A 144,179-nucleotide genomic window follows, 5' to 3' on the forward strand; every position below is an offset into this window, starting at 1 on the left:
TATATGTGAATAACCATAACAAAATTGTAACAAAATTTGTTATTATTTTAAAAACAAAACTATAACAAAACTTGTATTATTTATTCAAACAGATATATAACAGCATTTGTTACATTATGCATATCAAAATAATTGCCCATAACAAAATATCGTAACACATTTATTGTAGTATTTGCTACATTTTTTGTAACAAAATAATTTCAAAATGTGTTAGGTTTTTTTTTTATATTGGTGCGAAATAGTTTGATCATTTTTGTAACACTGACCACTCGAGTCAAAAGCCACCAAACAAAACTGAGAGCATTTATTTAGAACGTAACGCTAAAATCGTCATGTTTTAACAACCCCCCCCCCCCCTCTTCCGTAACGCTTTTTTGTTGAAAGTCCTAAAATTTTTGTATGGACCGTAACGTTGGGTTGTACTTTTTACAGCAGTGCTTTGTAGCATTTTAAAGAACATACTTTCTGCTGGAAGCTGTGGTGAAGAACCTGTTGACGCAACAGCACAGTATTTTCTAGAATCTAGATGATGTTGGGTTAGTTTTGTGGCACAATTGTCAAGTCTTGTCTGGTGTGAAACAAAACAAGTAGGGTGCGTGTACCAATTATGGCACTACCTAAGGAAAGCTATTTATACAAAAATAGCGAGAAGACCAACGAATGTCATCAATAAGTTAAAAGACAGCTTAGTTTCCATACTTTACAGGAAAAATATAGAAACGGAGCCAAAACTACTTTTAGTATTTATTACAGCGTGTGCCAATGATAGGAATCCTGTACCAGTTATGGTTACATTTTTTAACTTCGGTTTCTTTTCGCACTATTTGCCTGCATTCCTTATGGGGTTAGCCATAACTGGTGCACTATGGCGAAAAAGGGTGCAAGGAAGCCGAAATTTTAAGGAAAATGATTTATTTCTACCATAATTTGAGCAAAATGTGGACTTTAAATTAATGCAACCTTCTTTTGTGAACGTGATCTGTTGTTCACATTTTTTTTATTGTTGATATATATCGTTAAAGGGTGAAAATCAACTATAGCGAATAAATGGTACTATAGCCATAATTGGTACACTTACCCTAAACATTGACAACCTTCCCTTCCATCAGATCATTAGCTTTTCTTTCTTCTCTGTTAACCTTAGTTTTGTATTCTTACGCGATAGGTGGTCGGGTAAACAGCGTTAAAAAAGGTTTGGAACTTTTTATCAGACAGTTTTCAAATTTTAGTAGGATATCAAAGATATAGTAGACGTTCGATAACTGCAACATGTTTACGTTTAACTTAGCGAACAAAAACCCGATAACTGGAACGCCTGACAGTATCAACAAACCATCACCTGACGTTAAATGAACGTGAACTTCATCCGTCTGTTTATTTGGGCTAACATGGCGCACCATTTTGACATTTGGAGGTGCTTGCAGTTAAAAAGCATTGCAGTTAAACCGCTTGCACTGACCGAACGTCTACTGTAATAACCTTTTTGAAAGTAACCGTTTCCGAGATATTCGGAATTTAACTTCAAGAGTCTCTCAATATGTAAGAAGATGCGCTATTTTCATAAGTGATTCGATGCTCCATCAACAACATTATGTTATTTCCAACACATTTGTATATCCCAAAAACAATCACTCACTTGATTGGACGAACAATTCGAAAGTTATAGGAAGATTGTGAACTTCATTTTGCAGAAACGATTGAAGTTTCTAACGTGAAATGATGATAATGGGTTGTTTTTATCGATACACTCTAAGTAAGATCAAATAAATACAACTTTGGAATAAGTGAATTCTCAGTTTGTAAATCAATCATGCGTTTTATTGTTTTAAACAAGCGTCATTTCTGCGTGAGCATCCCTATCAACCAGATTCGGATTTCCTTTATAGTGTTCGCCATCGATTCAATGCAAATCGATATCCATCGATATCGACCATCTCTCTGGTTGACCGGGATGTTTCAGGCAATTTGGCCGATAAAACCCTCAAGACGAATAGAACAATCCTGTCGATAATACCCAAAGTCAACCTATCTAAAACGACGGATATTGCATTCGCTGCAATTTGCAACCGGACGAACAATGTTTCCGTTACATGGAACTACGTTTTGTTTGCCTTCCAATACTTTTGAGTTGCGTTTTACACAAATGATGTATCTTTACTAAGATCTTTACACGCGAAAACATTAGATTACAATACACTGAAAGGCGGCTTGCAGTAATGACAAGCATAAAAATGTTTTTAAATTTACCATGGCAAAACATGATCATCGACCCACCAACGCTTCTTGTGTGCGTTTTGTTTCTCCTCACATCAACCGGTTCGATAGCCGAGTGGTAGCGTGCGAGCCTGGTGATGTCAAGGTTCTTGGTTCGAATCCGGTTGCCAACAGAAACTTTTTTTAATTGAAAATCGAGTCCATGGTAGAATTGAAAACATAATTCTGTTGAATTGAAACGAAACTCAGTCTGCACAAATTTAGTGGCGTTGTGCATTTAAATTGACCCTCAGAATAGTAATTTTCACCGCAAGCCGCCGTTCAGTGTAGATACCAAAACAGTACTGCTGTTCTAATTTCGCCAAAAAGTATACCAAGTAGTAAATGTTTTTGAACATGGAGAAAGCAGAAGTGGGACTAAATAATTATAACATGGAATTTGTTTATTCTACCTATTTTGCTTCGACCTTAGGGAGCATCTATTAAGTACGTCACGATAAAATTGGAAACTTTCAACTCTCCCTGCCTCCTCCAAAAGTGACGATAAAGTTAATGGATGACCCCTTATGTGATAGATTCCATTTCATTGCTTAAAATAAAAAAAAATGTGGAATATAACTAAATTATATCTACAGATGTTATCATATCTGCATATGATATAATTGTGATAGATTAAAACAAAATCTAATCACTAACGACAAATCAAGCCTATTATACGTCAACGAGCTCAATGTGACGTCATACTACCCCGCTCGTGTGCGTCTGACAAACAAGGATTTGAATGAGGAAACTGGAAATACGTAGAACCAGTAAAGCTTCTATCACGGCCCTCTTCAAGTGTTGTGATGGCCTCATTGGCCAAGGTGTCAGATTGCTACCGATGGTAGGTGTCTTAGTTAAAATCCCGTTCGGATCCAAAAATTTTATAATGTACTGGAAACTATTTTTTAATGTTATCTACTTTTTCTAAAAATAGGACAACTCACTTAAAAATATTTACCCAAAAAATGAGTATAAAAATTTAGTTTTTACCCTAAAAGGTTGTCAAGGAATTATAACACAATTTGTTATAATTTTGTTAAATTCTATCATATTTCATGGAACAAGTTTTGTAATATTTTTGTTATAATCATAACAAAAGTTATTACATTTTTGTTCTTTTCATGTGGGAAATTTGTTAGAATTTTTGTTATTTTAACTACTAACGGTACATGTTTTATAACAACCGTTGTCGGCGGGGCCCATATAGCCGAGGCGGTAAACGCACGGGTATTCAGCATGACCATGCTGAGGGTGACGGGTTCGATTCCCGGTCGGTCCAGGATCTTTTCGTAAAGGAAATTTCCTTGACTTCCTTGGGCATAGAGTATCTTCGTGCCTGCCACACGATATACGCATGCAAAATGGTCATTGGCAGAGGAAGCTCTCAGTTAATAACTGTGGAAGTGCTCATAGAACACTAAGCTGAGAAGCAGGCTTTGTCCCAATGAGGACGTTACGCCAAGAAGAGAGAAGAGAGAGAGTGTAACAAAATAACACAGCTTGTTATAATTTTGTAATGTCCATCTAGTCGGGTAGTTACGTAGAAGGTGTACCCACATGGACTAGACGGAAACAGAATTCGAGGGACAATTATTCAATCTCATTATTTTATGGAAATAATAGTTCTTATAAAATGTTAGGGGTACTAACTCAACAGATTAAATTGCTGCGTAAGCCAGTGCTCAGATAGACGGAAATTAGATAAAAACCCTACCTCTCTGATCGTTGTTCGGTCGCTCACTCACCACGAGACAGAAGCATCATACATTCATACAGTATTACTGCTCTAGAGCATCAAACTCTTTTGATTTTCAGGAATATTATCAAACCTGTACATAGCATGTAAAGGATTTCGGGATAAAGATGGCAGTAATCTTATTCGGAAGATTTAGAAAGAAAGTCAGAAATCATCGCATCAGAAATACGAAGTATTCCAAATTCTCCCCAATCTGTAGCAAAGATGATGAATCTGGTAGCGGCAGGAGAAATATTTAAACTATGATGCATTTCTTCCTGCATTTCCTGCCCCATCTACGCGAAGTCCAGTGACGATATTTATAACACCCACCCTCAGGTCGAGGCGGGATTTGATTTATTTGTGTATTCCCATCTACCCAGGAGACTGTCCAAACAAATCCCGCGCACGCGAGAAATGATGCCACAAACTTTCTATGCATAGGTAGGGTATGTGTGCCATCAGTAATCTCATGCTCCCATTTTCATCCTATTCGAAAACAAGCGATTACGGCACCGATTGACTCCGTTCTTTTTGTTTTCATAGGTGCTCACTTCTAACAAAAAATACAAAAATAAGAAACAAAACAAACAGCGCTTCAATCCTTTGTTTTTCGTGGGATGAAAATGGGAGTCACATGCATAATAAGGGAACCAATACCCTAGTTTAGGATCGCCCGCAGCTAGAAAATTGCGGATTTTATAAACAGTTTACATCGGGCGCGGAAAACTGATGGGCGAGAATCGACAGACAATCGACAATCCTCCACCGGCTGGCTGCTGCGGAATGTGCGTAGTAGAAGTTAGGCCTATAGGTACCAGCCCACCAAGTTTCTCCTGCCGCGGGAGAAATGCGTCTGTTTGGGAAACAACGCATCATGATGACGCGAATGCCACGCGGTTCTCAAACAACGCAATGCACTCGTCAACCCGTCAGGATGCCGGACCACATGCTTGCCTTCGGAAATAATAGAGCAAAGTGGGGCTAGAGTTTGATAATTAGTAAATGTAACCTTTTTTTTTATTCCTTGTTGGGTATCTAAGTCACTGCGACCAGTTGATAGATCTATTGTGACAAATGTATCCTTATCTATTAAAAACAAATGTTCAGAGTATTATTCCTGAACACAAACCAGTAGTTCAGCAGGAATCACGAATAATATTGTTGAAATAAATAAATTTACGTAGCAGAAATCCAATAAATATTGATTCATGCTTTTGAAGACGTAAATATACATAAAAAAGCATTTCTATTAAAGATATTGATGATGTATCAATCAAGAAAAACAATACATACACAAAAAAATCTGAAAACTACACGTGACGTAAATATTAGAACGTTTAAATTTCCATTTCGTTTCATTCGATTTTACATAGAAGAATTTCTTGCACGCAAAGTTGTCACCAAGCTCTATACTGTAGAGAACCTGTAGTTTTACAATCCTATGAAGAATTGTGTCGAAAGCGATGGAGGTCATTTTGTTACAGCGAACTCGATGTAACAATTTTTAACTGTGTAGGTAATATTCCAGTGTTTCCCTAATGTTACGTTCTTGGTAAAGGTCGTGTAATTTTACATCACCCGTGCGATGGTGACAAGTGACGTGCGAAAACTTGTGATTTGCGTCAGTAGTTGACCCTTCTTTACCCTAAAAGCAAGCTGACGGACGGGAACACCACACAGACGCTGGGCTGGGTGAACCCGGACGGATACCCGCGGTCGGAGTAATCGACGTACATCAATTTGAATCGGATCCATGGAACAGCAACGGATCACAGACTCTGTGTCAATTCGCATCGGCAGACAGACAGAGACAAGGCCGGGTTGTGTGTGTTGGCATTTGACAAATAGACTACAATTAGAATTGTTAATTAGGCTCGCCCGTCCCTAGACTTTGGGGCTGATTTGCGATGGCATGTGAGAGCAGCTTTATAGGCATGGAATGGATGCTCGTTTTATTAACCATCACCGTTTGGTAAATTTTGCGGATTTGAGGTGCGCCCCGAATGGGTAAAGGTAGGGCAAACAGGATCCCATTCAAATGGTAAACACAATTTTCTTCGGAAATTACGTGAGTGTGACATATTGAATCGCTGTGGTTGTTTGAACAGCTGAACTATGAACGAGTGTGAATTGTTTGTGGAAGAACATATCATTGGACTTACCTCTTTTTGCCTGAATACTTTTGCAAAACGTCACTCACGGTTTTTTTTATCTAATTCCCGTCTAACGAAGCACTGACCAATAATGATCGAGTTTATTCTTGCACCTCACCTAATGTCTCATGGTCAATTTGGTATCAATTACTAATTTATAAATTAACTTCAATATCATTTAAAAAAAAGTATTATGAAAGAACCACAATTTCCTTAAAATAAAAAGATTGAATAATAGTCCCTCGAATTCTGTTTCCGTCTAGTCCACGTCTATTTCGGGCACAACCTGTATCCAATTCCCGGCACACTTTCTAGGTGACGCTATGGTACATAGGATCATCAAAAATTATTATTTGACCGTAAAAGTTTAATGGGCTGCAACACGGTGAGTCGATAAGAAGAGCGTCCAACATAGCTCTAGTCCTCACTAGTTCCTACCAATAGAAATACACTAGAACTTCAATGGATTAGAATCCATTTTAATTAGGAAATAAATGATTGTAAATTTGACTTCCTTGACTATAAATTTCTCGCGCGGGAGCTGCAGGATAGCAAGGAAAGGAAGTGCATGTTCAGTATCAGAAAGTGGCAAATTTTCAACGCTGATTGGTGCGCCACCTTGCGGTTGAAATCACGCTTTTTACACGGAAAATTTTAAATTTTTATACACTTTTTTAGACCAGCTGGTATACATTAACAAGGTATCAACATAAAGGTGCGCAGTGATAAATATTTTCGTATTTTGATTTGCGAGATAAAAAAAAATAAAGTTCTGGCGAAAGGGAACGTCTATAAATTACGTCACGATATGAGGGGGAAGGGGTTCAACAAAGTGTGACGACCCATACAAAAAATCAGAGGTCTCATATAAAAAAGTGTCACATATGGGGGAGGGGGGTTGAAAATGGACATTTTTTGCATGACGTAATTTATGGATGCTCCTAAAACTAAAAGGATACCGCAAGAAGATGTCACGAAGCCGTGCACTGGCAGTTCAGCGAACTTGTTTACATGTTTACATGGCGGAAATCCGGCCAAACTATTTTTCGATACAATTTTAGTAAAACGGTAATTAGACGATTGGTTTTGTACTAGTAGAGTTGAATATAATCGATATTTCCGTATCATAATGGTTTCGGGACGGAAAACGTACCCTCCTTGTAAAGATTCCAAACCGCTTCTTACGAAAGTACACTCATTGCACAATTATGGGTCACTCAAGGAACAATCATTTCATAATATGAATCGTTTTTCATATAAAAATAACACTTTCATTTTTTTTATTTTATATTCTCTTCATTGAAACTCCTTTTTATTGTTTTATATAAAAATCTGATTGTAAAATTCACTTTAGGCGGTGAAAATTACTAAAATGTTGGTATATAATGAAAACCACAATAATGGGTCAAAATTGGCTGTGTAACAATTATGGGTCAATTTGTTGCCTATTATGGGTCACTCGAGAGGAATCGGCTCAACAATAATGTTTTGTATATTTTTTCAATGAATGATCACTTATTCTCGATAGAACAACTATAGTAGAATCTAAAACTGGTCTCAAACCTCTTAACGAAGCGTGTTTTCACGATTTGGAATCAATTTTTCAAATTTGGCACAAAATCTTCAACACAACCACCAATAAACGCCTAAAAGTATGCAATGCCCATGTACGCAGAACTCTCAATATTAAGCTGCACAAAAAGTGACCCATAATTGTGTGATTTTCGGTGTTCCTTGGCACCATAATGAGTCACTTAAATTTTGCCTGAAAAAAGGTTTAATTAGCTGCAATCACATGAATTTCTACATTAAAAACGTAAATTATACCTTTGTACTGGTGGCGATACCATTTTGCACTTGAAAATCATTAAAGCTCGCTTTTACAGAGCTTACGGAATCAGCGCACGCACTTTCCGATAAACACAATCGAAGCGTTACTTTGACAGATGGTTTTGCGCCGAACAAAAAAATATTGAAAACATGTATGTTTTGGCGTATAAGCCCGTGTGCGATACGTATAGTGACACAAAACAAATCAACTAGTGAACTAAAAATGATAATGGCTAACAAAAGCTTGCAATTAATTAGTATTTATCTATTAAAGTGAAAAGTGACTAATAATTGTGTGTGACCCATAATTGGTCGGCGTTAAGTCAGAGAGGACTACGCAATTTTTTGGGCAGGTAAAGATAAGCGAAGGAAATCGATATTTCTGAATTTTTCGACGTTTCTTTGATGTTGATGGGTCATTACATAAAAGATCTACAGTTTTTCATAAAATAACGCGCTTGATTTGATATCCCAAGTGCTGGCAGGAAATTTCCCCAAAATCATTGGAAATCAGATGGTCCGGTCTGACTTAACGCCGACCAATTGTGCAATGAGTGTACACGTGATAAACCCACATGAAAAGGAATATCCACCTTGAGGAAACTCTGCAATGTTATCTCCCATTAATCCGCTAGGGATAGTTGACCCTGACGAAATGTTAAATTACCAAAAAACAAATCGATGCTTTGCTAAAACATATGTTTTGGCACGATCAGATTTTCATTAGTGTCAGACAAATGTTGGCCCTAAGAATGAAGTAAAATACTATAAATTACGGCTGAAGACACGACATGGGATTTGAATCGCAATTGGAAAACAAACATTCTGTCACAATAAACAAAAAATGATGCAATTCATAAACCCATACTTGAAAAGTCTTCTCGAATGCTCTGAAAATTTAATTCAGTTGGAATTTCAGATGCTTTCCGCAAGTCACAAGATAAAACAGTTTTTATGCAATTGGTTTTAATTTTTAATTTTGTGGCCGAACTGGTGTCAGCCGTTAAGCTATTTCGTAAGTGGAGTGTGAGATCGATTTCCGATCCAGTTGGAGGAAACTTTTCATCGAACTGAAAATTCTTCACTAGATGTTACACTGCAAAAATTTCAATATTTTTTTATATGTGTAAAAACTAATGAAAACCTATAAAAATCTCTTCATACGCCTCATTAGCTAACATAATCTTGATTAACACTACGAGTTTTTAAAAATATGTGTGAGATCTTATAGTAAAAATCCATAACATCTCACACATGAAATTGAAAACATTTGAAGATACCGTTGATATTCAATACCAATGACGAAGCGCGAAGAAAAAAAAACATTCATTGGCAGTGGAAAACAGTTTTTGCCAGGCAAGATCGAAGGTAAAACATTTTAATGATTTTTTTTCCAAGTTCTTCTAATGAAACCCATTGGTTACGCTTCACAGGTAATTCGGATGTTGATTGTAAAATGCGTCCGTGAATATTCAATCGGTAAGTAAACAATTTTTATCGTATTATCTACATAGCGTTTCACCCAAGTACTCGTATTTCAGTTTATTACTGGACAGCATCGGACCGGAAACTGCAGCGCAGCCGCCAAACGCATCCCTGGGAATTCAACCCCCATTTCCAAGGGAGATCCAGTCATGCGGATGCGATACTTGAATCAGGAACTTGATCACATACGGAAAGTACGGTACCGGAAGGAATATAGCTGCACACAGGAGCTGGGACACCGGACCGTTGAATCACGAGGGGAATGTACTTGATCGTGTATTGTGTTGCTTATTTCAATTTTAAATAAATTCAATGAGAATAAATAAGCATCTTTAAAATTTATAGTATTTGTAAATACTTTTCATTCCTATAATTATTTCTTATTTCTGCTAAAAATAAGCCTAATAGTAAGTATAAATCAAAACATTAAAATTGTATGTGTGAGACTTATAGATGTTTTATATGTCCTACACATAAAAAGTATTGCTGTGGTTCTATTGCAAATATCTATATAGCTCACACATAAACCCAATATGGATTTTTTTCTCAGTGTATGTATCTTGGTCGTTAAATACTGCTAGTAGGATTAATTCAGTTCAGCATCTGATTGAATACAGAGCGGCTTTATTATGAGGTGAAAATAAATCATGATGTACGCAGAAATCCCCTCGGAAATCCCCACAAATAAACACAAACGTGTTTCCATTCAAATGCAGGGAAGTTTTTACCACCGACGAAGTTTTACGTCATCTTTTAGGTTTAACAGATAATGTTTTCCACCAATACAATCATATTACTCCTATTAGTCTACCCTACCTTGCTGATGTTTTCATTGGCGGTCGTAGTTGTTGACGTTTTGAAAGTGGTATAGCTATGAGGAACAAAGAGCAATAACAGGCCATCCCCAATAATGCGGGCCGAAACTGAGAAAACCGTTTGCAATGCAGACTGATTTTGTAAACATATGTTTGAACATGATCAAATTACATTTTTACGGATAAGGGTGCATTCAAACATTACGTAACGCAAAGAGGGAGAGAGGGGGTCTAGCGCTTCGTTACGCTTCATACAAAATTTCTCATACAAAAGTTGTTACGTTGGGGAGGAAGGAGGTCTAAAATTGTCAAATAATTTTGCTATACGAAATATTTGAATGAACCCTAAACTGTTCGTTTGCTTTGTTCTAGGTTTAGCTGAATATATGGTCGATTTGAATCTGAACAGAGTTATGAACTTAAATTTTCTTTTTATATGCAGTCAAATGGGATTATAATTTCAGCAGTAATTTGTGAAAATCAAACGCATTGTAATGCACTTGCCCTTAAATAAGGGTGACTTTGACCTTTCTGTTCGTAAGTTACAGTGCTGATTCACTCGTTGGGAGCTCGTTAGATGAGCTGATGATTGGGTGTTCACTGGTTGGGGCAAAATTAAACTAAAATAAAACTGTCAAAGTCAAAATCGATGTCGAAACGAATTCGACATCTGCGCGGCGAGGAATCTGAAATTCTTTCAGGATTTCCTTCTGGGATTTCTCCAGAAGTTCTTTCTGAAGTTACTTCAAGAGTTCTGGGGTTCATTTAGGAGTTCTTTTTGTGATTCCTCCGAAAACCTTCATTTGAAATTACAGTGAGGATTCGCTCGTTGGGTCACGACTGCGCCCCGATTAGCGAATCGTGTTCGTTCGTTGGGGCAACCGGGGCAACTGACAACTGATCAAATTGCTCTAGACACACGCAAGTGACGAGAAATACGTCACGAAACACTCATATACTTGCACAAACGTTCTGTATATAGGAGCTGCGATGCGACGGCGGTCAGACGTCAAACTCGTTTTGACATCGATTTTGACATTGACAGTGCTTTTTAGTTGGGTTTTGCCCCAATCAGTGAACATTCAACTATCGAGACAGCCCATCTAACGAGCCGCCAACGAACGAATCGGGACTGTACAACAAAAACTCCTTGGAATTCTAGGAACCTTTTTTTTTGGCAAAAACATGAATAAAATTAATTGTTAATAGAGCTGTGATCATCAGGTAATCACCCGACCTCTTTTCGCTCCCCTACGACCACGTGACTTAGTGAAAGCCTCTTACCAGAAAAAGGATTAAAATAAATTGTCAGTAATTTGATGATTGTTCAGATAAAATATAAACTTCAAACAATTTCACTTCCTCTACAACCAAACGGATCCATGGTAGAAAAAAATGTTTTTCGTGATTAACGCAAAACTGCGTAAACAGTTGTCTATACAGCCAAAGACGCCGTTTACGCGATTACGTTTTCGTGACGATGTTTTTAAATCAAATTTGTTCTAAGCGTTACGCCTGTTTTTTTTATCCGTATTATATGAGTTTGTCGTGGGATTCGATCCCAAGTCCTCGACGTGATAGTCAAGTGTTCTAACCATCACACCAGGTCCACTCCACTTCGTCTGTTTTTCTGTGCTTTTACAGTTGACTATAGATAGAGTTATAGTTGAGATAGAGAGAGATCGAAAGAAGAACCATTTCGAAATGCAATCTAGTGCAATGAAGCCCCTTTCTCGGCCAAAAAAAATCCGTCAAGCAGTCTAGCCTTCTATAAAAATGAACTAATCGACATATGGAGAGAAAATCTAGAGCAAAATCGAACGAGATCGCATCGAAATAGAAAGATATCGACATATAGAGAGAAAACATATATGCAGATTGAAGGAACCGACCGAACTATCGAGATAGGAGATATCGAGATGAAGAACATCGACATGCGGATAGTCCAGGAGGAATGACACTTCTTTTTTGAATGATTCCCCGGTTAGGAAAAGATATGTCATTCCCCTTGGGATAGTCCACTTTATAGTATAACAATTATAACATCCCATAAACTCTTAAATATGTATTCAATGGATGGTTTCAAAAATACTACATCGTTTATCACAGAAGGATTTCAACAAAGTTACTGAAAATGTACCATGCATTCATTCAACAAATAAAAAATCACGAATTTCGCATTAAGAATAATTGACTGTGACCAACGGACATTTCAAAACATTTATACCGGTTTACTAGTCGTCTAATAACACGATCAAAATTTAATGCGCAAGAACGAAAAAAATATTAAGGAGACCTCAAGGATGAAATTTGCCACTGTTTGAATGTGCGATTTGCACCAAGTTGCTCTTCCGTTCCGTGAGGATAGCTTACTCTCCTGTTATATGCCTATGGCTAAGCACTAGGCGATCTCAGCTAAGTCAATCGACTCGTACAGCCCACATGTTATTTGTTTACCGTTTTGGTTATTGCACTGCTTATTGATAATATTGAATAATAATCCTATTGAAGCAAACCGCATGCCGGCAGCCGTATCGCGCAGTACCAACGTCGGCCTGTAAGCAAGTGGACTAAAAAAAACGTAATAGATTTCATGCTTGGAGAAAACTTGACAACTAAATTCACTTCGATTGGCATATCGGACGTCATCCGAGTTGATACTTTGGGGTTCAATCACCGCTGGCTGCCGCACGAGGCGCACTTATTTTGTCGAAATCGCCCACGTGCACTCACTACACGGTGGAAAAGACGTCACTTACGCTTGTCACTAACCAGTAAATTGGTTACGGAGAACCTCTTTAGTTCCGCGGAATGATGAACCGTCAAATTGGAGCTGATTGAGCTGAATTGGGGTTTATGTCTTTGCGGATTTGTGAGATGACCGTTGTGCGCCTCATCAGAGGCGCATCTCCATATACATAGGTGTGTCATGGCGAGATTATGTTGATAGATCGAGTGATTCTATGAGAATTGAAGAATCGCGATGGTAGTTGGCGTCATTTTTACAGTGTTAATAGTAGATCAATGGTTGTATGTACTGTAATATTTAAAACGTGGACAACGTGGTGAATCTTTTTTGACCGTAGTTTCTTCTGGAGCCCATAGTAGGCACGACTTCCACAGATGATGCGCCTTCGTATTTCACGGCTTTCGTTATTGTCAGCCGTTAGCAAGGAACCGAGGTAGACGAATTCTTCTAGCACCACCAAAATATCCCCGTCTATCGTAACGTCGCTGCCAAGGCTTGTCCTGTCTCGCTCAGTCCCACCTACCAGCATGTACTTTGTCTTAGCCTTCTCATCACCAGTCCGACCTTTGCTGCTTCACGTTTCAGGCGAGTGTACAGTTCTGCCACCGTTCCAAATGTTCTAGCAATAATATCCATATCATCCGTAAAACAGATAAATTGGCCGGATTTCATGAAGATCGTACCCTGGCTGTTGAGCCCGGCTCGTCGCATAACACCTCCCAGAGCGATGTTGAATAGTAGGCAGAAAAAGTCCATCACCTTGTCGTAGTCTCCGTCGAGATTCGAATGAACTGGATAGTTCACCCGAAATCCTTACGCTGTTCTGCACACCGTCCATTGTTGCTCTTATCAGTCTGGTAAGCTTCCCTGGAAAGCTGTTCTCGTCCATAATTTTCCATAGCTCTGTGCGGTCGATACTGTCGTATGCCGCCTTGGAGTCGATGAACCAGGTGGCACGGTGTGCTGAACCACGATTATTATCGAACTTGCATGAACCTAAAATATTTTTTCGTTAGAAGGTAGCCTTAACAGCGTAGAAAAAGATTCTGAAGGGTAGAAAATCTTTCATCGGGGAAAATTGAAATAAAACTGATTTTAGGTTTTTACCATTTTTCTCATATAAGCCAGTGTTACGTAAAAACAGTTAAGCCAAACTCCTCTTTAAAAGCAACCATTCCAATCATAAATTTTATAATCCATATAGTGAAACAAACGTAGAACATTTTACAACGAATTACAAGTTGTTTAAGACATTCGTTCTATGTGACCAGCCCACTTAAGTCTGCCAAAATTCATATATCAGATAATTGATTAGCGCATAAATTGCATGGCCTCTATGTGAAGATTCTGCCTCTTATCTACTGTTTAATTTCACTCAGACATATCTCTGAAAAGCTTATGCTTATAGGATGCAAACAATGGTCACAAGAAGATAAACATTAACGAGTTTACCTTCTTGTCACTACTTAAATAATATCTTTCGTGGGGAAGTGTGGTTACGTTATGAAAATATTGACAGTACATAATTGGGAGATTAAGTTGGATCACTGACATACTTCATTGTTACTTAGATTGAGATACTAATAAATAAGACTCATAAGATTGGCGTAGTCAAATTTTGTTCATTATTTAAACTTTTTTTACATTTACATGTTTAACATTTACGTACAATTGTTTTCCGTAATTTTCATTAACATTTTGCAGCATTTGGTGGGGCAATGAGAGTGCAAGTCAGTTCAAAGCCAAAGACAAGAAGGAATAGTGGCTTAATTGTCTTTACTGACCATACATACGCTATAGGATAGAAGAAGGATATTTTGGTATGGGATTAGGGTCGTGGTACACAAAATATCAGTGCTCATCCACAAAATGACAAGCAAGTCATTAAATAAAAGCGTCCAATTGTTTATTTTTTCAAATACAACTCTCCGACTGCCTCAGCCACCCCGGAGAAAAATATTCCTTCAGTTCCTAAAAATAGTTTACTCCTAATTAATCCTTTGATCGAATTTTCCGCGTGGTCTTAAAGTTTCACAACTAGTTCACGACAAGGCATTGCCATACATACCACATGCCTGGAATGACCCCATAAAAATGCCTTTCATACAGTGTCGGACAAAACAATAAGACCAGCGGTCCTATTCCATACAAAATGGCCAAGTTTGACGATATGGTACTCGGTTTCTGGTAAACCGATTTGGCTGAAATTTTGACAGCCGACTTCGAATTACGGGAATTTTGATTTGTATTAAATTGATTGAGTTCTGTTCACTACTTCCAAAGTTACAGATATACGGTGCGACAAAATTCTAACATCAGATTTTTGTGATGGTTATTTGTTGCCAATTCAATAAAAATATCCTCAAATTTAAATGGCATCCTTAATTTTAGTATTTCTTCATCAATCATCAAGTATCAGATACTCTCAAATATCCTTTGGTAATGGTAATCTGAAAGTGGTCCTATTATTTTGTCGTTTCGTATATCTGTAACTTTTGATGTAGTGGACAGAACTCAATCAATCAAATACAAATCAAAATTCACGTAACTCCATGGCGGCTGTCAAAATTTCAGCCAAATTGGTTCACTAGAAACCGAGCTTCAGATCGTCAAACTTGGTCATTTTGTATGAAAAATGGCTGGTGGTCTTATTGTTTTGTCCGACACTGTATGTAAAAGCCTTGCTGATGTGACTTTCCTGTTAGGCAATTCTCCCATATCATGTTTGCTTTCAGAACTTTAGCAAGCTTAAAAAATTAAGGTTACATAATAAAGAACGCATTAAATATAAGGTTCGAATTCTCATAAAATGAGATAATCTATTTGCACTACAACACCATTGAAGATAATACCCATTGACTGATTGCAGAAATTGGAGGAATCTCCCTTTTCCTCTTACAGTTACCCGGGAACGTGCCCTGTTGGATTTCTAAGGTCTCGTAGAATATTACAAACTTTCTATGGCATTCCCACACACTAATCCACATTGCCCATGCAGGGGTCTGACTGGGCTTATCACCCCAATATTCTCACCAACTTGGAATTATATTTTCCCGGCACCTAAAAGACTTCGACAAATGGCCGATGTATCATGCAGCACCATGATCGGTATAACTATCAGTGACTTAAAGTTCTGATTTTTACCGAACTCTTTACCATTGCTTTTACATTCACCTATTTTAATCAATCCTGCAAAGCACATCAGCCACATGCCTAAAATCAAAGCTTACTGGAAGATATAATTTAAGTTTCAAATTTCAAAACATGATATTGTTTTCAGTAATTGTTTTTAAGTTTAAACGGTTTAATTGTATTTTCTTCTGTTAATATATTGTAACTGTTGCACGCATACATTGAATGCTTTCGTTACAACAAATGTTATTAGCAAAAGGGAGGCTCTAGAGTTATCGTTTTTCTCCATTTTGTATGTTTTCACAATGAATCTCTATGCGTTGGCCGTGTAAGCAATTCAAAAGATGAAATTTCACTCGATGACATTACAACACTTCCCAAATATATATTTAGTGAACGGAATGCTGTACAAAGCTGAAATTTTGACTGATTACTAATTAAAGTTGACTTAACAAAATGTCAAATATTCAAGCTTAATACAACTTTTCGTATATAACATATACTTAAGATATATGTTTAGGAAGCTTCAGAATCCGACATTGGATAATTGAGCCTGACCTATATAGTAAGGGTCAAATTGTGGGTTAGATCTAAGCAGCGTTCTAGTCTATAGAACCTTTTCGTCAAACGGGAGGTTCTATAGATCACTTATGTATGTTGTTCAGTGCTGAAAAAATTATTTCGTCATATCTAAATTCAATCACCTACAGCTCATTTTAGAAGCTGAACCTGAGAATATGGTACATGAAAAACTTGTGCGGCTAGACCAGTTTTGTGAGAAAGTCGCGGAAAAAACTATATTTTTGGAATATTTAAGGTAAATGTCATGGACTACCTTTGAAAAATGCCAAATCATATTCACCGATATTTACCATATTTTCTGGTTCAACTTCGAAAACGAGCTGTTGGTGCTTGAATTTAGATACGACGAAATGAAATTTTCAGCACTGGTGTTGTTCATCATCATTCTATGCAGGTTCTAGCTGCTTTTTGTGTTCGTAATGAATTCTATAAATTTCGGCAAACTATGATGGGCCGGTCACGTAGTACGAACGCCAAGAAAAGTGTTCCAATTTAATATGAAGACCATTTTCATTGTTTTACAATAAGAGCTCAAAGCTTTTATTATCATAAGGTTGATTCGTTGAGCATGTATGTTCATTAGTTTTTGTGCTGCATACTACAACATATGAGCAAAATGGTAAACTACTAAAATCAATTTTATTTCAATTTTCCCCGATGAAAGATTTTCTACCCTTCAGAATCTTTTTCTACGCGGTTAAGGCTAACTTTTGGCGAAAAAACATTTTAGGTTCATGCAAGTTCGATAATAATCGTGTTTCAGCACACCGTGGGTGGTGCGTTGAGACTGGTATTCATGGCATTTCTGGAGGATTTGCCGTACGGTGAAGATCTGGCCCGTTGTCGACCGGCCGTCGATGTAACCGTCTTGGTAACTTCCCACGAACTCATTTACTTTAGGTGTAAGACGACGGAAGATGATCTGGGATAGCACTTTGTAGGCAGCATTCAAAATGGTGATCGCTCGAAAGTTCTCATTCATTAACTTGTCGCCTTTCTTGTGGATGGGACGGAATACCCCTTTCTTCCACTTCTCCGGTAGCTGTTCGGTTTCCCAGATCTTGACTACTATTCGGTGCAGACAGGTGGCCAAGTTTTCCGGGCCCATCCTGATGAGTTCTGCTGCGATACCATCCTTACCAGCCGTTTTGTTGTTTTTGAGCTGGTGGATGACATCCTTAACTTTAAAGGTAGATTCAACCAACCTGAAACAATTTCATTTATCTATCAACCGTAGAAAATCTTTCTCCACACAATTGCTCCGATCGAAGATAGCACTTGAGTCAATCAAGCGACGCATTCTAATCACTTCCATACGGTAGAAATCGTTAGCCACATCTCGTTGTCGCCTATCCATATGTTCGATGCCGTCGTCGTCGTCGTCGGTACTAATTGACAAATTAACTGCGAAAAGTCAGCCGCGGCCGCGGCCGCCGCCGGTCCAGCAATAATTTAAAAGTCAAAGCAATTAATGACTTACTAGTTTTTCAATCGCTCATTCCTATCACTTCGCATTCAAGTGTCAAATTAATAATGTTCGCACAACACCGCGTCGGCACGCGGCGTTACTTCAAGATTACCGCATTGTTCTGCTGGCTGGCTGAGGTAATGCACATTGATTACCAATTCTAAACAGGGATGTCATGCGCACGGTTGTAACGAACAAACGAGCGTTGCATTCGACGTCCCACCCGCCTCGAGTTTAGGATCCGTTGTTGCATTGGAGCTGATGAGGTTTCGATCGATCATGTGTGCTGTTTGTTTGATCTACGGAGGTGTTGAACTGCAGAAAAATGGCAAATTGATTGGGCGGTACAAGCCAGATGAAATGCTCAATTCGTAGTAAGAGAATTTATTAGCCGGCTGATGTGACGATTAATCATTTAGCATTCGATTAGCATATTTGAGAGCGTGTATATTTCACTGGCGAGACGCTGACGCTAGATCTGTCTGCGATTGAAGAGCTATATTGATGGTTTGAAATTAAGTGATCAAGGTAGATTTTGGGACGTGATAGACATGATAGCCGAGAAGGGAACAACTTAATTCTAAATATCATTCGTTCTTGAGTCTCGTCCATAATATATCATTTTACCTTTTTGGTAGTTCCACCAAAATTCTATCAAAAGCATACAATTCAATAATCAATTCTGTCAAACAGTGATATGCAGTAGATCAATTTCTTCACAAAATTTTATAAACTTCGACTGAACGAGCGAAATGATTTCTTGACCTTCTGCAAAATCATACCGTCGTCGTCGTCACCATACGAGGCGCGCACACGTCTTCGGGATCATTCCCTACTGAACCTAAAAGTCGCGTTAATCCAGTTAAGTCATGCTGTCTAATTGAACTGTCGGACACAAGTATTCTGCGCACTCTCCATTTGTAGTGGCCAGTAGCCACACCGAGCTAAAATCAATTAATTTTTATGCGCTTGTTAGGGGTCCGAAAATTATGGACCTTTGTTTGCGTTACGTTTTCATCGTCCTCCTGGCATAGCGTTTCAACTGGGAGAACGCCTGCTTCTCAGTTTAGTGTTCGCCGAGCTCTGCCATAATTATTATCTGGAATCTTTCAGTACTTTCAGACTCGAACCCGGGAGTCCACAATATGACGTTTGTTTTGTAGCTACTCTAAGCTAAGGAAACCCCTTTTGCACAACGTGCCTCCATCAAAATCCAGAATCGTAGAGAGCCATCCGACACAGTTGTTGCTGAAGTTGTTTTGCAATTCTGGAGACACACATATAGTGACGAACGCAATTACCCTCTGGCATGAGAGTGGAAAAGAATGTGTGATTCAGTATAAAAGTCCAGTCTGCTGTCAAAGAAACGAACTGCACCAGATAATTGAAAATAACTCCACGATCACGAACTAATGGAACACTTCCTTTTGTCGTAAAAAAAAGTTAATTCCGATGGTCCGTCGCAAAAAAAAAGTATTTGCGATTTGGGCGATGACATAAATTGCTTTGTTTCATGGTAGGGTATATGTACCATTCCTTGGCCTAATTTGCAAGCCGCTTTGACAATTTTGACCATAACTCATGAATTAATAGCACTAGAAATAATATGTTGACCCTATTACACACTCTAGGCAATGCATGTTTCACCAATTGGAAGTTAACTAACGTAAATATTCAATAATTTACTTAATTAAGTTGAAAAGATTCGATGCGATGGTATGCAACGTTGGTCTATGGTACTAAAATTGGCATATTAGTGGATACAACGTTGGCCTATTGCTTTCCATGCACTAGAACCACTTATTATCTCATTTTTTCAACATTTCTGCTGAAGTATTATCTCTGTTTGTTCACCAATCTTACTTGTAAATAACATTTTCGGAGCCAAATTTTCAAAAAACTGTAAATAAATTACTTAAACTAAAGTTCTTTTTTAATTTATTAACGAAAACAACGCAACCCTATTATTGTGTTATATTTTTACAGTCACCGTACACAAAATCTTGCTTCCTGTTCGTTCTTTCTGTTTCATACGCAAGCACTGTTGTTGACATCACTTGATCAGTGTTGTTGACGTCATTTTACTGATGGGCCAAGATTTGGGTACATAGTGAAAAAAATGTCCTCAATAATCGGCCCACATTCAATTTGTAAAATATTTATTATTCGTTGAAAACAAATATACAAGTTCAAAATAGCGTCTTTGACCGTCGCATCAAATGATCAGTTATTAAAAAGTCAGTTCGAAATGTTCCAGAATCATGCCATTTATGATCATGTGTATAGACTACCCACTAAGCCGAAGAATCATGGCATCTACAAAAGCTAAACAAAGTGACATTTTCATTCAATTTTATTGCTCCAAAGTGCTAAAATTGAAACGAAATGTTACAGTTGTTTGCCGCATAGCTTTTCCGATATCCAGTTATGCTTGTTTGTTTGAGTTTTTCTTTAACGTTGAGATAGGCCGAACGAGGGGACCATGCCAACGAAGCATCCCGATACCCTATATCTTTACTTTAAGGACAAGGTATTTGGAGTACATCGCTCACATTTTCTAGAGCACCGTTTTTTGGAACCGTTGAACGGATTTGGATGAAAATGCATCACGCTGTTGACAACCACTGAACAATTAGCATGATGCATTTTCAGCCATATCATTTCAACGGTTCTAAAAAACGGTGCTCTAGAAAATTTGAGCTATGTACTCCAAATACCTTGTCCTTAATTCTTTTTTGCATGATTTGGGCACAATTACGTCTTCTTTTTCCCAGTGCTGTGAACCATTTACGTTCTATTTACATCGACGCTGATAAAAACTAAATTGTTATCACTAGGTCTTTGTGCTACAGTCGCTATTACCAGAACTGAGTAAATCCCACACTCGTCACGCACTATTCTGGATTTGCGACCATCACCACTAAAATGATCATATGATTGTCATGACTACCCTTTATCTCTTGTTGCGGAAAATAGAGGTAGGCACAACGGTATGCGAAACGATTGATATGGATTAGATCACTAGCACGATAGGAATTCTCAAATCCTATTCGTTTCGTTTACAGTTACGTTACAACGCACACACAGCACTCTCTCGCTTTGGGGGTCACTCGAAAATGACGTCCGTCGTTTAGCGGAGAGCGCTAAGCCCGTCACGCATCAGAGAGATTGATTCTCTCACAATCCGCCTGAAGTTCAGGGGGTGGCTAAAATGTTTGGGATAGGCAACTTTTTTTCTCCCACAAAAAAATTCAACATGCTATAACTTTTCATAGAGTGTATCAAAAAATCTCAAATTTTGACTGTTTATCAACCTGTTATATGTGCATCATTGCTACAAATTTGGGCTCGATTGAATAATTTTTCGTGAAGTTTGAACCGTTCGGGTAAAACACTATTTTTAAGACAACTCATTTTTGAGCTGTCATATCTCGGAAACCAGTGAACCGAATTGAATGAAATTTTTCATTCAATTCGGTTCACTGGTTTCCGAGATATGACAGCTCAAAAATGAGTTGTCTAAAAAATAGTGTTTTACCCGAACGGTTCTAACTTTGCGAAAGATTAATCAATCGAGCCCAAATTTGTACCAATGATGCACATATAATAGGTTGACAAACAGTCAAAATTCGAGATTTTTTGATGCACTCTATGAAAAGTTATAGCATGTTGAACTTTTTTGTGCGAGAAAAAAAAGTTGCCTATCGCAAACATTTTGGCCATCCCCTGTACACTCAGCAACTGACACTCCTGTAAAGACGCGAACGCTGAAATCCAGAGAATGCGTGTCATTTCGTGCGTGAGAAACAAGCTGGTTCGTATCACTTAGGAAGAGCGACATCAGATATCGCGGATCTAATGACTCTCTCCTGATGGTCATAGGAAATCCTTTCGGGATTCTTCCAGATTTTTTTTGTGATTCAAGCAGGAGTTCTTCTTAGAATTCCTACGAGATTTTCTTCCTGGAGTACTTTAGTTGTTCCTTCTATGACTATTTCAGAGTCCCTGCTGGGATTCCTCAAAGAGTTCCTGCTATGATTCCTCCTTTTGTGATTCTAAGGATTTCTCCGGGTTACTTTCGGATTACCTTCTGGGATTCCTCATAATTTTATTTTAAGATTTACCAAGAGTTCTTTTTGGGATTCCTCCAGGAGTCTCTTTCTTGAATTCCTCAAAGAGTTCCTTCTGGGATTCCTCAATTAAATTCTTCCTCAAATTTCTTCTTTTGAGGATTGCTTCTTCTGATTCCCCAGGAGCTCCTTCTAAAATTCCATCAGAAGTTCCTTCATAGGTTTCTCCCGTAATTGTTTCTGACATTCAGTTTTTCTCTGACATTGATTTTGCTTCTGAGATTTCTCCTGGAATTCTGTCTTAGATTCGCCCAGAAGTTCCTTCAGTGATTCGGAGGAGTTCCTTCTGAGACTCTCTCAGGCGCTCCTGAATTCTTCCTGGGATTCTTTCGGGAGTTCTTTATAGGATACCTTACTGGATACTTTTAGGCGTTCCTTCTGTGACTTCTCTAAGAGTTTCTTACAAATTTCTTCTGAATTTCTCTAGGGAATCTTTTCAGGATTGATCCATCGACGCTTTCCAATACTTGTTCAAGATCATCTTTTAAAATTCTTCAAGGAGTTTCTACACGAGTTCCTCCCATTGTTCATTCTGCTATGGTAAATTCTTTCAGAATTTTCTACTCAGATTAGTCTGGATTTCTAACACGATACTTTTAAAAGTTCTTTTCTGGATTGCTTCAGGAATCAATCTTGAGATTCCTTCAGGAATACTTTCCAGGATTCGTTTCGGAATTCCTTTAAGATTCACTCAGGAATTTTATTAGAGATTGCTCCGGGATGTCCTTCTAGAATACTCAAAGAAGTTCATGCGGATTTCCTTCAAAAACTTCTTCTGTAGTTCCTCCAAGAATTCGTTCTGGGATTCCCCCAGGAGTTCCGGCTGTTAATTTTACAGATTCTTCTGGAATTTTTCCGTAAGGTCATTCTGGAGTTCTCTCAGATGTTACTACTAGGATCACTCCGGGAGTTTATCATTGAACTCCTGTGGGTTTTTTTTATGAAATATCCTATGGAATAGCTCCAAGAGTTTCGTTTGGAGTTATACTATGAGTTAGTGCTTTGTAAGAGGTGCCTTTCTTGGCCGCCTCATATTTCAGCACCAGCATCATCTTCCCAGTCCTGGTGCGCCAGATGCTTTTTACATCCGCGCCCAGCGGTGAGAAACGATTTTCGCCCCGTATGGCCCTCGGCACCTTGACGTACGTGTCTGTCTCGGTTTTGGAGACCAGCACGTCACTCTGTGCGCGTTTGCGGGCTGACTTCACTTTTCTCACAACCTTCTTCTTTCCGACCGTAATCCAAGAAGTTCTCTTTCCCTTGGTCCGGTTGGCGACCGTTCCTCTTGGAGTTGGCCTCCTGGGGCTTGCTTTCCCTGCCCCTGCACGTTTTGCAACAGACTTGGCAGCCTGGTTACTTGCGCTGGCCGTCCGCTTATTCCTCTCTTTGGCTTTTCGCCCGTCTCTGCGGCTCCGGCGAGCTGCATGGTTTCGTACTGCATCGTCGTATTGCCAGCAAAGAGGAAGCTGTTCGTTCCGGTGGACCGCTTCTCCTTGCTCGCATAAGTCGCACTTCGCTCTTCGACCAGGAGATCATACTCCTTCTTGGCCAAAGCCAGCGATTTGCGAGGTTTCAACAGGCCCTGTTTCAGAACCTTACTGATGGTAGTCCGCCCGCTCATCCCAACTAACAATCACCAGCCGCTAACAAGCATGCATGCTGAATTGTTGCTTTATAATAGTAATTATAGCTGAACTAGAATTATGCTGTACACATTACTGTACAAATGCTATTTCAATTGAAAAAGTAGCCAATGTTCAACTTTTCGTATTTGTATTAACAATGATAATATAAAACACTTTTAAAACGTTCAATAAGATTTTTATTCGACTCGCAGTTATTCCTTTACAACATAGTTTAACAAGACTTTTTTTCTGCTTCTTGTTGAGTTCATGTAAAAATTAGCACATGTATCTGTATAATGTGTTTTGCTCAAGTCAAATAAGCGCTTTCGTTTCATCATACTTCGACTCAGAGTACATGATGGAAAACACGTGGTTTTTACTGAACAACAGCTGAATTAATCTGTTGTTCAGTCGTTAACCATAATGTTGTACTAATTCACCACTGCTGAATAGGAGTCGAAGTCTGATCATTATTAAACCATGAGAAGTTTATGTTTTGATTGGAGCGCTACAATTCATCATCTCTAGGATGGCGCAGATAGGAAGGCATGCGGCTGGCGATCGACGAGTCTCGAGTTCGAATCTAGATTTAGTTAAATTTATGTGTAGTTATTATTTCACAACAAACTGTTCACATCATTAAGTTCCAATCATAAACTCTCGTGAAAATTAAAAAAAATGCATTTTTTAATTTTTAATCTTTTTTGCTCAAGCTGAATAACAGCTTTACTATATAGTTGTAAAACGATTTAACAGCAAACAGTTCAGTTGGTACACAACACTAAGCTTTATAGTTTCTCCAAATTTGTGTGAACAAAACCCGAACAAAGGTTGTGCCTGAAAATTATCCAAATGTTATTCAGCATCATGCTGAATCAATTTGTAGTGAAGGTGCTTGTAAAATGAGTGATTGTTAGTTGGGATGTAACCAATCAGCTCGTCCAGCTGTTCGGCAACTGCCAACATCTTTGGTAGCCCGCTCTTGTTGCGGTTCAGCGCCCGCGTGCGCTTCCTCGGCCGGTGATGCACCGCCTCGTTCTCCTCCTGTTGAATCTCCTGCCTTCCGCTCGCAAGTGGGTACACCAGCCCCTCGTAGTGGCGATCTCGCCAGTCCTCCTCGCGCGAATGGGTTCAACACCGTTCCCTCTGCCTCTCCACTCTCGATCACATTGTTGTTGTTGTTCATGGATTTGGTAGTCATTTCTTGTCATTCTTGTCTTCTTGTAGTCAAACCCTTGGACTCTTGTACCTGCTGCCCCTATTCGGCGGGCCCTTACAGGTGTCCTGGGGTTGGATATATGTAAAAGGATGATTTAAGATTCACTGTAAGCGAACAAGATATAGATTGTGTATGCGTATAACTGAGTAGATATGTTGGTGTGAGTTTTTCAGTATATTAAAACACTAACGTTGGAAGTAACGTTGCTAATAGTTATTTATGTGACGAGTTGCAAAAAGTTGATTTTTTTAGCACGAGTCGTACATTTATACGACGAGTGCTGAAAATATCGAGTTTAGCAACGAGTGACATACAAAATTTTATGCAATGATTTTTTCATTTTACAACTCTTTTGAGTTGCCTAATGTTCATAATGCAACTCAAATGGGTTGCATAATGAATATTATGCAACTATTTTTCAATATGCAACTCATTTCAGTTGCATAATGAACCAGTTCGGAAAAATTGACCATTATGATACCGAAATGAGTTAAATAAAATAGAAATTATGACACCGAATTGCATAAAAGATTTTATGTCACTCCATGGGCCATTTTGCTTTAAGGGAAGATTCATTTAATACGTCCATCGTTTTTCGGGATTTCTAGACCCCCCCTCCCCCCTCTGTCACGCTATTTTCCTATACCTAATACACGTACTGTCACACTTTCTTAGACCCCCCCTCCCCCCAAAATGTTGGACGTAATTTTTGAACGTTACCTTTAGTGATGGGGCACGAACATTTACACCACGCGTCCTGGCCAATAAGCCTTGGCTTAAGCGCACTTGATCGCTCTCTGAAACGAAAGGAGCACAATTGATCCTACCTGAAAGTTGAAAGGGATAGTAGGGATGGGATGACATCTATTTATCGAGAGGCCAGTAACTCACCGACGTCCTCGTAAATAGAAATGAGTTGGGTTTTTAGTAAGGGAATGGCCTAAAATTCACTATACGTAAGCATTAAGCAATGCGACGGGATTATTATTGTGGGGTTGATGATTCCAAAGGAAACTTTATGATCATGTTTAACATATCAAATCAAAACGAATTCACCAAATTATCTTGATCGATATATCTCCCTTGATGACTGATGTGACCAAGAAGTGCGGATCTGACGGATTGAAAAAGTTTCGTGTCCGTTTTTATGCAACGCTTGCTTTGATACTCACTAAGATATGGGGACACAATACTAGAAGTAAGTCACAGCGACTTCTGTGCAACCAAAACATGCGCTACCGTGACATATTTGTTGCTTGGGTTGACACCCAGGAGACTGTACTTTACCTAGAGCGTTTACCTTCATATATTGCCGAAGTTTTCATTAGAAATCAGCCTCTCAACAGCGTAGCTCTAGAAGAAAGAATCCCGAAATGATTTTCCCGACTAGAAAATTATATCAAGTTTGTATCATATTGTGTTATGATGTTATAATATTTTTCTCTAACTTATTATGTTATAAACTAGGTGCAGGATGATGTTAAAATAACTAAAATTGTAACAAAAAGTACACTGGTCTAATCAAGATTATATCCTATTTTGTTATAATCATATCAAAATAATAACAAAATGTGATATGAATTTAAGCCTCTGGATTACTGGTTTCTATCATAATTTGAAATAATTTTGTTACATTATTTCCCAAATATCAAAGATTCAAAACTAAATTATAATACAATGAGTTATGAAACAACATTTATAACATAATGTGATATAATTGAGTTATAGTATTTTGAAAACACAAAAAATGTTGAACAGGATTATATCACAATCAGATATAAATATCATGATTTGTTAGGATTGTGTTATATTTTTGTTACAATTTTCTAGTCGGGTTGCTCCTCCGTAATTGATTAGATTTGGTATAAATTGCACATACGTGCTGGGACACACCACTTATTCTCATTCTCAAAGTGCAGTTATAGCAGCTCATATCTTTTGAGCTTCCATATGTACGGGTACTCAGCATGATCATATGCATGCTGAGAGTAATGGGTTCGATTCCCGGTCGGTCCAGGAACTTTTCGTAAAAAAAATCTTGACTTCCTTGGGCATATAGTATATAAAATGGTCATTATTGGCAAAAGAAGCTCTCAGTTAATAACAACGTGGAAGCAGGCTTCGTCTGCGTTGATCAGAAAACAACTATTTTGCCGAGATCTCAGCAATTTAGACTGCTCATTGTTGAGATTCGGAAATGTTTTGTTGAGAGTCAGCTAATAAACGTTAATTTTTGCTGGGATATCAGTTTTATAGTTTTACTGAGTACACGGCTGTAAATCTTATTTGAGTGTGTACGTACGCCAAGAAGAAGGTCATTTTGATCAATATCGGCGCCGACCATATCATCACAGTTAGTTGGGAAGTGGAAGGAATGTAAGAGTGTGATAATCGTTGCTACTAAGGACGAGAGTAAAAAACATGTATAGAACTCGTTGCAAAACTCGATTTTTTCAGCACTTTTCATATTTATCCAACTCGGCAAGCATCGTTGTATAAATGTATGACTCGTGCTGAAAAAATCAACCTTTTGCAACTCGTTACATAAATAACTAGGGTAATGGTTCCCTTATTAAGCATGTGGCTCCCATTTTCATCCTACGAAAAACAAAGGATTAAAGAGCTGTTTGTTTTGTTTCTTATTTTTGTATTTTTTATGGTAGTGAGCACGCATCTAGGCACGCATGAAAACAAAAAGAACGGAACCAATTGGTGCTGTAATCGCTTGTTCTCGAATAGGATGAATTTGGTAGCGTGAGATTACTGATGGCACTCATATTCTAGTATGAATGCACACTTATTTTAGAGTCCTTTGTTCGGCTGTTCTATTTTCGGTAAAAGTTAGTTTGCATTACCGAAGTTCAGCACAATTTTACCGAAGTTCAGTTTTTTTTACCGAACATTCGGCAAACATTACCGATGATTCAGTACAGTTTACCGAACGTTCGGTAATTTTTCGCTGAACTTTGGTAATGTTTTGCTGACCATTCGGAAATTTGAACTTTTACCGAAAATAGAACAGCTGAATGTGCTTTTTTAAAGTGTGTGTTAACATGCTTTTTTAAACAATGATAATAATATGGAACGACCTTACCAATTAATATCCATCAGTACGTGCACCGTAAAATGTGCAACTGCACAAGTACTCACGAAAACAACTGCATTCATGCGCTGCCATCAAGACGACAATAAATTCCAAACGGAACTTATTCTCGGACACACACTTTACATTTCTTGAAAAGATCCAGCAAGAAAGAATTCCTGATGAAATCTGTGCAAAAGAAGTTCTTAGGAGATTCTTTGGGAAAGTACCTGTGAATTTATGCAAAAGATCGCAAATATGATAGGACAAAACATTATGAAGAAATTTTATATGAATCTTGTGTAGAAATTGTAATAGTTCCTAAAAGAACTCTGGCAGATGCGAAGTGATCTGCGAGCTTCGATCAGAACTAAATATGAATACATTTGAGAACGAACGATCGCGTTGAACGCTCATACAATGTATTGTATGTGCCATTTCTCTTTTCGCGAAAAAAATTGCACAAACCACGCCGCGCGGACAACGACAACGATGGGAGAAAGAGTCACGGAATGAGATGGGGTCAGTCAATTTGCAAACACTAATGAAAATTGGCTGGCGCCATCATTATCGTTCCGGCCATATAATTCCTCGCGCTCCCGCTTTGGACGATCGCGAACGAACGATTCTTTCCTATGGCGTCTAGTTAGGTGGGGAGGTTGGGACGAAATGAACACACCAAGGAAAGGATCAATTCAAGCCTTGAAGAAACTACCTGCTGTTACTTTCCGGTTACTGAAAACTCCAGGTCTAGATAGTTTTCTCTTCTTTCAGCTGCTACTTCCCCACTGGAACAGAACCTGATTTGCAGCTTAGTTTTCTTTAAAGCACTTTCATAGTTATTAAGAGATTTTTTTGCCAATTGATCATTTTGAAATCGTATATCATGTGGTAGGTACGATGATGCTCAAGGAAGACACAAATATTTCTATTACAAAAACATCCTGCCGCGACCGAGAATTGAACCTACATCATTGTTTTGCTGAATACCTGCGCGTTTACTACTTCGGCCATATGGGTGGACCCTATCAAGTAGGATTATAAGCCTTATATTATTATTTGTCCATGAAATTTTAGTAGAAATAACATGTGATGAGTGGTATAGATCGTACCACAAGTAATGTTGCATTTTACCCCAAATTTCTCCTACTTCTAACGATTTGTTTTTGCCGGCGTCGTCCGTCGCCGTATCGGCTTTCCTCCTCTTGATGGTTGTGTTTCTCGCGCGGTTGTCTGTCGTTAAACTGATTCGAACGACGACGTCGATAGGTACTTGACGAGTTGTCTTTATTGGTAAATCATCATCGTTATTGCTCCCCCTCGATCGATGTTCTGCAGGTTTCCCCCTGAACAAAACAGGTGGAGCTGGGCGCTGCGCTGCGCTGGCTGGGAAACGATCTGGACGCACAGCACGATCGTTGACGATCGATCGATCGATCTCTAAATGGATGTTCGTTCTAATGGAGTTGTTTTATTTTGAACTTGCTCTATCATTGACCTATTAGAATGTTGCATCTAGTAGATGCACAGTAATAAAAGTTTAGCGATAGTATCCAATAATGGCAGTAACTTTAATTTAATTTGTCTGTTTTTTTTCTCTAACCTTGCTTGCAGATCTCGGAATGTACGGCCAAGGGAGGCGAGTGCGACGAGAGCAAAGGGCGACCGGTGTGCGGCACAGACAATCAGACCTATCCGACGCGGTGCCACCTGATAAGGGCGCAGTGCAGCGGCCATCAGGTCAGCTTGAAACATCGGGGGACATGTAAAGGTAAGCTTAATACCGGGCGAGTGATCAATGGTTCTAATACAGCATCATCAAAATCATGTAGGTAGACGCATGCAGGCATGGGAAACATTCACTCAGTCATTGCGTTTCTCTGATTCACCTTTCACAATCAGAAGCGAGTTCATCAAGTAAATCTTTTACTTGAGCATTAGATTTTGCACAGTTTCACAGAAACTTTTCCTTTCCTTTGGAATTCTTTCCAGACGTGTGCCACGCATCCCGCACGTACGCCCTCCAGCACCGGTCCAGCTCCCCATACGGAGTAAAATTTGTACCCCGCTGCCGGGAGGACGGAACCTACGCCCCGGTGCAGTGCCTGGAGAGTGTCGGCTGCTGGTGCGTCAACGGCCAAGGCAAACCACTGCCGAACACCACCGTCCAGCACGGGAAACCGGTTTGCGTCAAAAAGGGCAAATCCAACCAGCGGCGATCCTCACCGCGGAATCCGGTTAGAAACAAACGCAGTAAGTATCATCAGTATAGATATAGTATAGTCGGTCGCATCTTCCTGCGCCCCTCCCTGGCTACGACCGTTCGTTCGTTCCATTTGCTTCCCGTGTCGATCCGGTGTGCGGCGGTGCGGTGTGCGGCGGCATTGATAACGGCCCATTCCGGTCGTTCAAAATATTTATCAATCCGATAATTTATGATAGCTTAGCATGTTTTAGCACGCGCTCGAAGCACGAACGGAATTTTACGATCGTCGTAATTTTTGCTTTTAAGTGGTGTGATGATTACTTTCGGGATCGCTCTTTTTAACACTTGCTTATCGAGTTCTGTTATCTGGCTGGCTCAAAAAAAAAAAAAAAAAAATGAGGTCCGGATATCGTCGGTGATCGTTCAGGGCTGGTGGCGATTCAGTTTGAAAACGGTTTGCGTGCTGGAGATTGTTGCTATCTATATAGCAATAGATAGTTGCTACGCCGTTATTGACTAGAGCATTGATTGCACAAAGAAATGTAACATCCGTTGTAACATCTGAACCCGAGTATACCTCTACTTCTCCACAGTTGTCACGGGAAGAAGTTTTCATCAGTGGGATGTTTACAGAAAGAAGATTCTCGCAGGATTTATAAGAATGGTTTTACCTGTTTTTACTATAGATAGTACAGTAAACTTAGATCCGCGGATACCGCTGAGTGAAATGTTTCAAGCGTGCAAGTAGGAATTTTCAAGAGTGTGATGACGTCATGCGTTCCATTCATGTTGTTGACATCGTGACGTCATGCTCGTTTGGATACAGATTTTGACAGTTCGTTTGGATACAATAGTTTCATATTCGTGGATCTATGTTCACTCTACTATCTATAGTTTTTACAAGAATTCCTCGGAAGATTCCTCTAAGTATCCCTTCAAAATGCGTTCCTGTCCATGCAAATTCTTTTAAAAATTCTTCAGGGATCCCTTCAGAGTTTCTTTCACGAACTCCTCCAGGAATTTTCTTTGGCACTTCCTTAGGAGTTTCTCAAGAAATTTATCAAAAGATCTAACTTAGAGTGTAAAATTAGATTAAGTGAAAATACACATAAACAAAAAAATCAAACAGATCCACGGGTTTTCGCAAGAATTCCTTTCGAATTTCCTCCTGAGATTTCTTAAGGGATTCCATAATATAGTCCTTCAAGGATTGTTACTTAAGTTGATGCTTATAGTCCTTCATGTATTTCTTCAAACATTTCTGAAGCAATTCCTCCAGAAATACTGTCAAAACTTTTGCTGGATTTTTCCTTTGGAATTCCCCTGAAAATTCGTTCAGAAATTTTTTAAGAAATTCTTCTAGAATATTTTCCAGGAATTCCTTCAAATGCTTCTTTAAAAGATACAATTCCAGGAGATTTTTTTCACTAACATTCGGAGATTCTTTTACCAATCCCTTCCTCAAAGGACTTCCCTTAAGAAATTTAAAATTTTTCTAGAATTTGTTTTCAGTAATTATTGTTTTAATTTTCTCAGTTGTTCCTTCCGGTTCAATTTCATTTATGAAGAGATTTTCTCTAGAATTTAATGGGAATTTCTTTCGAAAATTCTCAAGAGGCCTTTCCTGAAGTTCCTGAAGTGATTTCTCCAATAGTTTATTTAGGCATTGCTTTGGATTCTTTCAGGGATTATCTTCTCACATTTTTTCCAAACATTATCTGTCCAATTTTTGCAGAAATCACTTTGTTCTCAAGGAATTTTTCAAGAGATTTCGCATTGAATACCTGTACTTAGAACGTTCTCTCGTTCTTCCAAGCATTTCTTAAAAATTTTGTTTCTATTTCTTCAGTGGTTCTTGAAGAATTCCTCTAAGATTTATTTTTATTTCTTCAGGATTTACTTCGAAAATTGCTCCAGGTAATAGTTAATGGATTTTTATGTAAAAATCCCTTCAGAAATAGTATACAAAAAAGTCTACGAATTCCTTTAGAGGTATCTCTAGGAGTTCTTCCAAGGATTCTTTCAGAAAATCCTCCAGGGATGCCTCAGAAACTTATTGAAGAATTTCTTCAAGAGTTCATCCACTACCTTCGCCTCGAATTTCTGCAGCCACTTTTTGAGAGATTGCTTCAGAAATTCCTCTGCGCATTCTTTCAGGAATCCGTTCGGAAGTTTCTCAAGCATTTTTTACTATGAACTACTTGCAGAGTTCCTCCATTGATCTGTGATGATTTATTTTGAGACTTAAAGAGGTATCTTAAGGTGTTTCTTCCGATATTCTTCTAGGTATTATCCTAGGCATTTATCCAGGAGTTGCAAGAAGAACGTCAGACATTGCTTCAGAAATTTTTGCCTAGAAACTTATCCAAGAAACAAGAATTTCTCCTGAAAGTTTTCAAAGGTGTCTGATCAAGCAAGGGATAAATTGAGTTACCAAATATGTTCCACAGTCGCCGAACTATTGGTCATCTCTCTTTGCCATACGTTGTGGCTAGGCAACGATCGAAATTTAAGTAGTATTTAGGTAGGCTTTTTATCGATCGCCTCTCGATCGTCGGTCAATCGGCAACGCCGCGAAGACAACATCTTGTTGTTCTTTCGTTTAGTTCTGTTCGCGTAATAATTGAAGTGTTGTATTTTCCAGGTCTGTCACGAATCTTTAAAAGTGTCCGAAAACCGTAAGTGCAACGCGCGAACAGTGTCTCCAGGAGATTTTTAGAGGATTTCTTGAGACAATCCTCCAAGAATTGCTTTGAATTTTCTTCAGAGATTTCTTTAGGAAATCTTCAATAATTTTTGTGCATGTTCTGGAAAAAAAACTTCTGAAAACCCCCTGAAGAAATATCTGAACAAATTCTGCAGGGATCTTCAAAGACATCCCACAAGACAAACCCGTGTCCAAGGGAGGGGTTTTTGGGGGTTAAACTGTTTTCTTTACCCTATTTTTATATATATAAGCGCCCCTCAGCCTTTTGTTAAAAATTCGGAAAACTCTCCCTTTCCTTCTTTTTTTGTGCACGAGCATGATAGAAGATATTTCTGATGGAACCGCAAGAGCAATTTCTATAATAAAATCCTTGTAGGAATGTCTGCAAAAATCTTTGGAGTAGTTTATTAAAGAATTCTTGGAGAATCCTCGGGAATAGTTTCCGAAGTAATCCCTGTATGAAAACTCCACGAAAGTACTTTTGAAGAAGCCCCTTACTGATGTTCTTGAAGCAATCCCTAAAAATCTGAAAATATTTTTACAAAGCAATTTCAGAAGCAGTCCCAGCTGGAATTTCTGGGAGAAGCCCTAAAGGATTTTTCAAAGAAATCTTCAATACAATCTCTGTAGAAATCTTAGGAAGAACTTTTGAATGAATCTCTGGAGCAATATCCGAAGAAGTCCCAGGAAAATTGCTTAAGAACTTCCTGGACAAATACCTGGAGGAGCTTCTCGAGATACTATTGGTGGAATTCCTAGAAGAATAAAATAATAAGGAATTTATAGGAAAATTCCTGGAGAAATTCTTGAAGGGTTTTCTAAAAATATTCTTAGAGAAATCTATGGGCAAATTTCTGAATAGAATCCTGAATATCTGGAGAAATGCATAGATAAGCGCCTTAAAAGATTCTGAGAAAAAACTCTTGAGATATGTCTAAAGAAATTTCCGTTGGAGTTCCTAGGAAATATTTGTGAATTAATATCTTAAGGAATCCGTAGGGAAATTATTAAAGTTATTCGTATAGAAAATGCCGGAAAAGATTGGAGGAATATCTAGAGGGAACTCTGAAGGAATCTCTGTATATCCTGCTGGAATCTCTGGAGAAATCGCTACATGAATTACTGAAGTAATAATACAAGGTACTCTGGAGAAATTCCTGTAGAAATTTCTGGACCCCAGCAGTAGAGAATATCTACAGCATAACAAAATACGTTATTTTGGCAAAATAATTGAGGAACGGAAAGAGTTATTTTTGAGTTATTAACATAACATATCATGTTATAAACTTATCTGCGATAAGCGGCAAAATAACAAAAATCATAACAAAAAAATGTTCCTGGAAGACCAGTTGAATAACACGTTTAGTTTGTTTCAATAACAACTTAATAATAGTGGATTTGTAAAATATTTCAATAACAGGGAGTTTGTGAAAATGTGACAAGCAAAGTGTTAAATATAGGAAAACCCCGTACGAAGGGGGAGGGGGGACGAAAATCCCCAATTTTAGCGTGACGTACTCAATGAATGCTCCCTACTGACACAGTTAGAATGTAATGTCAGAAAGAATAGGAAGAGGAACTGACAAGAAAACATGATTTTCTCAACAGTTCCTTGCGAAATGCTGTGAACAACGTCAATCTCAATGGTGTAGTTGTGGTTGCAAAACTTGTTATTGATGTATTATAGATGATCAAACATTTGCAAAAGTCCCAATAATTCAATAATAACTGATCTTGTTCTACAACAAAACATGTTATTGAAATGTTATTTGAAGAAAATATATTAATAGCACGATCATAACAAAATAAGTTTGTCCAACAAAACATGTTATGGAAAGGTTATGCCTCAATAAGTTAATAATAACAAACCAAGATATAAACACAGATTTTGTAATTCCATTGGGGAACGTCCATAAATTACGTCACGCAAAATTCGACCATTTTCAACCCCCCCCTCCCCTCTATGTCACACTTTTTGTACGGGACCTCTGAAATTTTTGTATGAGTCGTCACACTTTGCTGAACCCACCCTCCCCCCTCAAAGCGTGACGTAATTTATGGACGTTCCCTTGTTATCATTTTGATATTCTCCTCTGCTTGGGGACACATTCATGTGAACATTTCTAATGGAATTCCTATAAATCTCTGGTGAACCTTCTGAAGTGTGAACCTGAACGAATATCTGAAGGAATATCCTGAAAATTTTCTGAAGAAACCACTGCATGTATTTTTCTCCGCAACCTGTACACGTGATTTCGATCTGTCAAGCGTCGCTTCGCTCGAATAAGTTTATTTATTTTCCATAATCTGCCATACCTCGTTTCTCTTCATTAAATCGTACGCCGCATTGAAATCAATAAGTTGTTGATGGATCTGCCAGTTGTACTCCCGAAATTTTTCGACAATCTATCGCAGGATGAACATCTGACCCATCGTTGAAGGACTCCTCAATCAGCTTCAGTCTGTTGAACCGAATTGCGGGCAAAATGTTGTACGCTGCATTGGACAGTTTGAGATGCTCTCTGGGCATATAGTCTTAGTAACTGGCCCTGTATCCGTCAGGCTCTAGCCTGAGACCCAGAAAGAAGAAGAAGAAGAAGAAGAAGAAGAGGTGCTCTGTTCTCGTGACAGCCACCATTGTTTTATCTGTCAGCAAGTTCTAATAACGGTCGTTGCACATGACGGGAGAAGGCGCTGTTCTTCTCCGCACACCATTTGGTCAAAGTCTACGCTTCATACAAATTTCGAAAATTTTGTATGAAGGGGAGGGGTCTGAGATTAGGCACCCGACTGCCTAATGTATTGTTCTGTTTTCATCACAAATTCTATCGATCGGTAGCTTTTTCGGAATTCGCACTCCGTTCATAGAGGTATGTCTATATCGCGGCGTGTTCTTCCTATTAGCTTTTTCGATCTTATAGGATAGAACACTTTTCTTTTTGAGCCAAACTTTTCATATCATATGCTGATTTATCGACCGTATTCTATTAATAACTTGATGATTTTGTGGCTATATCGGTCTCTTTCTACTCATAAGTATAAGGGAGTAGAGATCAAAGTGGATAATGAAATGATAGATATGATAGAATTCGCTAGGTAGCGAACAAGTGTGAAAATTTGTGATGAAAACAGAACAATACATTAGGCAGTCGGGTGCCTGAAACTTTTGCCAGTCTTGGTAAGGTGGTATGAACTACCAACCAAGCCGATCTGTTTAAAAGCACAGGTCGCACGGCAGAAGTTTCACGCATTCGATGTATTCGTTCAATACATGGCCTACTTGCCTAATTTCACCTTCTATAAAATTTTCACACTTGTTCGCTACCTAGCGAATTCTATCATATCTATCATTTCTGTAGAAATGTATTCCCGTAGGAAGTGAAGAAACATCCAGATAACCCGGGTAGAGGCGAAGAATAAACCAAGGACAGAAAAATAACAAATTTTGCCATCATATCTCATTTTATCATTCTTATGTTATTTATGAATAACACCAAATAACTCGCTAAGAACAAAAAATATTATTATTGCAAAATTTGTTATTTCTGAGTTATTATTGAATAACAATACATGACTGAATAATAACAAAATATGCAATCATAGCAAAATAAGTTATTCTGAGCATCCTAAGTAAAATAACATCCTAATTCCATATTTTGCAATCATAACTTGTTTTGTTATTGATGAGTTATTTAGTATTTATTTTATTTTAAATATAATATTGATAAAGACCAAATTTTGTTATTGGTTTGTTAGGAACAAGAGCTAAAAGAACAAAAAATAATAACTCACTTTGTTCCAGAAAAAAGTAAATAATAACTTATTTTGTTGTTATATGATCAAACCGAGGACAAAACATTTCAGAGCTTACAATACAGTTTTTTCCAATCATTAGAACAAAATTTACAATTATGAAGATCTTATTTGAGATAACTTATTTTGTTCTTACTTTGTTCTCAATAACTCGATAATAACCTATTCAGTTATTCTCCATTTTGAAATATTTTGACCTTGGTTTGTTCTTATAAGGACACAATTAGTTATTATTGAGTTATTTTCCGGTACAAAGTCAGTTATTTTTTTTCTTTTAGCTCTTATTCCTAACAAACCAATAACAAATTTTGCCATTCAGCTACCATCTACCCCCGTTGGTTTGACCTCATCTAATCTGAACACTTTTCAATTTGACCCCCTCTAATCTGCACATCGTTCAAACTAAAAATGGTTCAAACGTCATTCTGCTCACGGAACGGGGTGAAACGGATCGCAGAATCAAAACAAAACAGCAAAAAGAGTTACCATCAGTGTGTTTTTCGATGCTCACAGGGCTACTAAAAGTTCAAATTAAAAAATAAACCCCGTTGATTTGCATGAGGTGTCATTCAAACCAACGGGGGTAGACGGTATTCATTTTTAATGGCAATATTTGATCTTCGTTAGTTATTTTCTTCTACCCGGGAAATACTTATATGAACTCTAGGAGAACCCTCTTACGGATTTTTCAAAGGAATCCCTGAAGAAACCCACGAAAGAATTCCTGAGGAAATTGCTTATGAATTTCAAGGAAAAATTCCTGGAGGAATCCCTGAAAGAGTTCCTATAGGATTCCCAGAAGGTGTTTCTGGAGCAATCTCTGAAGGTGTTCCTAGAAAAAACTCTCCAGCAATTCCAGAAGAAATTCCTCAAACAACACCAATCCCTGAAGGTTTTCATGGAGAAATCCTTCAAAACATCTAGAAGAAACCTTGGATGAACTCCAAGAGAAATTACTGAAAGATTTTCTAGACGGATACGTGAAAAAACTTCTGAAAGATTCAAAGAGAAATTCCTGGAGAAATCGCTGAAAAAATTCTGGAAAAATCCACGAAGAGCTTCCTGAATGAATCAATAAAAAACTCCTGAAGTTTTCCCTCAAGGAATTCCTGGAGAAATCTCTCAAGGAATTACAGGAGAAATCCCTCAAAGAATTCCAATAGGAATCCTTTAGGGTATTCCTGCAGGAATCGCTCAACAAATTTTTGGAATATCTGAAGTCAAGACCAACAATTGAACAGGCCTCAACCACATTTTGTAAACAAACATGTTTCTATCGACTTGAGGCCTTTTGAACTCTACCCACACACCTCACCACCACTAACAGGAAGCGCAAACATCAAGCTTTCTGTTAATGGTGATGAGATGCGTGGGTGGCTCCCAGAAGGCCCTAAGTCGACAGAAACGTGTTTGTTTACGCAATGTTGATGTGGCCTTTTCAATTGTTGGTCTTGAAGTGTTCCTGTAGGAGTTCCTGAAAGAATTTCAAAATTTCCGAGAAGCAGTTTCTGAAAAAAATGTAATAAGTTTCTGAAGACATCCCTGTAAAAGTTTTTGGAAAAATCACTAAATGAATCAAAGGAAAAATCCTTAAATGAATTGCAAGAGTTCTAGGACAAATCTCTCCGACAATTATAGTTTAAATTTCTACAGCAACAAATCTCTCAAAAAAATCCAGAAAAAATCTATGGAGGATTCCAAGAAGAAATTCCTAAAAGAATTCCAGAAAAATATCCTGGATAAATCTCTGGAGCACTTCCTGATGAATCCTTGAAAAAACTCATGGAGAAATTTATGAAGGAGTCCCTCAAAAAATTACAGAAACAAATCGTCCCAGAACTCCAAGCGAAATATTTCAAAGAACTCCAGAAGGAATTTCTGGAATTATTCCTTGGAAAATCCCTCATGGAATTCTTGGAGGAACTCCATCAGAAATCCCTGAAGAAGCTCCTGCAGAAATTCACGAAGGAGCATCTGGAAGCATTCCTCAAACAATTACAGAAAAAATGCTCAAGGAACTCAAAGAACTGCAGAAGGAATTTCTGAAGGAATTCCTTCAAAATCTCTCAAGGAATCTCAAGGAATTCTTGAAGGAATCTTTGAAGAAATGTCTCGAGAAATCCATGACAAAAATCTTAGAGGAATCCCTGAAGAAATTCCTGGATCCTAGAGGAACCCTTGATTTGGCCGGGGCCCGTGGCGCAATTGGTCACACGTTTGCTTCATAAGCAGATCGTCATGGATTCGACCCCAGCCCCGGAACTTTCGTCAGTTGCTCTTTCCCCCTAGAGCAGCTGACACTGACCCTCTTCTGAGCCCCTCGGCTCAAACGGACCCGGATACTTGGACATCGGCGAACGGCAACTCATAATGGACCCCCAATCGGACTGGAAAAAGGAACCACCATCAGCCACAAATGAACATCTTCGTGCTCATCATTCTACCATGATAGGGTAGAAAGTGAAAGCAGCGCAACGACAACCAGTTGGGTGTATTAGAATTAGAATAGAATACATTTAGGCGCTGTACAAAGTGTAAGTACAGCTTCCAATTGGAGTCGCTCACGCAGTGCCCTAGTGGACAAAAGAGCTGTAAACTAGGTTAACTGATTTAAAACAAAATCCTTGTACTAACGCCAAGAGAAACCAACTATCAACTTTTGTTCTTGTCGAAATTTCTGAAAATTTGTACATAACAACAATTTTAGTTCTTTTGAACGAAATGGAACACATACACCCAAAGAGGTGGCTCAATGTTAGTGAAACGCCATTAGCCTCTTTCTGAGCTGTGGAAACGAAGACCCTTATGCTCTTATTCCCCTCATATTCGCAACAGTGAGCCACAGTTGAGTGGTAAGCATTGCCGCCTGCGATTCCACTCAAGGTCGAAGGTTCGATGCTGGATGTTGGCAGTTTTTTATTCAAGGAAAATGGACAAATTCTTGTATGACATTGTTTTGATCTTGTAATATCTAAATGAGATATTATTGAGCACTTCTCCATACTGAATTTTGATATTCATTCTGATCTTTTACCTCTTATCTCAATCAAACCATTATCAGTTTATGCTCTTCGGTTATTATAACTGAATTTGTTATTTGTTAGATTTTTCCACCTACTCGGGAATAAATAGAAAAAAAACTTTTTTTTTGTATTTTCTGGCACCTATTTATTTATTTTTTATTTCCTTTTTTTCTGGTATGACTTCTCTACGTAACGTTTCGTCTGTTTCATTGTTTTTTTTTACGATTATGTTATTGTCTGACCACAATCAGCCCTGTGAAATCATGTCACATGAGGATTAAGAGTCTTCCAAAAACTTTTACTTTTTGTTCTCACATCGCAGCTTTCAACACTGATCCTTTTACCTTCTTCCATACGTTCCACGACAAATTAGGCTGCTCCCGCATGGACCGGGCCGTGTTCAACCGGAATCTGCTGAAGCTGTTCGAAAACGAGCACAGCCGGGTGCAGCCAGCGCAGAACGTGAAGGGAGGATTAACGGCGACGACGGTCAGCGAGAAAACCGTGCTGGACTGGAAGTTTGCCTCGATCGATGGCAACCGGAATGGCGTCCTGGACAAAACCGAGTACCGAGAGCTGAAACGGCTGATCAAGAAGGTGAGCGGATTACTGGGGACAAGGTGCATGTTTCGTAGAAAAGCTGAAGCTGTTCATAAAAAAAAAAATATAAAAACTTTTAGAAATTTGATAAAAATATGAATGTTTTTCTACTAGCTTTTGGATCGCAAACATAGTTTTCCCTTGAACAATCGATCATGAATGTTTTTTGAATACGATAGGTCGTGAAACCGAAACGCTGCGGTAGGTCATTCGGCAAGAGTTGTGATGCCGATCAGGACGAGCGATTATCTCGGCTGGAATGGGCCAACTGCTTCTCCAAGGATAACCTAACACGTAAGTACACGTTGGTCGTTTATTATTGAATGTTCTTAGTTTTTTCGTCATTTGATAGCACCACCCATCACCTCATACTAATTCATGCACCATTTTGAAATTTCCCATAAACATATCCCTACAGTAATGGTAGAAAGTTCTGACAGCTGTTGTATATGTACTGTATATGTATTTTTTTAAATTTTGGGTAAGTTTTCGAGATAATTCCACAAATCTTGACGAACCTGCATATGGAAACTTAGTTCCTAAATCTTTGATAAACTGCTTTGAAATTTAGGTACATCAACTACTATTCATATTATTTCTTGAATCTGTCAAAATGTTGCAAAACTTTTACTTTGGGAGTATTACGTGATGTTAAAGCATCTTTGAATATTCGTGTTATCGCAGCAGATGTCAAACTTTCATCCCGTCAAAACTCTAATTCGAATAACTTTGGTGACTAATACATCCTCCATTTCATTAGGCTTAGTTTTGAATACAAAATGTGATTAAATATTTTGTAATTAATTGTGACTTCATTTTCTTCCTTACCTCTTCTCTACTGTCCAACTTCCAATTTGGTAAACGTGCAATAACCCTTCAAATACAATAAATCTACACCTCCACCACCAACAACCACAACCAAAAAACAATTCCACTCTCTGAATTGAGTGACCATTTAGCCGAGATGGATCACCCCTATCACAACCACCACTCTTCATCACAATCATCACCATCATATGCCGCTGCATCGCCGCATCAAAACCACCACCACCATCAACAGCAGCAGCAACACCAACAACAGCAGCATCACAACCAACAGCAACACCAATACCAGCACCATCACATGGGTGGTGTCGGAGGCGGCGGCGGCGGCGGCAACGGTGGTGGTACATTAATCGGTGTCGGTGGCTCCTCCCATTCTTCCTCTAGCTCTAGCTCTAGCACTAGCTTCCTCCGGTACGATGAGTCACAGCAGAATGGCTCCCATGATTACACTGATTTTGACGATGAAGATGATTACTCAGAAAATGACGACGATTCGGACGAAATGCCCGATAGTGATAACACGCTACTGAACGGACTGCACTTTAGCTTTGCCGGCAAGCGGCTGCAGCCCAATTTGTGTATGTATCTAATTCGAGACCTTGTTTTTTTGTTTCTCTTGATATACCCGTCCCGTGACCACCCCTCCGGTGAACCTTCCCTGAGGATTGTCAGACATACATGTCTGTTTTTCGCTTTTTTATCTAGATTCTGGCAAACCGAAACAATCATTTTATAGGAATTGATTTCTATACAGACAAATTTGTAAATCTGGCAACCCTGGTCCTGTTCCCAAAATCCCACCCGCTACACACTCACACTCAAACTTGCACACAAGTGATCTCCTCTTTGTGATTTTGTGTAAGTGTCTTGTTCCCAGTAGATCCGATTACTTTCTATAGAGGTAAAAATTGTAGTACAACTCTTAACGTTTAGATAAAACTATATTTAATACTTCACCTAGTGCACTGGATTTTCCTCTCCTCCCCCCAAAATAATGACGGATGCTAAGAAATCTCCTCCGGTTATAAATGTCAGCGGAGGCATATAAAACACACACACAACGAAACACACTTTTGGCCGAATTGTCTTCATTTTCAAAAACAACTATCGCAAATTGCAACATTTTTTTCGGTTTTTGGTAAAATTATAACCTCTCCCTATCTGTACAATCATCCTTAACATCTGTCATTCGATATGTTGTCTGTATATCTTTTGAATAAGTAGTACTTTTTAATAGGAAGCATCCATAAATGGCGTAACATTTTTGGCCGATTCAAAATTCCACAGTTTATACTCTCCAACGTAACGTATTCTTCAGTACTTGAAATATGAATCGTTACAAAATCGGAAACTTCTCCCTCTAGAATGCTACGTCATTTATTGATGTTTCCACAGAAATTTCCCAGCAAATGAGCCGAATGGCTTGAATGAGAACCATTCAACTTTTTGGTCGGTGTGCATTTGAATATAGAATTGGGATTGAAGTATTTGAGTTTCTTCACCGACAAACAGACGTATCACCGGCAAAATTTCCATCGACCGCGGAGAGACGAACCAGCCAAGGGCTGAAAGTCTCTCTAATAAAGACAAATCAATCAATCAATCCATCGACCACGCTTTTAACGTTCATTTTAAATATGTATCGATGTAGCTTTGACAACCAGAGGCGTGCGCGACGCCTTTTTTTACCTTTGACGTCTCACACTAGCGCCTTCTGTTAACGTTGTTGCACAACGCAGTTATCGTGCAACATGTCCATGGACGATGAATTTTCACGAAAATTTTACTAGGTGTTACGTCCGTTTGTCTGCGAGTACATGCACAGTGCAGAGTATCGAAGTGTAAGATATTCATCCTGGGCAATGGCCCCCTTTGCATTGACTTTTGGTCAAATTTTTGTTGACTCCCTTTATTTCTTTGTTGAGGTTGCGCTGCAATGAACCTCTGGGCCTGCCTGTGGTGCAAATCCTGTCGGGATTCAGTATAACGCTTGTTTGCAGATTTTGTTACCACCACGGCTAGAGTTTGATCGACCCACCTCCCGAAGGAATTGCAGAAGAAATTCCCGAAGGAATTCCAGCAGAAATTCCCGAAGGAATTCCGGAAGAAATACCCGCAGGAATTCCAGGAGGAATTCCCGAAGGAATTCCAGGAAGAATTCCCGAAAGAATTCCAGGAGGAAATCCCGAAGGAATTTGAGGAGGAATTTCCGAAGGAATTCCAGGAGGAATTCCCGAGGGAATTCCAGGACGAATTCCCGAAGGAATTACAGGCGTAGTTCCCGAAGGAATTCCAGGCGTAATTCCCGAAGGAATTCCAGGCGTAATTCCCGAAGGAATTCCAGGCGTAATTGCCGAAGGAATTCCAGGCGTAATTCCCGAAGGAACTCCAGGAGGAATTCCCAAAGGAATTCCAGGAGGAATTCCCGAAGGGATTCCAGGAGGAATTCCCGAAGGGATTCCAGGAGGAATTCCCGAAGGGATTCCAGGAGGAATTCCCGAAGGGATTCCAGAAGGAATTCCCGAAGGGATTCCAGGAGGAATTCCCGAAGGGATTCCAGGAGGAATTCCCGAAGGGATTCCAGGAGGAATTCCCGAAGGGATTCCAGGAGGAATTCCCGAAGGGATTCCAGGAGGAATTCCCGAAGGGATTCCAGGAGGAATTCCCGAAGGGATTCCAGGAGGAATTCCCGAAGGGATTCCAGGAGGAATTCCCGAAGGGATTCCAGGAGGAATTCCCGAAGGGATTCCAGGAGGAATTCCCGAAGGGATTCCAGGAGGAATTCCCGAAGGGATTCCAGGAGGAATTCCCGAAGGGATTCCAGGAGGAATTCCCGAAGGGATTCCAGGAGGAATTCCCGAAGGGATTCCAGGAGGAATTCCCGAAGGGATTCCAGGAGGAATTCCCGAAGGGATTCCAGGAGGAATTCCCGAAGGGATTCCAGGAGGAATTCCCGAAGGGATTCCAGGAGGAATTCCCGAAGGGATTCCAGGAGGAATTCCCGAAGGGATTCCAGGAGGAATTCCCGAAGGGATTCCAGGAGGAATTCCCGAAGGGATTCCAGGAGGAATTCCCGAAGGGATTCCAGGAGGAATTCCCGAAGGAATTCTAGGAGGAATTCTTGAAGGAATTCCAGGAGGAATTCCTGAAGGAATTCCAGGAGGAATTCCCGAAGGAATTCCAGGAGGAATTCCCGAAGGAATTCCAGGAGGAATTTCCGAAGGAATTCCAGAAGGAATTCCAGAAGGAATTCCAGAAGGAAGTCCAGGACGAATTCCCGCAGGAATTCTCAAAGGAAATCCCGAAGGAATTCTAGAAAAAATTCCCGAAGGAATTCCAGAAAAAAATCCCGAAGGAATTCCAGAAGCAATTCCCGAAGGAATTCCAGAAGGAATTCCAGAAGGAATTTCCGAAGAAATTCCAGAAGGAATTTCCGAAGAAATTCCAGAATGAATTTCCGAAGAAATTCCAGAAGGAATTTCCGAAGAAATCCCAAAAGGAATTTCCGGAGAAATTCTTTCTGGAATTTCCGTAGGATTTCCAGAAGGAATTTCCGAAGGAAATCCATAAGAAATTTCCGAAGGAATTCCAGAAGGAATTTCCGAAGGAATCCCAGAAGGAATTTCTGAAGGAATTTCCGAAGGAATTCCAGAAGGAATTTCCGAAGGAATTTTAGAAGGAATTTCCGAAGGAATTCCAGAACGAATTTCCGAAGGAATTCCAGAAGGAATTTCCGAAGGAATTCCAGAAGGAATTTCCGAAGGAATTCCAGAAGGAATTCCCGAAGGAATTCCAGAAGGAATTTCCGAACGAATTCCAGAAGGAATTTCCAAAGGAATTCCAGAAGGAGTTTCCAAAGGAATTCCAGAAGGAATTTCCAAAGAAATTCCAGAAGGAATTTCCGAAGGAATTCCAGAAGGAATTTCCGAAGGAATCCCAGAAGGAATTTCCGAAGGAATTCCAGAAGGAATTTCCAAAGGAATTCCAGAAGGAATTTCCGAAGGAATTCCAGAAGGAATTTCCGAAGGAATTCCAGAAGGAATTTCCGAAGGAATTCCAGAAGGAATTTCCGAAGGAATTCCAGAAGGAATTTCCGAAGGAATTCCAGAAGGAATTTCCGAAGGAATTCCAGAAGGAATTTCCGAAGGAATTCCAGAAGGAATTTCCGAAGGAATTCCAGAAGGAATTTCCGAAGGAATTCCAGAAGGAATTTCCGAAGGAATTCCAGAAGGAATTCCGAAGGAATTCCAGAAGGAATTCCGAAGGAATTCCAGAAGGAATTTCCGAAGGAATTCCAGAAGGAATTTCCGAAGGAATTCCAGAAGGAATTTCCGAAGGAATTCCAGAAGGAATTTCCGAAGGAATTCCAGAAGGAATTTCCGAAGGAATTCCAGAAGGAATTTCCGAAGGAATTCCAGAAGGAATTTCCGAAGGAATTCCAGAAGGAATTTCCGAAGGAATTCCAGAAGGAATTTCCGAAGGAATTCCAGAAGGAATTTCCGAAGGAATTCCAGAAGGAATTTCCGAAGGAATTCCAGAAGGAATTTCCGAAGGAATTCCAGAAGGAATTTCCGAAGGAATTCCAGAAGGAATTTCCGAAGGAATTCCAGAAGGAATTTCCGAAGGAATTCCAGAAGGAATTTCCGAAGGAATTCCAGAAGGAATTTCCGAAGGAATTCCAGAAGGAATTTCCGAAGGAATTCCAGAAGGAATTTCCGAAGGAATTCCAGAAGGTATTTCCGAAGGAATTTCCGAAGGAATTCCAGAAGGAATTTCCGAAGGAATTCCAGAAGGAATTTCCGAAGGAATTCCAGAAGGAATTTCCGAAGGAATTCCAGAAGGAATTTCCGAAGGAATTCCAGGAGGAATTTCCGAAGGAATTCCAGAAGGAATTCCCGAAGGAATTCCAGGAGGAATTTCTGAAGGAATTTCAGGAGGAATTCCCGAAGGAAATCCAGAAGGAATTCCAGGAGGAATCCATGAAACACCTGGAGGCATCCTTGATTCCTCCTGGAAAAATCTATAAAGGTCATCCTGGAGAGATCCCTATAGGAACTCCTGGAGAGATCTTTGAAGAAACCCCTGCAGGAATCCCTGACTAAATTTTTAGACGAACCCTCGAAGGTACTCTGGCGGAGTACCCCAGGGAGCTTCTTACGAAATCTCTGATAAAACTCCTGAAAGCATACCTGAATTCTCCTGGAAGAACTACTGGTGAGATCCCTAAAGGAACTACTGGGGCGATTCCTGAAAGAGCTACTGCACTGCGGGAATCCTAGAATGAACTCCTGAATCAATCCTGGGAGGAACTTCTGTTAGGATACCTGAAGGTACTCCTATCCAGGAGTTATATTAACTCGTTTACAACATATGCGCTACCCGGGTAGAGAAATTCCCGAAGGAACTCCTGGTAGAATCTTTGGAAAATCTCCATGAGGCATTCCGAAGGTATTTCAAGAGGAATCCCCGAAGGAATTTCAGAAGGAATCTCAGAAGGAATAGCAGAAGATATTTCTGAAAAAAAAAATCCTGGAGGAGTCCTGGAAGGAACTCTTGCTGAAATTATTAAAGGAACTACTGTGCTAATCTCTGAAGGACTCCGAGGAGAAATCCTCGAAAGAATTGCAGGAGGGATCCTTGCAGAAATGACAGGAGAGATCTCAGAAAAAACTCCTGTAGGGACTAATGGTGGAACTTCTGGAAGTATACCTGAATGCCCCTATGTGAATGAACTCCTGGAGAGATCCCCAAAGGAATTCCTAGATACTTTCCTAAAGAAACACCAGGAGAAATCCCTGAGTGGAATTCTGGAGGAAGCACTGATTGGAATTGTTTGGAGGACCTTTTGCACGAATCCCTGAAAAAACTCTTGGAGTAATCTTTGAATGAACTCCTAGACTAATCCCTCTGAAGAAACTACTGTTCAAATGCTTGAACTTCAGAAAGAATTCTTGAAGAAACTCCTAGAATAATCTCTGAAGGACCTAGACTTCTAGAGGCTTCCCTCAATCCTCCCGAAAGAAGCTCTGAAGAAATTTCTGGAGCAATCCTTAAAGGAGCTCCTGTCGGAATTGCTGAGAATTCTTCTGAAGAAATCCCTGATGAAAATCCAAGAGGCATCTCTGAATTTTCATGGATGAATCTCTGAAGGAACTAGTGGAGATATCTTTGAAGGTCTCCTGAAGAGACATCTGAAGGAACCCTGATTGGAATTTAAGGAGAACTCTTTTACGGAACTCCTGGAAGAATCTCCGAAAAAACTTCTGTTGGTATCCCTGAAGAATTTTCTGGAGAAACCCATGATCTCCTAGAGACATTACTTAGTCCTTCTGGAATCGGAATTATTCTTTGTTCGGCGTAAAAAAATAAATCGACGCAGATTCCTTTTCCGGCGTCGGCATTAGACAAAAAGTGTCGGCGGAAACGCACTGGCACGCACGCAGCAGGCTTCAGAGAGTTTCAGGGGTGTTTCAGGGGATCTCAGAGAAATTACAAGGGGTTTCAGAGGGGTACTTGGAGGTTTCATAGGAGTTTCAGGGGGATTTCAGACAGGTTCCAAATGCACTCAGGGGTGCTTCAAGGGCATTTCAGGGAGTCTCATGGGAATTCCCTGGGGTCTCAGTGGCGTTTTAGGGAATCTCATGGGCATTTCAAGGGGTGCCAGATCATGAGGCCGAAGCAGGTTAGGCCGGAATACGTTAGACCTAAGTACGTTAAGCCGAACGTGTCATTAGGCCGAATGAGCCATTGGGCTGAAAGAGTTTAAAGCAAAGGACGAGCAACCTAGTTGAATTATTGAAGCTCAGCGCCAACTCCTACCTGGCGATAATTGTCATCGTGGAAGCACGAGGTAAAAACTTTCAAATGCCAGCGCTATATTTCTGATCGTCTACTGAACATTTTGAAGTCCACATTGTAATCTAATTCATTTTGATTCAAAAGACTTTTTAGTGGGGGAATCTGAATTTCTTAAAGTTTAGGCCGCTGAAACCCAGCTGCAGATCGTAGTGGATCACTGCAATCTCAATTGCTAACAAATAGCCTTTATTTTTTCCTTTATGTTATTGGAGACGGTAGAATTCAATTCTATTATCAAATGCACATTGACCTTGTTTTATCTACGTAAGACTTAACGAATCCTATTGAATCGATCTCCCCTCTATCCCCACTTTCTAATTCACACCAAACCTAATCTTTCCCTCTTCCCCCGTTTTGAGCTCAGTGCTTCAGGGTAAAACAACGCTAGAGCTGAAAGGCGACCAAGACCCGATCTTCAAAGACAGCGAAGCCGAATCGGACTGCCTGAGTGATCGTGCCGCCGCACTGGAAGAGCAAAGGGTAAACATCCAAATCGCATAGCTTTTATCGTTTCGCTAATTCGCTTACTAATTACTACTCGGTGTTAATTTTTGGCAGAGTGGAGCTACCGCGCTGTACGTTCCGGAATGTACCGCCGACGGGCGGTACCAACGGGTCCAGTGCTACCTGTCTACGGGGTATTGCTGGTGCGTCCACGAGGATACCGGCAAGAACATTCCCGGGACGTCCACGAAGGATAAACGGCCCCAGTGCGATGTATATCCGGGCGTTGGCGGACGGCAGATGCAGGGCTGCCCGGACGACCGGAAGTTGGAGTTCCTGAAGGACTTGAAGGACTTTCTGAAGCAGCAGATTGCGAGTAATTCGGTTACGGCGTAAGTACCTCTGTGATTCATAATTGTAATATTGACTAAACGGATTATGCGTAACTAACGTTGAGAACCGATTCTAGGGCGGATGCCACCAAATGGGGAACCGAAGACGAGAAGATTGCAACGCTCAGCTTTGTACTTCTGGACAAGAACAAGAACAAAGTTTGGGAGAGAAAAGAGTGGAAGATTTTCCGAGAGCTTGTCACCGAAACAAGGTAAGTGCATTTGAGGGATCTTCCACATGAAGTTTTTCGTAACCTTCTCCCCCCATCTTCTTTGAAGACAACTGCGAAAATGTGGTAAAAAGATGCCTCGTTACTGTGACGTGAACAACGATCGGAAGATCACACTATCCGAATGGCTCAATTGTTTGCAAACACAGCGAACACCCTATGTCGAGGGGGGTTCGGCAATCAAATCGTCCTCTCTGATAGCTTCCAGTGCATCATCTTCCGGTGGAGGTGGTGGCGGTGGTGGAATTGGCCACTCGGAAAGCGGGTGGAAACCTTCGCTGTCCGCGTCATCCACCTCGAAGTTCCGAGGTCCAAATCCTCTAGAATCGGTGTTGAAGAGTGATTGAACGCGCGCGAACGCACAACCGGAAATGTCGAACATGATCAACACCATACACACACATACAGACACATACCAGGCAACAATACACCCACACATTTACGAATGAGACTTAAAGGGAATGCGAGGAAGGATTAAGATACTCGCCACAGGCAAACGGATATAACACTGGAGTGGTTGTAAATCTGACTCTCTTTTTTGCATGGACGTGGCCGATGATATACTGGGTACAGGCTACTCAGTTTGGTTTTAACTCTGCTATGACTTTCAAACTAAGATATTGGGATCGTACATACTATAGAGCACCAATTGACAGACTTTATCTACCATTTTGATAGATTATTTTAGTCTATTTCAAAATTAAGAGAATGAAATACAATACAATAATGTGTTGATTGTTGCCGTTAAGTTTCACCACAATTTCAACTCAGTAATATTTTCTCATGTAATTTTAGAATTTTCGAATGAAAATGATATTTCCCAGGTAACAATTTGATGCTGTATAAACGTTTCTGCTACTATTTTAAATCAGCCTTCATTTGAACAAAAACTGAGTACAAGAGGTACAATCCTTTATTCAGATCCTAAACATCTAATTTTGGTGATTTTATTCAACCTTTAGATGATTTGAGATTCTTTGAAAGGCTGTTTTAGAGCTTAATATGCGCTTAATTAGTAATCAATTAAATTTATCAATTGTGAAAAAACACTTTCGTAAGCCTATTTTTACCATTGGCTGCTTCCATTTCCGGAATCTTAAATCAATCTATGGGAAATTTAAACTGGGAATTGAACTCCGACCTCCTGATTTATAGTCACTCACCTTAGCACCTACACCACACACAATTGTAAACGTTTCCTCGAAAACAAGAGCATTACTTGTTATATCTGAATAGTCAAGAACACAAGTTGAACTAAGCCTGTAATAAGGTTGAACAAGCGATGTGGACTTCACCAAAACATGTTTGGGTCAGCTGTAAAAAAATATTTGATTTAAGGCTTAACAACAGATGATTATTTCTGCATGTTAGTGTATGCTTTAAAGCTGGTTACATAGATGAAGAATATTCTATTCAGCTGGATATTCAACCATCTATGTATTGCTGATTAAGATAGTTGAACAAGCCATACTTCAGACCAATATTCAGCAGTCATTGTGTTCAGCCACTGACACCATTATCCAGCAACTGTTCAGCTAATAAACTCACTGTTCAGCATACATTGTTACTTAGGCTGTATTATGAAAAATAGTAAAGAGTGTATTGGTGCAACTATGAAACTTTAACCTAGTTATGAATTGGTCCACCGTCAACCGTGGGGTGCGCTTCTTACAATATATTTCAACTTTCAGCAAAGCTGTTTGTTACACCACACCATTCGGATGAGTTATACTGAAAAACTTATTGAAATACTTATTCAAAAGCACTACTGTTACTAACAGATAAAGCAGAAGAACAATAGAAACGATTTATTAGTACTTCACAAACACTCATCGCCACTCAATGTCTTAGAAATTCCAGTTCTATTCCCAGTGTTATATCCGTTTGTCCCATCAACTCACCACGAGGGTATGAGGATGCTTCCATAGATGAAAAGTAGTGCCATGTTTTACACACAGCAATATGACAGAAACACAATCCGTTGGTTGATGTTTGCATTCAAATACTGCAACCTATGAATTACTCTAAACTAAATACTACAACTACCGGTGTACCAGTGATATTTTCGCACTTTATATCGCATACTCTTAAAGCAAACGGCTAGAGAACTGCATATTTTATTTTGCCCATGCCCATGGAAGAATGTACGGCGGCGAAGACAAACCAGAAGAAGGATTTCTCAGATTGTTTTATCTAGTGTTTAGGTTTTATCTAGAAGGGGCGAAAGCGAACTATAGGGTAACGTTTGAAAGTGAAGAAAAAATTCCGAATGAAATCAGTATTAAAATAGCAAAAAAATGGATTATGCGTTGTCGCTTTCGTACACTAACATGTGGGACAGTTTTGACGAAAAGAAAAGAGGTTTTCGGGCTTTCTGTTATTGAATCAAAAGGAAAATGAATGCGCGTGGTTAGGAAAGAATGTCGAGCGATGTATGAAATGAAACTCTAAAAGTGCGTGTGATATATGTTATTTAATTTAAACTTTACGTTATTTTTAGTCTTTTTATACGAAACTGAATCCCAATTATAACTACATTGCATAGTTACTTTTAACTAGATCTGTTTTGTATATGAATCTTGTTCAATCGAAAATAAAACCGAACGTGGATCGACAAACAGGTTTTTGATGAGAAATTGCTTATTGCTTACCTATTTATACGAACTGTGAACATGCGAAAGTTGCTATCGATTCCGTGCTACAATAGGAACGGAGAATGAATAGGATTCTGCATAAAACTATCATGAAAATTGAAATTTGCGGTTTAGTGTTGGTAGAACGTAAAAGAAATCCTTGAGCATCCATAAGTGTCGAAAAATTTATAAGAATCATTTAGGTAAGGGTGTCTTTTCATATCAGACGGGAAATAGTCATAATCTATATATATAAAAATGCAGTGGCATACGTGGGACCGCGCATAACTTGCAAACGGAAGGTTCGATTTTGATCGTCTTAGTTTTGTTCTGTTAGTTTTCAACCAAGGAAGGTTTATGAGGCAAAAAACATGGAAGAATTGAAAGTTTTCAAAAATCGATCTTCCATACATTTTGTGACCGGAGACTTGGTCTTGGATAGAAATTTGAAACGTCAAAAAACGCAGTAGGCAAGACAAAGTTTGCCGGGTACAGCTAGTAATTACATAAATTCCAACTTACCTTTGCCAATGGCTCATCAGATGGACGCATCAAGATGTAGACTATCAATAACCAGCCCCTGGAGCCTTGGATATGAAATTATTAGGTACGCGAAATTCCTCATCTCAGTTTCACTCCATTTACAAGTTGAACATTTTTCTCGTTTTGCGTACGATGAAGGCAACCGCACCAAAACGACAGCTAGCCGAATTGTTCATCATCACCGTTCAATTTTCACTTTGCCAGATTCACTTGCTGGACCAACCTTCAATTTACACCCCTCAAAAACTCTATTGGTCTCACTGCTGCAGAATGCAGCAAAAGCTGCTCTATTAATCAAATAAATCATTTTTTTCCTGTCGATAAATGTAAACAACATGTTATCTTCGCCTAGGGTGGATGCAAGCAAATGTATGTATGAATTTTCTGCCACAGCGAAAGATTTCTTCGTTGCATTGTGATGGCTATTTGTTACATGATAGGGATTTTGACCCCATTCTCGGCAAAAATTGTGTGAAAAATTGTGTATTATCTGAATTCACAACGAAACGACCGTTTTCGTCCACTTCTTCCATATGAATCAGATACGACGATACGTTATTGCGTGAACTTGTTGTTAACAGTGATTGTTGTGAAGATTTTCTGCCGAAAGTTGATTTTGAACGAGTTTACTGTACCTAGTCCAGCGCCAATGCCCGGCACCAGTGCCGAACTTCCAGCAAAATCAAATGGGAAATCACTTCGACACCCATCTCTGTGCTGACGAAGTGCACTCTTCTGCGTGTAATAGTTGTTTTGAGCTCTTGTGCAGCTTCAGAACGTATAGCTCGTTGACTGTGGATCCCGTTGCGGAAATGTTGCGGGAGATGATTACTTACGGAAGTGCGTTTGAAAAACATGTGGCAAGTGATATTTTCATTTGTCGCGGGTGCCCATGTAGTTTGAAACCTGTGGAAGCTAATTTTTATTTTAAAATTGATTCCAAATTGGCCATGTGACTTTGAGAGATCATTATTGGTCGGTGCTTATTTGGACGGGAATTAGATAAAAATAAGGTAATTTCTTCTAAAATTTGATAGAAAAAAACTTTATAATTCCAGCCTGAACATACTTGGAAAATCTTTTCCTAAATTGTTCTACTCTTAAAAATTTGCACCGGAATTGAAGAAGTCATTATTTCTAGAACTCGGTCTTCGAGATCTTCACCAGAAATTATGCTAAAAACTACAGTATTTATTTCCCAAAAATGCGTTCTGGAATTTTGTAGGAAACTTCACAAGGAAATTCATCGGGAAATACTACGGAAATTAGGTCTTGCATGGTGTCTACTACTCAGGGAATTTTTGCTCTGATAAATAAAAAACGAAACATAGTGAACTTCTCAGAATTTACTAGCTATAGCGCAGGCTCCTAGATATAGTAGATATTTCCGTCAAGCTGTCGATTCCGAAAAGATGCAGCAACATTTCATATGGACACGGATGAATCTGGAAGTTTTAATCCATCTAGGAATTCCTCTACATGGATTTTTGCAGAAATTCCGTCAGAGTTTTTTTCTGGAACTTCATGCCTTCCCAGATTTCTCGCAAGACTACTTCCGTATTTTCTCGCCCTTTTTCTTGGTATTCCTGTTTGAATTCCTCCGAAGATTTTTCCGGATTTCTACTGGCTTTTTCCGAAGCTTCCTCATGTATTCCTGAATTCCGATTGATTTCTCCTAGATTTTTTACGAAGATCCTTGCAAATTTCTTTCCAACATTTCTTCCACAGATTGTATAAATTGCATCCAGAGTACTTCTTGGGATTTTCCCGGAGTTCCTCCTACGGTTTTCCCAAATAAATATTCGTGGAATTTCTTTCAGGATTTATCCCGTGAACTCCACAGGACTTATTATCAAAATATCTATCAGGAATTGTTGCGGAGTTTCTTTTAGGGTTCTTCTTGAGAATTTTTAACTATTTCTTCCGGTATTCCTCTTGGGAGTTCCCCAGGAGATCTTCCCGAGTGTTTCCACAAGAGTTATTCCTGGGATTTCTACTTCTACTAGAGCTTCTCCAAGGATTTCTTAAGGAATTATATGTGAAATGCGGGAAATTGCGTTACGTTGCGTTGCGTTGCGTGGTAACGGAGTAATTCGTAGATTGCATACTGAAAGTTGTCATGTTATATCTGAGCGATTCCAAGCAACAGCATCAAAATTAAGGAAATTTTTTAATTCATGATTTTCTATTGAACTGAAACTTTGCACAGTTTTTCAGTTCCATCTAAATCGCCATTTTCCGATATCAAATTATTATTTTGAATCACGACTAACTTTTCAAAAGGGTGTATGTGAAAATGGTTCAAAAATATTCAAAAATCTGCACAGCCAAAACGGTTCGTTCGATTGCTATGAATTTTTCAGCAAAGTTAGATAACTAAATGGTGATTCCTAAGAAAATATACACTGTGAAAAAACATCTTTTTTAACATTAAAAAATATCATTTTTGTCACAAAAACTCAAATATCTCAAAACCCTATCTTTTTACCAACGTAATTTATTTAGGGAAAACGGTCCATTGTATTAGCAATCTATTATAAAAATTTGGTGATGGTAAACTCATAAATAAAAAAGTTATAACATTTCAAACATTTCACAATTTTCACATTTGGTAATTTTTTTTTCTGTGTAAATTATTTCGATCAGAAATCGCAGTTTGATGCTGATTTTATTGTTCAGCAAAGTTAGATAACTTAATGGTGATTCCTAAGAAAATATACACTGTGAAAAAAAAACTTTTTTTAACATTAAAAAATATTATTTTTGTCACAAAAACTCAAATATCTCAAAACCCTATCTTTTTACCAACGTAATTTATTTAGGGAAAACGGTCCATTGTATTAGCAATCTACCATAAAAATTTGGTGATGATAAACTACTAAACAAAAAAGTTATAACATTTCAAACATTTCACAATTTTCACATTTAGTAATATTTTTTTAGTGTGGATTATTTCGGCCGGAAATCGCAGTTTGATGCTGATTTGTGAATGGCCTTACGTGAGAAAAACAAGCTGTTTTTATTATGTATTATGTATATTATATGTACAGTAATGTTCCGATTTTATCACGCCCTCCGCGCATTAGTCGTTTATTCATTAATTTGCTGTTACATTTGAGGACAAGTGTTTTCCCTCTTCTTCATGATGAATGTTGAAAGCGTGTTTTGCAACGTTAAAATATTGAAATGGGTATAGATGTTGAAGTATATTTCAAAGCATTTTTGAAAAGGGGCGTTGTTGAGAACCGCCCATCTTCCAACACTGCCGAAGGTGGTGTAGATTCCGGTCGCTCCCCGATAGCTGTCAACGCGACAGCGGTGGAAAACGAATGTCAGAATAAAGAGGATAGACATTGAGATCAACAAACGTGGTCGGTTCAGCCGTTGGATTGTTCGTCGCATGACCGAGTTATAGTGACCGTCGATTTCTGCACCGATTAATGAGAGTGAGCCGCAAACCATTTGCCCCACGTCAACGCCTCTCCGTCGGGTCGAATTTGGTCAGATTTGTGACGAACGAGCTGAACGGTAAGCCGTCATGCCAGGGATTTATCGCCTGACCAAACTTGTAATTGTTTCCTAGCGATTTGTATGCTCCTTTAGGAATCGCTCGAAACACGAGGCTACCGTCCAGCTGTTGAAGTTTTCCGACTAAGTCGGACCAATCTCAAAGGCCGGATTGCCGGCACGAAAGTTACTGAATTCGTTAGAGTTGCACAACCAAACTCATTTTGTAAGTTATAGACAATTTATCTTTCCATAATGAATTCCTAACCTAAATTTAAAACTACCTAAAAATTTGAAGATCCTAGTTAAAATGTGTTCTTAAAACTAGTTAAAATTTGTTCTAAAACTATGTATGAATTTATTTCTAATTGAATACTAAAATGCGTACATTCGATTCGTTAGGTAAAAGTCTCGTTGACTCGAGGATCTGTTGCGAGTCGAGGTTTCTGCAAGTTTGCGGTAGAACACTGAATGTAAGCTCCATGAATATGTACTGGTAAACCTAAGCTAACGAATTCTTAATAAATTACAGCTTAAAGCTGCTTCTGTAAAAGGACTGCTAACAGAAGTGTTTACGACTGCCCCTGAAACCCTCCGATCCGCAACAGGCGTGATTAAATTGTTTAAACAGATGTCCCTGATGGTACGGTGGCATGACTCTCTGCACTTAGCACTTCTGGCAATTTCTCAGTTGTTGTCGTTTTCGAACTTCCTGCGCCCTGCTTTACCGATGATATACAGATGGCTCGTTTGTCAAAGTCTAGACGGCAGGACGTTCAAATGCGTAAATTTGTATTCAATTTGGGCATAACCAGTCTCTTTCAGTTTATCTATGGTGCTTTCGGTGAGATTTCGTAACTCTTTTGAACATTTTTTTTTTCATCAAATGGTCTACAAGAGAGCGTTGAGTTGAAGACCTTTGAGAAAGCGACTGTTCATGTTGTACGTTAGATTATAATAAACAAAATCACTTATAAGTTTTAACTGACTAGTTTGGTGTTGTTTGCTTGGCCGAAGAAAAAAATTACAATAAAGTTTTAAATATCCATAGCGGTAGTATTTTTTTGCTTTTGCGTGTGCATTGTCATGGTATGTATACAGACAAACAAACGTAACACTGACGAAATTTTCATTGACCACGCCTTTAACGATCATTTTGAATCAGAAGAGTGCCCATCGTTTTTCTTTGCGTTTGACGTTTTACACTAGCGCCTTCTGATGACGATATTGCACAACGCAGTGTTTCATGAAACATTTCCACCAGGTGGTGGTAGTGTGAACTGGGCGATGGATTTTCACGAAAATTGTTCTAGGCGTTTCGTCTGTTTGTCTGTGGTATGTACCTCTCATGTATTTGTTGTTGTTGAAGTTACTCGCATTCTTCCGATCATAAAGTCTGTTCTCTAAGAGGTAATTTTTTTTGCAGATCAACTAGACGTATACGCGTATATATAAAACTTTTATTATGCAGCTTTCGTCTTAAAAATAAGTTTAATTCCATTTTTCAACACTATCAAGGGATTTTTTCACCAGTCACGTACAATAAAAAGTATGACACTCTCAATATTTTTGATCACAACACTGGATCGCGTCTAAGTTTCAAATAAATACTATAGTAATTATGAATAATCAAACAAAAATATCATGAAAACAACTTGTTTAATTCAGGCGGTAGCCTTTACAATAAAATCAGCATCAAAATATAATTCTCGAAATAATTTACACAGAAAAAAATTTTTTTTTGTTACTAAATGTAAAAATTGTGAAATGTTTGAAATGTCATAACTTTTTTGTTTATCAGTTTACCATCACCAAAATTTTATGGTAGATAGCTGATTAAATGGGCCATTTTCCCTAAAAAATTGACGTTGGTAAAAAGATAGGGTTTTGAGATATTTGAGTTTTTGTGACAAAGATCGTATTTTTTTAAAGTAAAAAATGAAATTTTTTACAGTGTATATTTTCTAAGGAATCATCATTTAGTTATCTAACTTTGCCGAAAAATTCATAACAATCGAACAATCCGTTTTTGCTGTACAGCTTTTAGAATATTTTTGAACTATTTTCGCATACACCCTTTTGAAAAGTTAGTCGTGAGTGAATATGAAGGTTTGATATCGAAAAATGGCGATTTAGATGAAATTGAAAAACTGTGCAAAGTTTCAGATATTTTTGAAATGGTCGCTCAGGATCGACTGACATGACTCCGTGGAATTCCTCATCTTTAATACACTTATTCTAATTGCTTATGGAATGCTTTTTGGGAAAGAATAGCTATCCAATCAGAGTTTGAAGTAAAAAAGACATGAGAACTTCCATTGCCGGCCACACCCATCTTATCCGTTACGAGGATAGGAAAGGATGTGATGATATGACACCTACTTTACAAGAGGTCAGCGACTCACCGACTCCCCCATAAGTGTCAAAGAATTGGATATTTGGAATGGGGGAATCACTATAAGCGAGTGATGCGGCAAGATTCAGTTTGTGTAAGTGTATTTGAGTAGATCATGTAGATGTGTTGGTGTGAGTGTAAGTGTTCTAGTATATTTAAACACCAACGTTGGGAGTGACGTAGCTAAGAGATTTTGTCACTCCATGCTTCAGGGATGGGGCACAAGTATTTGGACCATATGTGTGAAGTGCGGGAAATTGTGGAAAGTTTGAAATTTTGTAAAAATAAACCATATTTTTATAAACTCCAAATTCTTTTTACGCCATACGTAGCACAATTTTAAATGTGTAAAATCAGTTTGAAAACATGAACAAAGTACAAGTACTAATTAGTAATTACCAAAGTTATAACTTCTATAATTTCTGTAAAACGTTTTTATTAAAAAAGGTTTGCCGTGACTACAATTACAGTCCAACGGCTCAACCAAAAGCACAAACCCAAAACAAAACTGTTAATAGAGGACCTTGTGGTATTCTGGAACGATCAGTATATTTAAAAATGGGTTTGTTTTGCAAAAGGGACGACTTTTCTAAAAAAAATACTTTTTTCATAAAAAAAATTGTTAAAGAAAACCATAACACTGATATGATTTTTTTTTTTTTGAAAAATGTCGATCATTCGAGAATTGTTGAAAACTGTTCCCGCAATCGTAGTCACCGCATCTATATCTTTGCTTCTACTGCTTGGATCTCAATGAAAGTTTGACATTTTCCGAAGTTTCTCTAGTATTTTCTTGAAAAAAAATAATATAATTTCCGTGAGTTTTCTTCTGCAATTCCTGCCGGAACTTCTACAGGAGTTTTAGCCGGGATATTTCCTAAAAGCTCTGGCCGAATTTCTTTTAGGGGCGATTTCTTCACCCTGGAGGGTGCCGTGGCTTAACCAGGTTCAACTGTATAGGTTCGTCCTAAAGTTTTACCGGAAATTTTGGAGTTATCCCAGATTTTTTCTGAAGATTCCTTCCGGTGTAGTTCCTGGGATATTTTTCAGAGTTGTTCCGAACTTTCTCCTATGATTTTCTGCGTATTGCTGATGATATGAGATTTCTGCAGAAGTCATTGCTGATATTTCTCATGAAGGTCTTATCGTAATTTCATTAAGAGCTTCTTCCAAGCTTTTCCTTGTAGTTGTTTACAGATTTTTTTTTACAGATTTTCTCGTCATTATTCCCAGAATTTTTTCCGAATTTTTTTAACAAAAAATGTCCCGGGATTCTGGGTGCTCTTATTGAGATTTCTTCGATACTTGCTCCTGGAGTTCTCGTGAGGATTTTTGGGAGTTTTTCTCAAAATGTCTTGTGCGATAACTTACGAAATTCTTTGTGAGAAATTCCAGAAAATATATCGAAAAGAAACTGGTGAAATCTTGCGAGAAACACCGTAAAATCTCTTGGAGAAATTTTGAGAGAAACTATGGAAGAAATACTGGGATATCTCAGAAAAAAGTTCTGAGAGTAATCCCTTCTTTCCAGCATTTCTTCCATAGGTTTTCCCAGTATTTGCACCAAGAGTTCTTCGTTGGATTTTTCTCGGAGATCCTTCTACGTTTTCCCCAAAGAAGTTTTTGGGGAATTTCTCCCAGGATTTATCCCGAGAGTTCCTCAAAACTTTCTTTCAAAATATCTCTCAAATGTTGTTGCGGAATTTCTCCTACAGTTTCTTTCGGGGTTCCTGTTGAAAATTTCCCCCAGGAGATCTTCCCGAGATGTCTCCCAGGTCTGGTTCTGGCAGGTCTTTCTCCCAAGATTTCTTCCGATGTTTCTGAAAATTATCCCGAGATTCTTCTGAGTGCTTTTTTTGAGATTTTTTTTTCAATAGTTGGTCCCGGAGTTCTTGTAGGTATTTTTCCAGGAGTTTTTCTCGAAATGTCTCCTGGTCCTCCTCTCCTCTTCTTGGCGTAACGTCCTCACTGGGATAAAGCCTGCTTCTCAGCTTAGTGTTCAATGAGCACTTCCACAGTTTTTAACTGAGAGCTTCCTCTGCCAATGACCATTTTGCATGTGTATATCGTGTGGCAGGCACGAAGATACTCTATGCCCAAGGAAGTCAAGGAAATTTCCTTTACGAAAAGATCCTGGACCGACCGGGAATCGAACCCGTCACCCTCAGCATGGTCATGCTGAATACCCGTGCGTTTACCGCCTCGGCTATATGTCTCCTGGTGTAACTCATGAAATTCCATGTAAGTGATTCCAGTGGAAATATCGATAAGAATCCAGGTGAAATTTTGCAAAAATCTACACAAGACCTATTGAAGAAATCTTAAGAGAAACTTTGGAAGAAATCCTTGGATCTGGACAGCTAAGAAAAAACTTTGTGGAGTAATCTTGGGAGGAAATAGTGAGGAAATTCAAGTAGGAACGTTGAATGTCTCTAAGAGAAGTTTAGGAGGCGAATGCGAGCGAATTCTCGCGAGAAAATTCAAGAAAATTATCGGAAAACTATCTCGATGATATCCCTGTAAGCACTCCTGCTACTTCCTAAAAAAGAAATTAATGGAAATCTATCCCGGAAATCCACCAAGGGAAATTCCTGAAGAAATTTTGGGTGAATTTTGAAGGAATCTTCGTGGAGAAATTCAACGAGAAACACACGTGAGTCACGAATCATATCGCTAATATCACTAAAACCTCTGGGAGAAATTCCGGGAGATACTCCTGCAGAAACCCTGGGAAACCCTAAATCCTGAAGGAACACGGAATGAATTTCGGAAGGAACAATTTATGGGAGCTTATACGTAAAAAAAACTCTGAAATTTAAGAGAACTGGATAAAGTAAAAAAAAATCCGGCAAAGCTTTAGGAAAAAGTCAAGGAAGAACACGCGAAAAAAAATCTGTAAGAAACTGTGAAAGAATTTAAAGTAGGAATATATTTACAGTATCCAAGGAGGAACCCTGAAAGGAATTCAATGGAAAACATGGATGGAATTGTTGGAACAATAAGCAGCCACACAGGATTAGCAGCGGACATACACATTCCCTGGAAAACTCAGGAAATTTTATTAGTCCTTTGAGTATACTACCTGTCTTGTCTAACGTTTACGAGATTTTTTTTAAATTCAATCGAGTTAAATAATTGAATTTGATGAAATTCCTGAAGAAGTTTTTGAAGGAGGAATCCCTTAATAACTTCTCGGCATTTTTTTAAAAGTAAATTCAAAATGAAATCGGCCGTTTATTTTTATTGAAATGCCAAGACATTTTTCTCTAGAAATTCTACCAAAATTCCATAGAAAAATTTTGGAAAATGAACTATAAATAAAACTTCAAGAAATACCTCAAGGAGAAAGCATGGGAAAATGAATTTTGAAAAGTCTTTGGAGACTTTACTTATTTTTGGATTCCCTAGGAGTTTCTTGTGAGATACTTCTAGGGAGTTATTTAGTATTTCTTCAACAATTTTCTTAGAGACTCTCAATCTAAAGTTCCTTCAGGAAGTCGGGATTTCTAATGGATTTATTTTCTGGAGTTCTTCAAATCCCCCCAGGTGTTCCTTTCGCTTTATTCTTCATGGATTTACTTCTAAGATAACACCAAGAGTTCCTTTTGGGATCCTTCCAGGAATTTCACCAGAGATTTCTTCCGGGATTCTTCCAGAAAGACTTTCTTGGATAGCTTCAGAAATTCATTCCGGAATTCCTTCAGGAATTCCTAAAATTCCTGCAGGGATTCTTATCAAAATTCTAACGGGACTTCTCTAAAATACCATGCAAGATTCCTCCAGGAGTTTCTTCTGAGTATTTTTCAGAAATTTCTCAAGGAATCTTGGAATTCGTCTAGTAAATCCTTCCGAAAATCCTCCAAAAACTTCTACCGGTATTCCATCAAGAACTACTTTCAGGATTGTTGACGAACTTCTTCCGGGATCCCTCCCGGATTTTTGCAGGGATTCTAACGGGAACGTCTTTCGGAATTCATCCATTACCTTCTTAAGGGATTGTTTCGAAAATTTCTTCCTTCATTCCACCAGAAATTTCTTCAGGGTTTCCTCTGGGAGTTCCTTGCGGAAATCCTCCAAAAGCTTCTCTTGGTATTTTTTCCTAGAAATTCTTCCGGGTTTCTTTCAGAAGCTACTTTCTAGATTGCTTCAAGAACTTTTCCCCATTCCCTTCTAAGATTTCTCCGGGAACTCTCTCTATGATGTGAGAAAATCCGGTGAATACTGAGAGGCAATCCAGCGGACTCCTTAAAGAAACATCTCTGAATTTCTGAAAGAAACACTTTTGCATTCCTGAGAGGAACCCTAGTTAATTTTTGAGAGATTCCAAGCGAATTCCTAATAAGAACTTTGGTGAATTCCTGGACGGAACTCCCATGATTTTCTGAGAGAAACTAAGGTGAATTCCTAAACAGTATTCCGGCGAATTCCTCCAGGAATCTCTGGTGAATTTCTGAGAGGAACTCTGATGAATTCGGAGAACACTTAGAAGAGGATCCGGGTAATTTCTTACAGAAACTTCTGTGACTCCCTAAAATAAACTCTGACGAATTCCTGAGAGGAACACAGGTTGAATTTCTGAGGAAATTCATAAGAGGGACTCCGGTAAATTCCTGAAAGGAACTCCTTAAAAAATTTCGGTGGGTTCCTAAATGCAGCTCTGGTAAATTCTTAAAAAGAACTCCGGTGAATCTCATAGATGAATTTCTGAGGGGAGTGCTCCCGTAGTTCTTGCAGGAATTTTCAGGAGTTTTCTCCTGGCATAACATACGAAATTCCTTGTAAGAATTTCCCGGAGAAATATCGGAAATAATCCATATGAAATCTTACGAGAAACTAGGCCAGACCTATTGACGAAATCTCGATAGGAACTATGGAAGAAATCCTGGGAAATACTGGGACATCTCAGGGAAAACTTCTGGGAGTAATCCTGGGAGGAAAAATTAAGGAAATGTAAGGAGGAACACTGAAAATCTCTAAGGGAAGTTCAGGGAAGATATATGAGCGAAATCTCACAAGGAAATTCATGAAAAATATCGAAAAACCTGTAGAAGAAATCTCTGGAAGAGCTTCTGTAAAATTCCAAAAGAAAAAACTAATGGAAAGTCAACTCTGAAATCAATTAAGGGAAATTCCTGAAGAAACTGAGTAAGTTTTGGAAAAATCTTCGGGAGGAATTCAGCGAGAAACTTATGAATCATATCGCCAAATCCGTGGGAAGAAATACCGGGAGCTACTTCTCCAGGAGTTTATTTTGGAATTCTTAGGGAGTTTTTTTTCTGAGATTCTTCTGGGGAATTAATTAGCGTTTCTTTAGTAGTTCTCTTTGGGACTCCAGGAATTTCTTCTGACTCTGATGTTCTGAGATTCCTAAACAGATTCAATCCTCGGGTAACCAAAAGTTTCGCAAATTGCAATTTCAAGTTCTACGAAGTTCAGATAAAGTTCCGAATGGAACTTTCTGGCCAACGATGAGCCTTGCTGGAACTTCGCACACAAGTACCGGCAAAGCTCATTGATAACTTTGATAAGCAGCTTGAATGCTATTTAAGATGCTACTAGGAACTTTGTCTGAAATTTCAGGTTCATAGAAGTTCAGTGCAGTGGAATTGTGTTTCAAGGAAGAATAAAATGTCATTTTTTTTTCAGAAAACAAATGTTTAAGCATACTCTAATGCAAGACAAATATGAATTTACCAAATAAATGATTTTAAGGTTTGAACAAGAAATCCGCCGGATTCAAACCGATAGCTGGTGCGTGAGAGCCCTACGCTCTACCACATAACTATAATTACTATGAAGTGAATGGCGGATGAAGTCTGACTTGAATCGATTCTGTAGTTCAGTAGTGAAGTTTGCTTGACGTTGTCAAGCGTCTTCAGCAGCGCAGCGGTAAGTCAGCAGTCTACCACGCAGGAGGATCCCAGTTCAAATCTGTATAGTAGGCGGCACGTGTGTGAAAATATAATTACATATCAGAGGCAATTACAGACATGAGTCACAAAACCAACAAGGTTGTGATAAAACTGAAAAATACATTTTTGTTTCTGCATGAGTTTTGACAAAGTTCCATCAGAAACTGCTTAGAAGGCTATCCAGTTACCTTATGTGAATTATCAAGTTCCGAAATTACCTGAAAATGAAGCAGCTTAGAAGGCTAAAGAGCAACTTCGAATACGCTGCTTGGTTTATCTTATCTTATCGAAACTCTTGGTTACTAGTGTCTGGTGTTCCGCCAGGAAGTCGTGTGGGGATTCATTACGGCATTTCTAGTGAGTTTATTTTCTTGGATTCCTACAGATTCTCCCTGGTATTCCCTTCCTTTTATTCCTCATGGGTTTACTTCTGAGATAATACCAGGAGTTTCTTTTGCGATCCTACCAGGAATTTCACCAGAGATTATTCCGGGGTTCCTCCCGAAGTACTTTCTTGGGTTGTTTCAGAAATTCATTACGGTATTCCTTCAGAAGCTCCTACAATTCCTGAAGTAATTCCTACCAGAATCCCTTCGGGGCCTTCATGCGCAATTCCTCCAGTAGTTCCTTATCAATATTATCCTTATCCTTTCTTAAGGAGTCTTGAAATTCGTCCAGTATATCCTTCCGGGAATCCTCCAAATACTTCTTCCGGTATTCCTCCATGAATTACTTTCACGATTGCTTCAAAAACTTTTTCCGGTATCCCTTCTGGAATTTTGTCAGGGGTTCCTACGGGAACGCCTTCTGAAATTCTTCCAAGAACCCCCTTCGGAATTTCTCCATTACCTTCTTCTGGGATTGTTTCGAAAATTTCTTCTTGAATTTCACAAGAAACTTCTTCCGGCTTTCCTTTGAAAACTCCTTCTGGGATCCTTCTAGGATCTCCTTTTGGAAATCCTCCAAAAGCTTCTCTCAGTATTTTTACTAGACATTCTTCCGGGATTGTTTCAGGGGCTACTTCTGAGATTCCGCAAAGAATTTCTTTCGAGAACTCTTTCCAGGATTGCACCGAGATCTCCTTCCGGAATTCGTTTGGAAACTCCTTCCAGGAATCCTTCTAGAACTTCTTCCGGGAATACTCCACTGCTTCCGGACTCGAATTCAAGAACCCCATCCAGGATTCTTGCATGATTTTTTTCAATCCTATGGTAGAGCCTTCTGGATTTTCTGTAGATCCTTCTGAAATTCCTTCAGAAGTCTATTCTGAAATTCTCCCATCTGTTTCTAGGATGGAAATCCTCCAGGAGTTCATTACGTCAGGGGGTTTTGTGGCATTCTATGTGGAATTACTGAAGCAGTTCTTGATTAGGTTTCTAAAGAATCGATGAGAAATTCTTTCAACAATTTCTTAAGTAATTTCTCCATCAGCTTTGAAGAAACACACATACACACAGACACACATACAGACATTTGCTCAATTAGTCGAGCTGAGTTGATTGGTATATGGGACTTGACCCTCAGGGTCTTGGTTCGAAAGTCGGTTTTTCAATGGGTATTAATTCTCTTCTTATGGATGTAAGAAATATAAAAAATCATTTAAAAGGAATATGATCTGTCGGACAAAAAAAATAATAAACAATTTTCAGCTATTCATCGGAACATTCGATCCTTTATTAATGTGTGCGTTCTATAGCTTCCAAAAAGCAAAATATGCCTAACAAAGTGAATTTCAACGGTGCCATCCTTTGGTTCATTGAGGGTTTGGTTAACGAATTGATACTGATCTCTCTCTAACTTGGTCATAGCTCATATTTAGGTCATATAACGTAACATATCAAACAAACTCTACTGCTTTCCTGGTTGCCAACATACGTTAAACTCTGTTCGTTCAAGTGTGCGCTTTAATAATAGGTGCCTTCGGTAACTTCGTTCCAATGTTTTTTGTACCCAACCGAGTATCCAGTTTCTCTGTTTTTTTTTTTATCGTTTCGCTATCACAGTTTGCTGACCAAATCATAAGTTGTAGCATGAACCTAAATTTTATTGATTTCTTGTTTCTATCATGTGGATTCTTTTGAAGCTTCTAGGTTGCTACCGTTTACCAGACAGACATACAAGCCTGAATATTTTTTTTTCTTGAAACGTTCCTTTCAGTGAAACTTTCCGATGCTTCGGACTCCCGATTCAAGCGTGGATGTCTGTTCTCCTACCAGTTACTCTACAGCTACGGTTTGCTCTGCTACCAAAACCGGCGTTGGGGGTCCATTGACGACCCCCAGCTCCCCACCACCACCAACGAAAGCACTCAGCGTAGTTGATGCCTCGCTCTTGCTGGTGTCGCTACTATCATTCGTCTCCGTTTCGCTGCTATTCTGACGTGACTCATGCTGCTTCTGAAGTTTGTTCTTCTGTTTCTGCAAAACCCTCAGCTCCGTTGGGGTCAGCATTCCCCGCAGGATCGTATCGTAGGACACCGAGAGGCCCATGTTGGACATTTTCTGAAACAGCCGGTAGCATTCGCGTTCCTTAGGCGTTTGACCGTCCACCAGGTCCTGATTTCCGGTGCCAGTACCAGTGTTGCCAGCATCGCCGGGTGGTTGCACTTCTGTGGTTGTGGGAATCGTTTTCGCTGCATGGGCCGGTGGGATGGGACGACTGGTGGTGATGTTGGGGGTGGTTGTGTTGTCCTTGGTATCATCATCGCTTTGGGTATCCTTATCGTCGTCGGATTTGGTGTCTTCGGTTAAACTGAAACATAGTGGGAAGTGAACTCCTTTAAATGGGCTTAATTTCAAGAATATTGAAAAATAGGAAAGGGTCATATTCGCGTGAAGGGCTTACGGGCTCCAAGTTGAGAAGAGATCTCAAATAGTTTATTAATAAAATTCAGTATTTAACAAGGATTCCTTAATCTGCTTCAAACATTCCAGCAGAATTGAGGCCTAAAATTTTGCAACTTATTTCTATATTTTTAGTGATATGTTGTTAGAAAATTTTTTGAACATTTTTTGACGAAAAAGACGTTGTTTGAAGAAATTCCGAGAGGAATTTCTGAAAGAATCACAAAAGGAGTTCCTGTAGCAATCCCTGGAAGAGTTCTCCGAGCAATCCCTGCAGGAATTCCTGGAGACATCCTTGGAGGAGTTCGTATATGAATCCATGAACGAATCTCTGAAAGAATGCATGAAGGAATTCTTGGATGCATTCCTGGAGAAATTTGTGACAGAATCTCTGAAAGAATTCCTGAAGGAATTCTGGGAGGAATTCCTGGAAGAATTTCTGGAGGAATCCTTGATGAATTCCCGTAGAAATCCGTGGAGAAATTCATAGAGGTAGAGGAATCCCTGGAAGAATTGAATATGATATCATTATATAACATTATATCTGAAAGCATCGTTTAACCTTTTATCCGTCACGCTGTTTTGTTTGATACCAATACATTAAGAAAAAGTCGTCTGCTCTACACAAATCAGTGTGATGCTAGTGGTTACCAATTTCTGGAAGCATAAGAATTGAAGGAATTTCTGGAGAAATCTCTGAAGGAGTGCCTGGATGAATCGCTGAGGGAATCCCTGAAGAAATTCCTAGAAGAATTTCGAGATGAATTCTTAGAGGAATTCTATAAAATATATGAGGAATTCCTGCAGGACTCCCTGGAGGAATTCCTTAAAATATCACTGCAGCAGTTTCAGAAGGAGTCCATGTAGGAATGCCTGGAGAAATCTCTAAAGAAATTTTTGGAGGAATCTGTAGAAAAAATCCTGGCGAAATATCTGAAGAAATCAGTGGAATTATTTCAGGATGAATACCTGGAGGAATTCCTGGTTGAATGCCTGGAAGAAGTCCTGAAGAAATTTTAGAAGGAATCCCTTGAGGGATTCCTTAACCCATATCCGCCCAGCGTCCTATTTATAGGACAGATGCCCCGAACGCCCAGCGTCCTATAAATAGGACAGTCCTTTTGATGTGAATATCTCCAGAATTATGCAAAATTTTAGAATACTTTCTTCAGAGTAGATGTTCTTCACATCTATACCTTGCTTAAAGTGGACAATATAGTTTGTGACTGGTTCTCTAGGTGGCGTGAACAATGCTGCAAAGATTACATATTGTCAAGATCTATGGGCTTCATTTCTAATGTGAAAATAATTTATTTCCTCGGAATCTTGACAATGGTTAATATTTTAGAGTTCATTTTTTCGGCAGAGTTGTTAATCAATACATACAAAAGTCGATGTATGTGTGATTGTATGTTTGTCTACTTGTATGTTTATATGTATGTACGTATGTATATATGTATGTATGTTCTGGCATAACTCTGGAATGCTTCAAGAAATTTCAATCAAATTTTGCATACACATTCCTTAGGATGTGGAGGTTGCAGTAGGGGTATTGGAATTCAATATGGCGGCTTAGGTTCTAAGATGGCCGCTTAGGCTGGCGGCCAAAACTCCAGAATGTTTGATATTTAATGGCAATGCTACTTCAGATACTATGCAATATGGGTATCTATCGATGGGGCTTCATGAGTAGAACTCAAAAACTAATATACGACGCCATTTTGAAATCTAAGATGGCGGACCATATCCAAGATGGCGGACCATATCCAAGATGGCGGCCATGGAATGGTAGTTTTAGCTATAATACCATGCAATATGGGTATCTATCGATCGGGCTTGATGAATAGAAGTCAAAAATCGATATTTGACGCCATTTTGAAATCTAAGATGGCGGACCATATCCAATATGGTGACCACGGAATGGTAGTTTGAGCTATTATACCATGCAATATGGGTATCTATCGATCGGGCTTTATGAGTAGAACGCAAAAATGTATATCCGACGCCATTTTGAAATCCAAGATGGCGGACCATATCCAACCTTCTATGGTTCTTGCAGGAATTCCTGCTCATCTTCAAACCGGCATTCCTTTTATGATCCCTCTAAGGATTCCTACATGGATTTCTGCTGGAATTACTTCACAGATTCATCTTAGTATACTTTCCAAGTTTTCTGTCGAAATATATTCAGTGGAATATATTCCCGTGGAATGCTTTCAGGTATACGTGATGATTTTAGATATCTTCAGTAAACCATGATGTCATCTTACAGTCATTTTCTTATTTTTCTTCAGTAGTTGTCCTCTCTTTCACTAATTACACTAGTTTACAGCATTTTTGAACTCGGTAAGCTGATGATCATTTTTGGTGTAGAATCATGCCCTGAGTTCGAAAACGCGAAAGAAAAAAATTACAGTAGAGCGGAAATTTTTTCGACTTCCCATACAAGGTTGATGATTTGAAATCAATTTTTGTTCTATTTTTAAGCAAAGTCGCTCCCTTCAAACATCTCATTCTCCGTAATCAATGCTCCGATTGAGCTGAAATTTTTACTGTAACTCGCCTACATATGATATGTCAAATAAACGTCGAGAAAGAATTTTTAAGTTGGTTTTTTCTTATTGAAAAAAATACATTTCTTCAAAAAATTTTGGAAATTTTGCTAAAATTTAAGAAGATCGTCCCTGAAACTTGCCAATATCTTGAATTTCATCAATCTGACGCAAAACCTGTATTCAGATGATCGAATGGTATTGTATTCAGCTTTTAATTTATGGAAAAAGATTTAAAATTGGTTGAACAAAACGCAATATATTTGAATTTTAGTAAATTACATATTTTGAAAAGTTGCAAAACTCGATATTGAGCTAAAACTCAAAAACTGTTCTACTTAAAATTTTTTGAAGGTCGGTTTCGAAATCAGCACTAAATTGTGCTTCAAGAATTTTGGTCGTTGACAGAAGTTCACGACTTTCGTTTTATTTTGTAAACTTGTGTTATAGATGCATTGTGTCTATTGGGATCAGTATACAACGATAGTATACAATTTGTGCTCGAATACAACTTGAAAAAAAAAAATACCAGATGTCGAGAATCTACATTGAAGGTAGTTTTTGGACCAAACCATCGACTTTCACTGGAGCAATTCCAGAAGGAATCCCTGGAGGAATGACTGGCAGAATTTCTGGAGGAATTTCTTCTAAAGGAATTATTGAATAAATCTGTAGAGAAAATCCAGGAGGAATTTCTGGAGGAATCTCTTCAGCAATCCCTGGAGGAATTCCTAGTGGAATCCCTGGAGGTGCTCCTGGAAGAATCTCTGAATGAATTTCTGAATGAATATCAGGAGGAATTTTTGGAGGAATACATTAAGAAATTCCTGGAGGAATCCCGGAAGCAATACACGCAGAAAAAAGCATGGTAAAATCAAAAATATTTCAGGTAAACTCAAATAAATTGTCAATTTGTTCTGGCAACAAAAAAAAACAGTTTGGAGCAAATCGAACGCCACATTTGAAGCAAATTCAATCCATTTTTTAAACAAACATGCATCTTCTGACAGGTTATGTTAGAAACAAATGTAAAAATTTATGTTTTTTTTGTGGCAGGTCGGCCCTACGGAAATATTTGTTTTTCAATTAAATTTACAAAATCGTTTCCTTCTCTAGGAAAACCCACCTCCCGCATGGCACTTTCAATGCCAACATCATGTAGATAACATACGCTCCCGAAATCAATGGGATTTCGTGGAAACTTTTGGTGAAACTTGACTTTTTTTGCAGGAAGAAATCTTGCTTGGTGCTGCAGCTGGAACTTGAGAGTTTTGTTTATGCTCTCGACGGCGGAACGGGGGCTCTTCAATGGGTATTGTAGAAATCAATATGTAATTGGATTAGTTCTAAAAATTAATATTTCAGTTTTAAATATTTTATCAGTTTACCGAATAAACATGAATATTTTTGTTTCAAACGAACGAAATTTGTCTCCGTGTGCCTTAGGAAATCCATGGAGAGAATGTAGGAATACCTTGAAAAAATTTGAATAAAACTATGTTTGCAATAATTTCAGGACGATTAATTGGAGGAATCTTTAGTTGAACTCTTGAGTTTTTTGTTATAGAAACTTTTGAAGGAATTCCTAGAATTTTTTTTTGTATAATCTTTGGCAGGAAATTCTGAATTGCTAGAAGAAATTTCTACAAAAACACTTCGAATGATTCCATTTGGAATAATTGGATCAATCTCTACCGGAATTTTTCAAGAGTACATAGAGAAATCCCTGAAGGAATACCTGTAGAAAGACCTAAAAGGATCTCTGATATAATTCCTGAAGGAATCCTTGAAAAAAAAAACATTTGAACAATCACTGGAGGGACCTCTAATGATATTCATGGAGAAATTCCCGGAGGAATGTTCCCTTGAGGAATTCTTGAAGGAATCTCGGGAAGAATCTATGATGTAATCACCGAAGGAAGTAATGGGAAATTTCCGGGATGAATTCTACGATGCAGCCTTGCATACAAGAATTTCTGAACAAATCGTGAGAGGAATTCTTGAAACATTCCTTTGAAAAGCCCACATTATCGGAACTCCGCATCCGGAAAACATCCATGGAGGAATTCATGAAGGAGAAATTCGTCCCTTGAGGAACTCCTAAGGGAATCCTTGGAACAAATCCTTTAGAAATAACTTGAGAAATTTCTGAATGTGTCCCTGGAAATCCAAGGCTTAGTATGAATTAAATATTAGTGCAAATTCGTGAATTTTGAGTTACTACATGAAATCACACGAATCCATGTGCAAAAGTCCTGGAGTAATCCCTAAAAGAATCACATGAGAACTACTTGAGAGAATCCTGAAAAAAAATCTGGAAAGAATAACAGGAGAATTCAAGGAATGAGTCTTACGAGGAATCCATGGCAGAATCCCGAAAGAATTCCTGGAGAAATCGTTAAAAGTGTCTCGGAAGGATTCTTTGAAGGAAAATTGTGAGAAAATTCAAAAGGAATCCTGGGAGAAATCCGAAAAGGAAGTCCGAGAAGAAAGTCTGAAAGAATACCCGAAATTTTCCTGAATGAATCAAGGAAATACCCATAAAGAATGCCGGAAGCAATCCCGGAAAAATCCCTGAAGGGAGCCTGGAAAAAATCCTTGAAAAACTCCTTATTAACCTTGGCAGAAATCTCTAAAAGGAAACTGGGGAAAATCTGTAAATAAATCCTGGGAGGAATTAATCGAGGAATCCTGATGAGAATTATTGAAGGAATTCCGAGGAATTCTGATTTAGGAAGCATAGTGAAGGAATAACTGAAGCTATCTCGTTGATAATGCGGGAAAGAATTCCGGAAGGAATCCTGGAAGAAACCCCTAAAGAAATCCTTTATAAATGCCGGAAAATATCCCTTAATGAATCCGAGAAGAATTCCCTCAAGACTATAGGAATCCCGAAAGGAATGAATGAAAATATTCCAGGAAAAAACGCTGGAGGAATCCACTAAAGAATCTCTGGGTGGCACCATATCGGATCATCGTTCTGTGAAGAACTAATTTCCAAGGATGTTCCATGACCACCAAGAACTTCCGCGAGTGAATATCTTTAGATCTTAAGTGTACTCTAGACTTGGTGACCTAAAACATCAGTATTATACAAAACTATATTTCATTGGCATGTTCCTTGGCATTCATGATGCACCGCACCAGTAATGTAATAACAATTCATGAATTACGCTTGCAAACTTTAAAGCCTTAACATTCGCGAGAATTTAACCAGAATTTATATTTATTTCTGACAGAGTTCTGGAGTTATTCCTGAAGAGGTTCCTTGAGTAATTTTAGGAGGAATTTTGCCGTAATTCCTTAAGAACTTCTAGAGGAATTTCTGAGGATATCTCTGAAGGAATTCTCGTACGAATTCTTAGAGTAATATCAGGAGTATTTTGTTGTGGAATTACTAAAGGTTTCCTGAAGGATCCTGGAGGTATTCATGAAGGAATTTTTCGGGGAACACTTGAAATAACCTGAAAAATCCATGGAGCAACTCCTGGAGGATATCCTGAAGTAATTTCTGTTGGAATTCCTTGAAAAATTTCTTCACGAATTCCTGGGGGAATTTCTGAAGAAATGGCTGAAAGTAGTCTCGGATGAATCTCTGGAGTAATTTTTGGAAGAATTTCTGGGCGATTACCTGCGGATTACTGGAGAAATTCTTGAGGAATTCCTGGAGAAACTCTTGGATGAATTCATAGAGGAATGTTTGGAGAATTTCTTGGCCGAAGTCTATGAGGAATTCCTGGAAAAATTGTTGGAAGAATACCTAGAGGGATTCTTTGAGGAATTCTTGGCAGAATTTTTAGAGTGATATCTGGAAAAATTCTTGAAGAAATTCCTGGTGGAGTTCTTGATTCCTTGAGGGAATCTTGTAGGAATTTCTGGTAGAATACCTGGAGGAACTCCTGGAAGAATTTTCAAGGAATTTCTTGAAAAATTCCTGGAAGAATTCTTCCAGGAATACTTGGAAAGATTTTATGAAGAATTCTTGGCGAAATTCCTGAAGGATTTTTTGAAGAAGCTACACCGATAAATGAAAGAGATTAAGAAGAGCTTGTAGAGCTTGAAGGTATTAATTCCAGGATAATTTGGATTACCTAGATCACCAAGTGAATGTAGCTAAGTTATCAGAATTGCACTCCGAGGCTATGAGAGTAGCGATGATTATATTCGGCAAACATTCGCTACAATAATAATATCATAAGATTTACAGATATTGCGACCCATACTTCAAAATATATTGGGTCTATTTGAATACTCGCAATATAATGATGTGCAACAGACACAATCGTGCAAGTATTATGCCGATAGAGTGAACAGAAACAAGAGTAGAGCCTGTAGAACTTGAAGGTCCTAATTCCATAAAGTTTGGAAAGCCTGGAATACCCCATGAATGTACCAAAAGTATGATAGTTGTGCACTGAGGCTCCATCAGCAGTATAGACTACATCCCACGAATATTTTTTACAATTAAAGCATGTCAGTATGTAGATATCGTAACCCAAACTTCAAAGTGTTTTGGAGGCTATTCGTATTTCACGGAATGTCCAACTACCACAATATCGAGTTGCTCGAAGTATTGCGAGGTCTAATGGGCATCAACGTGAATAGATTTCATGAACAGAGTGAACACAAATGATGGTAGATGTTGTAGATCTTAAGAAAATGAATTCCAGAGTAGTTTGGATGACCTAGATCACCCAATTACGATGAATATTCTACGAGTGCTTTGAGGCTTTCTGAGTACCGTAGACTATGTTCTATGAGGATTCATCGTGTTTAAAATTATGATGTTGGATTTGTGACAGAAACTTCAGAGTACTTTGGAGGCCTTAGAATAGCTCTGGGATAAAAAATTCAACAGACTGATGGGTATTAATACATTGCATGTCAAGAATCAGTGAAAATTTTTGAAGATTAGCAAAAAGATGAAATTTGAGTAAAAACATGTAGAATTTATAAAAAAAATACAAAAAAGCCACGTTTTTTCGGCTACCAGCAAAAGGGGGAGGGTGCAAAGAGGGAAGGTGCCATGCATTTGCAAGTAGATCGTCCCAGGTGTTTACGGGTTAATGGATCAGTAGGAGGTTGCACCGTGTCAGTAATATAACAACAATCTATTGATATCGCTTGTAATTTCAAGGTCTTTACACGCGAAAGTTCTTGGATGACCTAGAACTCCTTTGGAAGGTAATTCTTTACAGAACCATGCTTCATGGACTTGTAGGATGATAAACCATATCATGTAACAATTACGCTTATGTACCTTCAGGACTTTACTGGTGGATGTCCTTGGATAATCTAGAACACCTTTGGAAAATTCTACGAACCATGCGCTCTGGATTTATAGGATGTTTCAATGCATTAGTAATGTAACAAGAATTTATTGGATACGTTTACAGATCTTCAGGCCTTTACTAACGGAAGGTCTTGGATGACTTAGATCATTTTAAGAAATTAGGTCTTTGTAGAACGATGCTCAATGGACCTGTAGGATGTTGCATCATATCAATAATGTAACAACATTCCATTGATGGTACTTGTCAACCTTAACGCCTTTACTCGCGGAAGTTCTTGGATGACCTAGAACATCTTTGACAATAACTTCTCTACAGAACTATGCTCCATGGACCTGTAGGTTGTAAGACCGCATCAATAATGTAACAACAATCCATTGATTATGCTTGTAGGATGATAAGCCGTATCAAAATAACAGCAATCTATTGATTACGCTTGTACAGTATTGTTCCGATTTTATCACGCCCCTTTTCAAAAATGCTTTTAAATATTCCTCAAAACCTATTCGCAGTTCCAATATTTTTAAAGTTGCAAAACGCATCTTCAGCATTCATCTTGAAGAAAAGGAGAAACACTTGCATTCAAATGTAACAGTAAATTAACCCTCTAATACCCAATCCCGCCTTTAGACGGGGTATAGTTTGAGCATTTTTGTAATTTTTGTTTCGTGGTAAATCAAAATTTTTATATTTTTGGCTGATATTTAGGATTGTTTTGTATATCTCAAAATAATTTTTGGTGTATTTTGAAGCATACTTACATTTTTTAAAAATCATTGAAAAATTGATGTTTTAGTCACCTTTCAGAAGTCATTGTTTATTTTGCTTTGAATCGCTACACTGAGGATACTGTTCGTATGTTTTTCATAGTTCACATCTTATGAATCAGTAATTTTTATTTTTTTCATCACTTCATAGTTCTCGTATGCTTTTCATACTTTGAAATGCGAAATCCATAAGACTTGTCGTATGGAAAATCTCATAAGAAGCATCGTATGAAAATTATAAGATGTGTTATGAAACACCATTGCTAAAAAACAACAAAACTTTTATTGGCTTCTAACCACTTCAACTTCCGAAGCGTCGATGGGCGTATGAGTAAGCACGCACTCGCCAACCTTGACGTTCCTGGTTCGATTCCAGGTTGCAATTTTTTTTAATTTGTGCAAAATATTTCATAAAAATACGTATGATAGTCATACGACATAGTTTCAGTTTTTATACGTTATCGGTATGATTTTCATACGTGAGTGTTATGAAATTTATACAGTAACAGTATGACAAAAATAGTTGGCGCTTAGAATCCAAAATCATAGTTCGTAACTATGATTTTCGCAAGAAATTCTTGTGGCAAAAAATCATAGTTGATTCGTATGATTTTCGGAGTTGCAGTATCCTCAGTGTACAATTAACACATTTTAAAATTTTCCCAAATCATTCTATCCTACTTTAATAGTTTAAGGGAATCGAATACACTCTAAAATTATTTTCCTTAAAATTACACGGAAAATAAAATTATCCATGAAAAAAATTTAAAATAAAAATATTTCAACAATAATCATAAAATCTCAAAATGTTTTCATCTCAAAAAATCCGTACCCCAAATAGGCTTCCAGAAAAAATATGAAAGTGTGAGAATGTTCAAAAATAAAAATTAGAAAAATCAAAAACTGAAATTCACGAAATCGAGAATTAAAAAGAATCATCTTCCAAAACATGTTTAAATCAATTTTAGATGACGAAAAATGATATTTAGATCAAAATCAAAAATTTGGGTATTAGATGGTTAATGAAAAATGAAGGACTGACGCACGGAGGGCGTGATAAAATCGGAACATAACTGTATATCTTAACGCGTTTACTCGCGGAAGTTCTTGGATTACCCAGAATATCTACACTGAGGATACTGCAACTCCGAAAATCATACGAATCAACTATGATTTTTTGCCACAAGAATTTCTTGCGAAAATCATAGTTACGAACTATGATTTTGGATTCTAAGCGCCAACTATTTTTGTCATACTGTTACTGTATAAATTTCATAACACTCACGTATGAAAATCATACCGATAACGTATAAAAACTGAAACTATGTCGTATGACTATCATACGTATTTTTATGAAATATTTTGCACAAATTAAAAAAAATTGCAACCTGGAATCGAACCAGGAACGTCAAGGTTGGCGAGTGCGTGCTTACTCATACGCCCATCGACGCTTCGGAAGTTGAAGTGGTTAGAAGCCAATAAAAGTTTTGTTGTTTTTTAGCAATGGTGTTTCATAACACATCTTATAATTTTCATACGATGCTTCTTATGAGATTTTCCATACGACAAGTCTTATGGATTTCGCATTTCAAAGTATGAAAAGCATACGAGAACTATGAAGTGATGAAAAAAATAAAAATTACTGATTCATAAGATGTGAACTATGAAAAACATACGAACAGTATCCTCAGTGTACCGAAATTAGTTCTCTAAAGAATCATGCTCTTTGGACCTGCATGATGTTGCACCATAGCAGTATTAAATTTCCAATGTTTAATATGTTTACGCCATTTGTTGTCCAAATAATGGTATTTCTGGACATCTGGTATTCCTGAAGCATACATGCCAAAAATGTCTGCCAACAACGGAAGCAATGAAGCCAGAACTACCTTACCTTTTTTTCTTCTGAAACGCATTCAGCGTGTTGGCCAACTGTTGGCTTCTCCTGATTCGATTGGCAAACGGTTGCAATGACGGTGGCTTTCGATGACCCGGTTGGTAGTAATCCCGATTGAGTCCGGCACTTTGCTTCAGCTCGGTCTCCTGGAATGAAACTGGACGACAGAGACGGATAGATAACGAAATAATGAGTAACGCAGATGCTACTGTTCAACTCACCCGACTTGCCGGCCTTCTTGAGCATTGGAGCACGTGACTTCAGCACCGAGTTGAAGTTGATGTTGTTGTAGTTTATTGTCGACGAAGTGGTGTTGGAATCTACACCGTCCGTGGGCGCAGTATCCTCCTTCTCGGAGTCACTCCCGCCGGAACTCAGCAACGACACGAGGGTTTCGATGTCGCACGGTCCGCCTAGCACCGAACGTGACCGTTGTTGACCGGCAACAGCAGCAGCGAATGTGTTCTTGCCGTTGTTGTTGTTGGTCGCGTTGAGTTTGTTGAGTGTTTCCTCGTCAAAGTCGTCCTCATCGCACTCGTTGATCTCGTCTCGTTCACTGTGGTGAAATGCGTTGGTTATACACGGTCATCATCGAATACGAGCGAACTTACCGCAAAACTTTCTTCTTTCGGATTTTCTTCTTACTCTGTAGGAACTTGGAATCGGTATCTATTGGTCGGATGGGAGCTGACATAGCCCGCACCAGCGGCGGGCGTCGTTCGGCGGCTTCGGAATGTTGACGACTCGCGTGGAACTGGGCTCGACGTTGGGCTAGCGATGAGCCACGACCGTCACGACCGGTGGAGGACGAGGAAGATGATGGCTGCGGTTGTTTGGGTGGTTTACTTTCAACTTCCGGTTGCTGGAAATAGAACACCAAACAAGGGAAAAGTTACATGAAGTTCCCACTTTTAAACACCTTCCTTCAGATCTAGTCGAGTCGATTACGAGTTACGCAATTTCCCCCGTTGCATGTGGCTAGCAAACCGGGTCAGCACTACCAACCAACAACCGACAGGATATCATTATTCTGTCGTGAGGATAACATTGTGGCTTCTCACTTCGACGTCGTCAGAGCTGGTAGTGTAGCGGCGATTGCAGTGCCGCTCCCGGGTGGTTACAATGTGAAAAATGAAATGTGTGTGGCACCTATTCAGTTGCAGTTCGATACAGTGTGATAGCGTGATTCTATTTCGAGTATGTTTCACTTCCGCATGTGCCGGTGCGCGTGTGGAAAAAAGTTTTGCAATATGAATCGATAAATTGCATTTGTCTGCATATTTGGAATTGATGAAAGGGATGATTTCATGATCTTTTTTCCTGTGGCGGGACAATAATAAATGAAATCAAACATTTCTTATATTTTTATTCTATCGTTGAGAACTTCCTCAATCTGATGCGTCTTTCTCAAGAAACATGGAAACTCAATTCATCCCCCGAAGGCTTCTGGATGAAGACGGGAGAATCTTCACGGACTAACATGGGGTCTTTAAAAAGTGGAAGCAGCACTTCAACCTATGTACACCTAATTTAGGTGTTAAAATGGCACAGACATTTAGGTAACTTCATGATACCTTCGCTGATGGTCCCGGTATTGGAGTTGAACGCATAAAGATGTCAGTAGCTGGAAACTGAACAGCTACCGAAGGTACGGAAGGAAAAGGACATTTGATCTATCTACAAGAACGATAAGTTAATGTGGTAAAGCCAATCCAAGGGTGTTTCAGCCCTAGTCGTGCATTAGGGTCATTATGATGCCAAAACGTGTGCTACGTCAGAGGCGTGAGCATCAGTTGATGCACGAAGAAGATTAAGGGGTCTCTGGAGCGAACCAGGGGTTTTCACATGGGTTTCAAGGATTTTCCATGAATTTTAACAATGAGTATCAGGGATGCTCCTGGCCTTTTTGCGGTGTTCCTAGACGTTTCAGGGACGTTATAGGTAGTCTCAGGGATGTTCCAGGGTGTTTCAAGAGGTTTCAGGTTTCAGAGGCGTCTAGGGGTTTCAGTGGTATTCTAGGAGGATTCAAGGGCGTTTCATGGGTTTTCAATGGTGTTTCAGAGATTCCATGGGGGTTTCAGGAGACTTCAGTGGCGTTTCATGCAGTTTCGGAGGGTCCCAAAGTGTTTTGAGAGTGTTTCACGGAGTTAAAGGGGTGTTCCACGGCGTTTCAGAGGTGTGCCTGGGCGATTCAGGAAGGTTCCAGGGAGCAGTGTTGGGAACCTCACTTGCAAGAGGTTATACCCACTTGCTACTATCTCAGTTCAGAAGTAATGCATTCAGAAAACGGTGTATGAAGCACATTTGTTTTGTAGTTTGATCTAACATTTCGCCGAATAAAGTAAGAGTCTCACCTGCATACCATAATGTCTAGATGAGTACAAGGTGTGTATAAATAACATACACGCCGTGGTGAGTGGTACTCACATTTTTTCATTACATTATTATGCAAGTTCGACCTTTAGTTTACTCGGCAAACTTCTAGATAAAAATGTGAAAGTCTAAAACGGCGCATTAGAAAATCGCCCAAAACCGCATGTTGGACTTACCTGATCGACCGACTACTTACGATTGACCTGTGCTCAGTGCAGTGGTGGCACCGCAGTCGTGGTCCAGACGATGCCGAAGAGTACGATGACACGAAGACGCACCGAGCTGTTCGTGTTGTTTGTAGACCGTTGGTAACATGCATGTTTCGGTACTGGGGGTAAAGGGATGGGATATTCTACTCCAGTGGTTCCCAATCCCCACAAAAATACAATGTATATGTGCCTCACACACCGTTTTTTGATGGTATGCTTCTGCACCGAGATAATAGCAAATGAGTATAAATTGGTTTCAGGGGCGTTTCAGTGGATTTCAGTGGTATTTAGGGGTTTCAGAAGTATTTCAGGAGGATTCAAGGGCGTTCCAGAGATTCCATGAGCGTTCCAGAGGGGATTTGATGGTGTTTCAGGGGCGTTCAAGGATTTTTATGAAGTGTTCCATGAGGTTTCAATGGTGTTGTAGGGGTTTCCAAGAGTTTTGGTGGTTGTCAAGGGGCTTCAGATGTGTTCCAGGGCGTTTTTAATGGTTATTCCAGGGGAGCTTCAGGTGGTGGCAGGATTTTCAGAAGGTTTCAGGTGCATTCTGAAACGTCCTGAAACCACCTGAAATGCCTTGAAGCGCCCTCGAAAGCCCCCTGAATCGTCCTGAAACCTCAGGAAACCATTTTTATACCGTCCCCTTTAATTCCACTTGAAATCTTCTAAACGCCTTTAAACGCTTATGAAAACTCTTAGATTTCCCAACAATACAACAATTGTTATCCCTCATTTGGAAGAACTACTCTTAATCTTTCAATGTCTTGTTTTGACTACTTATATAAGTCGAAAATAAAAAATGTGCGAGAGATAAAACTTTTTCTTCAACTTGTTTTTTATAAATCCAACAAGTTGTTTTTGCACACATACAAGTATAAGTAGTAGTTCAATAGTTCATTTTTACCAACAGTTCCAAAAAGTGCGTATCGCTGTTACGAAGCATTTTGAGTTTGGTGAAACTGCTGATTGGTATAGTTTAGAATTGTACAAAAGATTGAAGATAGTAGATAGTAGAAGTGAAAGTGTTGGAGTGTTTGTGTCTGGGAGTACCAGGAAAGTACTATAATGTAAGTTATATTTAGGATTAAAATTAGCATGAATTTATAATTAAAAAAATAAATAAAATTCCAGCATTGAAGCTGATCACAAGAAGGCTGCTTGAAATAAGTATTCGTTCCCCTTGGACCCGCATTCTAACAATCACAGTAAATACTTTCTTTAAGACGCCATGACGCTAAAACGGCATAATAAATTCACCTGCCCAAATGGTACAAGTACTAGGGTCATCATTAATTAATTAATTATCGATTTTTGCGGCTTAACCTTCCGAGTGGGCAATTTTCTTAATTCTTGAGTGTACAATTAGCATTTAAGTTAAAATACACATTAATAAAAATGAAAAAATAAAAAACTTAATTCCAAAGCTAGATTTTTCAAATACTAGCGTGAGTGAGAAATGGACAAATTGGAGTGGATTTTGCGAAAAAAGTTACCGGTCCTCTCGGTGAGACTCGAACTCACGAATCCTACTCACTAGCAGGGTGCAAAATGTTCACAATCATTGACTGAAAACAGCACGAATTTGAATGATTCTGCAGTGAATATTCAAAACAAACAAATTCATTTTCGCTCTTCCTCTTCACACTGTCAGTCAATTCGTAGTCATTGAATATGAAGCCGATCGAGAAACATCTTCATAATTACCTACGTTTATCGCTACGATTTCCGACAAATACACTCCACAACAATCAAATGGGAAAAGATCTGTGTAAAGCACCATTAAATGTAATCTCGAAACGTTAATAATTTATCAGCAAATATTCATTGACTTTCATTCATGAGCATGAGCATGAGCATGAGCATAGATGACCGCACAATTCGTAGTTGCTACTCCGTGATTGACCAGAGCAATCGAAATTGCACAAGGAACCAATGAATAGGGCTTGGGACTAGCTTACTATTCTCAATGTACACAGGTCGAGAGCTCTCAACTTTAATAAGGTCAATAACGGCGCCGGCCACGTCCTTACGGTCATCGAGGATGGAAGGGAATGTTAGTAAGACAAACGTTGTTATAAAGACCGCGACTCGCTGCATCTCCACGTTTGTCTCAGGAAGGATTTTTTTGTTAGTAGGGTAAGGTACATTGTCAGTCCGGGAGTCACCTATGGTTGGTGATATGATTTGACAATGGATCAATATACACAAACCGCCGTTAACAACCGACCACTTTTCGACGCAAGAACTAGCCAAAAAGAAAATTCTATCGCGCGTCTCCACTCCACGAGGGAGCAGAAACCTTTAGTCTATTCCACACATAAATACACTGAACGCGACTCACTTGTCGGCGCCCGGATTTTTTCTCGACCGGCGAACCCGAACTAACATTTTTCACTCTTTTGTGCAAATGCAAAAAATGAAAGAAAATATTTATTATCAACTAAAAGTGTATTGGAAACTAGCGCCGAAGGGAAGCGAAAAATTCAGAACCGACTCAACCACGGCGCGCGCACACTCGTCCTGTCGTCAGAGCCCCGCAGAGAGAAGTGAAAAAAAAATCGCAAAAATCTAGCAAAGCCAGCGCGCGAAGCTTTGCTGCTGACGAACTACCGCACACTACTGACTGCTTGGCGCCCCGTCGTCGGATCCCCGCAGAGAAAAAAAAATTGCAAAAATCTAGCAAAGCGAGCGCGCGAAGCTTTGCTGCTGCCGAACTACCGCACACTACTCCAAATATTCATTGACTTTCATTCAGTTGACAAACGAGTATCGAGCAGCTAAATATATGAATATGCAGGCAAGTGAATGACAATATCCGTACGGTGAACTTCAGCTCGTCTGCTCGAAAAGATGCGTAGTGTGGATGGACATCTAATTCATCCGAAAGAAGTGCGGTCTGTGGAAAAGATAACCTCAGAATTTCGAGCTGAACTTGAATTCAGGTTAGTCACTACATCTTCGGGTCTTCTCGAGGTGATGTTGGCAACGCGCCTGCTTAGTGAGTAGGAGTCGTGAGTTCGAGTCTCATCGAGAGGACGAGTAACTTTTTCGCAAAATCCACTTCAATTTGTCCATTTCCCACTCACGCTAGTATTTGTATAGTTTGGAATAAAAACATCACTTCGGTGCTGTGTTTAGGTCGTGCTGCTGTCATTTTTTTTTAACCAATTTGGCTGATGGCCACTCAAAAATTGTGCTCTCTAATAAAGACAAAACAATCAATCAATCAAAAATTGTGATTAATTACAATCATTGATTTAAAAAATTGTTATGATTTTGTGGACTGTGGAGTGTACGTTTGTGCCAGTTTAAAGCAGATTTTGGAATGGACTTGCAGTCTGTGTGAACTTTCCGATCTGTGCGAGAAGTGTTTTTTTTTGTACGGGTGCAATCCGGTAAATAACTGTCTGCCCGGAGGAGTGAATCGGAGGCTTTTTATTTCTTCTTCATTCGGATGGTGCTCGGAGACCGGAACCATAAACAATGGTTGAAGAGTGACTGAGGGTGTGCAAGCGTAAATACACGAGTAGCAGCTTGAAGATCCGAAACAAACTTCGTGGTAACTCCTGCGGACCGGTCATCAGCTGATGGGCCAATGGGTATAGCAACTCAAGCAATAGCAAGCCAACAGGATTTGTGTGGTCTATCCGCGGTGTAACAAAGTTTAAATTTGGTGAGATGAGGTGGTTTTATATTCATATAATTAGTTAATGCTATTTCAGGTCAATTCAGGTGAATGAAAATTAGGTATTCTTCAACATTTTCTACAAATTAATAATTTGATGAGTTTTTTCTGATGTACATTGTGAAGTTGTCTGCAACTTGTTATAATTATACTGTTATTTTCCATACTATTTATCATATTATTTATCGTTTGGGGAAGGGATCATTACACTTTTTTCTCGTTTCAGAGAGCGAGTAATGGCGCTTAAGCCTAGGCATTAGGGCCAGGATACAGAGTAAATACCTGTGTTCCATCCCAGGAAACTAAGGACCAAGGGGTGATATTAACCTTCTTGGCATCATCACCCCCACCGATTTTCGAGGTTTTTTGCTTTTTAAAAGGCTGAGCGGTTGGTACGAGATGTCCCCACTCTATAGCTTTCTTGTAAAATCAATAACGCTGCACAGTAGGCCTGGCCGCTTTAATGCTTGTAATGCACATCTGATGTACTACAAGTATTAATAATGACAAGAAAAATGGTAGAATTAGTCGGTTCTATCATTTTCCAGGATTCTTTCAATGAATGGCTGTGTATGTGTAGACTAGACTAGACTAGACTAGACTAGTTTGGAATAAAAACATCACTTCGTAAAAGCAACGTGTCTCGAGAATGGCTTGAACGATTATTGTAAAATTTTAATAGGAGCTGCAAAACCTCTAAAACTCGCTTTTGTGATATCGTTCCAAAATTTGAAATCAATGTTCTTTCTTTCCACCTAAACGAGGAGCATGAGCATAGATGACCGTACAATTCATAGTTGCTACTCCGTGATTGTCCAGAACAATCGAAATTGCACAAAGAATCAACTAACGGAGCTTGGGAGTAGCTACTGGCTCTCAATGTGCATTTTAGAGAATTCCAAACTTTATCAAGTTAATAACGGCGCAGGCCACGTTCTTGCGGTCATCGAGGAAGGGAAGGAATGTTAGTATGGCGTACGTTGCTACAATAGACCAGACCGAGATCACCTCATCTTCTCCACAACTGTTACGGGAAGGGGTTTTTGTTGATGGGGAGGGGGAAAAGTCACAAGATCTGGATTCACTTTTCATTTTAGCTGAACTATTACAAATGTCGACACCAAATACAACGAATGATTCAAATTATTTTGTCAATACAAAAATTAAAGAAAAATATTTATTATTAACAAAAGGTAATATGGAAACTTATGTCGATACTTGACATGACGAACCTTCAAATATGTGTTGGGTAAATACACGTAAAATACGGTTTCGTTTTATAAATAATATCAAATGGTTGTTCTAATATGGCACGAACTCACCGATAAAAATCCATCCTTGGTTAGTGATGGTGTGCTCCAAATCGATGCGGACAAACTCATCAGGAGGAAATGGATATTTTACTGAAACTGTTATCTAGGATTCACGCCGAAACTTGTGGTAACAACTATACAAAAATTGTTCAATAAATTTACCGAGATGGCTGTCAAAGCGTGTCATAGTGATGCATACTATTCCAATATTTTGGGACATGGAAAAATAACATTCCTTGAAATTTTCACATTTAAACAATAGCATGAAACGAGCTCACCCATTTAAATATAATACCAAAAATGAGAGAATCGAAAGAACCATCCAACGCGGCACACACAAGGGAGAAACGAGTCTCACTTGCCCGAGTCTCCTCTTCGCTCTCGCCTCCCCTCTCCCAGAACGAGATTTGTGAGTTTCTAGTGTACCTCATACTCATAAATGTGGCGCGTATTCCTATGAAAACTGACTGCGGGCGCAACAAACACGAGACGACAGTAAGAGTACGGCCAGAGTGGACGCGTCACGCAACGCGACGCGGATTTCCCGTACGATTTGACAGCTCCTTATTATTGGTTGTTATTCCTTTGCGTGCAAATTTCCGCGTCGCGTAACTTTGCGCGTTCACTCTGGCCGGCGCCCAAATCTGGCTGCGATGCGTTCACAGGTGATGATGACAGCGCCAACTTGGATGGTTTTCGGTGAGATAGTTCTGATTATTGTTATTATATTAAATAAGGTTATCGAGGGTGAAGTTTATCAGCAACAGTAGAAGATATCGATTTTTTTTATGTTTTCATAGTGAAACGTTTCTCTATGAAAACAATCCTCCTTGGGAGCCAGAACGATACAGGTTATCAAACTTCAGATACCTTGATAGGGTGTGGGACCATCTGGGCAGGGGGCCTATTTTGGGCACTTGCTGCTGTAACCCAGTCAATTTTTAACCAATTGACTTTATTTTTGAGACATACAGCGAGATACATACAGTATCTAGCCACGTACTAAAATTGACTGAGTTTCAACAGCAAGTGACCAAAATAGGTCCCCCTGCCCAAATAGTCCCAGACCCTATGACTAAGCACTACGAATGGAGTGATGTGACGCAGATTGACTATCAAGGTGAGAAGTTTCGACTCGAATGAGATGACTCGCAATGCAAATCAAATGGAGAGTAAGCTCATTCGAGTCGAGATTTCTCGCCTCGATAGTCAAGTTGAGCTGCGTCGCATCACTCCATTCACAGAATGAGCACAATTGGTTTCGGAGTTGGTCTATCTAAGAAGTGAAGCTGAGAGTGCGTAAACTTCATAAAGAAGTATTTCAAGGTGCTCTATAGCCATAGCTGTAAAGGCGTGGGTATTTAGCATGAGCGTGTTGAGGGTGACGGGTTCAATTTCCGGTCGGTCCAGGAACTTTTCGTAATGGATATTTCCTTGACTTACTTGGGCATATAGTATTTCCGTGCCTGCCACACGATATATATATGTACATACATCCAAATTTGTCTTTGGCAGAGTAAGCTCTCAGCTGAGAAGCAATTTTTGTGACAGTGGAAAAATTACGCCAAGTCCAAGAAGAATAAAGAAGCATTCTCGACTTGAGGTGACGTCGATCTTGCTAAAATAACAGCTCATAACAGACTAGGTATGTATGTATGTAGGTAGCCACCATCCTGGCTTGAGTCTTACTCTGCATGCACTGTTCCACTTAGCAGTAAAGATTAAATTTCATTACCACTCTGAATTCAAAATACTGAACAGCTCATAATAGAATAGGTGTCCAAAAAAGCAAGTTTCATCAACATCAAGATTTATCAGTTCCCATAGCAAAAATAAAATCAGTAGCTCTTTTCAAGGCTACCAAAGTTTCATTAATAGATCAATTTTGAAATTCTTTTAGTATTGAAAAAAAAAGTCATGAGGTGGAATCTGACATACAATAAATTCTCATAAAAATCTGGTTACTAGGAATTTAAATTAAAAAATGAACCTGGTTTATTTGCATAAGGTATCGCTGAAATTAATGGTGGAGCACGGTATTGGATCTGCAGTGGGTGAGTGATTGCAACATCAACTCCTTCCCAATTTTCCTCAAAACCTCCCGAGCAGAGTAAAATAGCTCAATAATAGCATATTTTGATACGGCGATCAAAAAGTGATATTTGTTTGTTTGAGATAAGACTGCCGTAAATCTGCAAAGTGACGTAAGCGCTATTCAAAATATCGATATTTTTTGGTATATTATATATAATATCTGGTGTAAAAATAACACTGTGGTATGCCTGCTGTATTAAAATGCAAGATCTAGTCGTAATCTATCATCTATGGAAAGAAACGTAGAGGATGAGCAAGAGTTTTTTGCATAATAACCAATAAATGGGCCAAAACCATCAATGTAACTTACGTCACTTTGCAGAATTACGGCAGATGAGGTAAAAGTACTGAAAATAATATCTCAATTTTACTCCAGGAACATCATCATCATAGCACATTTAGCTCTTGGTAAGATCTAACCAATAGCAGTGAGCTATTTGATTGATCTTCAAATATCAAATTTTGATATCCGTAAGATGGTTCAAGAACACTTGTTTGCTATTATTTTCAGTACTTTTACCTCTTATCTCAAACAAATCAATATCACATTTTGATCGTCGGTACTTGACCTCTGCTCGGGCTAGCATTTAAAAGTAGTGTACAACATTATTGTCTAGAAAAAAATGATCACCATCTCTTATAGAGTCAAGATGTCTGATAATAGATTGCAATTCCAAGCAAGCAGTCAGCTCGTTGGTTACTTGTGTAATTGTAACTGAACTGGTGATACTGGAATACCTTAAGCAGCAAATCAAATTCAAGCTAATGCTCAAGCATGTGGAAAAGTTGAATTATATACGAGATCATTTTCACCAATTCGATTTCATTTTCAAGTTTTTTTTTTTCAAATATGGACGCTCAGTTTCATAAAGCCAATTAAGAGAAGTTGAAAATATCTGTGCCAATATCTCACATTTTTATCAGGTTAAACAAACTGAGCGCCACTCAATCCTTAAAAATATAACTAGATCATAAAAAGTAAATTGCAATTCTTAGATGCCCTTATGATTATTTCAATAGAACCAACTCAAATGCCTTGTTCTCAAAGAAAACTCACTTGAAACTACATGAATACAAATCTTTGTCATTCTCTTCTAGTTTGAGCTTGAAACACGCAAATACTTCAACAAATTTAATTCTCTTTTGAAAGCTTTCCACATGCTTCAGCACTGCATTCACAAACTCATTCACTTTCGCCTTCTCGGCACTAATTACTTTATTATGACAAGAATGATGATTGCAACCGCGACTGACACGCGCCGAGCAAATTTTATTTTAAGAGTATACTTTATACAACACTCACCACACAGTACCTTACAAGCTGGTTGGTTTGGCACACATATAACACACTACAAAGCCCAAGCGAGTCTCATAGAAACTTATCCTCGCCAACCACTCGTTATGGGTGCGGAAGCACCTCTTACAACTATGTATGTAGGTATGAAAACTCGTCTATAGGAAAACTTCTCCGCGGAATTTCCCAACGAAGCCCAGCCAGTCAGCGCAGCCTCTACCGACCGCCACTTTGGAGCTTCCGCATCGGACTGGAAACTTTGGCGCTGCATTCCGGCAGCACTAGTTCGCGCCTTTTCTACATTGTGGTGGTTTCGCTTCATTACACCGCGTTTTGTTTTGATTTTTCACTTTTCACACCTCGCCATTTCCGCCAACGCGCGTCTTCCGACTTTTCCGCATTCAGTGTCCTCCCCTCTTTTGGTGAGCTCACAAATCGTAATCTTCACCTCAAGTCCTTTCTTCTCTGGCAGTCGTTACGTTGATTTGTTGTTTGGATTTTCCTCAACCCGTGGACTTGTGCAGTACATATTGTTGTGACGCGACAAAGTGGTATCAAGGTACAGTTTTTGTGCTTTATTTTGGGTCCTTCTTAAACCGAAGTTATATTAAACATAGACATTATGTTTATGTCTAACACTTCTTTGCTAGCAAATACCATGACGGTTGAACGGTTATCTATGTTAAGTAATCCACGATCTCTACTACTTACATGCTGAGGGTTACGAGTTCGATTCTCGATCGGTCAAGGAACTTTACGGAATGGAAATTGCTTTGACTTCCTTGCATATATCTTCGTGTCTGCCACACGGTATACACATGCAAGTGTTCAAAGCAGGGTTGACAATCGTCCTTCTCGTCACCACTGCGTGAAGATAACAATAAAACAATCTTCGTCCGAAAGAAAACGGTGACGATTAGCCTTTTCGTCGCCGACTGCGGGCTTCACGACGAAGCTCAATCATAAATAGTCACCCACCAACTTTTTCGTCGTCCTCTTTGTTCCCTGGAAATGAGCGACGACGGGCCAAGCAAACGCCAACTGGGAATAGCTTTTATTGGCGTTTCGGCACTTACGTTGGTGTGAAACCTCACTAGCTCAGTTGGTAAGAGTGCTGGATTGGCAATCTAGAGGTTCGTTGTTTGATTCCAGGTGTAATTATTTTGTTATCAAATTTTTTTTTGTGTGTTGCTGGTGGCGACATTGACTCCGTCGGCTAGACGCACTTGGACGAAGAGCGAAACAAAACGAATGAAGATTTTGTTTTCGTTTTGGTTTCGACGCAAGCCCTTCACGACGATTCGCTGGCTTGAATGAGTCATCCGATTTGGAACGAGCAACGATGACGATCTCGTTTTCGTTCTCGTCGTCGACTTTTTTGGTCGTACGGCGACGATTTTCAGCCCTGGTTCAAAGAGCACAAGCTGAGAAGCAGGCTTTGTTTCAATTAAATTATTTCATCAAACTGAAGATTCTCAAATCAAAGTCTGAGCTGCCTCAGATGATGTGATGAGCATTAAAATAAATGCCATCAATTAGCGTTCGTTCAGAGACTAGTACAGTGTAGATTACGCTGTTGACAAGCACATATGCTCGAGACACAACACGCGAGTTTGATTGTTGGTATTGTTGCACTTTTTACAACGGCGCGCAGCTTGAAGGGTTAAGTGTTGCTGAATAACTGCGCGTTTACCAGTTGTGCTATTATAGGAACCTGTATGTTATTCGTTTGGAGACTAACATAACATAGATTACGTTGGTGACAAGCACACATGTTCGAGGCTTGACACGCGAGTTTGAGATTTTAGTTTTTGTTGAAAGTTACCTACAACGGGTTGATAAAGCATCCGCATGAGCTTGTACAGACCCCTCAGACTCGGATAACCTCAATTAAGTGTTGCTGAATAAGTTATAAAGGTTTAGATTTTAATATCAATAATTAATTACAAAACCATGTCCATGTTGAACCACTACACAACACAACGGCACGTAACTCGACACAGAAACTATTACAATTTCTCCCGTTCCTTCGAAAACAATAATTACCCAACGTCTGCTGCCAAATAGTACTTTCGATGAACTTCTCCGCCGAGCGTCTCACGGCGTTGAAAAGAAAATTATACTTTCAACTTGCAACATTTTCTTCTTTCACTTGCTTCGTGGAGTACTTGAGCTTTTCATTCGTGGTAAAAGCGTTGGTGGAGCTCTATCTCTCTCCCCCCAAAAGTTTGTTTTTCTCGTTTAACACGCGAACCGATCGTCAACTGTTTTTTCCCCACTAAGGAATTTTAATGATTCACGTTTCTTTACACAAATCGAAAGTAGGTTGCCTGAGGGCTGCTGACACCTGACCTGCAGCGACCGTGTATGCAGTTTACGCGCGAAATTGGATTCACAATGATCCACCGCCTAAATGGATAGACGAAAAAAAAGCTTCGAGGTTACATCAGCGAGGCACAATCGTTCGATTGATACTGAATGGCGATTGTTTGTTCTTGTTTCCTCGTGGATTGCTTTTTTATCATTTCGATGGCAAACCATTTTATTGAAATGGGTTCCTGTCTGTATTGGCGGAGCAGCCCGCCCCTCATTCAGCTGGAAAAGTCGAGGCACATGCTCATTTGAAGTAGCATAGCATTGTTTGTAGTTTTGCAGAATACGATTAAAGAGCGTCAACATGGCGGAGTATTGAAATCTAGGTCGGGAGCTAAAACATATACGTACAGTCTGGGAAGGTTATTAATGTGTGTCCTTGGTTAAAACAAAGTTTTCTTGTTTTGCCAAAATTTGTAGACTATGGATGTTCGTGTTTTGCAACCGGGAGCTAGGATTGCTGGATCCCATGGATGGGATAGCCAGAAAATTGATCTAACAAGAATGCGGGAGTCATGAAAATGTAACTTGATTAATGATTATTTCATACAGCTTTTCGTAAAGATTAAAAAAAACTGACTAACATTATTGTAGGAACAGATCCCGCTTCTCAGCTGTGTGTTTTATGAATTATTAATTGATCGTCCATCTCAGAAATGTCGCCTTTATAAATTTTCTTGATTACATATTTAAAAAGAATTCAACACCCAGACAACCAGTAATCGCATAAGATGTTGTAATAGATGATAAAGTGGAGGCCATATGCGTGCATACTAGGCGCATGTAAAATATACGCATGTCGCCTCCACTTCAACATCCTATACGATCACTGGTTGACTGCGCACTCAACATCGTTTAGGTAAACATGATTGGAACCAAACAGTGATTTTTTAAGTGACGGTAAACTTTAATGATGTTTACTTCTACATGAAAATAGTTTTGCGCAGTAAATCTTGACACTTTGGCCTGAACACTTTTTGGCATCGTTCTAATATTGATTGAAAAAAAATGCTAAAGTTTTTCGGTAAAGCTTATCCTCGTTTTTAGTTTAGACGGGCTTGGTGGTCTAGTGGCTACCGCTTCCAATTCGTATGCAGAAGATCCTGGGTTCAATCCATGGCCCGTATCTTTCCTCCTACTTTGTATCTTTCTATCTACTTTCTCTCTTTCTCTTCCCTGCATATACAACTCATGTATATTTATAAGTTCATATCCATCGCTAGAATAGAAATGGATTAAAAAAAACGTTTCCCTTCTTTTCAACTTTCACAGCCCAGTTTTAATCAATCATATAACACCTATAAACTATGACACCAAGCGTACTGTGCCGCTTTTCCTTCAGAGTAATCTACACACAATCTAGTATCTAAATGTATCTCCTAGTCATGGATCGCATCACCAACCAAAGAAGATTCCCAGTGCTCATATCCTGCCCTACTAATAAATATCCCATCCGGTTGTGTGAACACTGAGTGTTCTCGGTCTATAGTGGTTTCTGCTTTTAGTGGTGTTGCGTGTACGTACACGTTGCAATACACGAACACTACCTGAGTTACTGGTTGAAAATAGTAAACAAAAATCAGCTGTTCCCGGCAAAACCAAATGGGCATATTTTCAACCAGTAAATTTGCATTAGTGTTCGTGACGCCATGCTGCGAAACCACTATAGTGGCAACTGGCAACAATCATCACACTTTACATTCCTTTTCCTTCCCAACTCAGCTACACACATGCAAGGAGCCAAAGAGATATCTATTTGCCGAGGTCTAAGCAGGCATCTTCAGTGTGTGAGTGTGATCTTCTATTTTCAGGTGACAATGGCGTCTGAAACGTCAGGTTGCTGGTCAATGTGGGGAAGAGAATGGAAGTAATGATTGCAATCGTTTGTATCCACAGCAGACCGAATATACCTCTGCGTCTGCACAAATTCATTTGGATGTCGGAGTGTTGATGGGACAGAGGGTTCCCACATTGGTACCGTAAACCGGGGTCAATTTTATCTCCGGGTCGAAATTGATCAGACGTTTTTCCGTTAGATAAGGTTTGTTTTAAATGGTTTCTTCGCATTTATCGTTTAGTATAGGATTCCTACATCACGATACTTGGAAGGAAACCATGTAAAGTATGCTTAATCTAACTGAAAAACGTCTGATCAACTTCGACCCGGAGATCAATTTGACCCCGGTTTACGGTACGTGGATGCCAGGCGTAAGGTGATAGACTTGCGTAATTATTAGTATGAAGCTAATGCGACACAGTTCGGTTGCTTGCATAACTTGTAAGCATTATCTGATAGATTAACACTGTGCTGCGGAAGTTGTAAGGAAGGGAAACGACTTCTCAACCGTTTCTTGTTCTAGCGATGGCGATGTGAATATACATGAGTAGTATATGTAGAGAAGAGAGAGAAAGTATATAGAAAGATACAAAGTAGGAGGAAAGGGACGGGCCAGGGATTGTACCCAGGACATTCTGCATACGAATCAGAAGCGGTAGCCACTAGACTACCAAGCCCGCCAAACTTTGCTGGCGCCGGTATTGATCCAAAAATGTATGAGCTTCTTAAATTGCACTTTGAGAATAATTTGAGTATCCCAGCGCCTTTTTTAGTTGGATCTCAGTGCAATTTATATCAGTTCAGATCAATGACGGAAGAGCAACCATAGTGGTTTCTGCTTGCGTGTATGTATACGTTGCATTATACAAACACTACTTGAGTTATTGGTGGAAAATAGTAAACAAAAATCAGTTATTCCCGCCAAAACCAAAAGGGCGTATTTTCCCAGTAGGGTAATTCATGTATTTTGGACAGGCTGAGGACAATATTGGAAAAATTGTCCCTTACATTCCTGAGAAACCAATTGAATGTTTTGCAAAGTCCCGAGTACGCTTATAATAAGACTGTACTTTGCGTTCCTGGTGGCAAAAACTTTTACGAAAGCATTTTATGTTGAGAAAATCGCAATTTCCAATCGCCTGTTAGAATTTCATTTTGGACACCGAATATATGTTTATGCAATTCAGTATCATAATTTACATTTTATATAACTCATTTTGGTATCATAATGTCCAATTTTTCCGAACTGGCTCATTATGCAACTGAAATGAGTTGCATAATGAAAAATAGTTGTATAATGTTCATAATGCAACTCATTTGAGTTGCATTATGAACATTATGCAACTCAAATGGGTTGCATTATGAAAAAATCATTGCATAAAATTTTGTATGGAACTCGTTGCAAAACTCGATTTTTTCAGCACTCTTCGTATTTATCCAACTCGGCAAGCCTCGTTGGATAAATGTACGACTCGTGCTGAAAAAATCAACTTTTTGCAACTCGTTACATAAATAACTATTTGGACACCCTCAGGTATACATATATAATGTAGACAGGGCTATTATCTCAATGTTTAGCCATGAATACTGTTGAATCATGAAAGTAGTATAAATAAACAAATATTTTCTTGCAAAGCATCTCCATGCAGTTTATCAAGTGACCAAAATATATTCACAGTAGGAAACATGTAATATAATTTGTACACCACCTATTGAGTGTTAAGCGATTGGCTGCCCAATGCTTTTTTATTGAACATTTCTCATTGCAATAAGGCTTTCAAATTTCTTACTAGGGTATTGGTTCCCTTATGAAGCATGTGGCTCCCATTTTCATCCTACGAAAAACAAAGGATTGAAACGTTGTTTGTTTTGTTTCATATTTTTGTATTTTTGTTGGAAGTGAGCACGCATGAAAACAAAAAGAACGGACTCAATCGGTGCCGTAACCGCTTGTTTTCGTATAGGATGAATATGGGAGCGTGAGATTACTGATGGAACACATACCCTATTATTAATTCAAAGATTTTGAGATCCATATTGTAAAGTGTATGTCCTCTTGCATACCTGCCCATTTTAGAGGTTTTAGTAACTCTGTAAGTGTTTGGTTTGTTAATTGGTTGTGTTGAAGTGATTTTGTATTTTCAAATTCGAAAATGTATAGGACAGGTAGATTTCGTGTTAGAAATAGGTATTCCGCCCAGTAGTCCCCAACTTAGCATACAGCTAGAACAGTAGTAGGCAAGCCACCTTAAACGCAACATACCTCCCACCGAGCTTCAACAACCCACCACCAGAGGTCCAAGACGATGCAGTTATGTGCGGCCATGAGGGGTGGCTTAATGGGGCCATCACGAAGAATGCACTTTTGAAAACGCAATGACCGGAGGCTGAGGTCAAGGACCTTGAAGCCTGGTGAAAGAGTTAAACTCTTTGACTTACCCGGTGATCGTTAGCCAATCCAGATGAAAAGTTAGTACAGTCGGAAAGTTTTAAAGCGAAATCGATAGAGAGCCAAGTTGAAGCGTTATAAGAGGAGAAAAGTGGAGTGAAAGTGCGAAAAGAGGACATCAGATTGAAGCTATCCAACCGTTAGCAATAGCTCTACCACGTCCTAGTGCTTCAACCGCGTAGATCCCGGCAGCGTTGTTGGCCGAAGGCCGATCCGTCCAATATCGGCAGTCTAGGACGTGCAGGCGGATCCATATTCAGCTGCAGCTGTACCCCAAAGCCAACCCAAGGCTAGAGACGCGGCCAGACGTGGCCTGAAGAACCTACGGTACCAGGTACCCCGAAGGAAGGAATACCGGCGGCCGGCGGTGAGGAGAAAGGAGGTTGCTGCAGTGTAAGGGGCCCCGAACAATAGAAAAAGGTTAGATAGAATATAAGAAAGTGAGGAGGAGTGAGGATAGAAAGGAGTAAGGCAATAAAGTGTGCACAGTGTCCAAGAAACCCAGAAACCGAAATATAAGCCTTGTTTTAGTGAAGTGCTTGTTGATCACCCTAAATCGAGTGCGAAAGTTCCCTGTCCCTCGGTAAACTTAGGTAAGCGTGCCGACCCTGAGGCAGTTGAGTCGGGGAGTCTCTTAGACGCTCCCGATTGGCTGACTAGATACTTACAACTCAGTTTACATTTTAAATTCTTAATTGTTAAGCGTATTCTCATCGTAAGTCAACATAATAGGATTGAAATGATCCAATAATCGATATTGAGAAGTATCTACTTGTATTAGCTCTTCGGAACAAGGCATACATCACTGTGCCCGTCCAAATTACATACATGTTCAAATTATATTTTTTACCCTAGATTTGCATGAGCATTCGTGACACCGCGCTGCAAGAACTCAATTGACAATGTGCAGTGAGTCCAGACTAAGCTGATGATCATCGCTAGTATAGGAGCCAGGGCTCGATTTACTAATGTGGGAACCCGGGGCCACAGTGTTGTGAGCGCCCTTGGATAATAAATAGAGACATTTAAAAAAAAAAATCTACAAAAATAAAGTATGTGGAATAATTTGAATATAGGACAAATTAGGCATCTGAAAAGACTCCATCACTAAAATACGAAATGGGATTCCACAAAACATAACCCCACTTTTGAAGACCAATTTGCGTATCAAGAAAAAAATCATTAATAACAGATTTCAATTTCTAGTGTGAAAACGATGATGAAAGAAGTTATATAAAGCAAGACAAGCGTTTGACGGGCGCGATCGTGGTATTAGATACCATAGACTTAAATAGTCGAAATGCATGACATTTCAATTTCAATAAAACAAATGTTCGTGTAATTCATAATCCAAAGAGAATTTCTAGCGGATCCCTGCCGCAATCTCTGGGGAAGCGCTGCTGGTCGATTGCCAGAAAGAACATCGAAAAACTTTTTTCCATGCGACCACTAAGCTGACAACCTCAAAAAAGTCTGAAGTAATGTCAGAAGATAACCAAAGACATTTTTATCGGAATCCCTGGTAGAATTAATGAAGGAATCCTTGGAGAAATATCATAAGGAACTCTGAATTTCTGATTTCCGGTAAGAATATTTGGAATAGGTTTACTTAAAGAATCCCCGGAGGCGTTTCTGAAAGGATCGACGGAAAAAATCCTGAGAAAGTGGGTACATGGAATGTGAGAAAGTAAGTACATGGAATGCTTTATGTACTAGGAGCAATATCAGGAGGAATGTCAAGTCTAGAGGAGTTTTAAAAGAGAGCTCTGGAGAAAATATGAAAAAAATCAACAAGAGCTCCTGGATAAGTTTTTGAATGAATCCGAGGAAAACCATTAGAAAGCAATTTCAAGAGAAATTTCTAAAGATGTTTATGCAGTTTTTTTGGAATCAATTAATGGAAGATTTTCTGAAGTAGTTGAAGTATAGAAAGTTTTCTAAAGAACTATTTGGAGAAATTGGCGTTGAAACATCCAGAGGATTTTTTGCAGAAAACTCTGGATAAAATTTGGAGAAATAAAAAACAATTGAAAGGAATTTTAGAGAAATTTCTGAAGCATCCGAAGCATTTTCTAAATATTTTTTTTATAATTCTAAAAAATATAACGAAACCCCCTAATAAATGTTTGGAGGGATCCACTGAAACATTTCTAAAGGAATCCTTGGATAATATTTCTGAATGAATTCCTGACAAACTGAATGATCACTGACATGAGACAATGAACAACACACGAAACACGAAACACATGCATAGACAAATGGAAATACGCCTAGAAGGAACGCGAGAACTATAAATTCGCCCTTTTCACATGTTGGTCTAGAATTTGAGTTCAAAATCCTATAGCATTTTCCAGAGGAATCAAAACAAATATTCCTGATAAAAATCAGGGATTATTTATGAAAAAAAGTATACAAGATATAGGGTAATTTTCCAATTGTTGCACGGCTAAAAACTCGCCTATTGTTGCACACTCCATGTTATTCTTATGAGGTGTGCAACAATTGGCGAATTTTTAGCCGTGCAACAATTGGCAAATTACCCTACCTCATGAGTTTTTCTTTAGAAATTTAGAGAGGAAACCCAAGTGCAATTTCTTCAAAAAAAAACTCCAATGAATACCAAACGAAATTTTCTGAAGCCATCCTTGAAGAAATTTCCAAATGAATTTCTGGCACAATTTTTCAAGGAAATTTGAAAGATTTTCTGAAGGAATCCCTGAAAATATTCTAGACTTCATTTTTGAAGTTTTTTAGAGGAATTTCTTAAGCAATATATGCAAGGGTTTTAAAAGAATTATTTGTAGCATTTGTACACCGTGTCCAATAAGTTCTCATACAAAATCAAATTGAATTCATTTCTCATCTGTAATTAGGATTTTCAAAGTAAGTTTATTTATTGAAAGGCCAACTAACATTGATCAAATACAGCATATGTTTTGGAATTACTTGTCCTTTATTCTTCTCTGCTGATCGCTTATGTGTCGTAAGTCGATTTCAGCTGGCACGCACGCCATTTCATTGGTATTTCGTCTCATTTTAACGGGTAAAGGTTTTAGGTTGAAACAAATTAGGTTCCTGACCTCACCATTGCTAGTAGCAACTATGACCAGAAGAGAAAAAATATATAACATTCTGTATTGGTGAAGTACGAAGCCGTTTTATGTTGTACAAAATAAAACGTAAATTAAACAAAAATGTACATCTACCTGTTTTCATGAAATGTGTTGTGTTAAAAAAGCATGGCTGCATATTATCTTATTGATTCACATTATTCTCACTTCTAAAACATGCTTGTGTTCCTGTTGTGGTAAATTTTGTTCAAAATTTACGTTTTATGATGTTTATCTTTAATATAACGGTCATTTTCAAGGAAATCAGCTCAAGTTGAGCTTACTAGGAAATTTACTACCATATCATCACTAAAATTGCTTAAATTTAACCTTAGTATATCCATTTGGTACAATACTGGGGATAAAAACTCAAAATTTAACCTTATGGACTCTCTTTAGCTACCGTAGAATGAAAAACTTTTCGAACATTTTTCTTGCGTGCCGGAGCAAACGGATTTCAGAAAACGGAAGTGTACTACTAAATAGGCTTCTAAAAACAAACAAAAAATGTCGTTATTCTAAACCGTATGCTTTATTGAACCAGTATTATGTGGGCCTTCAATACATGCATTCACTTTGAAAATATGAATAACAGGTGTAAAATAAAATTAAAATTTCTAAATTTGTATTTTGTATGAGAACTTATTGGACACGGTGTACAAAAATTATTTCTAGTGCAATTTCTAATGAAATTTCTTGAAGAAATCCTACTCTCAGATATTTTTGTACGCTCTGCTACGTATCATCGGTTTTCTTATTTTTAGGAGGAGAAGAGAGTATCAAAATGTTGATCTAGAATACTTCGTGTTTGCCATCTTGTTTTGACCCAGTTGGAAATACAATATTGATTTCCAAAATAAAGTCATGTTCAAGTTGTTCCACTTCTGCAATGCCAAGCGTCCATCATCACACCAACCGGTGGAAAAAAACTGCAATTTTCGATTCAATAACCCAGAACTACTCCCACACAACAACAACAACAACAACAACAAGTAAAGCAAGAAAGCAGGTGTGCACCATTGCTGCAGTACAGTAGCCGGAAACAGTGCATCACGAGGCAGCACTGCACTGCATGCAACTGTGCCGATGTAACAGAATGATTGTCTGTCAACGCGACAGGTCATAAACATTATTCGACACACTTTCGACGTTTGGAAATGATTTTTTTTTCGTTTGAGATGGTGTCGTCATGTTAATTCGAAATTGATGCTCCGATGTTGCCTTGGTCCAGTAAAGTAAACGATGTGTACCGTGGACTCTCTCAAATTTGATTCTACTCGGCAGCTTAACGATGTTTGAGGATTTTTTATAATATATGTAGTTGAACGAAACTCAAACGTTCAGATTTAAAACGGCCAAAGCACCGGAATTACACAGTAGCTGTCTTGTTACACAGTTAAATTGGGATTGTAGCACGAGGTTGAAATATTTCGAATTAAATCGGCAGTCACGATATCAGAAATGTATCGAGCGAAGTGATGTTGTAAGTTTTCGATTTACATTGTTCTCAGGCGCGATTAAGACACGCTTCTGTTATCAAAATCAAATCACGAGCATAATCGTTAAAAAGTTTCGACACAGTGTTCCATAGTGCTACACTTTTCAGATGGCAAACAACTATCGAACAAAACGCCTATACCTAATGGAGTCGCATGGTGCCCCACACGACTTCAACGAACTAGCTGCCATCATCGTTTGCTACGATCAGTGAAAGTCACTTCGTTTGGTACGCTTCAGGTTCGATTGTTGTTGTTAGTAACTTCCGAAACTGCTCATCTGGACTGAACTTTCCATTTTCCAAACACCCACCGCACCCCGTGCACGTTTTCCGTGGGACATTGTGGGTATCACGACGAGGCGTCGATGATGGCCCAGTTTTATTGTCTCGAAAGTTTGTTTTCCCCCTCGTGTCAGTTCAGTACCCTATTCGGTACAGGCAGCAGTGGCTTTCGTTTGTATGGAAATCGGTAATTATTTTCGCGTACAGTAGCGGACAAAAATATTCATTTTATATACTGGATTTAAAATTTGATAACACTATTACATTTCACAGAGAACTGAAATTGTAACCTTGTAATATGTAGGGGAAACTGAGTAGCTGGGTAGACTTGATCCCTTCCCAAGTAACAGAACTATCTGAATAACAGCTGAATAAAGTTTGCTCAAGAGTGGTTTGTTCCACTCTTGTACAGCAAAAATGTTTGTTAGGTTTTTCTTAACCCTTAAACGCTCATGGTGTTTGTAGAGCACCATCACTTTTTAGCAAATCCAACCTAAACCAGTTCACTTCAATACTTCATAAGAGCGTTTGGGAAGAGGTTATGAGCTTATTAGAGTATTTGTATACCCTGATTATTGGTTCAATAGTGAAACTATTGATAAACAATCAATAATTATTGATAAACAATTGAAAACTTTTTTACGATTTCGAAAAATTGAAGTGATTTCTAACAGCTTTTATTCGAGCACTTTTTATTCACAGCATTTATTAGCATTCAAAACTTTGAAAGAAGTCGTGGGTGGGAAGGGGTTAATTTGCCTGTAACTTTAAAGAAAACCCAAAACTAAATCCGATTTTTGCACAGAATGGCAGGTAAACATCTATTGCAAGTTTATACATAACAGTAGGACTTTAAAATCTTTTTAATGATTAGAACTTTATTTTTAAGTTTTAAAACTGGGTTTATATGGAGGCAGGTCTTCTTTTCATTTTCTTCTCAAGTTGTCTAATGCTATCCATCCATTTTCGCACCGGTTGTTCGTTTCCATGCTCTTACGAACGAAGCATCGAACCAAGCCGCACTTCCTGGCTTTTCCCACTTGCAAAAATAGGTAGCGTTTCCAAATCGAGAGCATTTGTTTACGAATTTTCAAGATTGGTGCTCTTGAAAACGTGAGTAGGGGACCAAGTCGGCCATTGTGGCAGCCATATTTGTATTCTCTGATGTTTCTCCTTAAGAATGCTTTCTGATGACGAATTTAAAGATAAAACCACTCATCCTCCAATCGAAGAAGCAAGTTAATGAAAGCATTATTTGTTACGAAAAACTTCACGTGTTATGTTTTAAACTAAAAACGACATTGAAATAGATTTTTATTAAATTTACTGTTGAGTGAAATAAACGTCACCGTAATAAATGCGGCCACAATCAAAACTACACTTTATTTCAGAAATAATAGTTAAATATTGACATGATTACGATTGAAAGTATAATTAGGTCTATTTATCTGTGATATACTATAATTTCTTATGTAATAGCAGTTCGCAAGGATTTCATGCAGCCAAGTTGGTACTAGGGGAACTTACGTATTTTCGGCAGTTTTGTTCTCTTCGTCATGGGGGATTTTTTGAAACCTGTTGATCTCAAAGTTGGCCTCAAATCCTTTCCAACCAAGCTGAGTTATGCGCCCAAATTTCACACGCAGAAAAATTGCGCTTGTTTAAAACAATAAAACGCATGGTTCATTTTCAAACTGAGAATTTACTTATTCCAAAGTTATATTTAATTGTTTTCATTTAGAGTTTATCAATGAAAACAACCGATTACCATCATTTCATATAATGTCAAAAATGTCATTTGTTTCAACAAAATAAAAACCATAAACATGGTCCGAAAGCACTCACACATTTATACAATGCTTACCCCAACATCGCTACAACGAAGAAAGTGCAGCAAATCCATCACGCCAACTTCCAAGTGCAGCTTTGGCCGTGATGGATAACGCGCAGGTACTCACGACCGCATCCACAAAAAGTTGATCGGTTTCGCCTTTTTTTATTCGTTCTCCTCCCCATCCGCTTACCGACGGTCTAAAAATAGATTTCCGAACTGCCGCAGTTGCTGCCGTCACCAACACAATCACATTCCGGATTTGTTAGTGACAAAAGTGCAGTCGTTTGAATCAATCCATTATTTCATGTTGAAAATGCCATATCTCTGTTTGTTTTAACAAACTGTCAACAATTTCGACAAATGAAAATATTTGTATTATTAAACAATAGAACAGTTCAGTTTAAACTAGAAATCAGTTTGTCGCTATAGTAAACTGAAAAATCGGTTGATTTGAATTAGGATTCAATTGTGTTTACAATTTATTTTTCTGCGTGCAGGCAATTTGGCCCAAAAAAAACTCTTGACAAAGAGTACAAACTTGATGCCGATAATACCCTTTGTCACCCTATATAATAAGTAGGGACAATAAAAATTTGCGATTTCGCGGAAGCCTTTGTGCTGACAAGTGGTAAGTTCAATGTTTGATCAAGAATCTCTAAGAGCTCCCTTGAGTATAGGTTATCGGATCTACAATCGTAAACAGTCTGGAACATCTTACATCTCTTCTGAAACCACCTGAAACGTTTAAGGAACGATGAAACCGTCCGAAACCTCCGAAAACGCCTGCGTTATTTCAGTAGAATAACTAGCCACAGAAGTTCAATGTCGCGACTGTTCGTGTGACTAACATCTAGTTTGCCACGCCCTTACAGCGTCAGCAGCGGTACTAGAAGTGTCAAGTTAATTTTGTTTACCATAACAAAAGGTCCTCTACAAGATGGACACTTTGAAATAGTAAATTACTGCAATTAAAGTTAGTAAAATAATTAAATAGGAAAACTGACTACAGCGCCATTGGAGTTCTAGTGTATTTCTATTGTTACATCTAAGCAACACCTGTGAAACTCGCCAAAAACCATCTGCAGCTGTCTGAAATGCCTTCGAAATCCCTTCAAAAATCCCATGGACCCCATGTAACGCATCTCAGACCCTCAGAAACCCCCAAAACACACATACAAAACGCCTGAGTAACGCTTCTGAAGCTCGCCAAAAATCTTCTGAAGCTGTTTGAAATGCCTTCGATATCTCCCTAAAACCCCCTCGGACGCCAGGTAACGCACCTGAGACGCTCAGAAATGAGCATGAGCATGAGCATGAGCATGATTGACTGGGATGAATAGTTCTTGCACTTGCACGGAGAAGGAGAGGGAGGGCTGGGCGCTCAGCCAAAATTTCCGATTGACTCCAGAGAAAACGTCCACGGCAAAGTTTTCTCCCCGAACAACGTTTCAAATCTCAGCCAAAGGATCGACCAGTTTCAACAGCTACACTAGCCCCCAGGAGCGAACCAAACGTAGAGACAAGTTTTCTTCCGACTTCAAATCCGCAATCCTCGAAAAATTTTCACTCTGAAAGGGGAAAAAAATGTCAGACGCGGACAAAAATCAACCTTTCCAGGTCAAGGCCTGCTACAGACTCCCGCACCTGAGACGCTCAGAAATAACCAAAAATGCCTTCGCAACGCCTGAGTAACGCTTTCGAAACTTGCCAAAAATCAACTGAAGCTGTCTGAAATGCCTTCGAATTTTCGAAACCCTCCTGAAACCCTCTCGGAGCCATGTAACGCACCTGAGACCTTCAGAAACCCATGAAAACGCCTACGTAACGCCTCTGAAACACTTCAAAAATCACCTGAAGCTTTTTGCAATACCTACGAAATCCCCCTGAAACCCCCTCGGACCCCATGTAACCCACCTGAGACCCTCAGAAACCACCGAAATCGCCTACGTAACGCGTTTGAAACTCGCCAAAAATCCTCCGATCCGAAGCTTTCTCAAATGCCCTTGAAATCTCCTTAAAACCCCTTCGGATACCATGTAACGCAACTAAGACCCTTCGAAACTGCCCGAAAATACCCTTGAAGCCCCCCGGTGGTACAACGCCACTGACTTTGAAATTGAGGAATTCGTGTCATAACAACTAGTCAAGTGAGAAACACGTCAGAGTGTGCAATTGTACGCGTGAGAAGATAGCTGATTTAGGTGCCGGCCAGAGTGGTCGCGTCACGCTATGCAACGCGAATTTCTCATACGATTCGACAGCTCCTTTTTGTTGATTGTCATTCCTTTCCGTGCAAATGTCCGCGCCGCGCCGCGTGACGCGTCCACTCTGGCCGTACCCTTAGAAATGAGTAAAAAGTGACTCGAAAGTGAACTAACTCGGGAACGGTCGCGTCGTGTACTGAGTACACGCACCATGAAAAATGCACGCTTGTGGTACATGAGCGTGTTGATTTTTTTTATCTGTTTTTTTTTCAATTGCAGGTTTTTGAATTTGAGCGAAAAAACTGCTTTTAAATAGTTAATGATTGCTGATGATTGAATGATGGTTTCTTGAGCCTTAAAGAACACAAAAGCTGTGGCCAAAAAAGTCCATCAAAATAAAAAAATGGGAAAAATGATCATGTGATATTCAGTGGACTTTCGTACGACGCTGTACAGTAACCCTTCGCAACGAGCCCCTATCCGAATAATGGCGTGACTGCCCAAGTTTCCACGATTCACCACCTCATCATCCGGTAGGGCCCACGTGATGCCACCACACCAACTATCGGTATGCGAATAAATACTAACGGGGTTTTTTCCAGCTTTTGGTTCATTTTTGCATTCCGAACCAACTCAGGTTAAGACACTCGACATAATTTTCACAATAATTTCACACCAAAAGGTCAAGTTTCTTATGGAGTTTGAAATGATGTTTTTTAATCAATCATAAACTTAATGACCGCTGAACTGTGAAACAGGATGATGTATTGTGAATGCTAAGAAGACGTCCATTTCAAAGACTAATGGTCTTTGTATTTGGCCCTCAATTCGAGCAGATTTTACATGACCTCATAAAAAATGAAATTTTGAAAAAGGATGGAACTTTTTGGATCAAACAATTTTGGGTTCCTTTTCAAAGCATACTGATCCCAATTTTATCCTACTCACAACAAAAGCATTCATAATTGAAGGGCTGCTTGTTTTGTTTCTAATGTTTGTATATTATGATAGAAGTGAGCACGTAAAAAAGAGCGAAATTAATTATTAAGCGCATATCAGCCCCATATTTACTGGGTTTCCTATTCATATGGGGCAGTTATGCGATCATAGGCAGCACTGTAATCGTAAGATTATTAAAGGAACTTCCACCCTGTATGTGTTTGCCACTGGAGTATTGCTTACCAAAAATCGGATGCTCAGATTTTTCAAATACAATGTTTTTATCACATCTTCGTGACATGAAATTGAATGTTTAACTTAGTGTACAATCTCGCTTTTCTCTTCACCATTGATTCATCCCTAGAAAAACACAACTGCACAAGAGAAAAATGAAAAACTTACTGAATTTTCCGCTTCCGCCTTTTGATTGCCTTGCTGTTGTTGTTGTTGATTAGGTTGTTTCTGTTGTTGCTGCTGCTGTTGCGGGTGAGGATGGTTTTGTTGATTGCGTTGGTGTTGTTGCTGCTGAGATTGATTCGGATTTGGGCATTCCGTGTCACTGTGCCCGGTATCGGACGAATCCTGCTGTACGGATTCACCGAGGAAGATCTTGATGTTGATACGGGAGTCCCTGTTGCCCTGTTTTAGGGCCTTTTTTATGTGTTCGTTCGTTTCTGAACTGTTGAAGGGAAATGGAGTTTTTTTTTTTATTTTGTTATCAGTTGTGAACTGCCTGACTGAGTGAGTATGTGTTACGATCGTTCCTTCTTGATTCGTGAAGTATTTAATACCGGAGGTAGGTTCCAGTGAGAAGCCAAAAGTTTTCAGAAGATATATATAGACTGCTCAGAAAATGATTTTGGGATGCTTTCAAAACATCTCTGGAATTTTTCAAATATATCTTGAGAATTATTCAGGAATCTAGCCAGAACTGCTCTGGGTGGAGTTCTGATTCTGGGAAGAGTTCTGATTTCAAGATGCTGCCAGAATACATTTGGGATCTTTCTGCTTGCCGGATCCTTCTCGAACGCATTAGATTTTTAGCGATGTTATCCCTGAATTCTACGGGGATACATCGAGTAAAGTGCTTCCAAAATCTTTTTAGAAATAATTTAAAAATTTGGATGTATTCCAAATTATTTTGATATTCTTCCAAAACACTTCTGGGTAGCTTTTCAGATTCTTCTGAGGACTGAAGAGTGTCAGAATATTTTCTAGAATGTATCCACAATTCGTTTGCTTTTTTTTTCTAAAATGCTTACAAAATCCTTCAGAGATGTTTCCAGTTTCTTTTTGTTTCTGAAGGCCACCTTTGTCCGTTTTCAAAAGCATTGTATAAGCATTGTGGAAACATTTCAAAAAGATCTCTCAAACATTAAAAGGACATCAGAAGCAGTAATTCTCGAGCAGTTTTCTATCAGAACTCTCCTCCGATTTTGCTAATATAACAGAAAAGGATATCTGCAAGATTTCAGGTAGATTTTCAAAACATTTCAGAAGCAGTAATTTATCTAGAAGTTTCCCGTCAAAATTTGTCCCAGGTTTTGCTAATAACTCCAGCAATTTTTCAATATTTTCCCCCATTAAATCTAAAACTATTCCTGGAATTTCATAATGAAATCCCAAGATTTACCCAAGAGTTTACTCTGGAAGTTTCTCGAGAACTTTGCTATAGGACTTCCGCTGGAAATTTTCTCCAGAAGTTTCATTCCTGTAGAAGTCTTTTCAAACAATATACCCCATCATTATTCTCCATTAATCTTTATACCTTCAAGCATCTGCTTCAGCAATACCTACTTCCAGCAAAAAAACAGCTTAAGAAAATTTCAGGGAATATTTAAAAACATTTTACGAAGAAGATTATTCAATTTCCCTAAGGCATTATCTCCAGCAACTCCCCCATATTTAGGATGTCTTTGGTTATGAATGGCACAAATATCACAAACGAAAGAGAATGGGTGTCTAAAACTGGCCTTCTAATGCAAAAAGAGTTCTTCGGTTATTTTTTTTTCTTTCAAAATTTTTTCTTTCAAAAATTCTTACCTGTATACCTCGAATAATTTCCTTCGCAGATTATTCCACAAAAACTGTTCAACCATTTGCCATTAACCATCCTAAGATATTAAGCTAGGCACACCACGGCGGCGTCGTGCATGATCAGCGAGCTTTTTCGGGTCATGTTGACCCTAACATCCTACTAGGGTTAAGAATACCACCAATGATTCATTCAAGGAATTTTATTCTTTTCCGCGAATTCTTTCTTGAATGACTTTTGACATTTTCCACAGTGATTTCTTCCATAATTTCTCCAAGATGTTTTTAACACCAATTTCCACAAAAAAGGTCTTAACTTACAGTAATTTTTCTATGAGATTTTCTCCTAGTGTTGCGTAACAAACTCCATCCCATTAATGCTTCAGACCTTGAAGAATTGCTGACATCAATATCCACGATTTCTTTATTAGGTTCATCAAAAATTAATCCAAAATGCTGAAATAAACTCCTTCTTCAAAAAATTAAAATAAATCAGTCAAAGTTTTGAAATATTCAACAGAAATAAAACACTCTTGGTAAAATTTTAAAACGAATCATCAATTTTTGGAAAAATATTCTAAATTAAATGATAAATTTTTGAAACATTTTTGAGAAATACTTGGAATGGTATATTGGCAGTGTATTTTTAATTCTTCAAAGATTAAAAAGATTGCTCGAATTGCTGGAAGTTTCGGATAAATGTCTGAAGTAAAATAACATTATCGATTCAGGATGGAAATTCTGTGACGTTAATTCCAAAATTTGACAAGAATTTTTAAAATAAATTACTGAAGAAAATGTGTGGAACAATGTCAGAAGGAACACTTGGTAATTTTTGGAGAAAGCAAGGTTTAGTTGCTTTTAGAGCATTTCTGAGAACATATCTTCAAGATATCCGAGATTGAAATAAAAGAAGAATCTCTAGGTTTCTAAGAGAGAAATTCTAGGATTCTTTTTTTTTTGAAAATTTTTTTGAATAGAATTTCTGAAGAATATTTCTGGGAAATGTTGAATTGTATTTTAACTTCATCCAAAGCTGGATCCAAAAAGCTGGAAGTAATTACTGGAGTACTTCGTTAGAATCTTGAAATAAAGCGGGGGAATTTTCCAAAGAAAAAAATTACCTTTGTTGTGAAATTAATGGAATTATTTCGAATATAAATACATTTTTTTTGGTTTGTAAAGAAATTCCTGGAAAAAAATCCTCGAGAAATTTCTAGAAATCTAGGACAAATGTCTGAAGTGAAGTAACTTTGCTGATTCATGATGGAAATTCTGTGAGGTTCCAGGAAGACATTTCAAAATTTGACAAAAATTGCATGAGGAATTTTTAAATGAAATTACTGCAGAAAATTTGTGGTACAATATCAGAAGAAATATTTGGGTAATTTAAAGAAATATATGGTTAAGATGCTGAAAGAATCTCTGAGAGCCCATCTTCAACATATCCGTCGTTAAAATTGCAAAAGACAATCTAGATGTCTTAGAGAAAATTCTTGGTTTTTTTTTCTGAAAAAAATCTTTCTAGCAAAGATTATTTGGAGTTTTTGGATGAATTGCTGTATACAATTCCTGGAGTACGTTTCCAGGGTTTAGTTCTTGGAACAACTTCTTAGAATTTTTATTGTTTTATTTTTCTCGGTTTTTCAATGTTCAGCAAAGGTTTGGATACTGTAAGAATACATATCTTTTCTGAAGAATACAAAATTCTATCTTATCATTCCAACGTAATACAGACATCCTTTAACTAATCACTTATGTAGTGAAAACTTCAACAGTCTGCAATTTTAAGTGCTGCAGGTTCTTGCAGCTAGTTAATCTATTTGCTAGCTAATACATACACTATTGCGGTATAGGGAACCGTACCACTTGAGCAGTGGCTTCTATTTTCGGCACTTTCCGCTATAACAATTGGTTCAAAATTGACTGAGCGGGAAAGAACCCAACGTAGAACTGCCCAAGTGGTTCGGAACCCTATAAGAAACATTACGAGTCTAAATTCGGCTATAAAATTCTGTGTCTTTTTTGGACACCCCTCATATGGATTTCCAAACACATAATTATTATAAAGTGGCCTGATATATTTTGCACTGCTATGGGGCATAGTTTTACTTAACTCAAATTAGTAAGTATTTTTTGTCTTTATTATGGAGATTTTCAGCCTGAGGCTGGTTTATCTCTTAAAATTCAAATTTTTCAATGATTCAGTGACCCTATTCTCAAGAAAAACAATATTGAGGTTAGGCGTAATAAATAGGCAAGCTAAAATAATTGTAAAATTTTCGAAAATGCTGAAATTTTTATGAACTAGATTGACATGTTTATATAGATAATGCAAAACAAAATCCCAAAACAAAAAAAAATAATAATGCATAAACATTTAGAACAATAAGTTTTAAATTCAAAGTGTCCAAAAAACTAACATTAAGATATTTAAAAAAATGCTCCGGCATAGTTTATAAGGATGTTTCAAGGAGAAGCTTATAGAATCCCAACATGGCCGCCACAATGGCCGACTTTCGTACCTACTCACGATTTTAGGCACACAAATTTCGTGAAAAATAAAGCCAGCTCTTCTTATTTGAAGCGTTTTTCAAGTGAACAAGGGCAAAATAAAAACTATACTGTCGTCAGAAGTATACTTTTTGGGATTTCTGCATATTGAACTGGGATCCCAAGTCGTTTGTCCTTAAAATGTTAGTTAGAAAGTGTACAATCAAAATTTCTTTGAAGATCTCTTTTGGTATTATTTTAGGGATCTTTGTGATTGAATTTTTTTTTTTGATTTCCTGAAACATATCTCTAAAAATTTCAAGAAAATTCATTCTAAATGCCTGAAAAAAAAACAAATTCATGAAAAATTTGTGTTCAACATTGAAAGATTTTTTTGGAAAAAGAATAGGAAAGAGTTTTCAACAAAACTGTAACTTTTATAGAATTTCCCTGATAATTTCTAAAAATCCCCAGGCCATCTATTGACGGGAATCCTGGAGAAACATTGAAAATGCATAAAAATCGCTGCAAAAGAATAGCTAGTGCAGGGTGTCGACTACCTGGAAAAACCTGGAAAGTCAGGGATTTTTTTTTTTAATATCTTACAAGGAATATTTTACAAGATGTGGGTTAAATTCAGACAAAAAACAGAATCTTACCGTTCTGCAAGAAATCCTTCTAAAATCTAAGTCTACAGTAAAGAAACCATCAAGAATTTAGATGAGAATATGGAAAGAATGAAGTAACGAGTTTACCTAAGATCTCAAAAAAATTGCAAATTTATTGAAACTTAAGAAGATAAAAGCACAAAACAGAAAAAAATCCATTCCTGAAAAGCATTTGAGAAGTTTCAGCTATTTCAAGATGATAACTATGTAACGAAGACGGGATTATCAATCTTCTAAAAGTGCTTCGAGTGAAATTCATGTTGCAATTACTAGTTATTGATGAATTGCGAAACATAACCTGCTAGACATCCTGTAATCTTATTTTAGGATTCAACAGATTTCCCATCAATGCTTAGAGACATAAGAAAGTTTAGCAAGAAAATCCGTACGACTTTTCGAAAGCGCTTGATGGAGATTTTAAAAGTATTTTTGGGACATAATTTCTACAAAATAAGACGGATCGCAGCAGGCGTTGCCGCGAACAGGTGTGTTGTTATTTTGCTTGTCACGTTTTCTTCGCGTTCGCAAATTTCACGATTCCGCTGGTGATTTGGTCGGTACTACGCCACCCGGAAAGTTTTATCACGTGTGAACGCGTTGATTTTGCTTAGATTAGAATGCTGAATTGGGTTGTTTAATGAATAAAATATTGCTAATTTCTATATCCTAATCGATAGAGCTCATTTTTCTGAGTATAACGTGATTTTATTGGATTCCAACACCTTTGTTTTGATGGTTAAATCAACAAAACAGTTTTAATTTTCGTGGATAGAATGACAGTTCAATCGTTAAAGTGACAGTTCGACCCGAACAAAAAAATTTCCCCATACAAACTTTAAATGCATTTTAAAAATAGTTCCCGGACTCCAAAAATTATGAAATTTTGGATTTCGACTAATTTTTGGGCGGAGAATCCGATTATGAAATAATCCGGATACCCCTAAAGAACCCAATTGTGAATTGATATTGAAGCAAAGTGAATTTTGACAAACCAGTGAGAAAAAAAAACGTGGGTGGTGAAATAAACGTTGCCGCGAACGGGTGTCTACTTTAACCGCTTGTCATTTTTGCGCGTTCTCAAAACGAATTTTATTCGACGATTTCGCTGGTGGTTTCCCAGTATAAAGCCACCCAGTCAGTTTTCCGCGTGTGAAAGTGTAATTCTTCAGCGTAGTATCATTCGGGAGTTTCGGTGTGATGCCAGTAATCGCTGACTCGGTTGATCGCTCCACGTCGTTTTAAGTGTACGCGGCAATGAAATCAATCCTATTTCGATCGTTGCTGCACCGCTCGAGAAATAAGAATACAACTACATCACGGCAGACTATGATGAATTTGGTGAGATCTTTCTAATTAAAAAACGTCATTTTATTCATACATGGGATATTTACCATACCAAATACGCGCCAGAAACAAAAATGCAAATTTTTGATTCAGGAAGTGTTAATGCATTTCAGATATCCAATTGATATCCAGATGCATCAATGCGGGGCTTACTGTTTCAGAAAACGACCTCAAGATGTACGTGGAAGCCCTGTCATACTTGAAATGGGTCGTTGGACGTGCAGTAGAGCTATCACCTTCTATCTCCAGGACTAAAACTGTTTGCGTCTATGGATAAAAGGTAAAAATAGACGCAGACATTTTTCTTCCATAAAAGCACTGCCGGTCAGTGGGAGATGGATTGTACATACACATACATACATACATAATTTCTACAAAATAAGTGTGACGAATTTTCGAGAAAAAAATCTAAATGAGTTCTAAGTGAGTTTGTCAGCATTGTGACAGACCTCTTTTCCATGAAAAGTTACACGATTCATGAAGGTCTTTTTGACAAATTAGGAAAGTTTATAAACTGCATTCAGATATTGCCAATACATTTACTGTACTTATTTACATCAGTATCAGAAATAGTTTTGCTGGACTTTTAGATGGATTTCGTGCTGAAGGATTTTTTTATAGTGCTCGGCGAATTTTATTTTTAAGTTTTTGTTCATTATGAAATTAGGGTATACATACATGCAAAATTTGCGATAAAATTGCAGCCATCTGGAGTAGCTCATAGAATAGTTATACAGTAGACGTTCGCTCGGTGCAAACGCTTTAACTGCAAGTTCGCTAAGTGCAACAATTTTGCAGTTATCGCACCGCTATCCGTCAAAACTAAATGTCAATAGCGATGCGATGTTTTTTGCATGCACTTTTATTGCAGTGCGATGTTTTCCGTATGCAAATTGGCTGCATTCTGCAGCAACTGACAGTTCTTTGACGTCTGCAAGTTGTTGCAGTTATCGAATTTCATTCGCTAAGTAAAACGTAAACATGTTGCAGTTATCGAACGTCTACTGTAAAACAAAATCAAGATGTCATCCTAATGATGTTCTGAGGGTATGTCTTTCGAATATCCTAGTTGTAATTTTGGCGTTTTTAAAAGAATTTTTTGTTGGTCTTCTGAAAGGATTTTCATCTAAATTAGGGAGTTTTCGGTGAACGTGTCAAAAGTTATTTTCAACACAGTGTATCAGATATAAGAATTCTGAAGAAATACTGCCAATATGCCTCAAATCTATTGAAAAAAATCTGTTTCAGCTTACTTGTTTTTTTTTATTTCTATTTTTTCACTCCTAGAAAAACCAGGAAAATTTAGAGAATTTTATTTTATTTCATGAGCAGACACCCTTAAGCTTTGATTTACATGACCTGGAATTTTCAGTGAAAGTGAGTGGAAAGTCAGGGAAAGTCAGGGAATTTGATTTTCAAAATTGAGTCGACACCCTACTTTGGAAAAAAAAAATCTTGAATATTCTTTTCATACGTTCTTTGATAAATAGCTAGAGGAGTTCTCGAAGAAATCCTCAAAAAAATCTGTGGGAATTTCGAACTATCTTGCTTAAGAAAATCTTGAAGGAACTGTAGCAACCCTGTGGATTGTTATAGTGCGGGTGTATGTAACAATATCTCTGGAAATACATTAACGAACATTGATAAAAAAAAGTGAATGAAAGTTCTGGCAAAAAGTCTTCAAATACACTGGCAGAGAGCTTACAAGAATCAAGCAATATGAGTGAAAAATTGCGAGACGACTAGCTTGAACCCGGAACTGACCAGCACAATCCAGGACGTCTGGTCACTTAAAAATAATTTCAATATAAAACATTTTTAAATCTGAATTTTTCTCGAATGAGAAATCTACTTTAAAAATGTAAAATATAGGCGAACTGATGTATTTTCGACCGTTTTGTTCTCTTCGTCATGAAGGGTTTTTTGAAACCTATTGAACCTAAAATTGGCCTCAAATCTTTCTCAAGCAGAATTATATGACCAAGTTTCAAGCACTTTGGCCGACTAAAGGCCCTCATGACGAAGAAAATAAACTTGTCGATAATACCCTTGGTCACGCTATCCTGATACCTACCTGACACGTTTCAATTTTTTTATTAAAACAATCCTATGTATCATGAATTCACTTTTTGAAAATTTGCCATGTTGAGATTGTTAAAATTGCAGTCCTTTTAATCACTACTCACTCTCCTTCGGTTAAATTCCTCGATCGTAACACAAACTCCAACTTCTTTCAACCACTAATATACGCACTCATTTTTCACACCCGCTCCAGGTGGCCGCTTCTTAATGCCGGAACTCACACACTGCTTCCCAGGGGGACCCTGGCATTTATCCTCCACTCCCACCGAACTGCTATTCGAACCGCACACGGACGCCGTCCGATGATTGGCCATCGTAGTCCACGCGTGACCTGCCGGTGGTCCACCGGCCGCCACCACGTTCGAATGGTCCAACGAAAGTTGCTTGGTTAGCACCTTCCGACTCTCGTGACCGTTCAGTTTCCTTGCCATGGCCGATGACGGCGATCCCCCGGACAGAACCGACGTCCTCGAGGATGATGCTGTGTGAGCGCTGGCCGGTCGCCGACGCGGTGTTGCCCTTGGAGGTCCGTCGGAACCACTTGCACCGGAAGCTGATATGATAACCGGACCACTGGACCGGCTGTGCGCCTGATGGTAAGTGTGATAGCCTTGAAACCGGTTCCGATGGATGACGGCCGCCGTTACAAACGTGGCAAAGTCCGCGGCACCTTGGTCCGAGACGGCAAGGTTGCTAACCGACAGACTTCTCCCGCCGCCGGAGAAAGACTCGAAGCAGGAAACCTGCTTTCGGAGCGGATGATGATGCCTCCCGGGTGACGGTCGCGACCAGTTTAAGTAACGGCTCGTAGACATATTCTTGTTTTATTCGGGCGCCGCCGAATGTAACCGAAAATTGATTGACTTTGATGAAACGGAGAAAACGGGACGGGGTTGGTGGCCAGGAATGTGACTTGGCGTATGGCTAAAGCATGACACATTTGAAATCTGGAAGTACGGTTTAACTTTAACCCTCTGAAGCCGGAATTATTCCAAGCGTTATTATAAAGTTTTTTCCACAGACAAACAGACGTAACACTTGCGAAATTTCCATCAACCACGCTTTTAACGATCATTTTAAATTTTCATAGTTGTGGCTTTCACAACCAGAGGCGCGCGCATCGTTTTTCTATGCGTTTGACGTTTCACACTAGCGCTTTCTGTTGACGATATTGCACTACACAGTGATTCGTGCAACTTTTCCACCAGATGATGGTAGTGTAAACTGGGCGATGGATTTCCATGAAAATCGGTCAAGGTGTTACGTCTGTTTGTCTGTGTTTTTTCCATGTATTTATGTGGTTCTGGTGCTCAACAGCATAAAAAGGGTAGAATATGATGCAGAATATTTTTTTTGGATATCCTAGGTCATCCAAACTGTTCTTGAGTTTAGATACTAAAGTCTACGGGTGTAGCAGTAACTTCTTCCATTATTCAAAGCTACAATTTGTGTTCTATCATGTCCAGTAAATCTTTTGAATGTCCAATGGACATCATCAGATTAACTGGGTTCATCCAAACTACTATGATGTTTAAAATCTAGCATTTACAGCAATAGAAGTTTCTGTTTTGGCTATCTAGAGTTATGTTTCATAACCTACTATACTTACAAGACCTCACAGAATATAATCAGAGACTGTGACATTGCTTCGGGATGTTCAGAATCGTACACATTGTCCTGCAATATATAACATGGAGTCTACAGCCGTAATAATATCTTTTTGCTGTTTTGAGTTACACATTATTACCAACCATAATGATTGCATCTAATTCATTTATTTTGCGTAAATAACAACCATAATAAAGCGGAATCAACAATTCTTCACAATGACTACAACGAATGCAGATTTCAAAAAATGAGTTTGAACAACCTTAAATATTTTAAAGATACAGAACATTTCCTACTAGTCTTTGAATAATATTAGTTACTGTGGTTCATTATGTACCATTACTCAGTGTCGCAGGTTAGCATTGCATGTGTAGATATAAAGTTGTGTACTCTATGAAAGATTGGATGATCTAAATTATCACAAAACTATCATGGAGTGACCATTAACAATTAAGAAGTTCAGGGATCCTATTTGGTTGATCAACGTTACTATTTAAAACGAAATCACCTCATATTACAGTGATAGTTTTTATAAACTAAACTCCAAAACAGTAAGTATGACCCATATTATCCTAAAAATATATAACAACACTTATTGTTCCTCGAACTATTTTGGTAAATACAGTTGAATATGTAACACTACACTGAGGATACTGCAACTCCGAAAATCATACGAACCAATTATGATTTTTTGCCACAAGAATTTCTTGCGAAAATCATAGTTACGAACTATGATTTTGGATTCAAAGCACCAACTATTATTGTCATATTGTTACTGTATAAATTTCATAACACTCACGTATGGAAATCATACCGAAAACGTATAAAAACTGAAACTATGTCATACATATTTTTATGAAATATTTTGCACAAATTTAAAAAAATCGCAACCTGGAATCGAACCAGGAACGTCAAGGTTGGCGAGTGCGTTCTTTACTCATTCGCCCATCGACGCTTCGGAAGTTGAAGTGGTTAGAAGCCAATAAAAGGTTTGTTGTTTTCTAGCAATGGTGTTTCATAACACATCTTATGATTTTCATACGATGCTCCTTATGAGATTTTTCATACGACAAGTCTTATGGATTTCGCTTTTCAATGTATGAAAAGCATACGAGAACTATGAAATGATGAAAAAAATAAAAATAACTGATTCATAAGATGTCAACTATGAAAAACATACGAACAGTATCCTCAGTGTACTTTAACGTGGTGGTAAGAGCTGTTTGGTTGATCTGGAATATCTCAAAAGTATCTTGGAATGACTCATGAAATGCCATGAAGCAAGAGCTAAAATTCAGGACAGTTTAGACGTCCACAAATGTCTCAATGGTTTAAAATATTTAATATCTAGTAGACTTCAGGTTGGTCCAGTAACCGCGGTTGATTATGCAACGTTACTCAATATATCAGATATGGCTGCTGTTACGAGTGTAGACCTGATGTTCTGAACTCTAAGGCTAATTTGAAATATCCCTATAGTGTCATTTAGAGATTCCAAGAACTTCACGGATCCCAGCAGATTATGCAATGCTGTTATTTATGGCGAAAACACATAACATTATTCATGTAGATTTGAAGGACTTCATTATACGACAGTTTGGACATCCCTGAATATCCCAACGGTTTATAATAATATCTAGTAGACTTCAGATTGGTCCAGTAACCGTGGTTGATTATGCAACGTTACACAGTATAACAGATATGGCTACTGTTACGAGTGTAGATCTGGTGTTCTGAACTTCAAGGTAGTTTAGCTGACCTGGAATATTCCTCCTCCTCTCTCCTCTTCTTGGCGTAACGTCCTCACTGGGACAAAGCCTGCCAATGACCATTTTGCATGTGTATATCGTGTGGCAGGCACGAAGATACTCTATGCCCAAGGAAGTCAAAGAAATTTCCTTTACGAAAAGATCCTGGACCGACCGGGAATCGAACCCGTCACCCTCAGCATGGTCATGCTGAATACCCGTGCGTTTACCGCCTCGGCTATATGGGCCCTGGAATATTCCTATAGTGCCTATAAAAGACACTAAATATTTCAAAAGCTTCACGAATCCCAGTGGATTATGCAACGCTATTATTTATGACGAAAACACATAACATTATTCTTGTAGATTTGAAGGACTTCAAATACTGGACAGTTTGGAACACCTAGAACATCCCAGAATATAAAACAGCTTTTGATATTCTTGACGAAGGTTAAATGCGTAGCCCATATCCAAACTCAGCTTTTAGAACAACTGGTATGTCAGTTTTCTTTTCTCCATACTTCATGGTGTTCAGGATGTTCTAGGTTGTCAAAAGAGTCTAAAAAATATTCCCATTATTCCTTAGAAGAGGATTCAATTTGCAACAACTTTGCCGAAGACAGTGTTCTGTTCTAGTATCATTAAAAACTTTCGTAGGAATCGCTAGCAGAATTTCGGCAGATGTTTAAAAAATATGATTGTGAGAGGAAATAAACAAGGGATTAGTAGAAGATTTCTCAGAAAAAAAGTTGAAATTTCTGGTGATATTACTCAACAACTGTTGATCAGTCCTGTAGCAAAATTTTCGAATGGAATTTGTGACAGCAATGCTCGCAGCAATTCCTTTTGTGTAACTAATGGAATTTTAGTAGGAATTCTTTAAATAATCTCCGAAAAAATCTCTAATTTCCTTAAAGTCATATCATAGCTACTTTCCAATATTCCAGTTATATTTTTTTTATCTGTTTTAACGAGATTTTTAGCTCTAGGCTAGTTCATCTCGGGACCCACGCTTTACTTCCCTTCCAAGGGAAGAACTCACATTTTGTGAGTTTGTCGGGAGTGGGATTCGATCCCAGGTCTTCGGCGTGATAGTCAAGTATTCTAACCATCACACCAGGTCCGCTCCAGTCCAGTTATAATTTCAAACAGAAATAAAACGAATTTCGAAGAAACAAAATCTAAAGAATTTGAGCAATATCAGAGCACATTTAATTTAGAGTCTATTCTTTTTTTTCATGAGATAGCTTATGAAAAAATAATAGGATTTCCTTTTTTTGAGAATTCTTCCAGCAGTTCCTTCTAGGAACTCTCCATAAGTACCTTTTGTGATTTTGTGATTCTGAGATTACTCAAGGAGTTTTTTGAGTCTTTCTTGGAAGCCTCCAGAAGCTTTTAAAGAGTGTTCATGGAGTTTCTTTACGGATATCTCACTGGAGTTCTTTCTGGGATTCTTTCAAGATTTTCCAAACTTGACTAGGAGTTGCTTCCGGGATTAATGCAAGAGTTCCTTCAAAGATTTCTCTTTCTGGAAATTCAACCGTTATTTCTTCCGGTATTCCTTCAGAAGTTTCTTCCTAGATTCTTACATAAATTCATTCCTGGATTTCACTAGGAGTTCCTTCTGAGATGTCTCCAAGAGTTCTTTCTGCGATCAATCCAGAAGATCTTGCCTGGATTCCATCAAGAATTATTGGAATTCCTTTAGGAACTCCTTCATGAATTTCTTCCATACTTTCATCTAGGACCCCGACTAGAAAATTGTAACAAAAATATATCACAATCCTGACAAACCATGACATTTATAACTCATTGTGGTACAATCATGTCCAACATCCTTGTTTTTTTTTTTCAAAATACTATAACTCAATTATATCACATTATGTTATAAATGTTGTTTGACAACTTATTGTATTATAATTTAGTGAGTGTTCGGCATTTGAAAAAATGATGTTACAAAATTATATCTAATTTTGATAGAAACTAGTAATCCTGAGACTAAAATTCATATCACATTTTGTTATTATTTTGATATGATTATAACAAAATTGGTTATAATCTTCATTAAACCAGTGTACTTTTTGTTACAATTTTAGTTATTCTAACATCATCCTGCATCTAGTTTATAACATAATAAGTTATAGAAAAATATTATAACATCATAACACAATATGATATAAACTTGATATAATTTTCCAGTCGGGATACCTTTAAAGTTTTCTCCGCAGATTACACCAGAAGTACCTTGTGTTCCTTTTTATTTTTTATTGAATATTCTTCAAGCCGTTTTGGAACTGCTTTTTTATTTCAAGTTTTGTGCTCAAATACGTATGGAGAGACTGTGCGTCTCCATCACTTTGAAATATCCGTTTATTGCATTCATTGTTTATTATTTATTTATTTTTATATACATACAGCGATGAGCTAACGGGTGAATTTCAGTTAGTATGAAGTATACCAACGAATTCACTTGTTGCATAATGATAATTCTAAACGAATTCATTCAGGCATTCCTTCAGAACTCCTCGATAAATTCCTTCTGATTTTCCCACGGAAGTTTCTTCTCAGATACTTCCTAGACCTTCCCACTCCCGACAAACTCACAAAATGTGGATTCTTCCTTTGGAAGGGAAGTAAAGCGTGGGTCCCGAGATGAACTAGCCCAGAGCTAAAAATCTCGTTAATACAGATAAAAAAAACTTCCTATAGAGTTTTTTCTGAGATTCATTCAGGAGTTTCTTCTGGAATTAATTGATGAAATTAATCCAGTAGTTTCTTCTAGTGTTCCTCCAGGGATTAATTCTGGAAATCCTCAATATGTTTCTTCTTGGAGTTACTTTCGGGATTTCCTGTTTTGAGATGGAAGAATTCTCAAAAAAGGAAATCCTTAAAGGAACAGTTCCTTCCGGGAATTCTTCAACAGTTTCTTCTGTGTGAATTTTCAAGAAGTTTGGCTGAGATTCCTCAAGGATTTCTTAGATTTCTCCAGAAGCTCCTTCCGGAATTCACCCCTTTCTTTTACGATTTCTTCAAAAGCTTTCTGGGATTTTTAGAGGAGTTTTTCTGAGATTCCGGGGAAATTACGGAGTAATTCTGAAAAACTCAAACGCGATTTTATATGGGCGATTAAACTGATACTTTTCCAAGGGTCTATACTCAGGATTCCTTCAGAAGTTCCCTCTGGGTTCTTCCAGGAGTTTTTCTTCTCTGAGCTTCTTAAAGAGGTTCCATCTGGCATGCATTCAGGAGTGCCAGGATTTTTTTTTGTGATTCCTTAGGAATTCCTTCTGAGATTTCTATAAAGGTTCCTTATGGGAAAATGGTTGCTTTTGGAATGTTTTCAGAATTACTTTTTCCAGAATTCCCAAAAGGATCCCTAAGTAAACCCGGAAGAAGTTCCCAAAAATAATCCGAAATAAGTTCTAGGAGGAACCCCCCAAGAAGTTTTTCCTGGATGAAATCAAGAAAGAATTTCTGAAATTTCTGAAGAATTGTCTGGAAGGAATTTCTTGAGCAATCCCGGAAAGAACTTCTGAAGGAAACCTGGTAAACTCATTCTAGATTTTTTTAATGAATTTCTCCATGCTTTCTTCTGAGACTCTTCCAGGATTTCTCCGGAGATTACACCAGAAGTTTCTTGTTGGATCCCTTCAGGAATTTCATCCTGGATTTTTCCCGAACTGGGGCGAATAAAAAAACACAGTAAGGAAGACAAATTTAGTAGTTAGGATTATGGAAAATTGAAAGTTTTTGAAAATCGATTTTTTAAACATTTTGTCCTCGTTAAGCTTGGGTCCTGAAACATAAAAAACGCAGTAGGCAGGACAAAGTTTGCCGGGGACAGCAAATTCATTAACAAGTAATTTTAGAGATTTCACCAAATAATCTTGCAAAATCTTTGTCAAAATTTTCTTCAGAAGAAAGGCAAGAATGTTATTTAAAAGCCTACATGTCTCTCGAAGATCTTCAAAGTATTTCAAACAATCACATGTTTTTCTAATGAAGACATGACTTCAGATTCAGCAATCCTGGAGTTTTTTTTTATACATATCAGCATGACATCGAGCGTTGCTAAAAAATGTTACTTTTTTAACCCCAAAAGGGATACCTGGGGTCCATTGGATCCCAGGCGCCTTTCAGAGCTCGTCTTTGATGGAACACACTCAGCGAGGTGACGAAACTGAGGCCATGAAGGTATCTCTTTTACGGTTAAAACATGTGATAGATTTGTTGAAGATTTGTTTGTTAAATTTCCGATTTTTTTATCAGCACGTCAAGTCATCACTTCCGTCCCAAGCTACACCCATAAACGTACTTCCAGATTCTAAACGGTCCCCACTTTATATGTACGACAATCCAACCGTTGATTGTTAGATATCCAGTTAGAGAGAGCTTCCACACTACACGACACCACACGAGATCGAACGACGACGGTTAGGTCGCGATGTAAGATTTACTGCCACCCTCCCGACCCGATCCGATGGCACGTGTCTTCTTTTTATTATTAACTGGAAAACTGCGGCACCACCACCACTAGCATCACTTTCCGAACGAATATGGCCCCACAGATCTAGCGCGAACGACGGGAAAATGGCAAGTTATTGACGGAGTATAGATCCAACCGAAGAACACTCGGAAATTTATGCTCAACCACGATTCGCTCGCACTATGTACTTCGACTGTTGACTGACTGACTGTTGTCTTCCCTTCCCCCAGGCCCAAACACTGCTGAGTGGCACCCGATCGTAAATTATGTTTATTATTATTGAAAAAAGAAGAAGAAATGATAGACAACCAACGACCCACACGGCCTTGCCACCACTGACTGCTGCTGCTGCCGTTGCACTGCCGTGGAATTCCTGCGACGACGAAATACGAATCCGACCTCCCCGCAATGGGACGCGAAGGTAAGAGAGCCCGCGATACGATGGATTGTCGGTCTTCACGTGTTCACTACCGCGCTCCGATTGAACTTGGATCAATGCCCTTTTACATACAACCTTACCCGGCCCGGCCCGCGGTCCCCAGGAGCACAGCAGGGAGGGTGTCCTAGTTATTGCAAGATTACGACTCGAACCGTCCCGGGGTGTGCTTTCGGGCCACGTGCCACCGGCACTGGTTTTATGCTGCACCATAATGGCCAAGTAACCGCCACGCACGGTCTTGTGACTGTTTGATTGCTGGCATGGTTCGGCTTGTGCAGGTAGTATAGCACGACCACGCCGCCGTAACCAGCGTGGATTTCACGCTACACCAATTTTGTTCGTTTTTAGGGCCGGCACAAGCACAACAGTATCCTCGACTGACGGGGATGCGTGGGCGACGGTAAATCTGTGCACTACAAACGCTTTTCAGAATAATTCCACGGCTTGGCTTTCCAGAACTCACTAAATATTTATTATTACAGGTTGTGTTATTTTGTTACTATGGTTTTTGTAACAACGGTTGTTATAAAACTATACATAGTAGTTAAAATAACAAAATTTCAAACAAAACTCGTTCCAATTGGAACAAAGCTATAACAAGTTGAGATAGAATCATAACAAGATAATATCAAATTTTGTTTGACAAAACTTGCGAAATCATAACAAAATTACAAGTCCTGTTATACATATAATGCAGAACAAATTTGTTACAAGTTGTTTTGTTCTTGGCTCCAGTGAAAATAACAAAAAATTATCGATCTTTTTCGTGACAGCATAAGAATTATTATAAATTTTGATATAATTTTATTACAAAAAATATAACAAAGATTGCAATAAACGCATTATGAAATTATGTTAGAGGCAATTATATTATATTGCATAACATAACAAATGTTGTTATACATCTGTTACAACATATTTTGTTATAATTTAGTTACTAAAATTATAACAAATCTTAATATAATTTTGTTATAAATATTCACATGGGCAAATTCTAATAACAGAATTATATCAACATTTTTTATTTCTAACAACAGTTGTCATTATTATGTTATGATCTTGTTATGTGCTGCTGGTCGGGCTGGCTTGAGATGACTTATAAGTGGCATAGTTGCCGAATATGTGAATATGCAAATCGGCATTGCAGTTTGGAGGAATCAAAATGACTGTTTTAAATCTGTTCCTACTTTCGTAAACTATATGAGTGAGTATGAACAATTCCTCCTAGCATTTTCCAAAATTTGCTGCAGAGATTCCTTCAAGAATACATTCAGGGATTTCATCAGACATTTCTTTCGGTATTTGTCCTGGGATATCTTTAAAGGTTCCTCCAGTGATTGTTCCAGTGCTGTTTTCGCGGTTTCTTTCGGGATTTTTTCTAGAAATCCTGCAGGTATTTCTTCAGGGATATCTCCATATATTCCTTCCAGATTTCTACTAGAGATTTCCAAAAATTCTTTCAGGAAATTCTACTTGAGATTATTCAAAAATTATCCCAACTAACAAGCCGCAAACAAGCATGCATGCTGTATTGTTGCTTTATAATAGTAATGATAGCTGAACTAAAATTATGCCGTACACATTCCTGTGCAAATGCTTTTTCAATTAAAAAAGTAACCAATGTTCAACTTTCTGTATCTGTATTAACAATGATAATTTAAAACACTGTTCAAGCATTTAATAAGATTTTTATTCGACTTGCACTAATTTATTTACAAAATAGTTTAACAAGACCTTTTTTCTGCTTCTTGTTAAGTTCATGTAAAAATTGGCATATATATCTGTACAAACCAAATAAGCGCTTTCATTTCATCATACTTCGACTCAGTGTACAGTATAAGAAACACGTGTTTTTTTACTAAACAGCAGCTGAATTAATGTATTATTCAGTTATTAAACATAAACAGAACATTATTCACCACTGCTGAATAGGAGTCAAAGTGTGATCATTATTAAACCACAGGAAGTTTATGTTTTGATTTGAGCGCATCAATTCATCATCTCTAGGATGGCGCATGCGGGTGGCAATGGACGGGTCTCGAGTTCGAATCTTGATTTAGGTAAATTTATGTGTAGTTATTATTTCACAATAGTTGTTCACAGCATAAGTGCCAATTATAAACTCTAGTGGAAATTGAAAAATTTTATTTTATTTATTTTTAATCATTTTTGCTAAAGCTGAATAACAACTTTACTATATAGTTGTAAAACGATTTAACAACAAACAGTTCAGATGGTACACAACACTATGCTTTATAGTTACTCCAAATTTGTGTGAACAAAACCCGAACAAAGGTTGTGGCTGAAAATTATCCAAATGTTATTCAGCTTCGTGCTTAATTAAGTCGTCATAAAGGTGCTTGTATAATGAGTGATTGTTAGTTGGGAATCCAGGAATTTTTTTCAAATTTTGTGCAAAAAATTCTTTTTGTTCTTCCAATTTCTGAACGAATTAGAAATTACTGCAGACATTTCTTCAGATTTTTACAGAAATTGTTCTAGGAATTCGCTAAGAAAACTCTCCTATGATTCCCTAAGAAATTCCTCATCAGGATGCTTCAGGGGGTTTGTTTTCCTCATGGGGGTTGTTTTCAGAAACTCCTCCAAGAATTCCTACAAGGTTTCATCCGAGAATTCCTTCTGTGATTGTTTCAGGAACAACTCCCGGATTTTTTTTAAATGCCACTAAGCACTCTTCTTGGGATTCCATCAGGAATTCCTCCTGGAACTGTTTAGAGTTTAGAGAATCGCTTAGAAATTCCTCTTGGCACTGCTTTTCAGATTCCTCCTGGGGTTTCTTCAGGAACTACTACAGGGATTCCTCCAATAGTTCCTCTATGTATTTATTTTTTATGGATTCCTTCAGAATTTCCTCAAAAATTTCAGCGATTACTTCAATACTTCCTCCTGGAGTTTCTTCTAAAATTCATTCTGGAATTCCCTTACAAATTGATTCTTGGATTTCTTCCTGGGATTCCTCCTGGAATTCCTCAAAGAATCTTTCCAGAAATTCATACAGAAATTGTTCCTGGATTCCTCTATGTGTGTCTAAAAATTCCTAGAGAGATTCGTCCAAAAATTCCTCTAGGGATTCCTCCAAAGATTTCTCAAGGAATTCCTCTGGAGATTCCACCAGGGATTCCTCCATGATTTTTTACAGAGATTCCTCCAGACATTCTTCCTGGAAGTTCTCCAGTGACTTTTCAAGCAAATCCTCTAGAAATTCTTCCAGGGATTTCTCCAAGGATTCCTCCAGTGATTCCTCATGGAATTTATTCAGGGATTCCCCTGGGAGTTCCTCTAGATTTCTCATGGATTCCTCTAGGAATTCCCCAGAGATTCCTAAAGGTATTTCTCTTAAGATATCTCAAAGAATTCCGCTAGAGAATCCACCAGAGATTCCTCCAGGAATTATTTCAGGGATTTCTCCTGGAATTCCTCCAGGGATTCTACCTGAAAGTTCTCCAGTGATTCTCCAGGAAAATCCTCCAGAAATTCCTCCAGGAATTCCTCATAAAATTTATGAAGGGATTCCTACAGGAATTCCTCTGGAGATTTCTCCAGGAATTTCTCTAGAGATTCTTCCAGGAATTCTTACAGGCATGTCTCGAGGAGATCCTCTAGGAAATCCTCCAGGAGTTGCTCCAGGGATTTCTATAGGGATTCCTCCAGGGATTTATCCAGACATCCCTCCAGAATTTCGTTCAGAGATTCCTCTAGGAATACCTTTGAGAATTCTACCAGGAATAACCCCAAGAATTCCTGCAGAAAATCCTCCAGCAATTAATGCGGGGTAAGAAAACAAGAAGACCATAACAGTCCCCTGGTGTAGGTGGGTTACAGAAATATACAGTGCGAACAAATTTACATTCGATCAAGCTTCATTGTTCTTATTTTCCATTGACAAAAAAAAAAGTTCAAACGCTACACTTTCTTGTTATTTCTTCACCAGTGGGTTATGGTAGGTAGGTAACAACAGCAGCAGTTTGCTGGTATGTTCTACCTGGCGGGAACTAACCAAACGTTCGTTCATCATAAACAACGAACGATTTGTGTTTGTGGCTTTTTTTTCGTTGTGGGAGCCACCATCGCATCAGGCTCATCCTTTTGCTTGCCCGAAGCTTGATTGGTGTGCTTGGTCTGACACGAGACCTCGTCTTCCGTCCTCAGCTGCCAGGTAGTTGCCTACCGCGAGCTATGTAAATAGAGGTAATAAACTATAGAGGAAGAATGTCGCTGGCGTCGCTGCCGCAACATCTCTTGCTGGCGGAGATAGGCCGGGCTATTACTGTCAAACCGAAAAAGTATGCAGTTTGACAGATATATACCCGACATGTTTGTGGGCGAGAACAAAGGGAACAGCAGCGACATTCGTCCTCTATAGTTTATTAACTCTATTGCTATGTAGCAGCAACATTACCATGCACGACTGTTGGTTGGTTGTTGTTATGCTTTGCGCGATTTGGTTGTCGTTGTCGGTCGGTAGCAGCTACGTACTATCTGCGATAAACAGAGGAAAAATCGCAATTTTACTGGGGAGCATTTTTGTTTTGCTGTTTGATTTTCGAGCATGGATAACGAAAAACCGGTGATGGATTCACAGCAAGCAGTACCTAGTGTCTTCGTTGATGGAGGCGCTGGGTAATCGATTCGTAACTTGACCCAATTTCGAAGGTACGGCGCGGCCTAACACGTCCATCAAAATAGCGGATTTGCACGTTGCTGGTGCTGTGATTCATGGTGGAAGATTTGAAACATCATAATTTTGATCTTTTTTTCCTTTGCTCCATTATAAGGTATGCATTCATACATACATTTATTGAATTTTGTTCGACATAACATTTAACCTTCCTAAATGCATCTCGTTGGGAACAGCTCGCTGACGTATTATACGGTTTGGGTCAAAAATGACCCCGATCAAAGAGACGATTATCCCTAATGCACAAGGAGGGTTAAGATAATCAACATTAGTACGCCATAATACTCGTTTTGTGACTGCCGCTAGTTGGCATTCTTGCAACATGCCCTGTCTATCGTATCCTTCCGGCTTTGGCCACCTCTTGGATACTGGGTTTGCCGTAGAGTGCAATGAGCTTGCGGTCCATCCTTTGCTGCCACACACTGTTCTCCTGCACACCGCCGAAGATTGTCATTAGCACGAGTCGCTCGAAGACTTCGAGTGCACGCAGGTCACGGGGAATTTCTGAAGTAATCCCTTGACATTTTTTTGGAAGAATCCCTGAAGGGTTTTCTAAAGAAACACCCTCAAAACATCTCCAAAGAAAAAAAACTCCTAGAGGAATCCCTGGAGGAGATCCTAAAGAAATCCATGGTTTCTTAGGGAAAAAGAATCTCAGAATATATTCCTGAATGACTCGCAGGGCGAATTTATGAACGGCTTCCTTTTCAGGAACTGCTGCAGGAGGTTTTCTTGAAGGAATTCATGGGTTGAATCCTGAACAAATTCGTGGATGAACCCCTGAAGAATTTCTTGAAGAAAGTTATGAAAGAATTCCTGGATGACTTCTTGGAGAATTCCGGGACTCCTGAATGCATCCCTCTAAAATTATCTCATAGAATTTCACAAGAAAATTTTGGATGAATTTCTGGGAGGAATCCCTGGAGAAATTTCTAAGAAAATTCCTTGTGATATTCTTAGTGAAATTCGATGAGAAATTCCTGGAGAAATCTCTGGAGGAATCCTTGCAGCAATGCCTGGAGGAATCCCTAAGGCGATTTTTGGAGGAGTCTCTGAGGAAATCCGGAAGGATTCGCTGGAGGAATTTCCGGAAGCATTCCTGGATAAATACCTGGAGGAATTACTGTAGGATTTCCTGGAGAGATCCCTGAAGCAAGAATTCCTGGAGCAACTCCTGAAGGAATACCTGGAGAAATGCCTGGATGAATTCCTGCAGGGTTCCCTGAAGCATATTCTGGAGAAATTTCTGGAGAAACACCTGGAGGAATTCCTAATTAAATTCCGGGAGGGAATAGGAGGCAATCAGTGAAGTACTAGATTGAAAGTAGTGAGCTGGATTTTTGTATGGTGAGATGATCGATTCTCCATTTCTGCAATGAAATGGTGCAAACAGCGTGGGTTATATGATTTCTTGCCTAATTTGATGCTGGTTGAGCAAAAGTTTAGGTAACTGTGTTGTTGTATTAATTATTTCTTGCAACTTCAACAACACAGTAACCCAAACTTTTGCTCAAACAGCATCAAATTAGGCAAGAAATCATATAACCCATGCTGTTTGCACCATTTCATTGCAGAAATGGAGAATTGATCATCTCACCATACAAAAATCCAGCTCACTACTTTCAATCTAGTACTTCACTGATTGCCTCCTATTCCTAGTGAAATTGTCTAAAGAAATGCTTGAAGGAATTCCTAGAGGAATGCCTGGAGGTATTCCTTAAGGAATGACTGAAGGAATTCCTAGACGAATCTCTGGAAAAATCCCAGCAGAAATCCCTGGAGGAATAGCCAGAGGAATGCCTTTAGGAACTCCTGGAAGAATCCTTATAATTCCTGAAAGTGTTCCTGGAAGAATTTCTGAAGGAATCCCAGGATGATTCCCTGGATAAATTCTTGGTGGAATTGCTGCAGGAACTTCTGAAGGATTTCTTGGATCAATTCATAGAAGAATTACTGGAGGAATTCCTGAAGGAATGCCTGGGGGAATTCCTGGAGGAGTTCTCGAAGGATTTCCTAGAGGAATTTCTGGATAAAATCCTAGAGGAATGCTTGGAAGAATTCCTGTAGCGATTCTTATAGAAATGGCAAGAGGAATCCCTGGAGGAAGCCGTACAGAAATGGAGTGAATCCTGGAGAAATTCTTGGAGGTTTCCCGGGATGAGCTCTTCGATAAAATCCTGGAGGAATTTTGGAATTTAAGCAGATATTTCTGGCAAGTCAGCGATTCTCATGCAAAAAAATCCAGGTATACGCAAATAAATTAGCGAATTAAAATTCATCCAGAAACTGTGTGAAGATTTAGTTTACGTAAAAATGGACAAACAAAAAATTCTTCTAAAAAATCATCTAGAAACTCCTCCACAGGGATTTCTCCAGAAATTCCATCAGGGATTCGTTCCTGAACTCATTCAGAGATACCTGTTGGAATGTCTTCTAGAATTTCTAGATTCCTTCCGTATTTTTAGACGGATTTTTTTCTAGTCAATCTTAATTCCTGCAAAACGGTGAGTCACAAGTTCCTACCTCATGCTTCCACGGGTCAAGCGATGACAAAGATCGCCAGCTAAGAGTTGTGTGCTTAGCTGGTAGTGCAGCCTGGGCACTGTTGTCCTTCTGACTTCAGCTAGATTGAGGAGGTACGTCTCGAGCGTCTGTTCATCAAGGAGGTGCGGCTCAAACAGCGTCTGTTCTGGCATCCAGCGGCTGAGTATGAAATGCTCCTTCAGCGAAAGCTATATCTAAGGTGGCAGCCCCATCACGGTGGATAGGGGATCTTAGGCCAACAACCTACTGTTTCCGAAACCAAAAAACCGTTACAGAAACCGAATATGCTCAGCGCTAACGCCCACGTAGCGCTCATGAAGTGGGAACCTATTAATGAGAGGATAATTGTAGCTAGATTTAGAACACGGGTTCGAAACTATGATCCAATGCTACGCGCCAACCGATGCTGCCGAATTGCAAGACAAAGAGAACTTTTACAGTCAACTGAATGCTGTCGTGGACAAGATTCCGAAAGGTGATATCCAGATATGTACTCATGGGCGACTTCAACGCGAAGGTTGGTTCCGACAACTCGGACTATGAGCACGTCATGGGACACCATAGTCTCGGAGAAATAAGCGAAAACGGAGAGCTGTTTGCAGAGTTTTGTGGCAACAATGACATGGTGATTGGAGGATCGCTCTTTCCTCATCGACCAGTGCACAAAGTGACATGGGTTTCCCGTGATGGCGTCACGGAAAATCAAATCGACCACATCTCCATCAGCTGAAAATGGGGACGGAGCGTTCTTGACGTACGGAACAAACGTAGCGCCGACATTGCGTCCGATCATCATCTCCTAATCGGCGAGATTCAACTGCGCATTGCCAGGATCCAGCGACAGGAGGAGAAAATCAAGCGCCGGTTCAACACACGCCGACTGGAACACGCTGCGGTGAAAAAGTCCTTCATCGAGGAGCTAGAGAACCGTACTGCGGATATTCCAACACTGCCGTAATTCTGCAAAGTGACGTAAGCGCCATTCAAAATGTCGATATTTTTTGGTATATTATATAAAATATCTGGTGTAAAAATAACACTGTGGTAGGCTTGCTGTATTAGAATGCTAGATCTAATGGTAATCTATCATCTATGGAAAGAAACTTAGAGGATGAGCAAGAGTTTTATGCATAATAACCAAAAATGGGCCAAAACTATCAATGTCGCTTACGTCACTTTGCAGAATTACGGCAGAACAGGTGGAAGCGTAGGAGATCAATAGAGCGCCATCAAGAACTCCTTCATCGACACCGGCGAGAATAATTTGGGTGAGCTACGTACCCGGAGAAAGTACTGGAGGAAGATAGAGGACCGAAGGAACACCAAAGCCGCGATAGAGCGAGTGAAAACATGAGGAGCCAAAGCCGTGGCCCGTCAGCGGTATTCGGCTCTTGAGAAAGAAGTGAAACGCTCATGTAGACGGGACAAAAGAGCGTGGGCGGACTCCCTAGCCGACGAAGGCGAGAAAGCGGCAAACACCGGCGATATCCGTCTCTTCTACGATGTTTTACGTCGCCTTAGTGGGACCAAGATGAATGCTACGATGCCCGTGAAAGACATGTCTGGACAGTTACTGACCGACCCGGCTGACCAGTTTTTTTTTTTTTTTTTTTTTTTTTTTTCCTTCTAAACCATAGGGGGATAATCTGCTCAACAGACACCCTAACAGAAGGTTAGGGTAGTGTAGGTCTGACAGGCCGTCTTCTACAACAAAAGTAAAATCCAGGACTACTCTCTCCTCGTACCCACTAAACCATTCCTATGGTCGCCAAACCCTACGTCTCTCCGGAACCACCAAGAAGGTATTGCTTCAGAGAGGGGCTAGTGCACATCGCACCCACAAGGTTAGCTGCGTAGCCTGCAGCAACGAACATCGATGACTCGCTTTGGAGAGTCCATCACGGTAGCATGCTGGCGCTTAGCCAGTTTCCCGAGTGGTCCTCGCCACTCCCTTTGTCCTCGGAAGGCGGGCAGAGTCAACCCCGCCCGCGCCCTACTGCTGAGCGGACATCAAGAACTGATGCCCACATGCAACCCGATCTGACCTGCCCGCAAAGGAAGGGTATCACTACCCTTCAGGCCCTATCAGATGCATCCGTAGGTTGCTGACGGCAGGGTCTCCACCTGCCCCGACCCTTGCCGGGGACCCCTTTCCAACCGCGGGCTTGGATCCAACCCAGTAGACCGACGCCACGACAGCACCGCTACCGGGACTTCCTCTCCGCGGCCACTTAATCGTTGTAAGGGTCGATCTCGACCGCAGGGCACCGGTATGACCTACGAAGCCGACTCCGAACCCCTGGACCACCTCTTGTACTGCATCTGGACTAGCCATTCTCCGAGTCCACGCGCCACCTCCTCTGTAGCTCCCAGACGATGTGGGTAATAGCCGTTGAAACGGCGTTCCAGCCAAACTCATCCCTACACATCCTCTGGACCAAGTTGTCCGGAGTTGTGTCCTCCCCGCATGTGGCAAGCATGCGGTCACGCATTGTGCGAAAACGCGGGCACACGAACAAAACGTGTTCCGCCGTTTCCTCTAAACCATTGCACACTGGGCATTCGGGAGAATCCGCATGCCCGAAACGGTGTAGATACTGTCGGAAGCAACCATGACCTGTAAGGACCTGTGTCAGGTGGAATGTGACTTCCCCATGGCGCCTATTAATCCAACTATCTACCCTCGGTATCAACCTATAGGTCCACCTTCCTTTGGTGGAACTGTCCCACGCGCGCTGCCATTTGACCATAGAGGCCATCCTGACAGTCCTGCGTATGCCTCTTGTGCCGCGCATTTCGAAGCACTCCATGTCCTCACTGATAAGAATGCTGATAGGCACCATACCAGTAATGACGCAGAGAGCGTCGTGTGACACGGTACGGTACGCGCTCGCAACCCTCAGGCACATAAGCCTGTAAGTACTTTCCAGCTTCCGTCGGTAGCATTTAGTACTTAGCGCGGTGCCCCACGCCGGGCCGCCATACCTAAGTATGGATGTAGCAACACTAGCCAGAAGCTTGCGCTTACTGGCGTACACCGCAGAGCTATTGGACATCATCCGGGACAGTGCCGCAATAGCTGTGGAGGCTCTTTTACAGGCATAATCGACGTGGCTACCGAAGGTAAGCTTATCGTCGATCATCACGCCCAAGTGTTTGACGGAGCGCTTTGACAGGATAGTACAGTCTCCTACACTGATCTCCGTCTGCTGCTCCGACTTCAGGTTGTTAACAACCGTCACCTCTGTCTTGTGGTGAGCCAGCTCCAGTTTCCTGGACCGCATCCACGCCTCCACAACCTTGATCGAGTGGTTGGTAGTCAACTTTACCTCCTCGATCGTTTCACCGTAGACTTCGAGCGTAATGTCGTCGGCAAATCCGACAATCACCACTCCCACTGGATACTCTAACCTCAACACCTCGTCGTACATGACATTCCATAACACCGGACCCAGGATGGAACCTTGCGGGACTCCTGAGGTTATGTGAAAGCACTTCCGACCCACCTCCGTGTCGTAGACTAGTACACGATTCTGAAAGTAACTTCCGAGAATCTTGTACAGGTACTCCGGTATCCCCAGACGCAAGAGCGCATCGGCAATAGCAGACCAGCTAGCGCTATTAAACGCATTCCTTACATCCAGAGTCACTACCGCGCAAAAACGAATTCCCCTCCTCTTAGGCTCGAGTGCTTTCTCGGCGGTTTTTGTAACCGACAAGATAGCGTCTACGGTGGACCTCCCCTTCCGGAAGCCGTACTGGTTACTCGAAAGACCATTTTCGCCCTCGGTGAACCGCAACATTCTATTGAGGATGATCTTTTCGAGCACCTTCCCCGCCGTGTCAATCAAGCATATTGGTCTATATACCGACGGGTCTCCGGGTGGTTTCCCCGCCTTTGGCAATAGTACCAGGCTCTGCCTCTTCCAAGCTTCTGGGAAAACTCCCTCGTCCAGGCATTTCTGCATAGCAGACCTGAACATCTCGGGAGCCTCTGCAATAGCTACTTTTAAGGCCAGGTTCGGAACTCCGTCCGGACCTGGGGCCTTACCTACGCTAAGGGACTTAGCTATCCCCGCAAGTTCCACATCGGTGACCCTCTCCTCATCGCCAGCCCCAGTCCCCGGCTGTCCTACGAAAGGAGGCCAAGGACTAGGATCATGACGCGGAAAAAGTCCTCCAATGATCCCCTCCAACATCTCTGGAGATTGCCCTGTAGGAGCCATCACACCTCTCGTCTTGGCCATAACGATCCTGTAGGCGTCACCCCACGGGTTCGTATTGGCACTTTGACAGAGACCCTCAAAGCAGGCCTTTTTGCTTGCTCTTATCTCGGTCTTAAGCGCGGCTTTTGCAGCGGCGAACACCACCCGCCGTTCGTTTCGCTCTTCCTCTGATCGTGCTCGCTGCATCCGCCGCCTAGCCCGTAGGCAGGCGCGGCGCAGGTCCGCAATCGCGTCGGTCCACCAGTAAGCCGGTGGCCTCCCATTTCTAGGGTGGACTCGCCTAGGCATGGTCGCATCACACGCACGTGAGAGCACCGCTACCAGCTCGTCGCCGTCTAAACCGATTAAGTTTCGCTCACGGCGGAGCGCCTCCCTAAATACCCCTTCGTCGAAGTATGATGTCTTCCACCTGCGAGGGCTTGGCCTTGGCCTAGCCGCCTCTTCTTCTATCCGCTGTCTGCTGTTATTGTAGTCGATACTGTAGCGAACCGCCAGGTGGTCGCTGTGAGTGTAGCCATCATCTACTCTCCAGTTCGAACTACTTGTTAGGCCAGGACTACAAAAGGTCACGTCAATAATTGACTCCGCTCCGTTTCGACTAAAGGTACTCTTGGTACCGACATTAGCCAAGTCGACATCTAAGATGGCCAGTGTTTCTAGCAGGATCTGACCCCGCTGGTTCGTGAAACGGCTTCCCCATTCTACAGCCCAGGCATTAAAGTCACCCGCTATTACCACCGGCCTTCGCCCTGTTAGCACGGTCGTTAAGCGGTCCAGCATTTGCGTGAACTGCTCGATCGGCCACCGCGGAGGCGCATAACAGCTACAGAAGAAGACCCCGTTTACTTTGGCGACCACGAAGCCCTCATAGGTAGTAGACACCAACTCCTGAACGGGGTATTTACCCGTCGTCCATATCGCCGCCATTTTTCTGGTCCCATCCGCGACCCAGTTGCCGTTGCCGGCGGGTACTCGGTATGGGTCCGATATGATGGCGATATCCGTCTCCCACTCAGAAACTGCCTGACAAAGCAGTTGCTGAGCCGCATCACAGTGGTTCAGGTTCAGCTGCGTTACCTGCACTGTGATTTGTTGTTCACTGCGGCTTTCTTAAAGGCCGGGCACCCTGGACCACCCATCGCACCGGCTGACCAGTTGAAACGCTGGTTCAAGCACTTCGGAAAACTTTTTCAAGTGTCGGTCAAGCCATCAACACCTCAGCATGATCCGCCAAGGGTTCGACGCATTACCCGTGTCAACACCGAACTCCATCAGTGCAGGAGATAGAAACAGCCATCCGTAGCATGAAATCAAACAGGGCCCCAGGGGTCGATCGCATATCAGTTGAGATGTTCAAAGCTGACCCCGTAGTATCCGCACAACTACTGCATCAATTATTCTGCAACACATGGAAAACCGCGACATTTCCGGCCGACTGGGTGCAAGGCGTCTTAGTAAAGGTACCCAAAAAGGGTAACCTGACTGTACGCGGTAATTGGCGGGGCGTCATGTTACTGGGCATCGTTCTCAAAATCCTCTGCAAAGTGATCCTTAACCGGATACAGGAGAAGATTGACGCAACTCTCCGACGGCAGCAAGCAGGATTCCGTGTCGGACGATCCTGTGTGGACCATATTGTCACGCTCACCTTCCTAATACAGAATGACGAGGTTTCATTGATTGGTTTGGGTTGGGTCCATCAGTCAATCCTGGACTTGTGTTTTATTTAGCAGTTCGCCTTTAGTTGACAGTCACCGCTGTTGCTTTACTAGCTTGATTTTTTTAATCCTAATCGGGCCACCATCTAATCGTTGCCTGAAATGTCACGAAACTATAATAACAATCAAATGTAAGATTGGCATTAAGGTGGCCCACACTTATATAAAAATCAAAAAAATTGAAAAATGCCAAGTCTTACCTTCTGAATTGGCATTGGCGTAACTAGAGGGGGGCTAGGGGGGCCAGGCCCCCCCCAGAATCCGCCAGGCCCCCCCCAGAAATTTTTCATGACTTTATGTATGAAAATTAGAAAAAAATCTGGAAAACACTGTCGTGGTGACAAACGTAGATCTATATTCTCAATTTAGTTGAAAATCGGAGTTTTCGACTAGCGAAGTTGGATTTTTCTCCAAATCCGTGCGTCGGACCTAACTTCGGAAGTGGTGCGCTGTATAGCAAACAGCTATACAGCGCACCACTTCCGAAGTTAGGTCCGACGCACGAATTTGGAGAAAAATCCAAATTTGCTAGTCGAAAATTCCGGGTTTCAACTGCACGTACAGTAATAGAAATTTATTTGGCATAATATGTGTTTAAATTGACAGTTATTGGAGACAATTCTCAACTTGTCACTCTTTACAAGATCATTGTCCAAAATGGTCTATGTAATTAGTTAGTTTTGTTTGGAAATATTATATAATCAGAATTAATAAAAAGCAAAATTTTGTGCATCTTCTTTTTTTAAATCGCTGAGAAATTAAATCTAAATGATAATTTCCAGGAATTCCTGGATGGGTATCTTTAAGAATCTTTGAATTCTCTAGCAGCATTACTGCAAAATATGGTTAAGTGATTCTTTATGGAAATCAAGTATCATGGGGAAAAAACTCTGGTTGAATTTGCAATGGAATTCCAGCAAAAGTTTGTGAATTCCTAGTGAGAATAGATGTACGTAGCTGAAGCGTAAACGCGAGTGTATTCATTAAAACCATGCTGAAGGTGATTTCTAGTCGGTCACTATTAATTTCTTTTTTTTCGTGGGCCAGGGGTATTTTTGCGTCTATCAAACAACGCACAAATTCAAATGGTCATTGAGGAAGTTTTAATATATTTAAAAGCTGGTGCTGCAAGATGTAATCGTAAGTTTGAAGGTATTCATGATTGGACTTGTAAAAGACTTGGTATTCATGAGATAATTGTGAAAGAACTCCTGGATGACTTCTTGGAGAATTTCTTGGCTTCTATGTCCCTCTAAAATTATCTAAAAGAATTTCAATACAAATCGCTGGAGGAATTCCTCTAGAAATCCTTCAAATTATTCAAAAAATCTACAAGTAATCCTAAAAAAAACCCTGGGGTGAATCCCTGAAAAACATTATGAACGGAATATGTACTGTAATTTTTTAACTAACCGCTGAATAATTTTTTAAAAAAATCCCGAGAGAAATTTCGGAAGAAATTATTACAAGAATTCTCGGAGCAATACCTGCAGGAATCCCTGGAGTAATTTGTGAAAGTATACCTGAAGGAATCCCTGGATGAATTCCTGGAGGAATCCGAAAAGCAATTATGCTAGGAATTTCAGGAAAAAAAATCTGAAGAATCCGCATCAGAAATCCCTGTAGAAATTACTAGAAAATTTTTTAGATGAATCCTTGGAGGAATTTCTGGATGCATTCCTGGAGGAACCCTTAGAGGAATTCTTCAAGAAATCACAGGAGGAGTTCCTAGATGTATTTCTGGAGGACATCCGGGAGAACCTTCTGGAAAAATTCCATGCGGAATCTCTGGAAAAGTTCCTGGACTAATGCCTGGAGCATTAGGGGATTTTTTATTATCGTGCAAATTGGTATGAAGTTTCTGAAGGTTAATAAAATTAGGTAGGGATGATATATATTTGAATGACTTAATTGAAAAAAATCAGGGTCGCCTAATTTTCCGGAAAACTGCAGTGAAAATCAAACATTTTCCACAGACACCACGTACTTTGCAAAATCATAGAACGAAGCATCATAGGCACATTTTTTTTTTTGTGAAATCATAAGCAAATTTTCTCAGCAATTCCAAGATGGATTTCTGGAGGAAATCCTAGAAAATTTTTTGGACAAATTCCTGGTGGATTCCCTGGAAAAGTTAATGGATTGATTGATTGATTTGTCTTTTTTAAAGAGACTTTCAGCCCTTGGCTCCAAAGTTAATGGATAAATTTTTGAAGGAGGCATCTCTGGAGAAGTTCCTGGATAAATGCCTGGAGCATTAGAGAAATTTCTGATGAAATTCCAAGATAACTTTCTAGAAGAATTCCCAGAGGAATTTCTGGAGGAATTCCAGGAGGAATCCCTGCAGGAATTTATGGTATATTCTTGGAGGAATTCCTAGTGGAATTTCTAGAAGAACCCGTGAAATAACTCTTGGACGGATTTCTAGAGGAATCCCTGGAGTTGAAATTCAAGGATTTATTCCTAGAGGAAACCTGAAAGAATTTCCGGAGGGATTCCCCTTGGAAAAATTCCTATAGAATTTCCTGAAGAATCTCCTGAAAGAATATCGGAAGCAATCTCTAAAGGATTTCCTGCAGAAATTCCTGGAGGAATGCTGTAGGAATTTCCGAAGAAATTCCTGGAGGGATTCCTGGATCAATTTCTGAAGAAATTCCTGTAGGAATTTCTGAAGAAATACCTACGGTGAATCTTGGTGGAATTTCTTGAGGAGCCCCTGGAGACACTACGATAATAATTTCTGAGGAATTCCCAGAGGAATCCCTGAAGGAATTCCTATTTGAATTCCTGAAGGACTTTCTGAAGGAATTCCTGGAGTATTTCTGAAGAAACCTCATAAGGAATTCCCGCAAAATTTCTTAGAGAAATTTCTACAAAAAAAATTTGAAAGAATCCCTGTAGATATTTTCGGAAAGAACCCTGGAGAAATCCCTGAAACAAATTTCTGGAGGAACCTTAGGAGGGATTCCTGGAGGAACTTCCGGACAAGTTCCAGGTGGAATTTCAGGAGGAATTTCTGGACAAATCTTTATAGGAAATCTTGGGGAAATTCCATGGAACTATTCATGGATGAATTCCAGGAGGAATCCCTTAATCAATTCTTTGAGGAATCCTTCAATAAATTTCTGGAACAATCTCTAGAGGAATTCTGGAAGGAATCCATGGAGAAATTTCTGAATATATTCATAGAGAAATTCCTAAAGAAATTCCTAGAGAAATTCCTAGAGGAATTCTGAGAGGAATTTCTAATAGAGTTCCAGGAGAAAATACCAGAGGAATTTCTGGAGGACTTACAGGAGCAATTTCAGAAGGAATTTCTGGAAGAATTACTGTAGAAATCATCGGAGGAATTTCTGGAGAAATCCATGAAATAATTCCTGGAGGAATGTGTAGAGGAAACCTCGGAGAAGAAATTCCTGGATAAATTCTTGGGGGAAACCCTGGAAGGATTTCTGGAGGAATTCCTGGAACAATTCCTGAATAAATTACCGAAAGTATTCCTGGAGAAATACCTGGGGTAATTTTTGGTGTAATTCGTGGTAGAACTCCTGGAGGAGTCCCTGGAGAAATGCCTGGATGAAATCCTGGAAGAATGCCAGGCGGAATACCTGGAATAATTCTTGAATAAATTCCAGAAAGAATTTGTGGGGAATTTTTTAAAAGAATCCCTTGAGGATTTCCTGGAGGGTTCTTGAAAAAATATTTGAAGGAATTCCTTGAGATATCTCAGGAGGAAATCATTCAGGAATCCCAGGAAGAATTATTGGAATATTTCTTGGATAAACTCCGGGAGGAATTCTTGGGGTAATTTCTAAATGAATCCCTGGAAGATTTTCTAAATAAATTCTTGGAGAAATTGCGGTGGTAATTTCTGAAGGAATCCTGGATTAATGCCTGAAGGAATCTCTATAGAAATCTCTGGAAGAACTTCTGGAGGAATGCCTGGAGTAACCCCTGCATAAATTCCTGGAGACATGCCTGGAGGAATCTCTCAAGAAATTCCTTAAGAAATCCCTGGAGGATACCCTGGGGAATTTCCTTAAAAAATCCCTGGAGAAATTCCTGGACTAATGCCTGGAGTAATCTCTGGATACATTTCTAGATGAGTTCCTGGTGGAGTTTTCAGAAGAATTCTGGGAGCAATCTAGTGGAGTTTGGAGTTTTTAGAAGAACTCCCGAAGCAATCTCTAGATGAATTGCTGGAGAAATCCCGGGATGAGTCCATGGAGAAACTCCCAGGAGAAATTTCTAAAGAAACCTCTTGAAAAAATCCTAGAGGAATCCTTAGAGAAATTCTTGGAAGAATCCCTGGGAATTTTTTTTGAAAAATCCCTGGAGGAATCCCTGAAGCAATTTCTGGAGAAACCTCAGGAGGAATGCCTGGAAAGTTCTGGACAAATTCCTGCAGGAAGTTCTGGATAAATTCCTTGCGGAATCCCAGGAAGAGTTCCTGGATTAATCTGTAAAGGAATTTTTGTGGAAATTCTTTGGAACTATCCCTGGAAGAATTCTTGAATGAATTCCTGGAGGAATCTCGAGAGAAATTCTGGAAGCAGTTAATGGAGGAATTTCTGAAAAAATTCCAAAAGAAATTTCTGAAGAAATTCCAAGAGAAATTTCTGAAGAAACTCCAAGAGAAATTTCTGAAGAAAATCCAAGAGAAATTTCTAGAGGAATTCCCAGAGGAATTTTTGGAGGAATTCCAGGAGGAATTCCTGAAGGAATTGCGGTAGTAATTTCTGAAGGAATTCCTATGGGAGTTCCTGGATCAATTCCTGGGGGACTTTCTGAAGGGATTCTTGGGGTAATACTTAAGTAACCTCTTGAGGAATTCCTGGAGGCATCCTTAGAGGAATTTCTAGAGAATTACTTGGAAGAATCTCTGGGGGAATTCTTGCAAAAAACCTGCAGGAATCCCTGAAACAATTTCTGGGAGAACCTCAGGAGGAATTCCTGGACAAATCTCTATAGGAAATCTTGGGGAAAATCCGTGGAACTATTCATGGAAGAACTGCAGGAGGAATCCCTAAATGAATATCTTGAGAACCCCTGAATGAATTCCTGCAAGAATCTCTAGAGGAATTCTGGAAGGAATCCATGGAGAAATTTCTGAAGGAATTCCTGGAGAATTTTTTAGAGGAATTCAGAAAGGAATTTCTGGTGGAGTTCCAGGAGGATTTTCTGGAGGAATTACTGCAGGAATCATCGGTGGAATTCCGAGAGGGATCCATGAAATAAATCCTGGAGGAATATGCAGAGGAAACCCTAGAGAAGAAATTCCTGGAAGAATTTTCGGAGGAATTCATGGAAGAATTCCTGGATCCAAACTTGAATAAATTCCTGGAGTAATTCCTGAGGAAATACCTGGAGAAATTCTTGGTAGAACTCTTGCAGAAGTCTCTGGAGAAATGCCTGAATGAAATCCTAGAGGCATGTCAGGAGGAATACCTGGAATAATTCATGAAAAAAATCCGGGAGGAATTTCCGAAGGAGTGCCTGGAGGTATCTCAAGATTAATTCCTGATGAAATACAAAGTTCGATTTCTGAGGGAATTCCAGGAGGATTTACCGAAGAATTCTCAGGGGAAATACTGAAGAAACCGCTGAAATTCCTGAGGAAATCCTGAAATCCTGGATTAATTCCTGCGGGAGTTTCTGAAGGAATCCCAATAAGAGTTCTTCTAGAAATGTTTAAAATAATCTCGGAATTCGTTTTTGTGAAAATAACAGAAGAAATTTCCGGTGAATCCCTGGAAGAACTCTTGAAGTAATTTCTGAAGAAACCCGATGAGGAATCCCGGAAGCAAGCCCCATTAGGAACTCTTTATGGAATTTCAGGAGAGCTTTCTTAGCGAATACCTGGAAGAATTTTTGTAGGAATATTCCTGGATAAATAAATGAAGAAATCAATGTCTGCAGTAATTGTTGAAGGAATACTAGGATCCCTAGTGGAGCGGACCTGGTGGGGTGGTTAGAACACTCGAATATCACGCCGAGGACCTGGGATCGAATCCCACTCCCGACAAACTCGCAAAATGTGAGTTCTTCCGTCGGAAGGGAAGTAAAGCGTGGGTTCCGAGATGAACTAGCCTAGGGGTAAAAACCTCGTTAATACACATAAAAAACTAGGATCCATACCGGTTTTTTGTACAATTTTTTCAAGCAATTCTTGGAGTGTTTTTTAAGAATCTCTAAGTAGAGTTTTCTAAAAGAATTTCTGGAATACATTCCTGCAGAAATACTTCGAATCATTCCAGATGTAATTATTGGTGCGATCTCTAGTGGAATTTTGGAAGGCATATATGGAGATATCCCTGTAGAAATCTCTGAATACATGCAGAAATACCTTAAAGGATCTCTGGAGAAATTCCTGAAGGAAACTTCGAAAAAAGCACTGGAACAATTACTGGAGGAACCTCTAAAGATATCGCAGGACAAATCCCCGAAAAAATATCCAGTGGAATCCCTAGATGAATTCTTGATTGAATTTCTGGAAGAAGCCAAGATGGAATCACTGAATTAAGCTATGGAAAAAAATCTTGGAGGAATTGTTCGTACTCATATAGTTTACAAAACTATGAACAAATCTGAAACATTCATTTTGATTACTCAAAGCTACAATACTGATTTGCATATTCACATATCGGGCGCCCATCCCGCTTAAAATTCATCTCAAGTCAGGCCCCCCCTGGGCCCCCTCCAGGAAAAAAATCCTAGTTACGCCAATGTGAATTGGTTGTTTTGGACTTCCAGCTACGTTTACAATTTGAGCAAAATCAATTAAGCCTAAGGGGGCGCTCAAAGTGCTTGAAGTTTGTATGGGAAAACGTGAGCAAATGTAGAGTAATGCGGGGCAAAAGTTCGCACGGGGCAAAAGTTCGCAGTGGGTCTTTTTCTGAGCACAAGTTAAGAACACAAACAAATCTGTATGGGTTCGACACATAATCAGGTCAGTTACTTGTCAATAAAAATTGGAATGATTTCGTTATGGTTTGGCAGAGTTATGCGAAAAAATGTGTTTCGAGGTGTATTGATAGAATTTTTGAACCTTTTGGAATAAGAATTTGTAGTAACAAGAAGAAGAAGAATCTCATAACCTCTTGACGTCGGAGAATCGTTATTCCATAGTAGTTCGAGAGGTGCACTCGAATAAACAATAAACTACTAGTGCTTCTTACAGAAAGTGACATTGTTAAAACCTCGACAGTGGGGCAAAAGTTCGCAGTAGCTGTGGGGCAAAAGTTCGCACTAGATTTCTGAATCTAGTACATCAATATAATTACAGAATCTTTGATGCAATGAAGATTTCATATAAAAACTACTATATATGTATATGTAATATGTGTAGTATGCACCCTGAAATCATTCCGGCAGAGGGTTTGAACTTAGTTTTGTGAGAAGTCCCATTATAAGGCAAACATTAAGTTAACCCATTTAAATCAAGAAATGAAAAATGGCTAAAAAACATGTTTCAACATTTTCTTGGTCATCCTCGTCGTGTCTTTTCGTATGTTTCTGAAGTTCTTATGTTCATCTACTCTACCGGGGTCTTTCATAGCTTAGTTTGTAAATTGACAGCTATAACTCATCACCATACTGACGGGGACAAGATTCGATTATGGTTCCGTTCACCAGTTTTGCTGCATATTTGTTTTTTTTTCATGTATTTTGTGCAACATGTATCTCTATGATTACCCCACAATGTATTTCGACAACTTCAGTAACACTGGAAAGGACAGCTCTTAGTTAATGGTTGTGGAAGTCTTCATAAAACACATTATATACACAAGCTGAACATCAGGTCGTGTTCCAGTTGGGCCGTAATGCTAAGAACAGAAGGAAACAGATTTCATGGCTAGAGTGAAAAGACGAACATGAATTAACATGATATAAATGAGCATCACACCAAGAAACCCCCGCTATGGGGCAAAAGTTCGCATTGGAGTACTTGTATTAAAAATTATATTACTTAAACTACAAAAGTAACGCGAAAAAATCTAGTACTACGTTTTTAAGGGAAACATGATAGGGACCCGTTTAACGAAGAAAAAATATATTGTTTTCTTTCCGTTTATTAGTTATTTTGTGAAGTCTGTTAGGTGCGAACTTTTGCCCCGCATTACTCTATGCAGAAATCTTAAGTTTTCGATTTTTGCCGCTCAGTGGCGCTGTAAGCGTTGGATAATAAAAACCCTTTAGTATTATTGTAGGTGACTATATGGCAAACAACTTTGTCGAAGACCGCAAAGTGATCCGACGCATGTGAAGAAAGTTGTGCCCTAGGCAAAGTGAGGCGAAGTATTGAGATGTCATTATTGATATTATTCCTTTACATGTATGTACTGGAAAAACAAACATAATGCCTTGCCTATATAGCTTGGCCCATATAGCCGAGGCGGTAAACGCACGTGTATTCAGCATGACCATGCTGAGGGTGACGGGTTCGATTCCCGCTCGGTCCAGGATCTTTTCGTAAAGGAAATTTCCTTGACTTCCTTGGGCATAGAGTATCTTCGTGCCTGCCACACGATATACACATGCAAAATGGTCATTGGCAGAGGAAGCTCTCAGTTAATAACTGTGGAAGTGCTTATAGAACACTAAGCTGAGAAGCAGGCTTTGTCCCAGTGAGGACGTTACGGCAAGAAGAGGCCTTGCCTAACTTTACCTAGGGTATAACTTTTTTATCAGGCGTCGAATCACTTTGCGGTCTTCTACAAAGTTGTTTGGCATATAGTGATCTACAAAAATACCAAAGGGTTTTATCATTCAACGCTTACCTAGCGACGAAAATCTAAAACTTAAGATTGCTGCATACATTTGGTCACGTTTTCTCATACAAACTTCAAGCACTTTGAGCGCCCCTTTGGGCTTAATCGATTTTGCTCAAATTT

The 144,179-nt window shown here is 39.2% G+C and overlaps 2 protein-coding genes across 6 annotated transcripts in view; one reads left to right on the plus strand and one right to left on the minus strand.

Moving 5' to 3' along the window:
- The window catches only part of LOC109622480 (SPARC-related modular calcium-binding protein 2), a 186,394-nt gene extending 136,381 nt beyond the window's left edge, over nucleotides 1-50,013 (plus strand). For 4 of the 5 annotated variants that reach the window (XM_062854424.1, XM_062854423.1, XM_062854425.1 and 1 more), the window contains exons 3-11: nucleotides 29,879-30,035; nucleotides 30,257-30,517; nucleotides 40,387-40,610; nucleotides 40,793-40,907; nucleotides 41,573-42,016; nucleotides 48,661-48,776; nucleotides 48,855-49,132; nucleotides 49,210-49,344; nucleotides 49,412-50,013. In XM_062854424.1, the coding sequence (XP_062710408.1) occupies nucleotides 29,879-30,035; nucleotides 30,257-30,517; nucleotides 40,387-40,610; nucleotides 40,793-40,907; nucleotides 41,573-42,016; nucleotides 48,661-48,776; nucleotides 48,855-49,132; nucleotides 49,210-49,344; nucleotides 49,412-49,709 (2,028 nt within the window). In that variant the 3' untranslated portion in view covers nucleotides 49,710-50,013. The remainder of the gene's footprint in view (nucleotides 1-29,878; nucleotides 30,036-30,256; nucleotides 30,518-40,386; nucleotides 40,611-40,792; nucleotides 40,908-41,572; nucleotides 42,017-48,660; nucleotides 48,777-48,854; nucleotides 49,133-49,209; nucleotides 49,345-49,411) is intronic. The other variant, XM_062854426.1, reaches the window with a different exon arrangement.
- Nucleotides 50,014-66,002: 15,989 nt separating this feature from the next.
- Nucleotides 66,003-114,734, minus strand: LOC109409659 (probable serine/threonine-protein kinase tsuA). The gene is made up of 6 exons (XM_062854419.1): nucleotides 113,989-114,734; nucleotides 105,599-105,875; nucleotides 78,314-78,564; nucleotides 77,924-78,258; nucleotides 77,700-77,859; nucleotides 66,003-67,103 (listed from the first exon to the last, which is right to left on the minus strand). Exons 1-6 carry the CDS (start codon nucleotides 114,630-114,632, stop codon nucleotides 66,569-66,571), a joined length of 2,202 nt encoding a protein of 733 aa, XP_062710403.1. The 5' UTR covers nucleotides 114,633-114,734; the 3' UTR covers nucleotides 66,003-66,568.
- Between the last annotated feature and the right edge of the window lie 29,445 nt (nucleotides 114,735-144,179).

The sequence above is a fragment of the Aedes albopictus genome, chromosome 2 (assembly GCF_035046485.1).
Source record: "Aedes albopictus strain Foshan chromosome 2, AalbF5, whole genome shotgun sequence".
NCBI lineage: Eukaryota > Metazoa > Arthropoda > Insecta > Diptera > Culicidae > Aedes > Aedes albopictus.

What these genes read in the sequence shown, in the direction of transcription:
- LOC109409659 (XM_062854419.1), bottom strand. Translation starts at nt 114,632, where the DNA reads ATGTCTACGAGCCGTTACTTAAACTGGTCGCGACCGTCACCCGGGAGG. An exon ending in GGAGCGGGTGTGAAAAATGA is followed by an intron (nt 105,876 to 113,988) that starts GTGCGTATATTA and finishes TCCCTTCAACAG; the next exon opens with TTCAGAAACGAACGAACACA. An exon ending in GCGTTTCAGAAGAAAAAAAG is followed by an intron (nt 67,104 to 77,699) that starts GTAAGGTAGTTC and finishes ACTATGTTTCAG; the next exon opens with TTTAACCGAAGACACCAAAT.